General features: G+C 47.3%; 1 protein-coding gene across 1 annotated transcript; it reads left to right on the forward strand.

Annotated features, from left to right (window-relative positions):
- The first annotated feature begins 8,845 nt into the window (after positions 1 to 8,845).
- LOC138249274 (butyrophilin subfamily 2 member A2-like) lies at positions 8,846 to 97,500 on the forward strand. Its single transcript, XM_069203237.1, has 6 exons — positions 8,846 to 8,904; positions 17,907 to 18,081; positions 58,849 to 58,904; positions 61,019 to 61,417; positions 79,124 to 79,405; positions 96,861 to 97,500. The coding sequence occupies exons 2-6, from the start codon at positions 18,074 to 18,076 to the stop codon at positions 96,896 to 96,898; spliced, it is 783 nt and encodes a 260-aa protein (XP_069059338.1). The 5' UTR covers positions 8,846 to 8,904; positions 17,907 to 18,073; the 3' UTR covers positions 96,899 to 97,500.
- The last annotated feature ends 46,679 nt before the right edge of the window (positions 97,501 to 144,179 follow it).

A 144,179-nucleotide genomic window follows, 5' to 3' on the forward strand; every position in this document is an offset into this window, starting at 1 on the left:
CAGGAATTCTTCCGCCCCATCAGGTTTAATAAAGTTTCAGAAGAGGATTATTTGCAACTGGATCAGATCGGTAGTTTAGAAATAGACAAGGCATTAAGCGAACTGGCCACTGGTAAAGCTTTTGGCCCGGATGCGATTCCGTTAGAGTTCTACAAAACTTTTAAAATATTGTTACGTCCACTGATGTTCGAGCTGTTTATCCAGGTACAGAACGGTGAAGAAACCCCGCCATCATGGAGAATGGCCAACATAGTAGTCTTTTTAAAGAAAGGGAAGGCCCCACAGAGCCCGGCCTCATTCCGGCTGATAACATTAATTAATAGTGATGCTAAAGTCTATTCCAAAATATTTGCTGCCGATTTATCCCTGGTAATTAAGAAATTGGTAATACCTCGACAACATGGATTCGTTCCTGGTAGAGATACGGTAGAACATATTCAAAGAGTCATCACGCTGTTTGACGCAACAGAAGTGGCGGAGGAGCCCATGGCTGTCGCCTTGTTAGACGCAGAGAAAGCATTTGATCGAGTTAGCTGGAAATATCTCTGGCAGGTCATGGAGAACTATGGCTTTCGGGAAAAGTTTATCTTGGCAATAAAAGCTATGTATAAGTCCCCGGGAGTGAGAATACAACTAATGGGAGGGCAGTCTGGATGTATTCAAGTGGGGCGAGGCACTAGGCAGGGATGCCCATGCTCTCCGCTATTGTTCGCCTTATACATAGATCCCCTGCTCAGACAGCTTGAAGGGAACAAGCAGATTATTCCGGTGTGCAGATATGGGTGGGATACAAAAGTCCTGGCATATGCGGATGATATAGCCATTATAACTTCCAATCCGGACGCAGCAGTGAAAGAAATTGAAGAGGTGACGACCAAGTTCAGGATATTTTCCGTGTATTTGTTAAATAGAACCAAAACACAGCTATTGGTTAACCAATATACGAATTCTCAGGACAATCGGAGGGTGGAGCATGCAGTGTACCTGGGTATCAATATCTCACCAAGAGTAGGAGAAATCATCAATCTGAACTTAGATCCAATACTTGCGGAGGCTAAAAACGATATGCATAGATGGAACAACTTGCATATGACTATAATAGGGAGGTGTAATATGGTCAAAATGATTCTCCTCCCAAAAGTATTGTACTTATTTCGGACCATACCCTTGAATTTTACAAATTCTCGGTTTGAAGATATGGACCGGATGGGGTATGATTCTGACACGTTTGATACCAAACATGCCCAGGTTCGGAGTCACCATTATGTAGCTGGACATAGGTAGTGACCTATGTCCAGTACACATGTAAAATGGTGTCCCCGCACTCACAAAGTCCAGGAAAATGGATCTGGAGTTTGTAGGGGCACCTCTGCTAGTGCAGGGGTGCCCTCACACTCAGGTACTTGCACCATGCTCTCTGGGCTGACATGGCCTACCATAGGGGTGCTTTATAGTGACCTGGTGCAGTGACCTGTAGTAAAAATGGGTGCATGCACCCATTTCCCGCAGGCTGCCAGAACACTTTGCATGGGCTGCCAGGGCTTACATGGGCTCCCAGGGCTGCCAGAACTCTTTGCATGGGCTCCATATGGGTGGCAGAATAACTTCTGCAGCCCATAGGGATCCCCTGGAACCCCAATGCCCTGGGTACCTAGGTACCATATGTTAGGGACTTACATGGGGGGACCAGTATGCCAATTGTGGGAAGAAAAGGTTACCAGCAACCAAATTTAGAGGAGAGAGCACAGGCACTGGGGACCTGGTTAGCAGGATCCCAGTGAATACAGTCAAACACACTGACAAACAGGCCAAAAAGTGGGGGTAACCAAGCTAGAAACAGGCTACTTTGCTACCTTAAGCCTGACTATGTTTGTGCCAGGCTACCAGAGGGTTAAGTACATATTAATTTAGTGACTTTTGTGGTTCACCCTGACAGGAATTGTGGTTGTTCCTGAGTGGGATCTCCAGCCCACTCAACAAATAACCCAATATCTTACAGCCCCTCAGAACCAATGAACACTGTCTCTTCCAGCCTTTGGGCCTTGAGAGCTCCTGTAAACTAGCAATTCCTGATGAGGAAATACAAACACAAATTATCCAAGGATTTTCACTCGTCCCAACTGCGAAAGTAGATGCTACAGCAAGCCAAGATGCCAATAACCAACATGCTTCCTCTAAGGCAGTCGCATGAGCTAGCAGACGCCAGAGCTGCTCACATGGAAACTTCACAGCTGCTCACCCCAACAGGAGCGACTGGTGGAAACTGCAGGGGAAGCATGAGCAGCAGTAAAGATGCTGATTGCGAAGAACCCCCTAAACAGTGTGGATACTGGACCAGTACCACACACTGATGGGCACCATCAAGGCTGGCTTTAGGGCAGTGCGACTGGTGCAGCCGCGCTGGGTGCTGACCTGGGGAGAGTGCCGCGGACCTCAGAGGGGGCGATGTGTTTAGTAATAATACTCTTTAAAAACACCTGCTGCAGAGTTCTTTGTGCCTCCAGTTATCAGGCAGCAACAAAAAAAGTCAAAGTAACTCTTGTGAATAATGTTCCTGCTAGAGAGCGAGAGATCAGAGTTCTGTCTAGGGGCGGTTTTGACTCGTCCTAAAGTAGCGCAGAGGGTTAATAAACGCGCCCGCTGAGAAGAACAGGTAACCTGCAGATCACAGATCTGTATTTTATGTGGATATCTGAGTGGATTATTAGTTTTGTCACAGAGATCCTTTTGTTACCGCAGTTCATGATATACCACCCTAGTGTAGATCAGTGGCTGTTAAGAGCTGTCATCAAAGAGCTGCTGCTGCAAACTGCATTAAATAGATTAGGATCTTATGTTTTTTCCCCCAGTCTTTCATTTTCTGTTCCTAATGTGCTAAAAAGGGGTTGTTTGTTTAGATACACATTCTTGTTAGTAAAGTCAGCCTTTCCTAGGACTTTAAAACAAATGAAATGTACGTCTGAGATGGGCTATGGAGAGATGAGGGGCACTGTTGCTCGGTGGTAGTGAGGAATTTCAAGGAGGTCGTCATGGGGGAGGGCAAAATGGTTTTCACACTGGGGGGCACCAGCGCTCTGGTCACCCTGGACTGCCAGAAGAAAAACATATGCCTCTTGTGTTAAAGCAAATCGCTTTTCAAGAGTATGTAGGTCCACCTCATTAGTACCTGTATAGCCCCACATCATATCAGGAACTGAAAGGTCTCAGCTGACTTTTGCAAGATTCTGTCACTGCCAGGAACTCCATGTGCCGAACTGTGTTTAGTTCGGTCAGTTTGAGCAAAAAGCAATGTATTTTAGGCAAAATTTGCAAATTGGGGCACCAATGGTGGATTATGTGGCAGACGCAACAAATCGACAGACCTTGATTATCTAACAGAATTTGCTCCAGATGAGAATCTTTGCAACAGATGGCACAATTTTTTCAGATTTGAACCGAATCCTGCTATTTTCTCACAAAACTATTGATTGACGAATGTTTCATACAACATCAATCTTGTTCGTTTCCATGAATTGAGGGGTTTTCCTTTCACAATTTACTTGTATTGGAGTGGACAAGTATCTTAGGCTGGAGGAAGATACAACTTTTTACAATATACTTTAAAAAAAAAGTTGTTGGGTGTTGTTGCATGACTGTGAGGTTGAGATGTTTTAATAAAGAACCCAAGATTTCTGTTTAAAAGTACCTCCACAAGGGCTGCTGTAAACCAGAACTGCTCTTCCATGCTAACTTTACCAACAGGTGTGTGTAGGAGGCTGGACTGGCTTGTAGTGAGTACCAAGGGGTACTTGCACCTTGCAGCAGGCCCAGTTATCCCTTATTAGTGTATAGGGTGTCTAGCAGCTTAGGCTGATAGATAATGGTAGCTTAGCAGAGCAGCTTAGGCTGAACTAGGAGACGTGTGAAGCTACTACAGTACCACAAGTGTCACTTGCACAATATCATAAGAAAACACAATACACAGTTATACTAAAAATAAAGGTACTTTTTTTTTATGACAATATGCCAAAGTATCTTAGAGTGTACCCTCAGTGAGAGGATAGGGAATATACACAAGATATATATACACAATAGCAAAAATATGCAGTATAGTCTTAGAAAACAGTGCAAACAATGTATAATTACAATAGGATGCAATGGGGACACGTAGGGATAGGGGCAACACAAACCATATACTCCAAAAGTGGAATGCGAACCACGAATGGACCCCAAACCAATGTGACCTTGTAGAGGGTCGCTGGGACTATTAGAAAATAGTGAGAGTTAGAAAAATAACCCTCCCCAAGACCCTGAAAAGTGAGTGCAAAGTGCACTAAAGTTCCCCAAGAGACAAAGAAGTCGTGATAGAGGAATAATGCAGGAAAGACACAAACCAACAATGCAACAACTGTGGATTTCCAATCTAGGGTACCTGTGGAACAAGGGGACCAAGTCCAAAAGTCACAAGCAAGTCGGAGATGGGCATATGCCCAGGAAATGCCAGCTGTGGGTGCAAAGAAGCTTCTACTGGACAGAAGAAGCTGAGGTTTCTGCAGGAACGAAAAGGGCTAGAGACTTCCCCTTTGGTGGACGGATCCCTCTCACCGTGGAGAGTTGTGCAAACGTGTTTTCCCGCCAAAAGAACGCCAACAAGCCTTGCTAGCTGCAAATCGTGTGGTTAGCGTTTTTGGACGCTGCTGTGGCCCTGGAGGGAGCAGGAGGTCGCGAATTGGACCAGGAGAGAGAGGGGATGTCGAGCAAGACAAGGAGCCCTCTCAGCAGCAGGTAGCACCCCGGGAAGTGCCAGAAACAGGCACTACGAGGATGCGTGAAATGGTGCTCACCCGAAGTTACACAAAGGAGTCCCACGTCGCCGGAGACCAACTTAGAAAGCCGTGCAATGCAGGTTAGAGTGCCGTGGACCCAGGCTTGGCTGTGCACGAAGGATTTCCGCCGGAAGTGCACAGGGGCCGGAGTAGCTGCAAAAGTCGCGGTTCCCAGCAATGCAGCCCAGCGAGGTGAGGCAAGGACTTACCTCCACCAAACTTGGACTGAAGAGTCACTGGACTGTGGGAGTCACTTGGACAGAGTTGCTGGATTCGAGGGACCTCGCTCGTCGTGCTGAGAGGAGACCCAAGGGACCGGTAATGCAGCTTTTTGGTGCCTGCGGTTGCAGGGGGAAGATTCCGTCGACCCACGGGAGATTTCTTCGGAGCTTCTAGTGCAGAGAGGAGGCAGACTACCCCCACAGCATGCACCACCAGGAAAACAGTCGAGAAGGCGGCAGGATCAGCGTTACAGAGTTGCAGTAGTCGTCTTTGCTACTTTGTTGCAGTGTTGCAGGCTTCCAGCGCGGTCAGCAGTCGATTCCTTGGCAGAAGGTGAAGAGAGAGATGCAGAGGAATTCAGATGAGCTCTTGCATTCGTTATCTAAAGTTTCCCCAGAGACAGAGACCCTAAATAGCCAGAAAAGAGGGTTTGGCTACTTAGGAGAGAGGATAGGCTACTAACACCTGAAGGAGCCTATCAGAAGGAGTCTCTGACGTCACCTGGTGGCACTGGCCACTCAGAGCAGTCCAGTGTGCCAGCAGCACCTCTGTTTCCAAGATGGCAGAGGTCTGGAGCACACTGGAGGAGCTCTGGACACCTCCCAGGGGAGGTGCAGGTCAGGGGAGTGGTCACTCCCCTTTCCTTTGTCCAGTTTCGCGCCAGAGCAGGGGCTAAGGGGTCCCTGAACCGGTGTAGACTGGCTTATGCAGAATTGGGCACATCTGTGCCCAAGAAAGCAATTCCAGAGGCTGGGGGAGGCTACTCCTCCCCTGCCTTCACACCATTTTCCAAAGGGAGAGGGTGTAACACCCTCTCTCAGAGGAAGTCCTTTGTTCTGCCATCCTGGGACAAGCCTGGCTTGACCCCAGGAGGGCAGAAACCTGTCTGAGGGGTTGGCAGCCGCAGCAGCTGCAGTGAAACCCCAGGAAAGGCAGTTTGGCAGTGCCAGGGTCTGTGCTACAGACCACTGGGATCATCGAATTGTGCCAACAATGCCAGGATGGCATAGAGGGGGCAATTCCATGATCTTAGACATGTTACATGGCCATATTCGGAGTTACCATTGTGAAGCTACATATAGGTACTGACCTATATGTAGTGCACACGTGTAATGGTGTCCCCGCACTCACAAAGTTCAGGGAATTGGCTCTGAACAATGTGGGGGCACCTTGGCTAGTGCCAGGGTGCCCTCACACTAAGTAACTTTGCACCTAACCTTTACCAGGTAAAGGTTAGACATATAGGTGACTTATAAGTTACTTAAGTGCAGTGAAAAATGGCTGTGAAATAACGTGGACGTTATTTCACTCAGGCTGCAGTGGCAGGCCTGTGTAAGAATTGTCAGAGCTCCCTATGGGTGGCAAAAGAAATGCTGCAGCCCATAGGGATCTCCTGGAACCTCAATACCCTGGGTACCTCAGTACCATATACTAGGGAATTATAAGGGTGTTCCAGTAAGCCAATGTAAATTGGTAAAATTGGTCACTAGCCTGTCAGTGACAATTTGAAAGAAATGAGAGAGCATAACCACTGAGGTTCTGGTTAGCAGAGCCTCAGTGAGACAGTTAGTCATAACACAGGTAACACATAGATATAGGCCACAAACTTATGAGCACTGGGGTCCTGACTAGCAGGGTCCCAGTGACACATAACAAACATACTGAAAACATAGGGTTTTCACTATGAGCACTGGGCCCTGGCTGGCAGGATCCCAGTGAGACAGTGAAAACACCCTGACATACACTCACAAACAGGCCAAACGTGGGGGTAACAAGGCTAGAAAGAGGCTACTTTCTCACAGTGTGTTGCACTTTTCTCCCTTGATGATGATGGCAGGAGTATCTTCTTGGATCCAAGGCTCAGCATAGAGCGCCGTCACCCACCGGCTCCTCTACCAGCCTGCCCATGTCCTGGGACCAAACCTTCCCTCTCAGCCATGCCTTGGTGCCCCAGATGGGCCTATGTGACAATCCTTGTGATGAGAGTGGTTTGTAGAACAATCTCTTCTGTGCTGGTACACATTTCATGCTGCACTCTCCAGGCCTTAGATAGCTTGGGCTCCAGGAGTGTGGAGATGTTTGCCCTCAAGGATGACCTGTCAAGTTACCATGAGCTACTAAAGTGGGCACAGACCTCTTTCCCTACGTGGAGACAGAGAGGGGCCAAGGCAGACATGTTCCCATTAGAACTCAGATCATTAAGAACACATCCCAGGTAAGTAGCAGATTGGTCACAAACACTGCTCTTAAAAAGACACTGACAGCAAGCATCAATGTCACATGAAAGGGCACAAGACCTACTGAACACCACCTCAACCATGAAGGGACATCCTAAGGATTTCGGGGGCCCTGGACCAAACATATTTTGGGGGCCCTAGTTCAGAACAGCTTTGAATTTATTATCCATTTTCAGCTCTTTCATGCCCTCTCTGGTCAGGTCACTGGCAGTGCACAGACACACTGGTCTATGTTCTAAATGTGTTTACATCTAGGGCCAGATGTAGGAACCGTTTTGCATGGAGCAAACTGTGAAATTCGCAGTTTGCGCCATGCAAAACGGGCATCGCAATGCACATTCCCATTTTGCGAGTCGGTACCGACTCGCAAAATGGGAATGCGACTCGCAAATAGGAAGGGGTGTTCCCCTTCCTATTTGCGATTCACACTGCGATGCAGAATTGCTTTGTGACCGCGAACGCCGTCGCAAAGCAATTTGCAGTTAGCACCCATGTGAAGTGGGTGCTAACTCATTCGCAAAAGGGAAGGGGTCGCCAGGGGACCCCTTCCCCTTTGTGAATGGCGCCAAAAATATTTTTTCAGAGCAGGCAGTGGTCCAATGGACCAGTCCCTACTCTGAAAAAACGAAACCAAATGGTTTCATTTTCCCGAGTGTATTGCAACTCGTTTTCCTTTATGGAAAACGGGCTGCAATACAAAAAAAAAAACTGCTTTATTAAGCAACAGTCACAGACATGGTGGTCTGCTGTCTCCAGCAGGCCACCATCCCTGTGAGTGCAGGGAATCGCAATGGGGTTGCAAATTGCGACCCACCTCATTAATATTAATGAGGTGGGTCTTTGCGACCCCCTTGCGATTTGCAGATGGTGTCAGGGACACCATTCTGCATATGGGTTTGCGACTTGCAAATTGCGAGTCGCACCGACTTGCAATTTGTGAGTCACAAACCCATTTCTTTCTACATCTGGCCCCTAATACTCAGGGATAGTGACGTGTGTTTTCAATAACACCGCTGCAGCTCACTAATATTACAAATAATCTCTGTGACCCCCCTCCCATTTCTCACATGTGAGGTTCTGTTTTGTTTTAAAATTAACTTTATTAATGAAAGTTGCATGAAACATAAACACAACATTTCTCTGCAAAATGTCTGTAATAAACTCTCGCACATCACTCACATTAAAACTCAACACAAGTAAAACGATATTATTAAACCATCTGTTTAAGAACTATTCGAGGCCATCAGGACAAGACTTTCTGAAGAACAGAGCTGGCTCTATCAGGGCCCCCTGAAAGGCTGGGACCCCGGGCCAGAGCCCAGTTTGCCAGTGCTTTAAAACGTCCCTGCCACCATGAAATAGCTGACACCAGCAGGGGTAAGATTGCCCCCCCTCCCGTGAAGACTACACCACCTGAGGCCCCGGGGTGGGGCTCTTCACTCCACCCCTCCTCTCAAGCTGCAGGGTGGCAGGCATTCACAGGTTGTACCACCCTCGGCCCTCCCGCTGCCACCTCCCTCTGAGCCAATCAGGCCCCCCCTCGAGCCTGGTTTAATTACAGCTCACACCGTGCAGCGCTCACTTCCCCGCCACACCTGTGCCCTCACCCCGCGCCTGCTGCCAGGACCCGCTGTGCCCAGGTAGGAGATCGTCTGAACCGTGTGATCTGAGACGCCCGGATAAGGGTACCCAGGACATGGGCTCTCTCCTGCCTGACCTCAGCGGGGGCGTAGCTGGGTCACTAAGGCTGGAGAGGGGAGCGGGTGTGGGAGGGGCGGGGGGATGCGAACAACAGTCACATTGGCATTTAATGCTAAAATGCATTAGAGACAAACAGGGCGCGTGAGAGGGGCTTAAGAGGCATTAGAGAGGGAGAGGAATGTGGATAGATAGGGGGACTGAGTGACAGAAAGATGGGGAATGAGCGTGCGTGTTTCTGTATCTTTGTATGTAGACAGATCACCATACCCGGCTGAAAGCACCCGAAAAAACATTTACTGGAGGTGTGTATCACCCCGAATACCCCCGCGTGGAGCCACCCCCGGACCGCAGGTCGTTTTCTAATAAGCAGACGAGATAGCTGGGCTGCGTGTGTGCGACAGGGATGTGTGTCCTGTTTCATTCAAGTCACTGTTTCTAGTTCATAGAGTGAGGGAAGCTCCCGCCTCTGAGGTGTGCAGACACACTGCATTAGGCTCCGGTGCTGGGGATGGTTTGTTAGTGATAGAAGCTCCTCCCTCTGAGGTGTGCAGACACACTGCATTAGGCCCCGGTGCAGGGGGTGGTTTGTTACTGAGAGAAGCTCCCGCCTCTGAGGTGTGCAGACACACTGCATTAGGCCCCGGTGCTGGGGATGGTTTGTTAGTGAGAGAAGCTCCCGCCTCTGAGGTGTGCAGACACACTGCATTAGGCCCCGGTGCAGGGGGTGGTTTGTTACTGAGAGAAGCTCCCGCCTCTGAGGTGTGCAGACACACTGCATCAGGCTCTGGTGCATGGGATGGTTTGTTAGTGAGTGAAGCTACTGCCTCTGTGGTGTGCAGACACACAGCATTAGGCTCTGGTGCTGGGATGGTTTGTTAGTGAGAGAAGCTCATGTCTCTGAGGTGTGCAGACACACTGCATCAGGCTCTGGTGCAGGGGACGGTTTGTTAGTGAGACAAGCTGCTGCCTCTGAGGTGTGCAGGCACACTGCATTAGCCTCTGAAACTGAAGATGGTTTGTTAGTGAGAGAAGCTCCTGCCTCTGAGGTGTGCAGACACACTGCATCAGGCTCTGGTTCAGGGAATGGTTTGTTAGTGAGAGAAGCTCCTGCCTCTGAGGTGTGCAGACACACTGCATTAGGCCCCGGTGCAGGGGATGGTTTGTTAGTGAGACAAGCTGCTGCCTCTGAGGTGTGCAGGCACACTGCATTAGCCTCTGAAACTGAAGATGGTTTGTTAGTGAGAGAAGCTCCTGCCTCTGAGGTGTGCAGACACACTGCATCAGGCTCTGGTTCAGGGAATGGTTTGTTAGTGAGAGAAGCTCCTGCCTCTGAGGTGCGCAGGCACACTGCATTAGGCCCCGGTGCAGGGGGTGGTTTGTTACTGAGAGAAGCTCCCGCCTCTGAGGTGTGCAGACACACTGCATTAGGCCCCGGTGCAGGGGGTGGTTTGTTACTGAGAGAAGCTCCCGCCTCTGAGGTGTGCAGACACACTGCATCAGGCTCTGGTGCATGGGATGGTTTGTTAGTGAGTGAAGCTACTGCCTCTGTGGTGTGCAGACACACAGCATTAGGCTCTGGTGCTGGGATGGTTTGTTAGTGAGAGAAGCTCATGTCTCTGAGGTGTGCAGACACACTGCATCAGGCTCTGGTGCAGGGGACGGTTTGTTAGTGAGACAAGCTGCTGCCTCTGAGGTGTGCAGGCACACTGCATTAGCCTCTGAAACTGAAGATGGTTTGTTAGTGAGAGAAGCTCCTGCCTCTGAGGTGTGCAGACACACTGCATTAGGCTCTGGTGCTGGGGATGGTTTGTTAGTGAGAGAAGCTCCTGCCTCTGAGGTGTGCAGACACACTGCATTAGGCTCTGGTGCAGGGGATGGTTTGTTAGTGAGAGAAGCTCCTGCCTCTGAGGTGTGCAGACACACTGCATCAGGCTCTGGTGCATGGGATGGTTTGTTAGTGACAGAAGCTCCCGCCTCTGAGGTGTGCAGACACACTGCATTAGGCTCTGGTGCTGGGATGGTTTGTTAGTGATAGAAGCTCCTCCCTCTGAGGTGCACAGACACACTGCATCAGGCTCTGGTGCAGGGGATGGTTTGTTAGTGAGAGAAGCTCATGTCTCTGAGGTGTGCAGACACACTGCATCAGGCTCTGGTGCTGAGGATGGTTTGTTAGTGAGAGAAGCTCCTGCCTCTGAGGTGTGCAGGCACACTGCATTAGGCCCCGGAGCAGGGGATGGTTTGTTAGTGAGAGAAGCTCCTGCCTCTGATGTGTGCAGGCACACTGCATCAGGCTGTGGTGCTGGGGATGGTTTGTTAGTGAGACAAGCTGCTGCCTATGAGGTGTGCAGACACACTGCATTAGGCTCTGGTGCTGAGGATGGTCTGTTAGTGAGAGAAGCTCCTGCCTCTGAGGTGTGCAGACACACTGCATCAGGCTGTGGTGCTGGGGATGGTTTGTTAGTGAGACAAGCTGCTGCCTATGAGGTGTGCAGACACACTGCATTAGGCCCCGGTGCTGGGGATGGTTTGTTAGTGAGAGAAGCTTCTGCCTCTGAGATGCGCAGACACACTGCATCAGGCTCTGGTGCATGGGATGCTTTGTTAGTGAGAGAAGCTTCTGCCTCTGAGATGCGCAGACACGCTGCATTAGACTCTGGCACTGAAGATGGTTTGTTAGTGAGAGAAGCTCCTGCCTCTGAGGCGTGCAGACACACTGCATTAGGCCCCAGTGCTGGGGATGGTTTGTTAGTGAGAGAAGCTTCTGCCTCTGAGATGCGCAGACACACTGCATCAGGCTCTGGTGCATGGGATGGTTTGTTAGTGACAGAAGCTCCCGCCCCTGAGGTGTGCAGACACACTGCATTAGGCTCTGGTGCTGGGATGGTTTGTTAGTGATAGAAGCTCCTCCCTCTGAGGTGCACAGACACACTGCATCAGGCTCTGGTTCAGGGAATGGTTTGTTAGTGAGAGAAGCTCCTGCCTCTGAGGTGCGCAGGCACACTGCATTAGGCCCCGGTGCAGGGGGTGGTTTGTTACTGAGAGAAGCTCCCGCCTCTGAGGTGTGCAGACACACTGCATTAGGCCCCGGTGCAGGGGGTGGTCTGTTAGTGAGAGAAGCTCCTGCCTCTGAGGTGTGCAGACACACTGCATCAGGCTCTGGTGCATGGGATGGTTTGTTAGTGAGTGAAGCTACTGCCTCTGGTGTGTGCAGACACACTGCATTAGGCTCTGGTGCTGGGATGGTTTGTTAGTGATAGAAGCTCCTCCCTCTGAGGTGCACAGACACACTGCATTAGGCCCCGGTGCTGGGATGGTCTGTTAGTGAGAGAAGCTCCTGCCTCTGAGGTGTGCAGACACACTGCACTAGGCTCTGGTGCAGGGGATGGTTTGTTAGTGAGAGAAGCTCCTGCCTCTGAGGTGCACAGACACACTGCACTAGGCTCCTGTGCTCGGGATGGTTTGTTAGTGAGAGGAGCCTGTCCCTCTGAGGTGTGCAGACACACTGCATCAGGCTATGGTGCATGAGATAGTTTGTTAGTGAGATGAGAGAAGCTCCTGCCTCTGAGGTGTGCAGACACACTGCATTAGGCCCCAGTGCAGGGGATGGTTTGTTAGTGAGAGAAGCTCCTGCCTCTGAGGTGTGCAGACACACTGCATCAGGCTCTGGTGCTGTGGATGGTTTGTTAGTGATAGAAGCTCCTGCCTCTGGTGTGTGCAGACACACTGCATTAGGCTCTGGTGCTGGGGATGGTTTGTTAGTGAGAGAAGCTCCTGACTCTGAGGTGTGCAGACACACTGCATCAGGCTCTGGTGCAGGAGACGGTTTGTCAGTGAGACAAGCTGCTGCCTCTGAGGTGTGCAGACACACTGCATCAGGCTCTGGTGCATGGGATGGTCTGTTAGTGAGACAAGCTCCTCCCTCTGAGGTGTGCAGACACACTGCATCAGGCTCTGGTGCTGGGGATGGTTTGTTAGTGAGAGAAGGTCCTGCCTCTGGTGTGTGCAGACACACTGCATCAGACTCTGGTGCTAGGGAATGGTTTGTTAGTGAGAGAAGCTCCTGCATCTGAGGTGTGCAGGCACACTGCATTAGACTCTGGTGCTGAGGATTGTTTGTTAGTGAGAGAAGCTCCTGCCTCTAAGGTGTGCAGACACACTGCATCAGGCTCTGGTGCTGGGACGGTTTGTTAGTGAAAGATGCTCCTTGCCCCTGAAGTGTACAGACACACTGCATCAGGCTCTGGTGCTGGGGACGGTCTGTTAGTGAGACAAGCTCCTCCCTCTGAGGTGTGCAGACACACTGCATTAGGCCCCGGTGCTGGGGATGGTTTGTTAGTGAGAGAAGCTCCCGCCTCTGAGGTATGCAGACACACTGCATCAGGCTCTGGTGCTGGGATGGTTTGTTAGTGAGAGAACCTCCCGCCTCTGAGGTGTGCAGACACACTGCATCAGGCTCTGGTGCATGGGATGGTTTGTTAGTGAGAGAAGCTCCCGCCTCTGAGGTGTGCAGACACACTGCATCAGGCTCTGGTGCTGGGATGGTTTGTTAGTGAGAGAAGCTCCTGCCTCTGAGGTGTGCAGACACACTGCATCAGGCTCTGGTGCAGGGGACGGTTTGTTAGTGAGACAAGCTGCTGCCTCTGTGGTGTGCAGACACACTGCATGAGGCTCTGGTGCAGGGGACGGTTTGTTAGTGAGACAAGCTGCTCCCTCTGAGGTGTGCAGACACACTGCATCAGGCTCTGGTGCAGGGGACGGTTTGTTAGTGAGACAAGCTGCTGCCTCTGAGGTGTGCAGACACACTGCATCAGGCTCTGGTGCAGGGGACGGTTTGTTAGTGAGAGATGCTCCCTGCCCCTGAGGTGTGCAGACACACTGCATTAGGCTCTGGCGTTGGGGATGGTTTGTTAGTGAGAGAAGCTCCTGTCCCCAGTGTGAATGTGCAGATAATGCACACTATTCTGTGAAATAAATGTTTTTCCCAGGTGTACTTCGCTATTGTTTCTCGTTTTACAGTGCACATTGCCTATTGTGCTGTTTTATTTTACACTTCTGAAATGTAGCACCTTGAAATCACCAGTTTCATCATGTGCACTTACTTGCCCAGTGGTCATGTGCTAACTGTCCGGCCCTGAAGGGCGGCCTGTTGTTTTTTATGGCCTTGTATCCCGTTGGGTAGACACAAATGTGACTTCTATTTAATGTATGTAATAAAGGCATGGCCAATTGTCTCCCTAATATAGCACTTTCCTGAGTGTGTTTGTTTTTAGGTTTCACCTGAGACAGGGCATGAGCTGTCAGCAAACTCTTTTGTAAACAAAAAAAAGGTTAAAACATTCTTTGAGTCACCAATTACCATTACTTATCATTACTTACCTTTCGTTGACTTCAATGTTACTCTAGTTCCCTTTCTTCTTATTGGTCAGCGCCTCCTGCTCACCTCCTGTTTCCTCCAGGCGCTTCCAGTATTCGACCCTGCCATGCACCATGGACTAAATACAGCTTCCTGTCTGAGGCTAGTGTCCTTCCACTGGCCGCGTGATTCTGCAAGTACTTTTTAAAAATCTTTTAAAACTTTTTTCCATGAACTCTATAAGAGTGCATGTGTCTGCAGTCCATCCTCCCTCCCTTCTGTTTCCCTCCCACTGCCTGGCTCTTGCTACAACTTTCCTTCACCCCGATGTTCGTTGTGTCTCTGCTGCCCTCCCTCCGCTCCTGTACCTCCCTCGTGCTGCTTGCCCCCACCCTCCTCCCACTGTCTGCCCTGTTGCTGCTCTGTCCCTCCACCCCCACGTCTGTGTTGCTTGCCCCCGCCCTCTTCCCACGTTCCATTACATTGCTGCTCCCTCCTCCTACGCACCTCCCTTGTGTTGATTGCCCCCGCCCTCATTCCACTGTCTGTTATGTTGCTGCTCTGTCCCTCCTTCCCCACTCGTCCCTCGTGTTGCCTGTCCCCCGCCCTCCTCCCGTGCTCCATTACATTGCTGCTCCCTCCCTCTTCCAATGCGCCTTCCTTGTGTTGCTTGCTTCCCTTGGTTATTTTAGACACATTGCACAGCAGCACGGCCTGCTGTGCAACATGGCTTAATGAAAAAAAGTGCTATCACGGGGTCAACGCTGACAGCATCATAACATTTTTTCTTCACTTTTAACCATGTTTCACATTAGCCCGCTTTGCCGTGCAGCATGTCTAAAAAACATTTACAAAGTCAATTGATCTTTCATAGGCAAAATCTATTGGCTTTGTCAATGCTTGTTCGGGTTGGCATTTATAAATGCCTCAGATCAGAATTTAAATATCCCAAGGATGCAATATCTGATGCAGGCTGGGGTGCAGGAAGGGCAAGTGGTAGATTTGTGATTTGCTGAGCTGCCTGTACCATTCATGTGTTTTTTGGCTTTTGTGGTCTTATAACAGTTATTGAGGTTTTCATTGGGTTGGCACAGGTGGATAAAGATGAGATTTTCACAGAAATCATTTGAGTCAGACAACAAAGATCATCCATGGAGCCTTTGGTAGTTTTCATTAAAAGGATGTATGTCTGTCTGGAAGAAAACATTTCAGAATGAAAAGCCTTCAAAATGTTACTTAAAAGGCACCATTTTGTTAAGCACAGAGGAGGTTAAGGCAGCAAAGATCTTGTCAAATAAAACTGTCCTGAAGACGAAATGTATGTTTTCGGGTAAAAGAGACATATATGTGTTTCCACCGTATTACGCCACGCCTATTGGCTTGTTAAACCTTCTGGTTGCAGCAGTGGCTCCTCCGCTATGGAGGAGGAGCGTCACCCCCACCAGAAAACCCATCACAACAAAATCCTTTCGCATTGGGGGTGACAAGCAGTGAGGGGAGTGCACTGTGCACTCCCCTCAGAGCGCATGTGTGTTTGGCCGGCTCTCTCGGGCAGGCCAAACACACATGCGCAGTGTGCTCCCTCCAGCCCAGCAACACAGTTGCCGGGCTGGAGAGAGCAAGCACAGGCTTCCAGCGCTCCCAGCCAATCCCAATGCTGCTTTGAGCAGCGTCAGGATTGGCTGCAGGGAAAGGCTGGGAGCCTGAGCCTGCCTGCTGAGGAGACAACGGAGGAACGGCGTCACGGATGTACGTTGAAAAAAAAAAAAAAAAACTTTTTTTATTAGCCCCTCCCCCCCCACTGTACGCCGCCCTGCCCCCTGTAACTTCCACGAGCTGCAACTGACTGGTTGCAATGCTCATGAGGGCACCAGCCAGTACTCATTGTATAAAGGGGTCAAGCAGGGTCGTACTGAGACAGAAAATAGTGCCAAGCACTGTTATCCATTGTTTTAATTTACAAAATAAGCACTTCAAGCACCAAAATGAAAATTGCCCCCATTGGCCAATCAGATAGCTAAAGTAGACCCCATTGGCCAATCAGATAGCTAAAGTAGCATACCTTTGTAAAATCATGATGCACAGGTTTGTTGCAGGGTATGACAGACTGCATGCATGTATGATGGCTGAAAGCAATGTTTGTTGTAATATCAGGGAAATAATCGGTAAAAAGCACCCCACCAGACCATAGCATTTGTGCAGAACCAAACCATATGATCTTTTGTGAAGCTTTGAAAACTCATGTATTTCAAATGACCAGTCCACACACCGACCTGTCAGACCAGCGTCGACCACTGCCTGATTGCCCTCTAGGCCATTCCGACACAGAGGGTAGGTGAGGTGGGGCTGAACATGAAATGTACACTATGGGGCATATTTATACTTTTGCCACAAGAGTGGGCAAACGCAGTTTTGCGGCAAAAAGTATAGCACCGGATTGAGTCATTCCAAAGCGCCAGCCGGGCGCCAGATTTATGGAATCCCGCAAGCTGGCGCTCAGGGTGGGCTAGCGTCAGAAAAAATGAGAAAGGCCAGGTGGGGGTGGCCGTACGGGGGAAGGGTGTTTAGCCTAAAATAATTACGCTAGGCTGGTTAGAGGCAAAAAAAATGCCTCTAACCAGCCTAGTGTAATTTCCTGACGCAAAACCATCCATACCACATGACTCCTGTCTTACCAAAGAAAGGAGTCATGCCCACCAACACAATGGCCAGCACAGGGGACCAGGGTCCCCTGGGCATGGCCATTGCACCCAGTGCCATGCAGGGGGGCCCATGTCAGGGCCCCCAATGGCACTTAATTTTTCTTTTAAAATGCTTACCTACACCTACCCTATTTACCTGGGATGGGGTCCCCCATCCTCTTGTGTCCCTCTGGTGTGGGTGGGGGTGTTCCTGGGGCTTGGGGCGTGCACCTGTGGGCCCATTCCATGGTGTTTAACCATGGAAATGGGTACACAAGTCCCCTCACGTCTAGTCTGATCCAGGTGTTAAATAATGGTGCAAAGCCCCCTCCTCCCACCCGAGCGTCATTTTAGCATGGGGGGATAAATATAGGGCTATGGGGATAGCACAATTTTTTAGATGGGAACGCCTACCATGCATCTCATTGACTCAAGGTAGGTGCACGCATCCCAAAAATGAGGCTAACTCCAATATTTTGACACTAGACGTGTCTAGCGTCAAAATATAAATATGGAGTTAAGTTTGTGCTGAATTTGCATTAAAAAATTAAACAAATTTGGCGCAAACATTGTATAAATATGCCCCCTATGTACATAAGGAACACGCATGTTGATTTCGGACACATTTACACACTGCATATGTAGGGGCTGTGGACAAAGACTGACACAGTTTTCTCCCAAGGGTTTTACAGCAAACGAAGATTAGTGCCAAAGACTTTGCACTTTAGTAGAAGAACAGGACAACCTCGTGAACCTCAGCAATTAAACAATATGTTTAAATGCTACAGTGAGTATATATCAAAAATCTTAAAAGAGCTGGTATGTATTTTTGTGTTATTGTCGCATATGCACAACATGTGAAATTGAAACCTGAAGTTACAACAGCTGTATTTATATTTCTCTGAAGATGGGAGTGATGTTCAAAAGTCTTACCAACAATGAAAAGCTTCCATTATGAAATATGAAAAAGAGTGATTGAAAAGAAAATTGTATGATATCACTGGTCATCGCTCGTTTCAACGATATCAATGGATTGAAGAGCCTTCATCAGGACTGACTGAGTAAACATATACAATGCAACGGTAACCCTGGGGCCATTCTTGATTATTGTGAGCTGGTTGAATTCCTATTGGTTGCCATCATTCTGTGCATGTAACCTGTTGCTCAGGCTTTGAGTGCCTAAAAAGTAGGTAAAAACTTAACGCATAATGATTCTGGGAGAATGATGGATGCACCTGAAGTGCTTTTTTTTCTTCTCACTTGTAAATGGCTAAGGCCAACTAATGATTTTTGGAACCTTGAATTGTTTGAGGACTATTGTTTGAGGGTTATATGATGGAACAACGCATGCTGAAGCCACGCATGTCTTAACAACGTGGTCAGAACAAAGACGGCGTTGTTTCCACGCATGCCTTTACCACCAATGCCTTTACAATGATTTTTCGTTGTAAAAGCATGCCTAGTAAAGGCATGCGTGGTTCTATCATGCCAAAGGCCCAAAAGTACCCCACCCCTAATACTTAAACTACCCGACCCCCCCACCCGCACTAAAAATAAAACTTCCCCAACCTCCCCACCCCTAAAAACAAAACTACCCCAACCCCCCCACCTGCCCTAAGGCCCAAAAGTACCACACCCCTAAAACTTAAACTACCCTGACCCCCCACCCACCCTAAAAACATAACTACCCCGACCCCCCACCCCACCCTTAAAAACAAAACTACCCTGACCTGCCCAAAACCAAAACTAGCCCGACACCCCACCCTAAAAACAAAACTACCCCGACCCACCACCCCTGCCCTTAAAAAGAAAAGTATACCGACTCCTCCACCCCGCCCCTAATAACTGAACTACCCTGACAACCCCCACCCACCCTGAGCCCTCAAACTTTCCCCAACCCCCCAGCCCCCTAAAAACAACCGATCTCCCCACCAGCCCTAAAAACAAAACTACCCTGACCCCACCACCCCTGCCCCTAAAAACAAAACTACCCCGATCCCCCCACCCACCCCTAAAAAAAAAACTACACTGACCCCCCCACCCCGCACCTAAAAACAAAACTACCCCGACAGCACCCACCCATCCTGAGACCTAAAACCTTCGCGACCGCCCCACCCTTCTAAAAAACAACCAACCCCCACCTGCCCTTAAAACAAAACTACCCCTGACCCCTCCACCCCTGAGTCTAAAAACAAAACTACACTGACCCCCACCCGCCCCAAAACAAAAACTATCTGACCCCCCACCCCTAAAAACAAAACTACCCCCTCACCCCAACCCACCCCCTTAAAAACTGATATAGACTGACCCCCCACCCACCCTGAGCCCTAAGGCCTCCCCGACCCCTCCCAACCACCCTAAAAGCAACTGAGCCCCCCACCCGCCCTAAAAACAAAACTACCCGATTCCCCACCCGCCCCTAAAAATAAAACTACCCTGACCCCCCCACCCACCCAAAAAACAAAATGACCCTGGCCCCCCACCCCTAAAAAGAAAATGCCCCAACCCTCACTCCCACCCCAAGCCCTTAATCCACCCCCACCCCTAAAAACTACCCCCCAGCCCCACTTATCTGACCGCATTCTCTCCCGATCCACTCAGCTTTTTTCTCTGCCTTAACCACGCACATGTGTAGTTCAGCACATGCATAGTTCAGCACATGTGTAGTTCAGCATATGCGTCGTTCAGCACATGCGTAGTTCAGCACATGCGTAGTTAAGACAGAGAAACAACCATGGGTTGTTGCGGCAAGTGTGGTTACTCTTGCATGGGAAACATCTGCGTTGTTCCCAACGCATTGTTCAGGACGTTTCCCTTGTTTGAGGAGTAGGTTATGGACAAAATACATCTTGTCTTATTCGAGACGGAATATTTATTCTATTTATCCCCACTTCAATCCAAGAGCAGTTTAAACCTTGTTTAACATCTGTGGCTCATTGGATGCATGCCAGTTCATTGAGGCTGAATGCTGATAAGACTGAGGTCCTAATGTTTGGAAACCCTTCCATCTGGTCCTCAAACTGGTGGCCCCAGTGCCTTGGTACATGCCCTGAGCCTAGTGGCAGCACTCATAACTTGGGTGTTATTATTTACACCAAGCTATCATTTGAGACCCACATTAATAAACGTATGGGCACTTGCTTTTGCATGATGAAGATCTTTAGGAAAATTGATCCAGTTTATTGAATACAATTTTGGTTCAGGCACTGATGACAAGTAGACTTGACTACTAAAACTCACTGTTCATTGGTCTCTCATCTCATACATCAATTACAACTTACTCAGAGTGCAGCGGCCAGACTTATCTTAGACCTTCCTAAATTTTCCAGTATTTCTTCTCACCTTATTAATCTTCACTGGCCGCCGTCAGGATGCACTCTACTTTTAAAGCTCTCTGCTACTGTCCCAAAGCGGCTAGTGGAATGGGACCCCCAACTATATGACTGACCTCTTCATCCGCAATCATCCCATTGTACAGTTGCGTTCTACTCTGCATTTCTTGTTTCCAGATCAAGGTTTCATAGAATGCCCACCAGTGGTGGAGCCTTTTCTGTCCTCACAGCTCAGGCCTGAAATAGACAGTGAGTTGTCATTCGTACAGAACCGAACCATATGATCTTTTGTAAAGGTTGGAAAACAAATTTATTTCAAATACAGTTTTTGTTTGTTTTACATTTGCCTCTGATTAGCACCAGGACACGCCTGCGTATTTGCACACTCTACAAATTTAAAAATTTAAATTCACATGTTTCATAGGCTCACAGCATTGATATATATTCGCAAGTACATTGAAAATTAGTTAGGATCTTGTTGGTACATCCAGGTCTTCAGGCGTTTCCTGAATCTCATGTGATTGGGTGCAGAACGGAGGGACAAAGGAAGTGAGTTCTCCCCATTTGTTGTGATGGTGTGTAGGTTTAGGAATGATGAAGGTGAATTTAATCTCAGATCCTAGAGAAAGCTCTGGTGTGTATTTATGGAGCTCCTGGGAAAGGAAGTGATTCTTATCGCTGTAAAAGCACTTGCAGAGAATGGAGGCTGCCTTAAATTCAGTGCAGTGAAGTTGCTGTGTATTTGGTGAGGTCTACTCATGTTTCTTGAGGTAAAAAAGCAGTTTAATGATAGAGCTTTGAATGCTTTACAAACACACAAGACGTTTTTGAGAGTTCCCAAGTAAATAGAATTATCATAGTCCAATTCTGTCTGGACATAGGTGATAGCGATGCTCACTTAATGTGAGAAGGATACAAATGGAAGGTTCTTTTTAGTGCCCTTTGAGTAGAGGCAGGATTTTGGAATATCCGGGATTTGTGCATCCAAAGTGAGGTTGGATTCCATTGTAATCCCTACATTTCTCAGTGTCACTGCTGGAGCAGGACTTTTACCCAAGGCAGATGGTCACAGGGCATTCTTCTGTTTAGTAACTATCTTAAAGATGCGATGAATTTAAAGGATTAAGCTTAAGATAGTTATCCATCATCCGACCTAATTTGATTGATAATACTAAATTACATTTATCTTGGATCTCTAGGGAGTTTGATTTGCTACAAGTAAATGGAGTATTCTTGATTTGAGAATACATCTGTGCATCCAATTTTTGCAGGATGTGAGCCAAAGGGCACATAGAGAATACAAAAAGAAGCAGCAAAATAATTGATACCTTGCAGGGCTCCCCACTGAATGGGATGTTGCATGAAGTGAACGTTGAACAGCTACAGTGTGGAATATAACCAAAAAGAAGGACCTAAGTCATTTTATCAGATTTCCTCTAAAAGCTAATCTTCTTAATCTGTTTTATAAGATATCAAGATCAATGGAATAAAAGCTGGTCGAGAAATCTAAAAGAACTAGGATCCCTCTGCCGCCCTTGTCCATCATTATTCTCGAATCGCCTATGGCTGTGATGATTACCTCCAGGTCGGTTCTCCGCCCTGGTCTAATCCTGGCCGATGTTGAGCATATATTACTCTCTTCCACATGAGGTTGGAGTTGCTGGTTAACCACCTTCAGAAGTAACTCAGAAGGTGGTTAACCACGAACGTTGGTAGTGATATAGGACTATAACTGGCTGAATCTGGAAGATCCAAAGAAGTCTTTTAAAAACATAGATCCCACTATGGCGTTTCTGAAGACAGACAAGCTATCACAGGTATTAGTGAACGTGAAAAAAAAGGGGCTACCCGGTACACCTGGGAACCCGGGCACTGAAGGTAAAGAAAATAACAAAGGTTCTTGCGGATCAAAGGATAAAAACTAGGCTGGGAGCCTCACCGTATATGAATAAGCCACAACGGGAAATAAATGCCCAAAATGAAATTGTTTCAAAATGAATTTGTATTCATGTGAAGCAAAACAAGGTGCAAACAAACAATGCCACAATATTTGTAAAGAAGGTGCTCCATGTGACGGTGCACTGCAAGTGATCGATGAGTAAAATATAGAACTTGCACAACAAAGGAACTGGAAACAAATTCAATATTAAATAATTTCCCATCCATAGCAACAATTGAACTCCTGTCCTGGGCTGCCAATGTTTCTTAAATTGTTTTTGTTCATATCACGCTATTGCAGTGCTGGTGTAGACTGCATATATGTGTGCTGCTGCTTCGTATGCTGTGTCTATTGTGTATGTTGTGTATGTGGTTGGCCGTAACTGTTCTCTAGGTGCGAAGATTGAACGTCCCTGTTGCTCAAATGAGATTTTACATTAATAAACAAAAGACAAGAGGCTTCTGGCAAAACAGGAATCGGTTCATTTAATTAACCATTACGGCTGGGAGAGAAGTTACAGAGCTGGGGTCTGAGGACTGTCTATAGATGCTAGATTGAATTGTTGCAGGTTTTATACATTTCTCTGGGTGCAATGAAGTGATCAAAAACATTCCTTCCTTGGTAAAAAATGAGGACAGTTGTCAGATAGTCGTAAATACAGTTCTAGATATCCAGATAGGGAGTGCAGGTGAGCCTCAATCTAGCATGGACACAATGTTGGCGAGCGAGTACGTGTCCTGGTGTCCGGCCTGAGGGGCAAGTGTGTGCTGTGCCCTGATTGGCTAAGCTTCCCTAACTAGATGTGGCATCATTTGTGGTGTTTTAGTATTGCACGCATCCCTCTGGCCATGTGTGTATATTGGGGCCAATCTCCGGGGACCTTTGTAGTGTTGCTGCCTATCTGTGGGATCTGATCTAGTTTTCCTGTTTTGTGCGTTTGGCTGCCGGCTAAGTGTTACCCCACCTGTGACCTGTCAGTCAATAACCTTGAGGCCTGGGTCGCAGAGCTTGGCTAACCACGTACCTACATGCTGGGGTTGACGGAGAGTTCATGAAGGGGGAATCTAACAGTGGTGATGCGACTTCGTTCGTGTATCAAAATGTATCATGTGTGCATTGTTGTTAATCCAATATCAACAACACACTGGCCTTGCTGCACCTGTTCTCTGGGTGAGAAGCTTGCACTCCTGCTGCCCCCGCTGCACTTCTTCTCTGGGTGAGAAGCTTGCACTCCTGCTGCCCCCGCTGCACTTCTTCTCTGGGTGAGAAGCTTGCACTCCTGCTGTCCTTGTTATACCTATTCTCTGGGTGGGAAGCTCATATTCATGCTGGCCTTGCTGCTCTTGTTCTCTTGGTGGGAAGCTTGCGCTACTGCTGGCCTTGCTGCAATTGCTCTTCGGGTGGGAAGTTTGCACCCCTGCTATTGTTGCTTTACGTGTTCTCTGGGTGGAAAGCTTGCACTCCTGCTCACCTTATTATACTTGTTTTCTGGGTGCAAAGCATGCACTCCTGCTGGCCTTGCTGCACTTGTTCTCTGTGTGGGAAGCTCACACCCCTGCTCGCCTTGCTTCACTTGTTCTCTGTGTCGGAAGCTCACACCCCTGCTGGCCTTGCTGTACTTGTTCTCTGGGTGTGAAGCTTGCACTCCTGCTGGACTTGCTGCACTTGTTCTCTGTGTGGGAAGCTCACACCCCTGCTGGTCTTGCTGCACTTGTTCTCTGTGTGGGAAGCTCACACCCCTGCTGGCCTTGCTGCACTTGTTCTTTTGGTGAGAAGCTTGCATTCCTGCTGGCCTTGCTTTACGTGTCCTCTGGCTGGGAAGCTTGCATTCCTGCTAGCCCTGCTTTATGAGTTCTCTGGGTGGGAAGCTTGCACTCCTGCTGACCTTGCTGTACGTTTTCTCTGGGTGGGAAAAGCTTGCACTCCTGCTGGCCTAGCTGCACTTGTACTCTGGTTGGGAAGCTCGCACTCCTTCTGGCCTTGCTTTCTGTGTTTTCTGGGTGGGGAGCTCGCACTCCTCCTGACCTTCCTGCACTTGTCCTCTGGGTGGGAAAAGCTTGCACTCCTGCTGACTCCGCTGCACTTGTTCTTTGGGTGGGAAGCGTGCACTCCCACTGGCCTTACTACATTTGTTCTCTGGCTATGAAGCTTGCACTCCTGCTGGCCTTGCTGCAATTGTTCTCTGGCTGTGAAGCTTGCATTCCTGCTCGCCTTGCTGCACTTGTTCTCTGAGTGGGAAGTTCGCATTCCTGCTGGACCTGCTGCTCTTCTTCTCTAGGTGGGAAGCTTGCACTCCTGCTGGCATTCCTGTACTTGTTCTCTGGGTGGGAAGCTCACACTCCTGCTGGCCTTACTTTGCTGGTTCTCTAGGCGGGAAGATTGCACTCCTGCTGGCCTTGCCTTGCCTAGTAGGTCGCTCCCCCTGCCGCTGCAGCTCCACCAGCCCAGGTTCCTGAGACCTCCTAGCTCACAGTAAGTACCCCCCCACCGCCCAGCCCCTCGCCCTGCCCAGCGCTACTCACCTCCTCTCCTGCTTCTTTTCTTCTTCTCTGTTCTTCCTCTGTGCTCTTCTTCTGTAGTCTTCATCTGTACTCTTCTTTCTCTCCTGCTCCCCGTCTTCTGTCTTCATCTGTGTGCTTCTCACCCTCTCCTCTGCACCGTGACCTGCGTGTGCCTCTTCTTCTCTGTCCCTCTTCTTGGCTCTTCCCTCTGCTGCTCGTCGCTCCTCTTCTTCTTCACCTTCTTCTGTATTCTTCTGTCTTCTGCGCTCCTCTTCTTCTTTACCTTCTTCTGTGTTCTTCTGTCTTCTGTTCTTCGGCTCCTCTTCTTCTTTACCTTCTTCTGTGTTCCTCTGTCTTCAGTCTTCGGCTCCTCTTCTGCTCCTCTTCTTCTTTTACCTGCTTCTGGGTTCTTCCCGCGCCTGTCCTCCTGCTCCTGTCTCATCTCTCTCCCTCACTTGCCTCCCCCTCTCTAACACCCCTATCTACCTATCTACCTATCTACCTATCTCTCTATCTTTCCCCCTCACTCGCCTCCTCCTCTGTAACCCCCCCATCTTCCTATCCTTTCACTCTACTTCTCACCCACCGCCACCTCTACAACCCCCCCTCCCCTATCTTCCTAACCTTCCTCCTAACTCTCTCCCTAAACTCTTCCTAAACTCACCCCCACCACCCTTAACCCCCCTCCCCCATCTCTTCTCCCCTCTACCTGTCCCCCCTCCCTCCGCTTTCCCGCTGCCACCTCCTGCACGCCCCCGCCCCCCCAGCTCCCATTCGTCGCCCCACTCCCGTCCCCTGCCCCCAGCTGACCCCTCCCCCCCTCCCCCCTTATGGCGGCCGCACCGCTACGACCCCATCACCCTCCACGCCCTCAACCCAGGGCGCTCCAGCACCTGCTTCCAGGCTAACCCGAAACATACCCATGGACCTTTCGCATGTCACACCTGCAAACTTACCTTCCACCACGAAACTACCACGACCACCAGCCCACGCGCCATCAACCACCTCAAATGCATCCTGGTCAACGCTCGATCCGTCCACAAGCACGCCGTTGAACTCTGGGACCTCCCGGACTCCACAGCACCAGACGTCGCTTTCATCACGGAGACCTAGATGAACGCCTCTTCGGCCCCCGACATCGCCATAGCCATCCCCGAAGGCTACAAGATTTCCAGGAAAGACCGCACCAACCAAGTAGGAGGAGGAATCGCCATCGTCTTCAAAGACTCCATCAGCGTCACCACCTCCACCGAAGACACCCCCCTCGCCGCCGAGCACCTGCACTTCCAGATCCGCACTGACCCCAGGACCACCCTCAGAGGATCCCTCATCTACCGTCCCCCCGGACCGCGCACCCTCTTCAGTGACTCCATCACCGACTTCATCTCCCCGCACGCCCTCGCCTCGCCAGACTACATCCTCCTCGGCGACCTCAACTTCCATCTAGAACAGAACAACGACCCCAACACCACCGCCCTGCTCGACAACCTCGCCAACCTCGGCCTCAAGCAACTGGTGAACAACCCCACCCACATCGCCGGACACACGCTTGACCCCATCTTCTCCGCCAGCAAACACGTCTCCTTCAGCCACGCCTCCGCTCTACACTGGACCGACCACAGTTGTGTCCACTTCACCTTCCGACGCGAGATCCGCCACCTCCGCACTCAACCCATCCCTCGTCGACAGTGGGACAAAATCCCCGAAGAACAGCTTTTCCCCACGCTCATCGACAACCAACCTACCTTCACCGCCGACCCCAACGACGCAGCCCTCAGCCTCACGAACTGGATCACCAACTGCGCAGACAACCTCGCTCCCCTCAGACACCTTCCAAGACAGGCCAACACCAAAAAACCTCTCTGGTTCTCTGACACCCTTAAGGAATCAAAGAAAACCTGTCGCGCCCTCGAGAAAGCCTGGCGTAAGGACCACACCGCTGACAACATGACTGCCCTCAAGAACGCTACCCGCGAACACCACCACCTGATCCGAGCAGCCAAAAGGAATTTCTTCACAGACAGACTGGAGAAAAACAGCCACAACAGCAGAGAACTCTTCAGCATCGTAAAAGAGTTCTCCAACCCCAACGCCAACGCCATCACGCCCTCACAAGACCTGTGCAACTCCCTCGCCGCCTTCTTCCATCATAAGATTACCGACCTACACGACAGCTTCGGACACCAGACCCAGCCGACCAATACTGAACCCACACCCCCAGCCATCACCCTCAACGCCTGGACCCACATCAACACAGAAGAAACCAAAACCACCATGAACTCAATCCACTCCGGTACCCCTCGGACCCCTGCCCCCACTTCATCTTCAGTAAAGCTGACGACATCATCGCCCCGCACCTCCAGACCATCATCAACTCCTCGTTTTCGTCTGCTACCTTCCCCGAAAGCTGGAAACACGCTGAAGTCAACGCCCTACTGAAGAAACCTACGGCTGACCCAAGCGACCTGAAGAACTTCCGCCCCATCTCGCTCCTCCCCTTCCCTGCCAAAGTCATAGAGAAGACCGTCAACAAGCGGCTTACCAACTTCCTTGAAGACAACAACCTTCTCGACCCCTCACAATCCGGATTCCGAGCCAACCACAGCAGTGAAACCGCCCTCATCTCAGTCACAGACAACATCAGAACCCTGATGGACAACGGTGAAACAGTCACCCTCATCCTCCTCGACCTCTCGGCTGCCTTCGACACCGTCTGTCACCGCACCCTAATAACCCGCCTCCGCTCCACCGGGATCCAAGGCCAGGCCCTGGACTGGATCGCCTCCTTTCTCTCCAACCGCTCTCAAAGAGTCTACCTCCCACCTTTTCGCTCAGTCCCTCAAGGCTCCTCGCTCAGCCCGACACTGTTCAATGTCTACATGAGCCCCCTCGCCGACATCGTACGCAAGCACAGCATCATCATCACCTCTTACGCCGACAACACTCAACTTATACTCTCCCTCACCAAGGACCCCACCAGCGCCAAGACCAACCTGCAAGATGGTATGAAGGACGTCGTAGATTGGATGAGACTCAGCCGTCTGAAACTGAACTCAGACAAAACGGAAGTCCTCATCATCGGCAACACCCCGACCGCCTGGGACGACTCCTGGTGGCCCACGGCCCTTGGCATCGCACCGACCCCCTCAGACCACGCTCGCAACCTCGGCTTCATCTTGGACCCTCTCCTCACCATGACCAAACAAGTCAACGCCGTGTCCTCCTCCTGCTTCCTCACCCTCCGCATGCTCCGTAAGATCTTCCGCTGGATCCCCGCCGACACCAGAAAGACCGTGACCCACGCCCTCGTCACTAGCCGCCTGGACTACGGCAACACACTATACGCAGGAACCACGGCTAAACTCCAGAAACGTCTGCAACGAATTCAAAACGCCTCCGCCCGCCTCATCCTCGACATATCCCGCAACAGCCGCATCTCCGCCCACCTGAGACACCTGCACTGGCTTCCCGTCAGCAAAAGGATCACCTTCCGACTTCTCACCCACGCACACAAAGCCCTCCACAACAAGGGACCAGAATACCTCAACCACCGCCTCAGCTTCTACGCCCCCACCCGTCTTCTCCGCTCCACCAGCCTCGCTCTCGCAGCCGTCCCCCGCATCCGCCGCTCCACAGCGGGTGGGAGGTCCTTCTCCTACCTGGCGGCCAAGACTTGGAACACCCTCCCCACCATCCTCAGGACCACCCAGGACCACTCCATATTCCGGAGACTCCTCAAGACCTGGCTCTTCGAGCAGCAGTAACCCGTTCCCCCTAGTGCCTTGAGACCCGCACGGGTGAGTAGCGCACTTTATAAATGTTAATGATTTGATTTGATTTGATTTGCTTCACTTGTCCTCTGGCTGGGAAGCTTGCAGTCCTGTTGGCCTTGCTTTACTTGTTCTCAGGGTTGGAAGCTTGCACACCTGCTGGCATTCCTGAACTTGTTCTCTGGGTCGGAAGCTCACACTCCTGCTGGCCTTGCTGTACTTGTTCTCTGGATGGGAAGCTTGCACTCCTCGAGGCCTTGCTGTACTTGTTGTCTGGGTGGGAAGTTTGCAGTCCCACTGACCACTCTGCACTGGTTCTCTGGCTGGGAGCTTGCAGTCCTTTTGGCCATGCTTTACTTGTTTTCTGGGTGGGAAGCTTGCACTCTTGCTGGCCTTGGTACACTTGTACTCTGGCTGGGAAGCTTGCACTCCTGCTCGCCTTGGTGTACTTGTTCTCTGGCTGGGAAGCTTGCACTCCTGCTCGCCTTGCTGCTCTTGTTCTCTGAGTGGAAGTTCGTATTCCTGATGGCATTGCTGTGCTTGTCCCCAGGGTTGGAAGCTTGCACTCCTGCTGGCCTTGCTGTACTTGTTCTCAGGGTCTGAAGCTTGCAGTCCTGCTGGCCCTGCTGCACTTGTTCTCTGCATTTGAAACCTGCACTCCCGCAGCCTTGCCGCACTTGTTCTCTGGGTGGGAAGCTCGCACTCCTGCGGGACCTGCTGCTCTTGTTCTCTAGGTGGGAAGCTTGCATCCCTGCTGGCATTCCTGTATTTGTTCTCTGGGTGGGAAACTCACACTCCTGCTGGCCTTGCTGTAGTTGTTCTCTGGGTGGGAAGCTTGCACTCCTCGAGGCCTTGCTGTACTTGTTGTCTGGGCGGGAAGTTTGCAGTCCCACTGGCCTCTCTGCACTTGTTCTCTGGCTGGGAAGCTTGCAGTCCTGTTGGCCTTGCTTTACCTGTTTTCTGGGTGGGAAGCTTGCACTCTTGCTGGCCTTGGTGCACTTGTTCTCAGGCTGGGAAGCTTGCACTCCTGCTCGCCTTGGTGTAGTTGTTCTCTGGCTGGAAAGCTTGCACTCCTGCTCACCTTTCTGCATTTGTTCTCTGAATGGAAGTTTGCATTCCTGCTGGACTTGCTGCTCTTGTTCTCTAGTTGGGAAGCTTGCATCCCTGCTGGCATTGCTGTACTTGTCTCCAGAGTTTGAAGCTTGCATTCCTGCTGGCCTTGCTGTACTTTTTCTCAGGGTCTGAAGCTTGCAATCCTGCTGGCCCTGCTGCACTTGTTCTCTGGATATGAAACCTGCACTCCCGCAGTCTTGGTGCACTTGTTCTCTGGGTGGGAAGCTCTCACTCCTGCTGGCCTTGCTGCACTTGTTCTCTGGGTGGGAAGCTCACACCCTTCTAGCCTTGTTCTCTATCTATGAAGCTTGCACTCCCGCAGCCTTGGTGCACTTGTTCTCTGGGTGGGAAGATCGCACTCCTGCTGGCCTTGGTGCACTTGTTCTCTAGGTGGGAAACTTGCACTCCTCGAGGCCATGCTGTACTTGTTCCCTGGGCGGTAAGCTTGCAGTCCTGCTGGCCCCAATGCACTTCTTATCTGGGTATGAGGCTTGCACTCCTGCAGCCTTGGTGCACTTGTTCTCTAGGTGGGAGCTTGCACTCCTCGAGGCCTTGCTGTACTTGTTCCCTGGGCGGGAAGCTTTCAGTCCCTCTGCCCTGGCTGCACTTGTTCTCTGGGTATGAGGCTTGCACTCTTGTTGGTCTTGCTGCACTTGTTCTCTGGGTGGGAAGCTGACACCCTTCTAGCCTTACTTTATGTGTTCTCTGGGTGGGAAGCTTGCACTCCTGCTGGTCTTGCTGTACATGTTCGATAGGTGGGAACCTTGCATCCCTGCTGTCCTTGCTGCATTTGTTCTCTGAGTGGAAGTTTGCATTCCTGCTGGACCTGCTGCTCTTGTTCTCTAGGTGGGAAGCTTGCATCCCTGCTGGCATTAGTGTACTTGTCCCCAGGGTTGGAAGCTTGCACTCCTGCTGGCCTTGCTGTAATTGTTCTCAGGGTTGGAAACTTGCACTCTTCCTGGCCTTGTTACACTTGTTCTCTAGGTGGGAAGCTTGCACTCCTCCAGTTCTTGCTGTATTGTCTCAGTGGGAAGTTTGCACTTCTGCTGGTCTTGCTTTACGTGTCGTCTGGCTGGGAAGCTTGCAGTCCTGTTGGTCTTGTTTTACTTGTTCTCAGGGTCGGAAGCCTGCACTCCTCCTGGCCTTACTGTATTGGTTCTCTAGGAGGGAAGCTTGCACTCCTGCTGGCCTTGCTTTACGTGTCCTCTGGCTGGGAAGCTTTCAGTCCTGTTGGCCTTGCTTTACTTGTTCTCTGGGTGGGAAGCTTGCACTCCTGATGGCAGTGCTTTACTTGTTCTCTGGGTGGGGAGCTTGCACTCCTGCTGCTGGGCTGGTTGCACTCTTCATTTCTTGTGGTTGGGAAGCTTGCACTGTTGCTGGACAAGCTGCACCTTTTCTCTCTTTGGGACCATATCGTGCTAAAGGTCTGGCTGACCATATCGTGCCAGTTGATAAGCTGCAAAGCGTTCATGTTGCTGGGCATAATGTGTTGGGAAGGTTCTTCTGCTGCGGGACTGCCTATATATTGTGCTTGTTCTTCGTGTGGGAAGCTCGAAATGGTGCTGTACTTTCTGAACTTGTTCTGTACATGGAAAGCTTGTACCTGTTCTCTGGGTGCAAAGATTGTACTGATGCTGGACATTTTATACCCCTTTTCTGTGGGGAAAGTAATACTGATGCTGCCCTTTCCCCTTCTGCACATAGGAAGCTTGCACTGTTGCTTGCTTACCCTTCTTATAGCTGTTGTCAAAATGGGGAGCACCCTGTCTTCCATTCCAGCATTTGTGACCCCAAGGCATCATGGTAAATGCAGTCATTAGCACGAATTTGAACAGAGTTTTAAAAGTTTTTCACCATAAGTTGGTGCGGCGAGTGCCGTATCTTCGGACACGTGTTTCTGGCTATTTGGCCGTCGTCAGCGAAGAGCAACGTGTAGCTGGCGGGGTTGCTTGAAATGCCGCCTTGAAAGTATTCACAGGTTTAAGTACCACTCAAGAAGGCGCACAGGTGCTTCACCCGAGCTCGTCAGCTCAGAGGCTCACGGGAGCCTTAATTACAACAGTCAAAATGGGGAGCACCCTGTCTTCCATTCCAGCATTTGTGACCCCAAGGCATCATGGTAAATGCAGTCATTAGCACGAATTTGAACAGAGTTTTAAAAGTTTTTCACCATAAGTTGGTGCGGCGAGTGCCGTATCTTCGGACACGTGTTTCTGGCTATTTGGCCGTCGTCAGCGAAGAGCAACGTGTAGCTGGCGGGGTTGCTTGAAATGCCGCCTTGAAAGTATTCACAGGTTTAAGTACCACTCAAGAAGGCGCACAGGTGCTTCACCCGAGCTCGTCAGCTCAGAGGCTCACGGGAGCCTTAATTACAACAGTCAAAATGGGGAGCACCCTGTCTTCCATTCCAGCATTTGTGACCCCAAGGCATCATGGTAAATGCAGTCATTAGCTTCTTATAGCTGTTATCTGTAACTGCGAAGCTTGCACTGCTGCTGGACATACTGTACCTCTTCTGTACCTCTTCCTTGTGTGGGAAGCCTGCACTATAGCTGGACATACTGTACCTCTTCAGCGTGTAGGAAGCTGGCACTGCTGATGGACATACTGTACCTCTTCTGTGTTTGGGAAGCTTGCACTGCTGCTGGACATACTGTACCTCTTCAGCGTGTAGGAAGCTGGCACTGCTGATGGACATACTGTACCTCTTCCTTGTGTGGGAAGCCTGCACTACAGCTGGACAGACTGTACCTCTTCTGTGTGTGGGAAGCTTGCACTGCTGCTGGACATACTGTACCTCTCGGTGTGTGGGAACCTTGCACTGCTGCTGGGCATACTGTACATATCTGTGTGTTGGAAGCTTGCACTGCTGCTGGACATACTGTACCTCTTCTGTGTGTGGAAAGCTCACACTGCTGCTGCACATACTGTACCTCTCTGTGTGTGGGAAGCTTGCACCACGCTGGACATACTGTACCTCTTCTGTGTGTGGTAAGCTTGCACTGCTGCCGGACAAACTGTACCTCTTCTGTGGTGGGAAGCTTGCACTGCTGCTGAACATACTGTACCTCTTCTGTGTGTGGGAAGCTTGCACTGCTGCCGGACATACTGTACCTCTTTTGTGGTGGGAAGCTTGCACTGCTGCTGAACATACTGTACCTCTTCTGTGTGTGGGAAACCTGCACTGCTCCTGGACATACTGTACCTCTTTTGTACCTCTTCTGTGGTGGGAAGCTTGCACTGAGCTAGGCATACTGTACTTCTTCTGTGTGTGGGAAACCTGCACTGCTGCTGGATATACTGTTTCTCTTTTGTACCTCCTCTGTGTGTGGGAAGCTTGCATTGCTGCTGGACGTACTGTACCTGTGTTCTATGCAGGAAGCTTGCACTGTGGCTGGGTTGGCTATCCTGGAGCTGTTCTCTGTGTGTGGGAAGCTTGCACTGCTATTGGACCAATAGTACCTCCTGAGCACCGACGTGTAACCGTAGACTGGACTGTGTTGTGTGCTGGTGTGTAAATTTCAGGTTTGGAAGAGTCTGAACATAAATAAATTCCAACATGGGTGTTTTCCTCCTACTAAAACCTTAATTTAAAATGAGCAAAGAACAAGAACAGAAAATGTTCTGCGGCCTCTGAGCTGATCTTCACAGGCCCGTCCCATTGTAGAAATGTAACCAGAGACTCTTTGTTCTCTGAATAAATGTATTGCCATGTTTGTTTCTTTTGTGTTGCCCTTACTGAAATGTTGGGCCGTTACTGAAATACTTTAACAAGGGAATTCAAGGAGAAGACTGACATTTTCAATAAATTGAGTGACTTCTGCCTTATATGTATCTTTGCAATTTACACACTGACAAGTCCATGACAATAACTTTGCACTGTGGCCATAACCGCCCGCCTCAAAATCATCCACTCGTCACTTGAAGAAGGGGCCTTCGCCCCTGTCTTATATCTGGACAAGCCTCACCTCTGGTCAGACAGTGAAATCTGGCCTCCAAAATTCATTTCTTGAAAACATTGCGGGGAAAGCACTTTCTCTACAACTTCTCTCTCTCTCCCACATATGGTTTACTAACTCTTCCCAATCTCGATTCTGGCCTAGGGGTGCAATACAAAAACTGCTATCCCTTTGGCTACGTGACGATACCGCGCACATACCAGGGTCTTACCAGTAGTGTACCCCAGGGTTCAATCCAATCCCCTTACTGTTCAACCTTTACATGGAACCACTTGGCCCAATGCTTGAAGGTCAAAGAAACACCTTCCATCAGTGTGTTGGCGATAATCAGCTTCACCTTAAAGGATCAAACTCTTCCATAACTAGCTTTATCTTAAAATATCAAACTCTTCCGTAACTAGTGTTACCTTAAAATATCAAACTTTTCCATAACCAGCTTTACCTTAAAATATCAAACTCTTACATAGCTGGTATACCTTAAACTATAAAACTCTTACATTACCAGTGTTACCTTAAAATATCAAACTCTTCCATAACCAGCTTTACCTTAAAATAGCGAACTCTTCCATAATCAGCTTTAGGTTAAAATATCAAACTATTCAATAACCAGTGTTACCTTAAAATATCAAACTCTTTGTAAAGAAATGGCTCCCTGTTGCAGTTACCCACCACTTTTTGCCTGATACTGATGCTGACTTGACTGAGAAGTGTGCTGGGACCCTGCTAATCAGGCCCCAGCACCAGTGTTCTTTCACCTAAAATGTACCATTGTCTCCACAATTGGCACAACCCTGGCACCCAGGTAAGTCCCTTGTAAATGGTACCCCTGGTACCAAGGGCCCCGATGCCAGGGAAGGTCTCTAAGGGCTGCAGCATGTCTTATGACACCCTAGGGGCCCCTCACTCAGCAGAGACACACTGCTTGCCAGCTTGTGTGTGCTGGTGGGGAGAAAATTACTAAGTCGACATGGCACTCCCCTCAGGGTGCCATGCCAATCTCACACTGCCTATGGCATAGGTAAGTCACCCCTCTAGCAGGCCTTACAGCCCTAAGGAAGGGTGCACTATACCACAGGTGAGAGCATAGGTGCATGAGCACTATGCCCCTAAAGTGTCTAAGCAAAACCTTAGACATTGTAAGTGCAGGGTAGCCATAAGAGTATATGGTCTGGGAGTCTGTCAAAAACAAACTTCACAGCTCCATAATGGCTACACTGAATACTGGGAAGTTTGGTATCACACTTCTCAGAATAATAAACCCACACTGATGCCAGTGTTGGATTTATTACAAAATGCACACAGAGGGCATCTTAGAGATGCCCCCTGTATTTTACCCAATTGTTCAGTGCAGGACTGACTGGTCTGTGCCATCCTGCTGCTGAGAGACGAGTTTCTGACCCCATGTGGTGAGGGCCTTTGTGCTCTCTGAGGACAGAAACAAAGCCTGCTGTGTGTGGAGGTGCTTCACACCTCCCCCTGCAGGAACTGTAACACCTAGCAGTGAGCCTCAAAGGCTCAGGCTTTGTGTTACAATGCCCCAGGGCACTCCAGCTAGTGGAGATGCCCGCCCCCCTGGACACAGCCCCCACTTTTGGTGGCAAGTCCAGGAGAGATAATGAGAAAAACAAGGAGGAGTCACTGGCCAGTCAGGACAGCCCCTAAGGTGTCCTGAGCTGAGGTGACTCTGACTTTTAGAAATCCTCCATCTTGCAGATGGAGGATTCTCCCAATAGGATTCGGGATGTGCCCCCCTCCCCTCAGGGAGGAGGCACAAAGAGGGTGTAGCCACCCTCAGGGCTAGTAGGCATTGGCTACTAACCCCCCAGACCTAAACACACCCTTAAATCGAGTATTTAGGAGCTCCCAGAACACAGCAAGATAGATTCCTGCAACCTAAGAAGAAGAAGACTGCTAAACTGAAAAACCTGCAGAGAAGACGGAGACACCAACTGCTTTGGCCCCAGCTCTACCGGCCTGTCTCCCCACTTCTAAAGACACTGCTCCAGCGACGCGTTCCCCAGGGACCAGCGACCTCTGAACCCTCAGAGGACTGCCCTGCATCTAGAAGGACCAAGAACTCCTGAGGACAGCGGCTCTGCTCCACAAAGACTGCAACTTTGCAACAAAGAAGCAACTTTGAAACAACACACGTTTCCCGCCGGAAGCGTGAGACTTTGCACTCTGCACCCGACGCCCCCGGCTCGACTTGTGGAGAACAAACACCACAGGGAGGACTCCCCGGCGACTACGAGACCGTGAGTAGCCAGAGTTGACCCCCCTGACCCCCCACAGCGACGCCTGCAGAAGGAATCCCGAGGCTCCCCCCTGACCGCGACTGCCTGCTTCAAAGACCCGACGCCTGGTAAAGACTCTGCATCCGCAGCCCCCAGGACCTGAAGGATCCGACCTCCAGTGCAGGAGCGACCCCCAGGTGGCCCTCTCCCTTGCCCAGGTGGTGGCTACCCTGAGGAGCCCCCCCCCCTTGCCTGCCTGCATCGCTGAAGAGACCCCTTGGTCTCCCATTGAACCCTATTGCGAACCCGACACTTGTTTGCACACTGCACCCGGCTGCTCCCGTGCCGCTGAGGGTGTACTTTCTGTGCTGACTTGTGTCCCCACCGGTGCCGTACAAAACCCCCCTGGTCTGCCCTCCGAAGACGCGGGTACTTACCTGCTGGCAGACTGGAACCAGGGCACCCCCTTCTCCATTGAAGCCTATGCGTTTTGGGCACCAATTTAACCTCTGCACCTGACCGGCCCTGAGCTGCTGGTGTGGTAACTTTGGGGTTGCTCTGAACCCCCAACGGTGGGCTACCTTGGACCCAAACATGAACCCCGTAGGTGGTTTACTTACCTGCAAAAACTAACAAACATTTACCTCCCCCAGGAACCGTTGAAAATTGCACTGTATCTAGTTTTAAAATAGCTATATTTCATTTATGTGAAAACTGTATATGCTATTTTGCTAATTCAAAGTTCCTAAAGTTCCTACATGAAATACCTTTCATTTAAAGTATTACTTGTAAATCTTGAACCTGTGGTTCTTAAAATAAACTAAGAAAATAGATTTTTCTATACAAAAACCTATTGGCCTGGAATTGTCTCTGAGTGTGGGTTCCTCATTTATTGCCTATGTGTGTACAACAAATGCTTAACACTAATCCTTGGATAAGCCTACTGCTCGACCACACTTCCACAAAATAGAGCATTAGAATGATCTCTTTTTGCCACTATCTTACCTCTAAGGGGAACCCTTGGACTCTGTGCATGCTATTCCTTACTTTGAAATAGTGCATACAGAGCCAACTTCCTACACTCTTCCATATCCGATTTACCTTAAAATATCAAACTCTTCCATAACCAGCTTTAGGTTAAAATATCAAACTATTCAATAACCAGTGTTACCTTAAAATATCAAACTCTTTCATATCCGATTTACCTTAAAATATCAAACTCTTCCATAACTAGTGTTACCTTAAAATATCAAACACTTCCATAACCAGCTTTATCTTAAAATATCAAACTCTTCCGTAACTAGTGTTACCTTAAAATATCAAACTTTTCCATAACCAGCTTTACCTTAAAATTTCAAACTCTTACATAGCCGGTTTACCTTAAATTATAAAACTCTTACATTACCAGTGTTACCTTAAAATATCAAACTCTTGCATAACCAGCCTTAGGGTAAAATATCAAACTATTCAATAACCAGCGTTACCTTAAAATATCAAACTCTTCCATATCCAATTTACCTTAAAATATCAAACTTTTCCATAACCAGCTTTACCTTAAAATATCAAACTCTTCCATAACCAGCTTTACCTTAAAATATCAAACTCTTCGATAACCAGCTTTACCTTAAAATATCAAACTCTTACATTACCAGTGTTACCTTAAAATATCAAACTCTTCCATAACCAGCTTTACCTCAAAATATCAAACTCTTCCATAACCAGCTTTACCTCAAAATATCAAACTCTTCCATATCCAATTTACCTTAAAATATCAAACTTTTCCATAACCAGCTTTACCTTAAAATATCAAACTCTTCCATAACCAGCTTTACCTTAAAATATCAAACTCTTCGATAACCAGCTTTACCTTAAAATATCAAACTCTTACATTACCAGTGTTACCTTAAAATATCAAACTCTTCCATAACCAGCTTTACCTCAAAATATCAAACTCTTCCATAACCAGCTTTACCTCAAAATATCATACTCTTCCATAACCAGCTTTACCTCAAAATATCAAGCTCTTCCATAACCAGCTTTTGGTTAAAATATCAAACTCTTCCATAACTAGCTTTAGGTTAAAATATCAAACTCTTCCATAACTAGCTTTAGGTTAAAATATCAAACTCTTTGTAGGAGGCTGGCATAGTTTGTAGTGGGTACCTTGGGTACCTACACCTTGCACCACACCTTGCACCAGGTCCAGTTATCCCTTATTAGTGAAATGTAGTAGTGTTCTAGCAGCTGAGGCTGAACTAAGAGACATGCAAATCTCCTGTAGTACCACTATAGTTACACAGTACTTATGCACAAGTAAAGGCAATACTCAGTGTTACCAAAAATAAAGGTAGCCAAAGGTTTAGCTATATTGTTTCTAGATTTTTTCTTGCATTGTGTAAGTCCGCTTGATAGTAAATTAACATTATTAAGCACAGTTCACTAATTTAACGCTTGAAATACAACTATGCACACGTCAGGGGCCTGTCCTGTAAAGCTAGAGCCACAGGGGTGACACATTCTGTGTCTGAGATGAGGATTCCCCAGCTAGGAAACCTGGCCTCAGATCCCAGCATCCCCACTCGACCAATCGTGATCTGGGGCAAACCATTTTAGCTCACTGTGACTCATATTCCGTAACTGCAAACTTTGGGACCAACTAGAAATAATGGCGTAAAACACTGCATGGCGGCCCAGATGTCGAGTAATTGTATTGGTGATTTGTATGGTGCACACCAAAACAGTTATTGTCTTGGGATTTTTCATGGAAACCTTGTTACGCTTTTTTCGTTTAGCTATTTGAATGTTGCATTAGGAATTTGTGAATTTTAATAATGGCGATTCAATGCACTCATGCAATTATATGCTTAAAACTGAAACATTTGAAAATGTTTTTTAAAAATCTGTTTTTTAATTTTAAAAACTATTTGGCTCAACACAGGCTCGGCTCTTCTTATGAATGTTTGTAGGCTGCACGCCTCAGTTTGGGGGATCTGCCCTTTATTACCCTGGTGTAGGAGGGCCTTGGCGAGTGCCAGTGTGTGTGACCCTCATTATGAGTCAGACAGATTGGCACCCCTCCAATTCTCTGTTCCCACCTCCTGACAGCTGAGGAGACACCGGGTCCAGTGTCACCCAGAGTGGCAACGTAAGGCCTGGTGTTACTGGGTGCACAGACAGAGGTGTAGCTTCAGAAGGGTGTTTGGGGTGTTACAACCCCCGAATAAATATATTTTCTGGACAGTAGTTGGGTGCAGGAGCTTTCAGTCGGGTATGGTGAGGTGTCTGTCGGATTTCACTAGCATTTTTTACATAAAAACAGACAAAAACGAACACATTCTCTCTCCCACTCTGCTTTGAAGTTCTTCAAAAATGTTGATTATTTTATGAAATATTGGCCCAGTTTTACAAGAACATAGCGCATCAGTACTGATGCAACAGATTTCTTGTGCCCCCTCCACAGCCACTTAACGACACCATGGGTGCACCGTCTTTACAATAGGGCGCAGCATGGCGCCCGTTAGGGCAATAGCGTCAAAATGTTTGATGCTATTGTGGCGCTTTGCTCCACTAGTGTCAAAAATGTTGTTGTTAATGAAGTAAAGTGCAAGAAGGCCCATCGATTTCAATGGTGCATCCTTTTAGCACCTGCTCTGAGCAGGGGTTAAAAATGACACCAAAAATGGCGCAATGAAATCTAGTAAATTTCACTGCGCCATTTTTGCAGTCCCCCTAACGAGGGAATGCCCCCCTTGTGTACATTATGCCTGGAGCAGCCATAATGTGGTGCAAGGGGTTACAAAGTGGCTCAGTGCATGCATTGCAGCACTTTGTAAATGTGGCGCAGTGATTTTGGCCTCGAGCCACATTAGCGTAAAAACAATTATGCTACTTTTGCTCAAGGAGGCGCTAGAGCCTTGTGAGTCTGTCACATTATGTTTTCTTCACTTAGTACACTTGCCAATCCGCACCCGTCTCCCTTTCCACTGCCCCTTTAGCCCCTCGCATGTTCCATGCTTGTCATATAATGTATTTGACATTTACGCCAGCCTGATTGCTGTGAAACCTGCAGCCCTCCATCTTACTGACCAAGCTCCGCCCCTCCTGAGTTCCCCTCATGTCCCTGTGATGCGTCACTAGATACTCACTGCCCTCCTGTCCCTCTCTTGCAGGCCCTGTTCTAGCACTGCATTCCTCCCTCGCCAGCGTTTCCGTCCTTCTCTTTTTAATTATTTCCCTCTATTCTGGTTTTCTCCCTCTTGCTCTGATGTCTGATGAAGAAACATAAGTGCCGGTCTCCAAAAATGAGTGCCAGCGGGCCCCACCTGCAACCACCGGCTCAAATTAAGCAGCGGGTGACTCTCCTCCTGCATTAGGTGACTCCCCACCTACAACCACCGGCTCAATTTAAGCAGCGGGTGATTCTCCACCTGCAACCACTGTCTCAAACTAAGCAGCGGGTGACTCCCCACCTGCAACCCCCGGCTCAATTTAAGCAGCGGGTGATTCTCCACCTGCAACCACTGTCTCAAACTAAGCAGCGGGTGATTCTCCACCTGCAACCACTGTCTCAAACTAAGCAGCGGGTGACTCCCCACCTGCAACCCCCGGCTCAATTTAAGCAGCGGGTGACTCTCCACCTGCAACCAGCGGCTCAAACTAAGCAGTGGGTGACTCCCCACCTGCAACCACTGGCTCAAATTAAGCAGCGGGTGACTCCCCACCTGCAACCACCGGCTCAAATTAAGCAGCGGGTGACTCCCCACCTGCAACCACTGGCTCAAATTAAGCAGCGGGTGACTCCCCACCTGCAACCACTGGCTCAAATTAAGCAGCGGGTGACTCCCCACCTGCAACCACCGGCTCAAATTAAGCAGTGGGTGACTCCCCACCTGCAACCACCGGCGCAAATTAAGCAGTGGGTGACTCCCCACCTGCAACCACTGGCGCAAATTAAGCAGTGGGTGACTCTCCACCTGCAACCACCGGCGCAAATTAAGCAGTGGGTGACTATCATAATGGTGGTTCATGTCAAAAACACCCCACAAAGTCCCTTAGGCCACAAGGTACTCCAAACTATAACCCGAGGCAAATAAAGGAAGTGGCCGCCAGGACAGGTAATACTTATATCTTTTGGGACGTCAGCAACTAATAAATTTAAAGATGACAAAAAATGTGTGCAAAAGTATATGAAAAAATAGACTCTTCCCTCCTGGTGGCAGCCGCTTGTTTTGTCTCAGGCGCTCTCAAAGAGACAAATTCACCTCGAGCTCACGAATAACACTTTCTTCCATAGCCGTTTTAGGTTGTAATTCAAGTATTTCCCATTAAAATGTACCTTTTTTTTTATATCTAGAGTTCTAGTGCCACCCAATGGCCATTCGATAAATAGCAATGCCTTTTAAATATTGACTTGTCTGCACACAATTATGAATATCTCTGTATGCGCAGACCTGCCAACTTCTAAACAGTTTCCAAATTCAGGTCCAAATTCAGGATCAAACAACAACTTCTGATGAATCTTTATTTCCATCTGAGGCTGTCATCAAAATTTAATACAGTTGAATAACGTGAAGCACATTTGGCCCCACAAGAAAGACAGAGAGTGATTAGGCTTCAAAGTTACAACTTAAATCATCAGAATTAATTGTAATTTAATAGCCAGTGTTTGAACGCATTAGGCAATGTATTCAAAGCAATTCAAAATTGCACTGAGAAAACACAAGCTGTTATAAAGTTGTCTGAAAAGGAAAATTCGAACAACATCAGTGGCGCCCTATGCCATTAAGATAGGGGAAAGCAGGGGACATTTTGTAGAGAAGTCAGGATAAAAGGATTCTGCCAGAAAACCTCTGAAAGGCAACATCAAGCATCTGCTCACACGCGAATAAAAGAGAATTCTGCCAAAGTGTCAGGCAAAGAAGCTTCTGCTAACAAGTGGAATAGACAAGTCGAAAAGACCACTCTAGCAAGTGGGCAGATACCACAGCTTAATTATGCACTCAAGCTGTACGCCCTTCGGACGAAGAGTTGTCTGCAACATAATGAGCTTCACCCGGTTCAATCCATTCCTTCCAGATGCTCGGTGGGACATTTCACAAAGTTTGTGCAAAGTAAACATTTTTACATGCAAACAGAAAAGAAACAGCCCTTTTTTTAAAGCTGCTGGTTGGTTTTTCTCCTGAAATAAAGAGAGATGCACGACATGGAAGAACAAATGGCAAACAGAGGTTGGGCATCTTAAATGAGGTCTATATTAGCTATGGTTAACTCAAACGTGGATAACACACTCTACAAACATTTGCATATGCTCCTGTGAATGTCAACATTGAAGCAAAACATTTAGGCCCTCATTGCGACCCTGGTGGTTGGCGGTAATTTGGGGAATGGTACTGCCAACAGGCTGGCGGTACCTTTTCCCAAATTATGACATTGGCGGTTTGGCTTAAGCCCAAACCGCCAATGTACCACTCCGGCCGCCAGGGTGGTAACGGCCGCTGGGCTGGAGACTTCGGTCTCCAGCCAGGCGGCCGTCACAATCCCACCTTTGGAATTATGACCCCCCCTACCGCCATGGTTTTCGTGGCAAGCGTACCACCACGAAAACCATGGCAGTAGGTACTATCAGTGCCAGGGAATTCCTTCCCTGGCATTGATAGGGGTCTCCCCTGCCCCTCTCCCCCTCCCAAGAGTGCTTCCCCAGCATACCCTTCCCTTTCCTGCCCCCCGCACATTTACACACCCACACGAGCACACTTACACAATCATACACACACGCATACCCACATCCACCCACGCATGCACACATACATACCTGCACACCGCAACACCAACATACATTGTTGCACACATGCATTCACAACACACAACATACACGTACACTCACATTCAGTCATTCACACACGCATTCAACGCGACTCACACCTGCATGCACGCATACAAAAACAGACATACACCCCCCCACACATGCACCCCCCACCGCTCTCTCTTGTTGAAGAACCCGACTTACCTGCTTGCAGGGGGTCCTCCGGCAGGAGACGGGATGAAGCGCTGCTGCCAGCAGCAACGTCCGTCAGCAAAACACCGCCAGGCCGTATCATTGCTCATGATACAGTCGGCGGTGTTTTGCTGGCGTGGCACTGCTGCTGGCAGCAGCGCCACCTTACTGCCGTCCGCCACCATGGCCGTCAAGGATATTTCACCACCCTTCTGGCGGAATTCCGTCTACGGTCATAATGCGGGTGGTAGACTGGTAGCCACGGCGATGGTATGTTAGTGGCTGTCGCCGTGGCAGTAGGCAGCAGTTACTGCCAAAGTTGTAATGCAGGCCTTAATCACGGAAAAATCATCAACATCATCTGTACTGTGCCAAGCATTGTTTGTGAAGCACTTAAACCCTCACACTCTCCTTAAAGAAACATCATTCACTTACTCTGCCGCAAGTGGGCATTGGCTGTGCACAGGCTCCAAAGACAAGCTGGAAGCCCACCTTACGCAGAGGTTTCCAGCCCACCTGTTGGTCCTCAGTGTGCTATTGGCTTCTCACTGGGTGACTGTTTAAAAGGAGCTGATCTTGTGGACCCACAGTGGCACTGCATGTGCCAGCATAACTGTAAGAATCTGGCCAAAAGGCAGGTGAGCAATGCCCAGGGTCACAGCAAGCATAAAGTCAACGAGTGATAGGAGAGGTGCTTTGTGGAATGGTAATGCTTTGTTTTTCAAAGAGGTAAGTCTTTCCTAATTTGGAGCACCGTTGGGACAGTCCTGAAGGATATGTGAATGATGCTACTATAGGTTGAGCATTTGACTTTACAGAATATGCTAAAAATTTAGCCAAACCTCCTCCACCGGCCCGCAGATCTCATATCGAAGCCTCATCTTGGCTACCTGATATCACACGCTGGCACCGCCGAGGAGTGGCGCAGTCCAGCAAATGGTGCCATAGGCGATGCGCCTAGGAATAGACCAGGCTACAAAGGCTAATTTCCAATGTATGTTTTTTGTTTAGACGAGATCCTGTTAAAGTTTACTTAAGTTTACAGCGTGTGGGCCTGATTCACAAAAGGACTCTGCCACGAGTGCGGAGATTCCAACACAAGTGCAGAGACTCCACCCCGAGTGCGAAGACTCCACACTCATAACTTTATGAGTTGTAGGTCTCTTTGTGATTCTGCCTTCGTGTGTTTCAGGCAATGTAAATGACACAATATATATTTAGAAAACTGTATAGAACGTGATGAATGTATGGGATGGCTTTAGAAAACCCTGCTCCGATTTCGGAAAGAGCTGAAGACACAGATTGTTAAAGAACATAACATCATGACACAGTAGCAGTCCACTTTTGCTCCCAGCTGCCCCTACAACCAGCTACACCTACAATCACACAATATTAAAAACAAACTTATTTTCAAAGAACTACCTTTTCAGGTCCCGGCTAGACAGTGCATGCGCTGTCTCAAAGAGACGTGTTGTGTTCAGTCTGTGAGCTTCAGCCCGTCCATAGATTTTCAATTTGCTTGCTCCATCGTCGCTCTCAACTCCTTTGTCCGCATGCATTTGTCTGTGGTATGAAGTCGTCATGCTGCTCCTGTGTTTGACCCTCGCCCCAGAGCATGGATCACGGCCACGTAAACACCCACAGATCCTATTTTGGGAACTACTTTTTTCATTTGTCTCACAGTACTCCATTTAAAACTCAAGTTTTCAGTTCACTCATTCTTCTTTTCTTTTTTTTTTAAATACAGTTTTATATAGTGTGATCACCCAAATGTATTATTAGAGTGCTTTATGTGTGAGACAGTTACTTTACACAAGGACCCATTTGTTTTGTACGAACAGGGAGATTACGTGATTTGGCCAAGGGCACTGGATGTGGATGTTGTGCAGAAGCTGAGACTCAAACCTGGTTTCCCAGCTCCATAGTCAGCAGCTCTGGCAGTAAAGCTACGTCCTCTATTCCTGTCCTGAACCTCTGACTGCAAGGACTCTTGCCACTTCACTGGCTACCTCCTGTCTGTGCCCCAGGGGCTGTTTTTGATTTTTGAGTTGTTGCACTCCATAGGAGTGTGTCTGCAGCCCCCCTCTGCCCACTGTTCCAGTGTTCCTCACTCTGTCTCACCCTCCCTCACCCCATTGTTGCTTGCCCCTTGTCCCATCCCTTGTGCTGCTTGCCTGTCCTGTCCTCCACTGTAGGAAACTGGCTCTGTATATACTATATCAAAGTGAGATACAGTGTCCAGCGGGTCCCCAGAGGCTTCACAGGGGCAATAATAGATAATACCAATGCTCTATTTGTGTTAGTGTGGTCGAGCAGTTAGTCTTATGAGAGGGTAGTGCAAAGCATTTGTTGTACACACACAAACAATAGAAGAAGCACACATTCAATGACTAACTCCAGACCAATGTTTTTTATATAGCAAAAATATGTTTTGTTACTTTATTTCTAGAACCACAAGATTCAAGTTGCAGGTAAGTACATTTGCAAGTAGGTATCAAACATATGTATCAATACCACTTTGATCAGAATTGGCAAGTTATATGGCTTTCAAGTAAATGGCAATAGTCTGTTTTAAAAGTTGAAAGTGCAATTTTCAGAATTCGTTCCTGGGGCGAAGAAAAGTTACAACAGTTTTGAGGTAAGTACGTGACTTACAGTTCCAGTCTCCGGGGGTTAGGAAGTCCACTGTTTGGGGTTCAAGTTAACCCCAAACACCCACCACCAGCAACATGGGGCTGGCCAGGTGCAGAGGTCAAAGAAGAGGCAAATTTAACATGGGAACCTATGGAGACTAGGGGTACTCAGAATCAGGCCTGCTTCCAGGTAAGTACCCGCGTCGTCGAAGGGCAGACCTGGGGGGTTTAGAGACACACTGGGCTGGGGGGGTGCACAGGTCAGCACCAAACACACACCCTCAGCGGCTCAGGGGCGGCCGGGTGCAGGGTGCAAACACAGCATTGGGCTCCCAATGCTTTCCTATAGGGGGATCCAGGGGGCCAGAAGATGCTGCAGATGAAGTCCAGAGGGTCGGTTCCGGGAAACTAAAGGCTGTACAAGGAGGGGGGCTGCCTGCTGGACATTGCTGCACTGAAGGTCAGATTCCCCAAGGCCAGGGGGCTGCGGGTGCAGGGGTACCTTTTGGGATCAGGAATCTTTTTCCGGTTCTGTCGCGGTAAGGGTGTCCTCCGGATTCAGTCTGCAGGCGTCATCGTGGTGGACAGGAGGGGTCACCCCCAGGTGGGCACTTGCTCAGAACCACCTGGGGACCAGCTCTAGTCAGTTGGGCCACCTGTACTTGGGCCGTGGATATCGGGTGCACAGTGGGCAGGATTCGCAGATCCGGGGCGGTTCCAAAGTCCTTAGATGGAGTTTCTTCTTGGACAGGGGCCCCTGTCCATAGGAGTTCTTGGTCCTCTGTGATGCAGGCAGCCGTCTGGAGGCTTTTCAGAGATCAATGGTCCTGCAGGTTGCGTCGCTTTCTTTTGCAGGGCTTTTGAAGCTGGAGACAGGTGGGTAGGGATGGGGCCAAGTCAGTTTTTGTTTTCCCCCTTCTCTTCTGGGGTTTCAGGTTAGCAGTCCTTCTTCTTTCTTCTTTCTTTTTGTGAGGTCACCAGGAATCTGATGAACTGGGTTCTGGGGAGTCCTTAAATCCTGGATTCAGAGGTGTTACAGGGGTCAGAGGGCAGTAGCCAATGGCTACTGTCACTGAGGGAGGCTTCACCCTTCCTGTGTTCACTATCTTTGGGGAGGGGGACACACACCTAACCCTATTGGTCGCTGTTCTCAAAACTAAGATGGAGAATTTTGCAAGGAGAGGGTCACCTCAGCTCTGGACACCTTAAGGGTGGTCCCAGCTGAGGTGGTCGTTCATCCTTGTTTTTCCTAAGTTCCAAGCCGAACTTGCCGCCAAAAGTGGGGGTTTGTCCGGGGGCGGGCATCTCCACTAGCTGGAGTGTCCTGGGGCACTGTAACAAGATGCCTGAGCCTTTTGAGGCTCACTGCTAGGTGTGACACTTCCTGCATGGGGGTGGTGTGAAGCACCTTCATCCAGGGCAAGCTTTGTTTCTGGCCTCAGAGAGCACGAAGGCTCTCACCCCATGCGGTCAGAAACTCGACTCTTAGTGGCAGGATGGCACAGACCAGTCAGTCCTGCACTAAAGGATTGAGTAAAATATAGGGGGCATCTCTAAGATGCTCTTTGGGTGCATTGTTCAATAAATTCATCACTGGCATCAGCGTGAGTTTCTTGTGCATAGAAGTTTGATATCAAACTTCCCAGTATTCAGTGAAGCCATTATGGAGCTGTGGAGTTCGTAATGACAAACCTCCAGACCATATACCTAATATGGCCACACTGCACTTACAATGTCTAAGAATGGACTTAGACACTGTAGGGGCATATTGCTCATGCAGCTATGGCTTCACCTGTGGTATAGTGCACCCTGTCTTAGGGCTGTAAGGCCTGCTAGAGGGGTGACTTACCTATGCCACAGGCAGTGGTTGGTGGGCATGGCACCCTGAGGAGGGATGCCATGTCGACGTTGACTTTTTCTCCCCACCAGCACACACAAGCTGCAAAGGCAGTGTACCTGTGCTTGGTGAGTGGTCCCCAGGATGGCATAATACATACTGCAGCTCTTTGGGACCTTCCCTGGCCACACGGCCCTTGGTACCATGGGTACCTTTTACAAGGGACCTAACTGTGTGCCAGGGGTGTGCCAATTGTGGAAACAATGGTACAGTTTTGAGGAAAAACACTGGTGCCGGGGCCTGGTTAGCTGGATCCCAGCACACTCTCAGTCAGGTTGGCATCAATATCAGGCAAAAAGTGTGGGGGGGTAACCATGCCAACAAGGGAACTTTCCTACATTCCTCCCACTCCAGCTGTCCATCATTTTACTGCCCCTGTCACCCTGGTTAATACAATGTGAGCTGAATATTCTATATATTTGCCATTCACCCAGCTGTGTGTCCAGTGAAAGGTGGGGAGCGGCGAGGGAAACGCTGCCAAGAGACATGGCAGTGCAGGGCACCAGATGCTGCAACTCCTGCTACAGCCCGCTGGTCCCCCAATTTCCCAGCTGAATCATTTTGGACAATTTTTGTGCCCCAGCCTTCTTCAACGTTCCCGGGGGGACCCCTTGCATCAAACCACCCCTCTGTCCCCACATGCTGTCGCCCCAACACCCTCACCCCGCTGCCTCCCCACTTCACAGCTGCAGTGAGCTGTGGCACCTCTCCGCCCCGCAAGCCCAGTCATCTACAAGCAGGCCTAGGCCTCGCCTGTTTCTGCCAGGTTCACAGCTTTTTAAATACTCAGTTTTCATTTTGATGGCCGTTCTGTTATCCTCACCAGCATTTTAGGTCTTTGTGCCATTTCGGGATGGATTTTGTTTGGGTGAAGGGGGGTTTGATTGCGCTTTGCTGGACCTGCTCCGACATGCGGCCATTTTGTTTGGTGCTCGGCCACACTCCTGTCCCAGTTAAAAGTTATGTTTCGGTAGGACTAGGTAATTCACATAGAAAGTCATTCTTTTATTGATATTTAGTTGACTCTCTTTGTCTAGTAAGATTGTTCTTGCTGTGTGTACACAGAGGGTGACAATTGCCTTGCACCAATTGCTGTAAAACACTTAGGCCCTCATTACGACCCTGGCAGGCAGTGGAGAAGTGGCGGTAATACAGCCAACTGGCCGGTGAAAAAAAAAATGTAACTATCACCATGGCGGTTACCGCCATGGTCATCCGCCACTTCTCCACTCCGACCGCCAGGGCGGTGACGACCGCTGGGCTGGAGACTACGGTCTCCAGCCCGGCGGCTGTCACCAGACCGCCGGCGGTATCAGGACCCTGCATACCGCCATGGATTTCATGGGGTTTGGAACCGCCACGAAATCCATGGCGGCAGGCACTATCAGTGCCAGGGAATTCCTTCCCTGGCACTGATAGGGGTCTCCCCCACTTCCCTCCCCCACCCCCGAGTCCTCCGCCCACACCACCGACCCCCCTACTGCCCCCCAAAGGTGGCAGGACCCCCCTCCCCAACCCCACCCAACTTGACACACACACCCCCCTACACGCACACATACACTACAACAACACATACCCGCACACATACAAACAGACATCCCAACAGACATACACACACACATACTCACAGACATACAGGCACACATACACACAGACATACAAACAGACCGACACGCACACATTTTCAAAACACACAACACACCCCTGGCATGCATACACGCACTCACACACCCCCTCTACACACTCACACGCACACCCCCATGCACGCACACAGCACACAGCACACAACACCCACACTCCCCCCTCCCCTAACGGACGATCACCTTACCTGTTCCGGTGATCCTCCGGGAGGGAACGGGATCCATGGGGGCTGCTCCGCCGCCAGCTCCCCGTCACCAGAACACCGCCACGCCGATCATGGGACGCGATTCGGTAGGCGGTGTTCTGATGACGTGGAGGTGGAGCAGCCTCCACTTCCCCGCCGACTGCCAGTATGGCTGCTGGAGGCACTCTGTCCGAAAAAGGACAGAGGGCTGCCAGCAGTCATAATACGCTGCGCAGACAACCGCCTGCACTGGCGGTCTTCAGCGCGGCGGTACCTCAGCGGTCTTTCCAAATGACCGCCGAGGTCGAAATGAGGGCCTTATTCTTTTTTGAGATGCTAAGCTTGTATAGCCATCTGAAATCAAATCTGAGCTACAGACAAAATATTTAAAGGTACGGATCTCTCTATTATCACCCTTTAGTAAATAACAATTAAATCATGGAAAGTATACCTTAAATCTGAAGAGATGGAACCATTGATTATAAGCCCAAAAGTATAGGGAGGAGTTGTAGATTCCTGTAGTTGTTGCTATAGTAAAGGGAGACACCTCACACACCATATTAGACTCCACATATATCCCCTCAGCTCCAAAACACATAATGAAACCCCATAAAGTTCAACTCCACCCAATGCCACATATTTACTCTCCACATAATTCCACACCATGCCACACAATTCCACACAATGCCACACCACACAATTCAATGCCACACAATTCCACACCATGCAAAATAATAACACTCTACTCCATACCACATAATTACACTCCACATAAATCCAGTCCACGCCACATAGCAACACACTACATAAATACACTCCACATCATGCCATATAAGTTCATTCAATATAATTGCACTCAACGCCACAGAATTCCATGCAATAGAAGTCCCCTCACACAATTCCATTCCACACCACATAATTTCACTCCAAAACACATAATTGCCCTACGCACCACATGCATTAAAAAAACACCACACAATTCCATATCATGACTCATAATTCAACACTCCACCACATAATTGCACACAGTACATGCCACTCCACAATACACAATACCACTACACACAAATTCCACTACACTTAAAACAACATAATTATTATCCACAAAATTCCACTGCACACCATGCCACATAATTCCACTACACATAGCTCCACTTAACGCCACACAATTCCACAACAAACAATTCCACTCCAACCCACATAATTTCACACCATATAATTGCAATCCACCCAATATAATTCAACATAATTTCACATAATTCAACTCCACTATGTCCCACTCCAAGCAAATACAAACCATGCAAAAAACTTACACTCCACACCATGCCACATATTTACGCGACATATTTCAACTCACCCTACATACATCCACTCCACTCCAGTCCACTCATAACACATGGCTAGAAGACATTGACATTGACAACGCCTATAGCTCATGGATTGCTGAGACCTCTTGGCTTTGGTATTGCTTGTTTGCTATGAAGTGTCTCAGCTCAGGGTCTGCTCTTAAGCACTCCCTAGAGGGGGCGGCCATGACTGGAGAATCAGGGAACCTAACCAAGTCTTGGCTCACCTTTGCAAGCACAGGTACAGATGCTTTGCAGACACACCAGAGGGAGCTTGCCCTTGCAGTAAGATGCTTCTCAATGAACAGCTGAAACAGCACTGATCTTAAAATGTTTTTCTGCAAACACGATTTACACTCAGTAATGAGGAATGGAGAAAGACGCTTGGTTATGTTGGAGGGATTTCAAGGAATGCTAGATTGCATAAGACATTCCCCGCTTTTCCTGGTGCGTTTCAAACAAGATGCTCCATTCATACACATGGTATGGTCCTGCCTGGTTCTTGCAATCTTCAGGTTAAAGGTGACAGATCTCAGGGCATCAATGGCTGACTCCTACGATTTGCCTCTTGGGTCTTCCATGCTCCAAGCACGATAGAATGATGTGCAGGTTTTCAGACTTGGCGCTAGCGGTCAATAAACGAACCATAGCTATCCACTGGAGGGTACCCCATGCAGCTGGAATTCACCGGTGGAGACTGGGTCTGCATCAATGGGCACAGACCGAGGACCCTTCCATTATCTCCCAGGCTTCCGCCAAAGGAGGCAAATGCTGCAAACTGATCGCAGCTCAGACGACAGACCACCCTGGACCACTGACTCTGTACCCTCTGTCCCTCGGTGTGTAGTCTACCTCGCACGTTGAGAGCCGCCTGTGTCTCCTGATGATTGTTTCTTGTGCTGTACATTGGCTCTGTAACGTCATCCCCCATTGGCACCGACGTGTGCGATAGGGACCTACTGTGTGGACTCACATGTCTTCATGACTGATTCTACCTTGGTTCACCCAGCTCTTTAACCTCCATGTATTCAGCTCTGCATGTCCAGCACCAGGTGAACCTGTTTTGTTGTACATTTTAAAACAATAAAATACATTAAAGAGAAATATCACAGTTGACTGCGGGTTGTGCTCCAGCGAAGAGCTCATGAAGAGCGAAACACTTGTCTGAGGCTACGAGAATGAGAGATTGGAAAACATTATCAAGCTAAGAAAATAAAATATGGGAAGAATGTATTAGTGATCAGGATGTGCTTCCGTAGATGAACGGTAACTTTGCTAAGATGGACCACATTGACCAGAATGCACTGATAGGGCTTAGAGTCATGTTTCCCTTCAAACCCACAGCTGAAGACTACTGGTGAGTACCAGTCTTGTTTTGAGTGCTGTCACGTGGAGATTGTTTTACAATTGCCAACCCTTGAGCTGGGTGACTGTACTTGTTAGAAATGGGGTCTTTGGCTGACAGTCAGGTTACCCCCTGTTCAAGCAAGGACCCTCACTCTAGTCAGGGTAAAAGAGAATCACCCTCAGCTAACCCCTGCTTACCCCCTTGGTAGCTTGGCAGAACAGTAGGCTTAACTTCAGAGTGCTAGGTGTAAAGTATTTGTACCAACACACACAGTAACTTAATGAAAACACTACAAAATGACACAACACAGGTTTAGAAAAATAGGAAATATTTATCTAAAAAAAAACAAGACCAAAACGACAAAAATCCACCATACACAAGTCATCAAGTAAAAATGCAAAAAGAGTCCTTAAGTAGATTTAAAGTCAAGTTATCAATAAAAATGCAAAAAGAGTCTTTAAGTAGTTTTAAACACACACTAGCGCTGCTAGAGTGAAAATGTACCTGGTGTGTGTCAAAAATAGCCCCGCATGGGCGGGTGTGCGTAAAAAATAACTCCGCACGGCGGTACGTGAGTGGAAAATCCAGCCGCACAATCTCAAAATACTGCAGCGCAGGTTGTGATCTCCGAGCCTCCGTCAGCGATGCTGCGTGTCGTTTCTCCTGCTCCGTGCGTCGATTCTTCGGTCGCGTTTCCTGCGAGCGTCGTTTCTCAGCTGGGGAGCCGGTGGCGCGTCAATTTTGCAGCCGCAGAACGGATTCGCGTCAATCTTTTCCCCGCACGGCGCTCTGTGCGTGGATTTTCTTGTCTTTAGGCTGCCAGCTTCTCCTTTCAGGGTCCCAGGAACTGGATGGGCACCACAGGGCAGAGTAGGAGTCTCTCCAGAGACTCCAGGTGCTGGCAGAGAGAAGTCTTTGCTGTCCCTGAGACTTCAAACAACAGGAGGCAAGCTCTAGATCAAGCCCTTGGAGATTTCTTCTCATGATGGAAGGCACACAAAGTCCAGTCTTTGCCCTCTTACTCTGGCAGAAGGAGCAACTGCAGGATAGCTCCACAAAGCACAGTCACAGGCAGGGCAGCACTTCTTCCTCAGCTTTTCAGCTCTTCTCCAGGCAGAGGTTCCTCTTGGTTCCAGAAGTGTTTCTAAATTCTGTGGTTTTGGGTGCCCTTTTTATACCCAATTTCTCCTTTGAAGGAGGCCTACTTCAAAGGAAAGTCTCTTTGGAATGTGAAATCCTGCCTTGCCCAGTCCAGGCCCCAGACACTCACCAGGGGGCCTGAGACTGCATTGTGTGAAGGCAGGCACAGCGCTTTTAGGTGTGAGTGACTACTCCTCCCCTCCCTCCCAGCACAGATGGCTCATCGGGATATGCAGGCTACACCCCAGCTCCCTTTGTGTCACTGTCTAGTGTGAGGTACAACCAGCTCAACTGTCAAACTGACCCAGACTGTGTATCCACAAACAGGCAGAGTCACAGAAATGGTATAAGCAAGAAAATGCTCACTTTCTAAAAGTGGCATTTTCAAACGCACAATCTTAAAATCAACTTTACTAAAAGATGTATTTTTAAATTGTGAGCTCAGAGACCCCAAACTCCACATGTCCATCCGCTCCCCAAGGGAATCTACACTTTAATCAGATTTAAAGGTAGCCCCCATGTTAACCTACGAGAGGGACAGGCCTTGCAACAGTGAAAAACGAATTTAGCAATATTTCACTGTCAGGACATATAAAACACATTACTATGGGGGTCATTCTGACCCTGGCGGCCGGTGGCCGCCAGGGCCACCGACCACGGGAGCACCGCCAACAGGCTGGCGGTGCTCCCACGAGCATTCTGACCGCGGCGGTTCAGCCGCGGTCAGAAGCGGAAAGTCGGCGGTCTCCCGCCGACTTTCCGCTGCTCGGGGGAATCCTCCATGGCTGCGGAGCGCGCTCCGCAGCCATGGGGATTCTGACACCCCCTACCGCCATCCTGTTCCTGGCGGGTCTCCCGCCAGGAACAGGATGGCGGTAGGGGGTGCCGCAGGGGCCCCCGTAAGAGGGCCCCGCAAAGTATTTCAGTGTCTGCCATGCAGACACTGAAATACGCAACGGGTGCAACTGCACCCGTCGCACCCCTGCAACTACGCCGGCTCAATTCTGAGCCGGTGTCCTCGTTGCAGGGGCATTTCCTCTGGGCCGGCGGGCGCTCTTTTGGAGAGCGCCCGCCGGCCCAGAGGAAATGTTAGAATGGCCGCCGCGGTCTTGTGACTGCGGTGCGGTCATTTGGCGGCGGAACCTTGGCGGACGGCCTCCGCCGTCCGCCAAGGTTAGAATCAGGCCCTATATGTCCTACCTTAACCATACACTGCACCCTGCCCTTGGGGCTACTTAGGGCCTACCTTAGGGGTGTCTGACATGTAAGAAAAGGGAAGGTTTAGGCCTGGCAAGTGGGTACACTTGCCAAATCGAATTTACAGTTAAAACTGCACACACAGACATTGCAGTGGCAGGTCTGAGACATGTTTACAGAGCCACTAATGTGGGTGGCACAACCAGTGCTGCAGGCCCACTAGTAGCATTTGATTTACAGTCCCTGGCACCTCTAGTGCACTGAACTAGGGACTTACCAATAAATCAAATATGCCAATCATGGATAAGCCAATTACCAATACAATTGACACAGAGAGCATATGCACTTTATCAGGGCAATGTGTTGCATGGCATTGCTTTATCAGGGTCATGTGGTGCATTGCATTGCTTTATCAGGGTCAAGTGGTGCATGGCATTGCCTCATCAGGGCAATGTGTTGCATGGCATTGCCTTATCGGTGCAATGAGTTGCATGGCATTGCTTGATGAGGGCAATGTCTTGCATGGCATTACTTTATCAGGGTCTTGTGTTGCATGGCATTGCTTCATCAGGGCAGTGTGTTGCATGGCATTGCCTTATCAGTGCAATGTGTTGCTTGGCATTGCCTCATCAGTGCAATGTGTTGCATGGCGTTGCTTCATCAGTGCAATGTGTTGTATGACATTGCCTCATCAGGGCAATGTGTTGCATGGTATTGCTTCATCAGGGCAGTGTGTTGCATGGCATTGCCTCATCAGTGCAATGTGTTGCACAGCATTGCCTCATCAGTGCAATGTGTTGCATGGATTTGCTTCATCAGTGCAATGTGTTGCATGGCGTTGCCACATCAGAGCAGTGTGTTGCATGGCGTTGCATTATCAGGGCAATGTGTTGCATGGCATTGCTTTATCAGGGTCATGCGGTGCCTGGCATTGCCTAATCAGGGCAATATGTTGCATGACGTTGCCTTATTGCCTCATCAGGGCAATGTGTTGCATGGCGTTGCCTCACCAGGGTCCTGTGGTGCATGGCATTGCTTCATCAGGGCAATATGTTGCACGGCGTTGCTTCATCAGTGCAATGTGCTGAATGGCATTGCTTTATCAGGGCAATGTGTTGCATGGTGTTGCCTCACCAGGGTCATGTGTTGCATAGCATTGCCTCATCAGGCTAATGTGTTGCATGGCATTGTTTCACCATGGTCATGTGGTGCATGGCATTGTCTCATCAGATTAGTGCATAGGATAACTTCACTGAACAACTGCACAAGTGCACGCATTCCTGTGTAACTGCACCTGAGCAGTGCTTGTCATCTGACTACAAGATACCACGGCCCACACATTTGTGATTTTGTGAAGTATTTCCTGCACATACTGAACTTATTGTTTGCGCTTGTTATACACACTCTGCAGTCACTTCATTAAACAACCGCAGGACATTAATTATATATTTCTATATCCTGTGGAAACAACACAGTCGCTCATACAACTGAATGTAAAGTTAACCAAAACATTTTTTGTTTTGTGTTTTTCCCTCCTGTGACAATATTTGTGTTGAAACAAATGCTCCTATATTCAGATGCTTTCGGACCACTTGTACCCAGAGGTGTTCATTGGTGGACCTAAAAAAGCTTTGTTTTTATTACGAACTAATCTGAGGGACCCCTCTCCCCTTGATGTCCTAACATATAACAGGACAGATGTAGGAAGTTGGCTTTGTATGCACTATTTCAAAGTAAGGAATAGTATGCACAGAGTCCAAGGGTTCCCCTTAGAGGAAAGATAGTGGCAAAAAGAGATAATACTAATGCTCTATTTTGTGGTAGTGTGGTCGAGCAGTAGGCTTATCAAAGGAGTAGTGTTAAGCATTTGTTGTACACACACAGGCAATAAATGAGGAACACACACTCAAAGACAATTCCAGGCCAATAGGTTTTGGTATAGAAAAATATATTTTCTTAGTTTATTTTAAGAACCACAGGTTCAAGATTTACATGTAATACTTTAAATGAAAGGTATTGCAGGTAGGTACTTTAGGAACTTTGAATTAGCAAAATAGCATATACAGTTTTCATATAAATCACATATAGCTATTTTAAAACTAGACACTTAGTGCAATTTTCAACAGTTCCTGGGGGAGTAAGTGTTTGTTAGTTTTTGCAGGTAAGTAAACCACCTACGGGGTTCAAGTTTGGGTCCAAGGTAGCCCACCGTTGGGGGTTCAGGGCAACCCCAAAGTTACCACACCGGCAGCTCAGGGCCGGTCAGGTGCAGAGGTCAAAGTGGTGCCCAAAACGCATAGGCTTCAATGGAGAAGGGGGTGCCCCGGTTCTAGTCTGCCAGCAGGTAAGTACCCGCGTCTTCGGAGGGCAGACCAGGGGGGTTTTGTATGGCACCGGGGGGGACACGAGTCCACACAGAAAGTACAGCCTCAGCAGCACGGGGGCGGCCGGGTGCAGTGTGCAAACACGCGTCGGGTTTCCAATGGAAATCAATGGGAGACCAAGGGGTCTCTTCAGCGATGCAGGCAGGCAAGGGGAGGGGGGCTCCTCGGGGTAGCCACCACCTGGGCAAGGGAGAGGGCCTCCTGGGGGTCTCTCCTGCACTGGTGTTCCGATCTTTCAGGTCCTGGGGGCTGCGGGTGCAGAGTCTTTACCAGGCGTCGGGATCTGGGAAGAAGGCAGTCGCGGTCAGGGGGAGCCTCGGGATTCCCTCTGCAGGCGTCGCTGTGGGGGCTCAGGGAGGGCAACTCTGGCTACACATGGTCTCGCAGTCGCCGGGGAGTCCTCCCTGAAGTGTTTGTTCTCCACAAGTCGAGCCGGGGGCGTCGGGTGCAGAGTAGCAAGTCTCACACTTCCGGCGGGAAACGCAGTTGTTTTAAAGTTGCTCCTTTTGAAACAAAGTCGCAGTCTTGGGTGAACAGAGCCGCTGTCCTCGGGAGTTCTTGGTCCTTTTAGAGCAGGGCAGTCCTCTGAGGATTCAGAGGTCGCTGGTCCCTGGGGAAAGCGTCGCTGGAGCAGTGTCTTCAGAAGGGGGGAGACAGGCCGGTAGAGCTGGAGCCAAAGCAGTTGGTGTCTCCGTCTTCTCTGCAGGGTTTTTCAGCTTAGCAGTCCTCTTCTTCTTAGGTTGCAGGAATCTGAGTTCCTAGGTTCTGGGGAGCCCCTAAATACTGAATTTAGGGGTGTGTTTAGGTCTGGGAGTGCAGTAGCCAATGGCTACTGTCCTTGAGGGTGGCTACACCCTCTTTGTGCCTCCTCCCTGAGGGGAGGGGGGCACATCCCTATTCCTATTGGGGGAATCCTCCATCTGCAAGATGGAGGATTTCTAAATGTCAGAGTCACCTCAGCTCAGGACACCTTAGGGGCTGTCCTGACTGGCCAGTGAGTCCTCCTTGTTTTTCTCATTATCTCCCTTGGACTTGCCGCCAAAAGTGGGGGCTGTGTCCAGGGGGCGGGCATCTCCACTAGCTGGAGTGCCCTGGGGCATTGTAACATGAAGCCTGAGCCTTTGGGGGTCAATGCTAGGTGTTACAGTTCCTGCAGGGGGGAGGTGTGAAGCACCTCCACCCAGAGCAGGCTTTTGTTTCTGTCCTCAGAGAGCACAAAGGCCCTCACCACATGGGGTCAGAAACTCGTCTCTCAGCAGCAGGCTGGCACAGACCAGTCAGTCCTGTACTGAACAATTGGGTAAAATACAGGGGGCATCTCTAAGATGCCCTCTGTGTGCATTTTTTAATAAATCCAACACTGGTATCAGTGTGGGTTTATTATTCTGAGAAGTTTGATACTAAACTTCCCAGTATTCAGTGTAGCCATTATGGAGCTGTGGAGTTCGTTTTTGACAGACTCCCAGACCATATACTCTTATGGCTACCCTGCACTTACAATGTCTAAGGTTTTGCTTAGACACTGTAGGGGCATAGTGCTCATGCACTTATGCTCTCACCTGTGGTATAGTGCACCCTGCCTTAGGGCTTTAAGGCCTGCTAGAGGGGTGACTTACCTATGCCATAGGCAGTGTGAGGTTGGCATGGCACCCTGAGGGGAGTGCCATGTCGACTTAGTCGTTTTCTCCCCACCAGCACACACAAGCTGGCAAGCAGTGTGTCTGTGCTGAGTGAGGGGTCCCTAGGGTGGCATAAGACATGCTGCAGCCCTTAGAGATCTTCCCTGGCATCAGGGCCCTTGGTACCAGGGGTACCAGTTACAAGGGACTTACCTGGGTGCCAGGGTTGTGCCAATTGTGGAGACAATGGTACATTTTATGTGAAAGAACACTGGTGCTGGGGCCTGGTTAGCAGGGTCCCAGCACACTTCTCAGTCAAGTCAGCATCAGTATCAGGCAAAAAGTGGGGGGTAACTGCAACAGGGAGCCATTTCTTTACAACAGACAAAAGGCCCAAAGGACGTCATCTGAGGTTGGCTGAGTGACTGTTCAATAAACCACTCTGTAAGGTGCGAGCAGTGGGAGGAGGCAGACAGAGTGCCTGTGAGGTATCAGGGCAGTGACTCAGGAACAAGGGAACTTGTACAGGAGCATCCATTGTATCAAGTGATCCTGTAAATAAGTACTGGCTGCTGTGAAATACTGCCACTCACATGTAGCTCCTCTCTTTCTCCACAGGAGGATGTCTCTGCTCTGGATCGCCCTCAGCTTCGCTGGGCTCCTGTACTATGCAGGTCAGTGTCTCCACGCGGCCTTCTTTCTTAAAAACAGGGAGAGAAATCAGTGGAGCAGTAGATGCAATGCAGGCCCAGAGGGAGCAGTGCGGGCCTAGCGGGTGCAGGGTAGACCTAGCGAGTGCAGTGCGGGCCTTGCGGGTGTGGGCCAGGCTTAGCAGGTGCAGTGCAGGACCAGCGGGCGCAGTGCAGGCCCAGCGGGTGCAGTGCAGGCACACCCGATGTAGTGAAGATCCAGTGGGTACAGTGCATGCCAAACTGATACTGTTCACGAGCAGCAGGTGCTGTACAGACCCAGCAGTGCAGGCCCATGCGTTGCAAGGCACACTCAGTACAAACAGGTGCAGCGGCTTGCTTAGTGGGCACAGTGCAGGCCTAGCAGTAGCAGTGCAGGTCCAGCAGGTGCGGGGCAGGCCCAGTGGACTCAGTGCAGGCTCAACAGATGTAACACAGGCCCAGCGGGAGCAGTGCGTGTCTAGCCGGTGCTGTACAGGCCCAGCAGTAGCAGTGCAGGCCCAGTTGGCACAATGCACCTCCAGCAGGTAACAGTGCAGGCACACCAGATGTAGTGAAGATCCAGTGGGTGTAGTGCAGGCTCAACAAATTCTGTTCAGGCCCTGCAGATGCTGACAGGCCCAGCAGTAGCAGTGCAGGCCCCACGGGTGCCATGTAGGCCCAGCGCTTGCAGGGCAGATGCAGTGCTGGTCCAGTAGGCACAGTTCAGACCTAATAGTAAGAGTGCAGGCCCAGTGGATGCAGTGTCAATACAGAAGGTGCAGGGCAGACTCAGTGAGCACAGTGCAGGCCCATCTGTAGCAGTGCAGAACCAGTGGATACAGTGCAGGTCCAGTAGGTGCTGGGCAGGTCCAGTGGACTTAGTGCAAGCTCAACAGATGCACTGCAAGCCCTGCGGGAGAAATGCATGCCCAGCGGGCACTGTGCAGGTCCAGTAGTAGCAGTGCAGGTCCAGTAGTAGCAGTGCAGGTCCAGCGGATCGAGAGCAGGTCCAGTGGGTTCACTACATGCTCTGCAGGCCTACACCATTGTTCACATTCATCACAAGGCTGAAGTGATGCGAAAAGCATTAAAATGATCAAGAAAGCTGCATCAGGTTCAACAAACCCCAGGAAATGTGGGGGATTTCTTTGATTTGTACTAGTAAGCAATGGTGCCTGACCCTTCTCCTATTATGCACCCAGGGTCAAGGGTCACAGAAGCACTGCTGTAAGCATGAGTGAATGTATGAATGCATTCTTACATTGGGCCTTTGCAATGCACTCCCATAGAGCTCCAGGACACCTTCAGAGCGAGGGTAATTCTGCACAGGAGGGAACCCCCCTTTTTGCTTGCTTGGTTGGTTGGGGCAGAAGCTCAGAGTAGTGACTTACACCAGGAGATCACAGCTTTCAGCAGATGATTCATGGCCAAAGACACAGAACTAAAGTACCTTCAAGCAATACCAAAGAAACTAATCCGAACAAAGACACTGCTGTCCATATGCCATCCAGTTCAGGGGCCGTTTTGTTCTCTCCAAGCAGACAAACACAAGGGAAGTTGTGCAGACTTTGTACCGGCCATCTGTACAACTCTTGGGATCCTGCTAATGTCCTTTCTCACCCTATGGGGTGCACCTTTGGGTGGAGGCTTTACCAGATCCATCCTGTTACTCAGCCTAGAAATTTAAAGTCCTGCAATTCACAGAACCGTCTCACTCAGGCAAGCTTTAGACACACCCCTCCACCCACCTGGGCAATCACTGTCTCTCGAAACGCGAATTACTCTACAGTCGCTGCCAATGCGGATCATCAGACCACCCTCTCTTTGCTGTCGGATACCAGCCAGTCACCCAACTCCCTGTAGGCTATGTCGCTCACTGCCAGCTCAGATGATCAAGAGCTCACATTCACCCTCCTATCGGTGATCTGCACACAAGCCACTGCTTTCACCTACTCACTCATTCAGTAAGCCTGGTCTCCAGACAAATGTGTGTAGAGAGTACATAAGAAGAAGTCTCTATAGCAGTTACTTCTATCCAACCCTCAGAATTGGTGGGCATTATTTTTTATTGCTTCCCTTCTGATCCTGAACCTTTGTCTCCCTTTCTGCCCTTCCAGATGCTGGTGCCATGAAGGAAATCAAGGCTCGTCCCTTCTCCACAGTGACCCTCCCCTGTGAGCTCACCTTTGTCGAGGGTACAGACCAGCTGTCCTTCAGCTGGCAGCGCGAGGACATAGTAGAGGAGATCGAGGTATCCGACATCTACGCCTACATCCAGCAGACCTTCGAGTTCAAGGAGCCGAAGATCTTGGTCACCTACAGCAACAATGAGGAGCTACACGAGGAGCAGAGCTACGAGTACCAGGGTCGCATCCAGCTCTCGCACGAGGAGTTCGGAGAGGGGGTGCTCACACTAGTGCTCGAGAACGTCGGCTTCCCAGACGAAGGGGTGTACACATGCAAAGCCAAAAGCCCACACGGTGTAGGGGAGAGAGTGATGAAACTCCTGGTGGAAGGTAAGCACGGTAGCCACATTCCACAATTGACTAACTTATCTCGTTCTCATCCCTCGTTCCCCTCTCATTTCCCTGCCACTTGACTCGCTCTTGGAAGTCTTGCAGAAGTAGAAGGCTGAAGGCTTTATTACAAGGTCTCCATCATTCAGAGTAAGTGATACAAGGGGTACTGGTAACTCCAGGGGGTTGGAGTTACCAGGGATTGCAAGAGGAGCATGAGGAACTGCAAGGGAAATTAGTAATAGCAGTCCCAATCCCCCAAATCCTCATTTCCTATTTTATCAGGAGACTTCACTTACTGAGTAGGCAGAGAAACCAGGTGAGCCATCACACAGCCACAGAGTTGAAGCCTAACTTGCAACCCCAGCCCCGTGTTACTAGGCAATTGGAGAATACAAAGGGCCTCTTAATCAGACCCTTAGCAAGGTGGCTAGAGATGTTGACAAGCATCCACCACTCGCCCAGTAATAGGATCTGTCGATTTTTTACCACCCCTCCTCAGCCTTTTTCATCAGCATCCCTTGCAATTTACGATTCATGCATAGCTAATCTTGTAACTTGTGTCTGTCAGTTTATGTCAGGGGGTGGACAATTTACTTGCTCCTTTTGTTTTAATTGCCTAAGGATGGGGAAAACCTTTGTAGTAGCCACAATAGTAACTTGCACACTCAGATACATGAAGTTGGCCTGGAATTGGTCTTTAATCTTTTTACTTTTTCATGTAAGGTGAAGCAGTAGCTGAATAAAAGTGCAGAGCACCAGACTATAAAATTCTGGGCAAAAAAAGAGCCAATGAGAGGATATGGACAGGGGTGTAGCTAAGTCAGTGAAACTCCGGAGGTCTGAATCTCAAATGTCCCAATTAAAAAAGCAGTGGGGTGCAGGGCGGAGGCGTGAGAGGACCAAGGTTCAGGGTGAACTGTTTCTAAGAGGAACAGGGTCGCTACAGATTTGCATTAGGGGGGCTTCTGTCCACTGGGCGAAAAACAAACGGTTAGAATGCGACACTGAGCGATTGCCACTGGTACGACTATTTGCACGCATTCATCCCATCACCTTTTGGGTGTTTAATTGCCGGTAGTAAGCCTGGAAACCTAAGATTCACCACAATATATACAACATTTCCCTACATGCCAAGCGTCTAAAGCTATTTTTCCTTGTGTCTTTATTGCGGCAAAAGCATAATTATCTACTGAAGTCCTCTTACTTAGCTCTTTTTCTAATTTCGCATTCATTTGTGCCCTTCTATCATCTGTGCGATCTAAAAAGCTTATTTCTACTGTAGAGAGCAAGCAGGTAAGATTCTCCCTATGAGCGTGAGCTGTTTCAAAAGGTTGCATTGGCTCGAAAAATTCCCTCATTATTTTAGCATCCCAATCTTTAGCAATCTGGCTTAGTTGCGTTATTATAGGAACATATGCAAAGGTAACATCATAATTTGAATAAAAATACTGTATGTTAGTTTGACCATAAAATCTAGAAGTTACTAAACTACATGTAATCCCATATGTAAGAGGCATGTGGTGATAAGTCACCCCTTCCGTTACCGATGTCGGTATCTGTGTACACACATAACAATCTTTCGCATCCATAGTCTCAACATATTCTGTTAGTAGGCGATAGAAAACATTATACGAAAGTTCCTTCTTATCATGCGAGTGTCTCTCATCTAATTCTAGTCTTTTCAATGCGGTTAGTTCAGTGACAGTAACAGGAGCAGAAGTAGAACCATCAATTTTCTCATTCTCACCCTTACCACGCGTTGCAAGCACTATTGCCATTATTATTAGTACACATGCAGTTATCAAGCCTATACACGCATATTTACAATATTTCACTCTACTGTTTTGTGTAGCGTACTTAGTCATGATCTGTATAGAATCAGAGAGCTAGAAGCACCTATAAAGAAACGATTTAGCAATTAGTTACAAAGCTGTACGAGTGCAATGTTCACACAGTTTTCTTCAGGAGCCCAGTCACTTATCAGTTAGCAGCATTTGTCTCAATTCGGCAATAACTCAGTCTTTTATCAGTTAGCAACGTTGTCTCAAATCGGGTTTAAGAGTCAATCAGGTTATCAAAGTCTTATCAAGTTAGCAAATGTCTCATCCGGTTTAGCAATGTCTCAGCTGGTTGTATCACGTTAGATTATAGCAAGCAATGTCATTTATCAGTTTTTCAGTCAATAGTGTCCATAAAACTTTTCTTTTCTATTGGTATCTCTTCTTCTTCGTTCTCGAGGCTAAGAGATACAAATTCGTCGGTCCAATCGTAATTGACTACATATGCCCATTCTGGACCGGAATATCTCCTGTTTGGTATCCTTTTCCTTTTCAATTTTGCATCTCTCTTTGATTCTGCCTCACTGGTACTTTCCTCTTTGGCCAAGTCTTTTTCTTCACTTGATGTTGGTACCACGACAGACACTTCCTTTCTTTTCTCTTTCACTCTTGGCCCTTCACTGTCGTTCAACTTTTCTCTAGTTCTTAGTTTTACTGGTGATATACTTGGTCTTCTCTTTGCACTGTGTCCACTTGATGGACCTGCGATCTCTTCTGAGGAAGTTTGAACAGTTTCGTTCTGTTCTGCCTTGTCCCCTCCTTCTGGGGAGTCAATCAGGTTTTCCTTTTCGTTTTCTGTACCGTCTGCTTCTGGGAAAGCCCTCCTCTGATCAGGCTCTCCTACTTCTTCACCTCTTTCGAGCCCTTTGTCACCGTTACTTTCTTCAGGCTCTTTGTTACCTTCAGCTGCTTCGTCGCTGTCTGAGGTTTCTCCTTGGTCTTCCCCAAGTGAATCGGTTGTTTCGTCCTCAGAGAATATTTCTCTCTCCTCTATCTCTGCCTGTTCGCTTCTAGTTCTGTTTTGCTCTGTCTCAGCGCTCGGAACTTTGTTATCAGGTACTGGCAGTTTCAGCGCTTCAACTTCCTCATCTGTGGGACACAACACTTTCTTTGTATGACTGGCGTGAATCCAGTTGGGAACTCCCGCACACTTCACAGCGGTAGTGGTCATCAGGATCACTTGGAAAGGGCCTTTCCAACGGGGTTCCAGACACGACTTCCTCACGTGCTTCTTTATCACGACCCAGTCACCTGCTTTCAGTGTGTGTCCTGGACCTTGGATCGGTGGCAAGGTGGTTGCTTCCACCTGGTGAGAGAAAGAGCGAACCACGTCAGCCAGACCTTTGCAGTAGTCTAACACCATATCATCTGTAATATTCAAAAGCGCGTTTGCGGGAACTGCAGGAAGTCTCATGGCCCTGCCCATGAGAATTTCGTGCGGGGACAATCCAGTCTTTCTGTCAGGGGTGTTTCTCATTGACATTAAAACCAAAGGCAATGCGTCAGGCCATTTCAAATTTGTCGATGCACATATTTTCGCCATTCTTGATTTCAGTGTACCATTCATTTGTTCCACCAGTCCTGAGGCTTCAGGGCGATAGCTACAATGCAGTTTTTGCTCAATGTTCAGCGCTGCGCAAAGTAACTTTATCACCTCGTTATTGAAGTGACTTCCTCTATCTGATTCTAAAGAGATCGGGAATCCGAAACGTGGTATCAACTCCCTCAACAATAGTTTTGCAACTGTAAGGCTGTCATTTCTACGTGTGGGGTATGCTTCAATCCAGTGACTAAAAATGCACACAATAACCAACACACACTTCAGACCTCCATGCACAGGCATCTCAATAAAGTCCATCTGCATTCTGCTGAACGGGCCACTCGCCCTGCCAATGTGGCTCATGTTCACAACCGTTCCCTTTCCTGGGTTCATCTGCTGACAAATGACACAACGATGGCAAACTGCTTCTGCAACTTGACGGAATCTGGGGTTAAACCAATCAGTTTTGAACAATCTTATCATGGCATCTCTCCCTAGGTGAGCCTGCCCATGATAGAACCGCGCTAGCTGCGATAAGAGACTATTTGGTAAAACAAATTTTCCCTCATTTGAAACCCATAACTCATCTGGTCTCCTTGTACATTGTGACTTAATCCAGGAAGCTCTTTCATCCTCCCTGACGCTATTCTGTAATGCTTTTAGTTCATCCATTGTATCCACGACCTTCAAGGCAAATGCTTCAGCTGGTTCGAGCTCTGGCTCACTTATCAAATTCCATTCATCCCTGAGCAATATACAGTTCAAGGCACAAAATCTTGCGACTTGATCCGCATATGCATTTCCCAGGGAAACATAGTCCTGTCCTTTTGTATGAGCACTACACTTTACCACTGCAATTTCGGCTGGCATCTGAATGGCGTGTAACAATTCCCTTATTCTCTCCCCGTTTTTCACTGGGGACCCTGAAGAGGTCAGGAAACCTCTCTGTGACCATAGTTGCCCAAAGTCGTGCACAATTCCAAACCCGTACTGACTGTCAGTGTAAATGGTAACCTTCATCAATGTAGACAGTTGGCATGCTCTTGTAAGGGCTACAAGCTCTGCTACTTGTGCGGAATAGACTCCTTGAAGCCAGGACGCTTCCAAGACACCTGTTACAGTACATACAGCATATCCTGCTTTCAGAATTCCCAATGCATCTCTTAAACATGACCCATCAACAAAAACAATTTGGTCTTTTTCATCAAGCTTAGTATCCCTAATATCAGGTCGGGGTTTTGTGCAAAATTCAGTCACCTGAAGGCAGTCGTGCTCGACGTCTTCAGCGTTCTCAATTTCAGCATTTTCACCAGGAAGCAAGGTTGCTGGATTCAACGTAGTGCACCTTTTCAGCTGCACATTCGGTGAGCCCAGAATTATTGTTTCATACCTTGTGAGTCTTGCTCCAGTCATGTGTTGCGTTCGGGAGCGGGTCAAAAGTATCTCAACTGAGTGAGGGACCATGACTGTTAATGGGTGTCCCATCACTATTCCTTCACTCTGAGTGAGGCTGATACCAACTGCTGCTACGGCGCGCAAACACCCTGGCAGTGCTGCTGCGACCGGATCCAAAGTAGCTGAAAAATACGCTACTGGTCTGTTTATGCCACCATGGGCTTGGGTCAAGACAGACAAAGAACATGCATCACGTTCATGACAAAACAATGTGAAAGGCTTTGTGTAATCAGGCATACCTAAAGCTGGAGCCCTGCACATGCATTCTTTCAATTCAATAAAAGCATCCATCTCATCTCCTTTCAGCTCAATGTCATCCAAGGCATCCTTCTGGGTCAGTTTCAGTAAAGGCTTTGCTAGAGTTGAGAAGTTGGGAATCCATTGGCGACAGTAGCTCACCATCCCCAAAAACTTCCTCACCTCCCTCCTTGTCTTTGGTGGACTCATTTGAAGTACACTTGTTATTCTTTCCTTCATTATTCTCCGTGACCCTTTCTCTATTTGATGACCCAAGTATTTCACTTTCTTCTGACAGAACTGCAACTTTGAAGGAGACACCTTGTGTCCATTCCTTCCCAAATGGTTCAGTAGAGCAATGGTGTCGGCTGTGCAGCCACTTTCTGTCTTAGATGCAATCAGTAAGTCATCAATGTACTGTACTAGGGTTGACTCGAATGGCAATTCTAACGCTTCCAAGTCTTTCTTTAGAATCTGATTGAAAATTGACGGTGACTCAGAAAACCCTTGAGGAATTCGACACCAACTGTAAACTCTGTCTAAGAATTTGAAACAAAAGAGAAATTGTCTGTCCTCATGAAGAGGCACCGAAAAGAATGCTTGTGACAAGTCGATGACTGAGAACCACTCGGCATCGCAAGGGATTTGGAACATTATCACAGCTGGATTCGGTACTACAGGGCAGCATTTAATTATGATGTCATTTATTTTCCTCAAGTCCTGCACAATTCGGACCTTTCCACTCGGCTTTATTAGTCCCATGATTGGTGAATTACATGGACTGCTTAACACTTCTTTCAGTACTCCCTGTTTTACAAACTCGTCAATGAGTTGGGCGACTTTCATGAGGGTATCTTGTGCCATGTGGTATTGTGGGGTCTGGGGAAAGGTCACATTGGGTTTTACGGTCACTTTCACTGGTTCCACTCCTTTCATCAATCCCACCTCTTTTCCTGTCATATCCCACACTTCCTTTCCAACTGTTTCCCGTAATTCAGCTGGAATATCTTCTTCAGTTATCATCGGAAAAAGGTTAATCAGAGGATATTCTTCATCGACACTTTCCATCTCATCCCCTTCTACACTGTCCTCTTCTTCCCCATCACTGCTCGTCTGAATTCTAATTCCATCGCTCGAACACATAATCGAACATCCCAATTTGCACAATAGGTCTCTCCCTAACAGTGCTATCGGGCTTGAGTCACATACCACAAAATTATGTAACCCTTGATAGTTACCAATTCTGACTTGTACTGGATCTGTGATTGGGTTCGTCAGGTGCCTGTTTGCTACTCCCACTACTTGAACTGTTCTCCCTGAGAGTGGCAAATTTGGTACTTCAATGCTCCTAACAGTTGAACGTGTGGCTCCTGTGTCAACCAAGAATGAAACACAATGACCCATAACTCTTCCCTCCACATACGGACCCTTTTGATTGACTTCCAAGGATGCTGCAAGCACACAATTTCCCTCCTCATCTGAACTTTCACTCTCCCATACATTGTTTATTCCATTCTCACTGTGTAGTGGGAACTGTTGTACTGTGCCATTTGTATTCATCACCTGACCCGAGACCTGTGGAGGAACCATCACTTGCTGCTGACTCACTGGTGCCAAAGGTATTTGCATTTGCTGATTAGGTACCATGGGAAACTGCTGTTGCATTGGCTGCATTTGCGTCATCTGCATACGGGGCATCTGCATCTGCTGCGGCTGCATGGGCTGTAATCCCTGCAGCTTATTTATGGTCTGAAAATTTGGGTTTGGACCTCTCATTTTCGGTCCCCTCATTGTCTGGAATGCATTGACATCATTGTTTTGCTGGCCAACACCTGCACCTTCCTGCACCACCATCGGGCACTCGCGTTTCCAATGTCCGACGATTCCGCACACGTGACACGGCATCACCCTTTTCATTGCCTGCACACCATTCGGAATCGCAACAGTGTTCAAATCCGGACCATTACTCCCAAAGCCTCCTCTGCCTCTGCCTCTCGCCTGTGGCTGAAACACCATGTTTCCCTGCGGCTGCGGCTGCGGTATCTGCTGTTGGAACCCTTGCAACCCTTGCAAACCTGTCTGAGCTGCTTTAAGTTGCATCACCATCACTTTCTCTTTCAACCTTTTCTGTTTCACTTCAATTTCGTCGCTACAGTATTTCGCATAATTCAACACCTCATCAATCGGTTTCGACTGCCAACAAATCAAATGCGTCTTTATCATCTGACTTATCTCTGGTCTCAGCCCTTCCACAAATCTAAACACAAAATGAAGCATGTCCTTCGCCTCTATTGTTTCCGTGCCACTGTAGTTCTTGAACGCCTTCAACAACCTCTCATAGTAACCATGAATCGACTCTTTAGCCTCTTGGGCAGTTCGATCAATCTTCTGCCAATCCACATTTTTCGCGGCAACCTTCGTCTTCAAATGCTCAATCACCTTATAGTACAAGCTCATTACCATAGGTGATGGTGCACCCGTATCCCTGTCCCTCTCTGGTTCACTTGTCGGCCAACCTACAGCCCTTTTGCAGTCTTCCCACAAATCTGCCGGAACCACAATCTCAAAGAGGGTGTTCAGGTCTTCCCAAAGACATTTTGCAAGCTTCACAAACCTATCAGTCTGTTGATACCATTCAATCGGTTTCTCTCTCAGTTTGGGAAAATCATCCGTAAAAGACTGAATGTCGCTTCTGTGCCACGGTACATGTATTAATTTTCCCCCTGCTGTCTCCCTCATTGGTAACATGGTTATTGCATCACTACTCTGTGGTCTTTTCTCCTTATGCTCTGGGACACTGTCTTTCTTCTTTTCCTTTTTCTTTGCCCATCTACTTTCCCATTTGTCTAAGCACCCCCACACTTGTGCACTCTGCAGCAATTCTCTAAGGTGCGTTTTCATGCCTGCTGACCTCATGTGTTCAAAGTCTGTGGTCCCGAAATCCAATCTATAGCTCCTGCTCAAGTGTTTTGTCTTGTCTATCTCAACCCCGTTTTTGTCAGCTATTTCTTGCAACCTTCTATGTACCTTGTTCACTTCTCTCGTAATCCTGGGACATAGATACCTCAGCTCTTCTTCCGAGTAGGACTCTAACCTATTCAAACCCATAGTCCCTTCCACCAATTCTTCTGCGTCCATGTTCAACCTGACCCTATTCAGATAGTCTTCTCCCTTCCCACTGGCTGAGCTTTGTGTGGAATTCAGACTGTTGAACCACTGTGTCAGCTGTTGCGCATTCAACCCCATCAGTGTAGCATTCACATCGACTGCCATTGATGGTTGCGGCAACTTTTCAGTGTTCGATGATAGCGGTATCATCAGTGGGGGACTCGACCTCACCACTGTTGACTGAGCACATATGGGACTAAACTCCATCAAGGACCCAGATCCAGTTGGCAGAGCCGCTATCGGAGTTGTCTCTGGAGTGTTTTCTATGCACCTCCTTTCCGTCCCATTCTGCACCACTGATCCTTGACCGCTCATACCTGAGTTAGGCTGAATGTACAAAGGTACCGGTGGACCTACAGTAATGGGTAGGGATATCGCATCTGGGTTCTGTCCATTCCCCAGGTTCTGAGGCATGTTCATTCCCACACTATGGGTCATCATTGCCGGCATGCCCGTCTGACTCCCCGTCATCTGAGCATGTGCGGTACCCCCCTGCATCTGCTTTTGAGGCATCAAAAGCTGGGTTGATTCAGCTTGTGCCAATGTTGGGTTGCGACCATTCTGTACTCCCATTACGGTTGGATCTAGAATCATTCCCGTACTGTTGTCACTGCTGTAGTACCTTGGGACCTGCGGCTGATAATTTTCTGCTGTTTTCAACATAGGCACATCTGGATATATTCTCCTAACCTGCGGTATCTGCGGGGTGAACAGTAAACTCGGGTCCTTAGATCCCGATGGCGTTTCTGAATTCGGAGTTTCATTATTCTGTACCGGTGCCGGAGGGGCAGAACTGGTACTTGGACCCTGTTCACTCTCTGCATAAGGTGGTGGATGGTCGTTCAGCAATTGCATGATGAACTCCTCATCCTCTGACTCGTCTTCTCTCCTTAACTTTTCCTCGTCCTCTCTATCTTTGGAACACCTCCTGTTTGTCTTACAGGTAGCTTTCTTGCCTGTCGCCTCTTCTTCCTTAGCAATTGCGGGAAACAATTTTATCCCCTGCAATATATCTGACCTCCACACCTTCTGTGCATTATCCCACCTAGCGTCCGCTAGTGTATTTTCTACCTTTCTTATCCTGACCTCGAACTTCTTTTGCTGTTGCTGTCTAGCCATTAGTTCCCAAACCGCTAGAGCCTCAAACTGTGCTGGCCTTGGAGGTACCTTCATGTCGTACATCGCGAATCTCAAATTCTCTAGGATCCTTATATTGAATGTCCCATGGATCGGGAACGCTACGCTCCCATGTCTCTCTGTCAGCTTGTGCCATTGCTTTAGCCAAAGGCACGGAGCTACCCCCCTTTCCTCCATTACAATGTAAGCTGGTGTACCTTCGGGTGGCGTCTCCTCTCCTACGCTCGCTTTAATGTAAGACTCCCCCTTCATCGCACTCTTTAATGCTTTAAAATTTTTTATTTTCTCGTCTTTTATTTCACAAAGTTTGTAATCAATAAGTGACTTTTATTCTCGGAATACTCTTCGCTTGCCTTTCCCCTTCCAATCGAGCCCCACGGACTGCGTCCAATCCGTGCGCGACCCTTCTCTGCAACCAACCTATCCCAGCGCGGCTCCTAGTGACGTCACACTCACACACACTGCGGCTGACAAAGCCTCGCGGCTTGTCCTCCTTCACTCAGCTCCTCTCGTAACAACTTCTAGCATGTATCGCGAGCAACCAAATAATAATAAAACAGATCTGTCGGTTTACTACAGGAAGGGTAACACAATTGCTTCAGGACCTTAGGGATTTTTCACTAGCCTCGGCAGTTATTCCATCTTTCTCGGTCCCCACTTCCGCAAGCAAATTCTGACCCGCAGACTCTGCTCTCAACTTGTCAGTGATCTATTCTAGTGCACTTAGAATTTGTCAAAGCCCGAAGTCGAAGTTTTCTTTCACTCCCTTAACACACGTACCGACTCGTTGACCACGCCCGGTCAACCTATTAAACCGACCAGACCACAACATAAAACAAGTGTCTCATACACTTTTCAACATACTCCGGAGTCTCTTGACCTCGCAGGGCCCGTCTCAACAACAACAACCACGTGGACCTTTTTCTGCACAAAGCGCCACATGCACATGAAGTTCGACGACTTCCCTACTCTCACACTCGGAGTCGCACCTCCGCTATTCTCTAAAATCCTCGCAACCTCTTCAAACAATCTGCGGCAATAAGCTGTGCAAGCGCAAAATCCTAACTTCACTCATACCGTCACTAGTACCGCCAACGCCGATTTCACACCTCCATTCTCTCCATTCGCAAGCTCCGAGATCCCGGGAAAGTCGCGGGGGACTTAGGGCATCATCATTCTCTTAATCTGTTTTACCCAAGAAAAATCTAATTCAACACCATATACTTCTCGAGTGAGGTCTCAAAGAGCGTAACCTTCAATTCAACACCATATACCTCTCGAGTGGGGTCCCAAAAGGCGAAACCGTTACCTCTCGAGTGGGGTCCCAAAGGGCGAAACCGTTACCTCTCGAGTGAGGTCCCAAAGGGCGAAACCGTTACCTCCCGAGTGGGGTCCCAAAGGGCGTAACCATTACCTCCCGAGTGGGGTCCCAAAGGGCGAAACCGTCCTCTGCTACCATCTACTGATAGAGCGTTCCGTCCTAATAAATTACCTGTATTTGGACGCTCTTGGGTCGATGAATCTTTCGACCAAGTGGGGCTCTCTTCACCCGAGATTAGTCAATTTAATCAAATCAATAATCAATAACGAACATAAGCAATGCCCTGATCAACATAACACTTCACAATTAATCCAGAAAACATTTCGGTTTTGCGGTTTCGACACGAGAAGATGCTTTTCCCTAACGGGATTGCCTGCAGTAAGGTTAGAAAATTATGTTTCATCGGGAATCTCTCCACTGGAAATGAAATAAGTACAGATGTGTAGCACTCCTGTACCCTACTGGACAAACAGATTTTGAAAAGTTTATACCAAATGCGAAGGGACGAGCCTTGAGAAAGTCCCTTTAGGGACGAAACACGTGTCGGCTGAATTTGGTTCGGATTCTGCAGCGAATTGTTTCGCATTGGATACTAAGAAACTGCATTGCTTCAAGTCAACATATGGGACAACATACACCCTTGTCACGGACTTTTTGGACTTGGGTGTCTTTTGACTTTTAAGTCTCTGGAGTTCAATGATATGGACTTTCTAGACGAGTTGTGTCAAATTTGTGACATTTATTTCTCTAATTTTCTGTTGTTATTTTGATTATTAGTTTTATTTGTATAGGTGTGTTTCTATTTGTATTAAATGTGAATTTCAAATAGTGTAGCCAATATGTAGAACTTATTATGTATTTGAACTGTACCATGGTTGTCTATTGAAGTTTAAATAGAACCAAAGGACTCAGGGTTTCAATTATTATTGGAAGTAAATCAATAATAGTGTGCTCCATTCTTCCTTTTGATTAACATTTCGGCGAACCATGACCTTTCGGCCATGAATAACCACACCAGTTCATTCAAAGTTAATGAATTTATTTCCCTATATTAACAAAGCTAGCACGATATAAATGTGTCTCAACACCAAAGGATATATGTAAATGAACATTAATAGCTGTCCATAACGGCGAAAAAGATGCAATCTATGCAGCATTTGAATAACAATGCATTCGATAATAGCAACGCAAACCACTAAAACTATAATCTGTAATGGGCTAATTGCATACATTAGTCAGCATAACAAGGTCTCAAATTGCATCGTGCAACAAATGAATCCTCATCTAACCTCAAATTAGCATCTGCATGTGGGACTTCATGCAAAAACAATTTAGCAACATTGATTTGGAAAACTCCTAACTAGGGCTCTTATCAAAAATCAGCAGTTGGTTACCTAAAAAGAAACACAATGCAATTGTACATTTTCCTTTCATATTTACCAAATTCAATCAGCATTCAAGGAAGTCTTCGTCTCACAGATACCGGTTTCGATCAGCATGGGACGGGGCAAAGGGGCAGGGTGGACGGGGCAATTGCCTCACAGCGGCAAGATAAAAGGACAAAACTACTACTTCATGCAAAGGGGCAAATCAAAGTTAAAGTCTCTAGGGCGAGAATTACTTAAAGTCTCTTTCTCTCGATTAGAGAAAGCATCAAAGTCTCATTCAAAATAGCGTCGAACATCAATTGGCATCGTAGAAGATGGCAAAATGACGAGGTCGGCAAGATGGGCCATAATGGCTGCAATGTCCTGCAAATGGCGGGTAATGGCTAATGGCTGCTTTCTTCTTGTGCACCAGGTTTAAATAATCAACAGTTCAAATCCAGTAGGGTCTTTCATTGGAGGGTTCATAGGTTGGCTTCAAATTGTCCAATCAAAAACAACAATTCACAAGCTTCTACCTAGGCATACATTATCCTTGGAGTCGGGAATGTAAGTTGCAACATATTTTACCAATTAACTCACTTTCAGAGCTTCCATTGTCTGCACCTGCAGATTGACCTTGGAGCAAAGAAGAAGATGCCAGGCTGGCACGAAACCTTAAAGATAAGCATGTGAACCGATCTCACTGGAAAAGTACAGCTTCAAGCAAGAATACACGTTTATTTAGCACATCGGAAAAATACGAGCATCTAAATCGTGAGACAAGGCAACTAGGCCAAAGCCTCCACTAAAGTTATGCTAAGTTAAAACATTTCAAACAAGCAAATCATGGCACACGTTTACGGTTATGTCAGATTAGTACAATTCTAATACATCACGTTATATAAAGCACGCTTATAAATGTTGGCGAACTACTCTGAGGGCACATTTGTCCCCGTACAATCTTTATTAGTTCGGTTAAAGTCACACTTGATTATTGCAGCACTACGTTTATGCGCTAATAAATGTAAAACCTTCATTTCTGCGTCATCACTGGCACAGCTTTCCTCGTCTACTACTGCCAATCTTTGTGAATTCCAAAAAGCTATAAATGTGCACCCATTAAAGGAGTACTTCTATAGTTGCTGATTTACTATATTTTGATAAACAAGTCACAATGGGCCAGACGTACTAACATTAGGAATCCCGATTTCCTAATTGTGATTCTCTACAAATCACAATTAGGAAATCGGTATTCCTAATGTGTGACACTCATCTGAGTTTCATGCGCGATTCGTAGTGGGTTGCAAATAGACCTACCGCATGCATATCAATGAGGTAAGTTGCAATTTGCAACCCATTAGGAATTGCAACCATCACAGGGCTGGTGGCCTGCTGTGCTCAGCAGACTACCATGTTTTTGATTGCTTCATGTTAAAGCAATCTTTTTTTAAATGCATCCCATTTTCCTTAAAAGAAAACAGGAATCATTTAAGAATTGAAAAATGAAACTTTGCAGCTTCATATTTTAAGTGTAGGCAGTGGTCTGTTGGACCACCGCCTGTTGATAAAATATATTATTATTTATATTCTCAAAGGGGTGCCTTGGGGGCCCCTTCCTGTTTGGCAATGGGTTACCATCAGTTTGAAACTGGTGGTAAAGTATGACTGTTTTGCTACTGGAATTCGGTAGCAAAACAATAATTTATACCATACTGATTCGGTATTTAGAAGGGACACCCTAAACATGCCGCTTTCAAATGCTGAATCGCGAAAGCAAAATGCGATTCAGTAACAATTCATCGAATCACATTTTGCCTTTTGTACATTGGAAAAAGTATTTTTCCGGTCGCAAATGGCCCATAAGCCCGTTTGCGACCAGAAAAAATGCTTTGTACATCTGACACCTATATATATATCTAAGCTTCCCCTCCAACAAATGAAACATTTAAATGCTCCTACTGAAATGAAAACAACGAAGAAAACTAACACAGACATAGAAAAACAGACTCAGGGACCCAACTACCGCATCAAGATGCATTAACACCTCAAACTCCCCTCCCCTGCCCTGAATCTACACACGTGGACTTCCTTGTTCTCCCTTGGAAATGATTAATATGGTCATCCGGAACCCAACGGCCAGGAGTTCCTGCCCTGGTCACTTATTTTAAATGTTTTTTCAACACGCACGCTCTTCTTCGTCTCTCGAGAAGCCTTGACGGCAGATCTGTTAAATCAGTGCATGTAGGCAGGGCTTCGTGTTTCCGGTCCTCGCCTTTTACAAATCATTTTATCAAGTGACTGGTGGCCCCATGCGCTAAGCCCGCTTTGCAAACAGAGGTGGGAATGCAGAGCTGAGGCAAGGGCCTGTCTTGCCCCTAAAAGTTCATTCATGAGCCTAGCAATGGAAACGTTTGACCTGTAACTCATGCAACAACCACAATGTGAAAATATGGTACAGTCTCTTCAGAACTAAAATAAAGTGTATTTCTCAACAAGTGGAAGTGTTTCACCTTACTACATCAAGGGCCAGATGCCCGTTTCATTTTGCGAGTCTCTAATTGCAACTTTTTGTGAGTCGCAATTAGAGACTCACAAAATGAAACAAACAAATGTGTCTCGGACACATTTAGTGATTCCCAATGGGGTTGCAAAGACCTTGCTCATTAATATTCATGAGGTAGGTCGCAATTTGCAACTCCACTGGAAATGGCCGCACTCACAGGGATGGTGGCCTGCTGGGGACAGCAGACCACCATGTCTGTGACTGCTTTTTAAATAAAGCATTTTTTTTTTTTAAATGCAACCCTTTTTCCTTAAAGGAAAATGGGCTGCATCTCAAACAAAAAAATGAAAAGTTTTCTCTTCATTTTTTCAGGGTAGACAGAGGTACATGGGACCACTACCTGCTCTGAAAAAATATTTACGCTTCCATTCACAAAGGGGAAGCGGTCCCTGCGGACCCCTTCCCGTTTGCAACTGGGTTACTACCAACTTGGAGCATTCACGGTTGCAACACATCCCTATATACCACTGCGATAAGGTATTAGGAAACACGTCCCTTCCTAATCCCGAATCACAAAAGCAAAATGTGATTTGGTATACAAGTTCCAGAGTTGCATTTTGCTTTGGTACATAAAAAGAAAATTTTTCTAGTCGCAAATGGCCTGATACATCTGGCCCCAAATTCAACCACTGCACACTTATTAAACACATATTAAAAGTAATAGTTTTTAAATATGAAATTAGGCACATTAGTGGATCGTTTCCCAATGACAATGCCATTAGTAAACTTAGAGGCAAGTCCTCAGTTTGGATTGGTATCTGTAAGGTCAAGGTATAGGAGGGGCAGCCATTTTAGATGGAAAATAATACAAGGTTGACGCCAGGCCTGGTTCTAGCGGGTGGACCAGGTGTGTGTTGGGGAAGAGGAGACAGGGGTTTCCCTGCCAATGATGCATCAGGTGCAGTGGCACCAGAGGCCAGGTTGTAGGCTACCTTCAGAAATGTCAAAAATTGGGCCCACATTGGCCCACCCAGACGCACCCATGGCCCATCCGTAGTTAGATTCCTGTAACCGGGCCTGCTGACCACGCCTCGTGTCCCAGAGTGGAGGAAGACAATATGGAGTATCAGGGAAGACTATTGTTCATAGCCACATGGAATGAAAGATCAAACACCGGCCTGCATCACTTCTGCAGTCCAACAAAAGGACCACTTGATTCCACATCACTTAAACAAAATCAGAACACAAATGGGACACCCTGACCATCCATAACCATCCATGCAATGCCTTCTCCTTGGTACAACGCCTGTTTAAGCAACAGCAAACCATAAAAAACACAAAAAGTTAATAGCTTGTGGGAATGATCCAACACCCACCTTTTTATCTGTGCTGCGACTTTTTTGTGTTCCCAACGAGTGCAGTTGTCCATAGCCAGACCTAAAAACAGCATCACAGAAGAGAGACATTTAGGCCCCTTTCTATACTTTTTTAGCGCTGCATTTGCATCATATTTTGACGCAAAAGCGGCGCAAACTTACAAAATACAATTATATTTTGTAAGTTTGTGCCGCTTTTGCGTCAGAAAATGACTCAAATGCGGCGCTAAAAAAGTATAAATATGGGCCTTAATCTTAGAGAACCCACTATGTTATCTCACTTCTTCTCAGATCATAGGTATAGTGCCAAAGCATCACTCCAGCTACCTTTGGCTAGATGTGTCTATAACTCTTGTGATTTAGCTGGGAAAATGTGCTTTTAATGTGGTCCTTTAGGACCTTGACATCACGTACAGCATTTCGGATTGCCTCTTAATTGTATGCATTTCAAATCATGACCGCCCTGCTAACTTCGCTTTAAGTATTAAACAATCTTGAGAATTCCAGATGAGGTTTGTAGCTATTATAAATGTAAATAAAGTGTCAAATAAGCTGTGCACAGGTGGATTCCTGCAATAAGAACTCAGGAAGCATGTTGACTACTTACTGCATGAGCATCCCTAGAAAACCATTATCCAGTCCTGAGCTTTCATTTAAAACATTGGTGCATTCTGAGAATGGTAGTCTTTCCTTGCATCAGCTCGACCAGCCCACCTGTTAGCAATGATTTGTAAAAGGAAAGTACAGGCTAGGAGACCTGGGGCCACATGTACAAAGGTTTTTTCTCATCGCAAACATCCGGATTCACAGAATCGGGCCGTTTGCGACCAGCAAAAAGCATTTGGTGATGCACAAACCCAATTTTGTGATTCAGTAATCTCTTTACTGAATTGCAAATAGGGTTTGCCAGTCGCAGTTAGGAAGGGGCGTTCCCTTCCTAATTCCATGGACCACTGCCTGCTCTGAACAAATGCAAAAAAAATTGTTTTTGAAATACATCCGCTTTTCCTTTAAGAAAAATGGGCCTGCATTAAAAAAAAAAAAAACTGCTTTATTTAAAAGTAGTCACAGACATGGTGGTCTGCTGTCCCCAGCAGCCCACCATCCCTGTGAGTGCAGCCATTCTCAATGGGGTCGCAAATTTGCAACCTACCTTATAAATATTAATGAGGTAGGTCATTTGCGACCCCATTGGGAATCAAAAACAGTGAGAGGTACACTGTTGTACATATGGTTTTGTGACTCGCAAATGAGTCGCAAAACTCTGGGTCGTACATCTGGCCCCTGGTGATTTTTAGACTTGGAGCTATCTGGTACTCTGCATTATGTGAATCGTGACTCTGAGGCTGTCTTCTGGGTGATGTGCCCAGATAGGTGAACAAGCTGGTTTTCTCAGGTGCCCGGTGAAGTGGGTCACACAACTGGAAAACATGGAACTGAAAAACAAATAGAATGAAAACCAAATTGGGGGCATCAATTCCATGGCTGAGTCTACGGCTGCAACTGCATAGCAAGAAAAGCTATAAACCAATAAAAAGCATGTGATGCAATATATTATGATACTTGGATAGCTTGAGTACGCCTTCCAGTATGTTCCAGCATGTTGGCCTGTATCTTGCAGAAAGCAGTCCCCAAGACTGCAGTACCTGCATTGAAAGTTGGCTTTGTTACTGCCTGGTCCCTGGAGTACATTTAGCAGTTATTTCTGTGCCTCAGAATTGCACTCTGATAATTGTTCTGTTTTCTCCTTTGTGCATGTAGATGAAGAGGAGCCCCAGGTGCACTTTGACACAGTGGAAAATGGCACCGTTGCCAGGTGTGTGTCCACTGGGTGGTACAAGAATCCCATCGTCACGTGGATCGACCGGAAGGAGAATGACTTGACCGCCAATGCCACCGTGGAGGTGCTGGAACAGAGGCAGGATGGGATGCACCGCGTGCTGACAGTACTGAACTATCCGGTGAAAGTACACGAAATCTACCACTGCCTGATCCGAGACGCCAAGAAGGCGCGACGCGCCAGGACCATACATCGGAAGCTAGGTGCGTTCCTGCAGGCGGCTTAGTGCTCATAAACATTGAAAATTGTCAATTTTAAGTGCTAAATACCAGTAGAAGCAAGGTCCTTCTATTGTTTCTTGCAGTTTACCTCTGTGCACAGAGAAAACAATGAGCAAGTTATCCTCTTATTTGTGAACCCTGAGGCAGCGGTTGGCAAACTGTGGGTCACAAGCCGATTTTTTGTTGGTCGCGAAAGTCATGGTCTCTATGGGGCAGATTTAAGAAAAGTGGTGCTGCACCCAGTTCAGCGCCCCTTCTCTTGGGTCCCTTAGCACCCCCCTTTCACCTCCAGGTGTGTGTCGTATTTAAACAATAGGGTGCACCATGGCGCAGGGTAGGGGGCAATGGCATCAACATTTTTGACGCTACTGATGTACTGTTCAGGGTTAGCCCTGAACAGTACATAGGGGCCCATTGTAAAGAATGGTGTGCCCCCCTTTAACGCCTGCTCTGAACAGGCATTAAAAGTAGCCGCAAAAAATGACATCATATTTGCAGTCCCCCTAACGGAGGAACGCCCCTTTGCATACATTATGCGCTTTGTAAATATGGCTCGGTGTTTTTGCAATAATATCGCCATATTCGCCTAAAGAAAATGACGCTTACGTGGCTATAAAGGGCGCAAGGGGCTCTTAAATCTGCCCCTTTGTTTGTAATATTTAAAAATGATTAGCCCTGTTTGTGCTCTCGTGCAAAGGAGTTGACCAATGTCCCTAAGTCCAGTTTTAAAACAGTCCTTAGCAAGTTTTCTCAGGCAAGACTCCCATGGATGTCAGTTCACCGAAATGCCAGGAGTAGTGGAAGTGACATCACACGCCCTTTGACCTCCGCTTTCACTCACACACTTACACGTACACACAAGTTCACACTTACACTCTCTCACACATAAACACGCTCTCACCCGCAAGCACGCACACAACATACATTTAAAAGCATTTTTTACTAACCTCAGCTGCCATGGAAGGGGATATTCCAGCTAATCTTACTCCATTTTATCACATTAAGGGGGTCATTCCAACCCTGGCGGTCGATGACCACGGAAGCACCGCCAACAGGCTTTCCCACCCGATTTCCCCCGGCTGATAGAATCCTCCATGGCGGCGCTGCAAGCAGCGCCGCCATGGGGGTTCCGACCCCCTTCCCGCCAGCCTGTTTCTGGCGGTTTTTACCGCCAGGAACAGGATGGCGGGAACGGGTGTCGTGGGGCCCCTGGGGGCCCCTGCACTGCCCATGCCATCGGCAGTGCAGGGGCCCCCTAACAGGGCCCCAGCATGATTTTCACTGTCTGCATAGCAGACAGTCAAAAATCGCGAAGGGTGCAACTGCACCCGTCGCACCCCTGCAACACCGCAAATTCGGAGCCGGCTTCTGTGTTGCAGGGCCTTTCCCGCTGGGCCGGCGGGGGCTCCCTTGGCAGTCGCCCGCCGGCCCAGCGGGAAAGTCTGAATGGCCCCCGCGGTCTTCTGACCGCGGAGCGGTCATTTGACGGGGTAAGTTTGGCGGGCGGCAACCGCCGCCCGCCAAACTTGGAATGACCCCCTAAGTAAGTTATGTATTATTATTCACTACTAGTGTGATAAGAATTGACAGAAAACAAAAAGAGCGTAGTCCCAACTGATAGACGAGCTGCCTCTGTGTTGCTGGCACTGAACTTGCCACCTCTGAGGCCAGGGGTCGCAAAGGCTATGTTAGGGGTCGCAAAGACAATGTCAGGGGTTGCAAAGGCAATGCCAGGGCTCAGGTTCGACCCCTGACAACCCCTAAATTATGTCCATGAAAACTCCAGGTGAACCTTTCACTATTTGTTGCTGCCATTTCAATAGATAATGTACTCACTATACGTGAGCCCGTACACCCATACAACTTGTGTGTGACTTTCACACATAAATTGTGAACAACTGCTGTAGCCTAATGGCCAGAGCTGCCAACTTTGGATCTGGAGAGCTTCTGGGCAAATGATTAATCTCCCTTGCTTCTAATAAATGAATCTGATCTCATGTAAGTTGGTGATCATGTAAAGTGCCCAAAGACCTTGGGCTGTTTACACGGTATATAAAACTGCAATATATATATATATATATATATATTTTTTTTTTTTTAAACTAAGTTTGGAATGATGGCACCTTCAGCTCTGCTGAGTTCAGTGATAGTCCCATCAGTACATATAAGTATTGTATGTTACTTGCCTGTCTACTATATATTACTTGTTGCTGATGTATACAATGCCTTGCAATCTTCTCCTTTCCTTTATTCTGCCAGACACTTTGGGCCTGATTCTAACTTTGGAGGATGGTGTTAAACCGTCCCAAAAGTGGCGGATATACCACCTACCGTATTACGAGTCCATTATATCCTATGGAACTCGTAATACGGTAGGTGGTATATCCGCCACTTTTGGGACGGTTTAACACCGTCCTCCAGAGTTAGAATCAGGCCCTTTGTTCTATATGAAACCTGAATACAACAGTTACCTTGGTTGGCGAGCTTGCTCTGCATATTTTCATGAAAAGACTCGGGGGCATATTTACAAGCCCCTAGCGCCTCCTTGCGCCACATTACCATCATTTTGCACCCACTTGCGCCACATTATGCTTGCGACAGGCATAGTGAACGCAAAGGGGGCGTTCAGGCACAAGGAGGCCCGAAAAAATGGCACAGTGAAATCTACAGGCGTTAAAATGACACACCCGTTGAAATGTATGGGCCTCTCTGCACTTCGCTGCACTAGCATCAACATTTTTGACGCTAGTGCAGCAAAGCACCACTGCATAAAGGTAAAGAGAGGTCACCACTATCAGCTGAATCCTTAGCAAGAGATAGGGACTTGAAAAGTCAGCACTGCTGGGTTCAAAGATTAGAAATATTTAACATTTTACAATGAAAAGCACCAATTTTTCATAGACGTGTGTGTCTAATGTGCATTTGAGTAAATATTACAATATACTCAGCTAATGGGAAAGGCTGCAGTAAGTGTTTAAATATTGTTTTTTTTTATAACATTTGTACAAGTTCACTACCTTGCTACTGCTCGAATAGCCAGGTCTTGAGTCTTTCCTGAAGGTCAGGAGGTCCTGGGTCAGACGTAGGTTGACGGGGAGGGAGTTCCAGGTTTTGGCTGCGAGGTGGGAGAAGGATCTGTCGCCGGTTGTGGTACGATGGATGCGGGGGACGGTGGCGAGGGCGAGGTTGGCGGAGCGGAGCTGGCGGGTGGGTACGTGGAAGCTGAGACGCTTGTTGAGGTAGGCAGGGCCTGCGTCATGGAGAGCCTTGTGAGCGTGGATGAGGAGTTTGAAGGTGATCCTCTTGTTGACGGGGAGCCAGTGTAGGTCTCTGAGGTGGGCTGAGATGTGTTTGAGGCGTGGGACGTTGAGGATGAGGCGTGCGGAGGTGTTTTGAATACGTTGAAGTTTCCTCTGGAGCTTGGCCGTTCCTGCATAGAGTGCGTTGCCGTAGTCCAGTCTGCTGCTGACGAGGGCGTGGGTGACCATTCTTCTGGTTTTGATGGGGATCCATCTGAAGGTCTTGCGAAGCATGCAGAGGGTGTTGAAACATGAGGATGAGACGGCGTTGGCATGCTGGGTCATGGTGAGCGATGAGTCTAGTATGAAGCCAAGGTTGCGTGCATGGGTGGTGGGAGTTGGTGCGGTTCCTAGGGTGGCTGGCCACCAGGAGTCGTCCCATGCTGAGCGGTTTGAGCCGAGGATGAGGATCTCAGTCTTATCCGAGTTCAGTTTGAGGCGGCTTATCTCCATCCAGTTGGCGATGGCATGCAGTCCGTTGTGGAGATTGGTCTTAGCGGTGGCAGGGTCCTTGGTGAGTGAGAGGATCAGTTGGGTGTCGTCCGCGTAGGAGACGATGTTGAGGCCGTGAGATCGGATGATGTTGGCGACTCTCTGAGTTCTACCGGAGAAGAAGGATGTGATCCAGTCCAGGGCCTTGTGGCGGATCCGGCGTCGTGGAGGCGTGCGCGTAGTGTGTGGTGACAGACGGTATTGAAGGCTGCCAAGAGGTCAAGAAGGATGAGGGCCATGGTTTCACCTTTGTCGAGCATGATCCTGATGTTGTCAGTTGCTGTGATGAGAGCGGTCTCGGTGCTGTGGTTCTTGCAGAAGCCAGATTGGGAGATGTCTAGAGTGTTGTTATCCTCCAGGAAGCGGGACAGTTGGCTGTTGACTATCTTCTCGATGAGCTTCACTGGGAAGGGAGATGGGTCCGTAGTTCTTGAGGTCTTTGGGGTCTGCCTTGGGTTTTTTGAGAAGGGCGTTGACTTCGGTGTGTTTCCAGCTCTCCAGGAACGTGGCGGTCTCGAAGGAGCTGTTGATGATAGCACAGAGTTGAGGGGCGATGATTTGGCTGGCTGTGTTGAAGACATAGTGAGGGCAGGGGTCAGCGGGTGATCCGGAGTGGATGGTGCTCATGGTCTTTGTGGTGTCCTCGTCGTTGGTTTGGCTCCAGGTGCTCAGGAGGTTGGTGTGGCTGGGTGCGTTGGGGTTAGTGGTGGCCGCAGTGGTCGTGGGGAATGGGGAGGAGAAGCTGGCGTGGATGTCCTTGATCTTGCGGTGAAAAAAGGTGGCAAGGGCGTTGCAGAGGTCTTGCGAGGGGGGGGGTTGGATGGAGCAGGACTTGGGGTTGGCGAGTTCTTTGATGATGCTGAAGAGCTCTTTGCTGTTGTGCGCGTTGTTGTCGATTCGGTCTTTGTAGAATGATCTTTTGGTAGTCCGGATGAGCTGGTGATGCTTGCAGATGGCTGTCTCGAGGGCAGCGTGGTTGCTCTCTGTTTGTTTGTGGCGCCATATCTATTCAATTTTCCGGCACTCCCGCTTGGAGACCTGAAGGTCGGCGGTGAACCAGAGTGCTTTCGTGCTGGTGCGGTTGTTGGGTGGTTTCTTAAGTGGGGCAAGGGTGTTGGTGCAGGCGTCTAACCACTGTTTGAGGTTGAGGGGGGCAGCGTTGGGGTCGCTGGTGCTGTGTGGCGTGCATGGGTGGAAATCACTTGTTCTTCCGATATCTTGTTCCAGCTGTGGCAAGGAATCTGTTGCGGGTGGTGGTGAGCGGTGGGTTTCTGGAAGGTGAAGTGGACACAGCGGTGGTCGGTCCAGTCAAGTTCAGTGGTATGGGTGAAGGTGATGTGGCTGCTGGCGGAGAAGATGGGGTCAAGCATGTGGCCGGCTGAGTGGGTGGGCGTCGTGATGAGTTGTTTGAGACTGAGGTTGGTGATCAAGGCTGAAGAGTTGCCGTCGTTGGTGTTCTCTAGGTGAAAATTCAGGTCGCCGAGGAGCATGTAGTCCGTAGAGGCAAGGGTGTGGGCGCTGATTGTGTCGGCGATGGCGTCGCAGAACTGTGGTCGGGGGCCTGGGGGTATGTAGACAAGGGTTCCTCTGAGAATGGTGTTGGCATTGACGTGAATCTGGAAGTGTAAGTGTTCGGCGGCATCGATGGTGTCGTTGGTGTTGGTTGAGAACCTGATGGTGCTCCTGTGGACTATGGCGATTCCTCCTCCCGGTTTGTTGGTGCGGTCTCTGTGGGTGATCTTATAGCCTTCAGGGATGGCTATGGTGATGTCGGGTTCCGAGGAGGGGTTCATCCAGGTTTCAGGGAGGAAGGTGATGTCTGGGGAGGCTGAGGTGAGTAGGTCCCAGAGTTCAACGGCGTGCTTGTGGACGGAGCAGGTGTTGAGGAGGATGCAGCTGAGGTGGTTGTGGGCAGGGCTGCTGTGGTGCTTGGTGGCTTGGGTGCAGGTGAAGCTGCACATCCGGCAGGAGAAGGGTCCGTGGGTGTGCCTCGGGGTGGCTTGGATGCAGGCGGTGGAGCGGTCAGGGTTGAGTGTGTGGAGTTCCTTGGCATTGTAGTGGCATCTGGCGGAGTGGGGAGCGCGGTGGCCAGTGGGCCTGGCGCTGGGAGCGGTCCAGGCATGGACGGGCACAGACGGGCTTGCCTCTGGTGCGCCTCTGGCTCGGCAGCGGCGCAGTCGCTGCGCACAGCCGCCATTAAGAAGGGGAGGTGGAAGGGAGGAGCAGCTGGGAGGCAGGAGCGGAGGGCAAATGGGGGCACGAGAGGGGCGGGGACGCAGTAGCCTGGAGAGGAGAGCAGCAGAAGCCGAAAAGCAAGTGAGGAAATGGAAACGAAGGCGAAGGGCAAAAAAAGGAAGTTAAAAACACGGGCTAAAAGGCTAAAGGGCACAAACCCAACAATACAGGGCAAATAAAAGGCTAAAGGGCACAAATCCAATCTGAGTAATTTTGGTAATTCTGCGTTATCTTTGTGATGTGGAAGTCAAAAAATTGCACAATTATGTCTGCTTGCGTAATTAAGAGTAATTTGGGGCAAACATCCTACCACAGGAGAACAGGAACAAGAAACTCAGCGAGTGCCAGTGAATGCTGCTTTTCGTGTTCTGTTGCATTTAGCGCAATTTTATTGGTTAAAAATGCAGTCGGATCCATTTTTGACACATTGGTGCATTTTGCAGTAAAACAAATAGCGCGAAATGCTGGGCTATACTCCTCACATAATTCTGCATAATCTTGCATAATTTTGCTTTAATTCTGCCTTATTACAATACAGTAAATTATACGAATTATGTGCACCCCCCCGTGCTGAGACCTGACATGAGTCTCCTCGTTTCTTTGCAGCAAATTCTCCACAATGCCCCTCTGGGGGGAGGGGTGGGTTGTCCCAGCAGACCACTCTGTTTTTCCCACCTTTTCTATGTGTATATAAAAGGCGAGATGCCCCGCTCGCGAAGGCTCTCACATTGAGTGACCAACCTACCTAAGGGCCTCCTTCACCGCAGGTACCCGCTACACGCAGGACCAGACAGGCTTTAGATACTCAGTCGAGCGACCTCATACTTATTTTCGGAGAGTGACTGTTTTTTAGCCTTGTTTCTCCACCAGCAGGGGACATTCAAATCCATGTCTCCACCCCCTTCAACCAGTCACCACAGCCCTCCTCAGGGAGTCTCTCAAAACTGCCACTAGACAAAACCCCAATCTCCAGCAGGAACATTAATCACCAAAATTATCTTGACATTTTTATTGTTGCATGAAAACTGCTGGACACAAGGACGTTCACAGCTTTTAAACCCAAGTTATATTTAAACACAGCGCCCACCCCCACCAAAGTCAGCACCAGGTGCAGCTGCACTGGTCGCACCACCCTAAAGCCAACCCTGACCTGCAGCCAGCAGGCAGCCACTTGTCTGCAGGATTTTCAGGGCCTCTGACCTCTAGTGATGTGGCGCTCCTATGACCCTGGCCTCAAGGCGCCAGCAGGGTAGGCTACTTACCTGAGGCCAACTGTGCTGCAATAATTGATTACAGGTTGGATGTGACGTCAGCAGAGATTTTTAAAGAATTCTCACTTGGAAAGTTCGGCTTCCATTGAGCTGTTGTTTTATCCACATTATCGGCTCAAAAGGTACCGTTTTTCATCCATGCTCCACCAAAATACTCATTTAGCCCAATGAGTGTCAATAACTGGGCTGGCTTGTTCATGTCAAAAGACCCTAGGCGCAGGAACGATGGGCTGAGGGTCATGGCTATGATGTCACTTCCGGCTTTTAAGAAGGACACTGTCTACAGCTACCCCTACGGATATTGCATTCACAAAGCATTATCTAGAGAATTACAGACCCCCTGGCCCCCCAAGATGTTCATCGTACAGTTATTTTAATTCACGTCCAAGCTGAGCCCAAGTAAAGCACGATGATGCTGGTTCAGTACTTACGTAGGCTCTCCAACCTCTAATCTGATTTTTAATTCGGGCCAGTGAAATTATACATCAGGGGAGGACCAAATTATGAGGGAAGAAAAGGCAAATGCTACATGTTATGATAGTTTTACATCATTATTTTGTCACTTTTAGGACTCACCTACACAGCACGTGTGCTGTGAGACGTATTGTTTGAGTTTACAGCCCAGCCATAGTATACCATTGGTTGTTTTCACTGTCACTCTCATTTGCAATCTTTCGATTGCTTAGCTCTGATTGGCTTTCCTTCCTTTTTTTGTGTTAGCACCTCCCTGGTGCGTAAATCAAGTGCACGTGTTCTTCCTCATCTTTTTGCAACGCACTATTTTTTTACAAGCGTTTTGGTGTTATTCCTGGACATGCAATGCGCTCTCCTACTTTTAACACAGGCATACGGGTTCTTATTTATGTTGCTTTCACCCTATCTTCCGTCTCTGTTGATGCTTTACTTAGTTACAACCACAACTCTACTACTCTACCCCACTCCACATCACACCACCCTACGCTACTTGACTCTGCACCACTCTATTCTATACTACTCTAAGCTACTCAATTCTACTCCACTCTACATCAGTCCGCTCTACCTCACTTTACCCTATGCCACTCTGCATCGCTCCACTCTACGCCACTCTATGCCACTCTACTCTACTCCACTCTACTCTATGCCACTCTACTCTACACCACTCTAAGCCACTCTACATCATGCCACTCAATGCTACTCCATTCTACGCCACTCTACTCTACACTACTCTACTCTGTGTCACTCTACTCTTCACCACTCTACTCTATGCTACTTTTTCCTACGCTACTCCATTCTACTGCACTTTACATCAATCCGCTCTACATCACTTTACCCTATGCCACTCTATGTTACTCCACTCTGCGCCACTCTACTCTATGCTACGCTACTCAATTCTACTCCACTCTACATCAGTGCGCTGTACCTCACTTTACCCTATGCCACTCTACATCGCTCCACTCTACACCACTCTATGCCACTCTACTCTACTCTACTCTACTCTATGCCACTCTACTCTACACCACTCTAAGCCACTCTACATCATGCCACTCAATGCTACTCCATTCTACGCCACTCTACTCTACACTACTCTACTCTGTGTCACTCTACTCTTCACCACTCTACTCTATGCTACTTTATCCTACGCTACTCCATTCTACTGCACTTTACATCAATCCGCTCTACATCACTTTACCCTATGCCACTCTATGTTACTCCACTCTGCGCCACTCTACTCTATGCTACGCTACTCAATTCTACTCCACTCTACATCAGTGCGCTGTACCTCACTTTACCCTATGCCACTCTACATCGCTCCACTCTACACCACTCTATGCCACTCTACTCTACTCTACTCTACTCTATGCCACTATACTCTAAACCACTCTAAGCCACTCTACATCATGCCACTCAATGCTACTCCCTTCTACGCCACTCTACTCTACACTACTCTACTCTGTGTCACTCTACTCTTCACCACTCTACTCTATGCTACTTTATCCTATGCTACTCTATTCTACTCCACTTTACATCAATCCGCTCTACATCACTTTACCCTATGCCACTCTATGTTACTCCACTCTGCGCCACTCCACTCTGCGCCACTCTACTCTGTGCTACTCTACTCTGTGCTACTCTACTCTGCGCCACTCTACTCTATGCTACGCTACTCAATTCTACTCCACTCTACATCACTTTAACCTATGCCACTCTACGTTACTCCACTCTACTCTACGCCACTCTACTCCACTCTAAGCCACTCTACATCACAGCACTCTGCACTACTCCATTCTATGCCACTCTGCATCAGTCGCTATATGTCACTTTACCCTATGCCATTCTATGTTACTCCATTCGATGCCACTCTAATCTACTCTGCTCTACGCCACTCCAATCCACTTCACGCTACTCCAGACAACTCAACTCCATGCCACTCCACTCTACACAGCTCCGCTCCTTGCCACTCTACTGCATGAAACTCACCCCCACACAATGCCTCTCTGTGATGCTCTACACCACTCCACTCTAAGCCACTCTAAGCCACTCTACATCACTCTACCCTTTGCCACTCCACTCTACGTGACTCCACTCTACTCAATGCCACTCTCCTCTGTGCCACTCCACACAACTCTTTGCCACTTTGCACTATCCACTCGACTCTACTTCACTCCACTCCACACAACTCTATGCCACTCTCCGCCACACTCCTCTATGTCACTCTACTTTTCACCACTCCACGCTACTCCACTCCACACCATGCCACTCTATGCTACTCTGAACCATGCCACTCTACTCTACAGCACTCTACTCCACTCCATCACACCCTGACCTTCAAATGACCTCCTGATTCTGTGATCTTACTGAGACACTTCAGCTACTTAATGAAGTTTACTTGAGAGCTATATGTAAATTGGACTAATATAGGGACACCCTTGTTGAATATAGGGATACACAGTGCTAATTATTATGGACTTTAGGGCACCTTATTTTTGATATTGTGGTAATCCTCTTTTTAAAAGTTTAATCCCTCATCCCCCACATCCCTGGGAATTGCTGAGACCTTCCCCTGATGCCAGTTCTTCACAGCAAAGGGTACCTGAGGCATCGCCCGGGCATCAGCTGAAGTAAGAATAGACCACTTTATATGTACCAGAGAAGGAAGGGGAAGAAAAGAAGGGTAGGATGGAGCCTTGCTGCTTAGTACCAGCATCTGTTGATTTTGTTGATGTGCATCCAGTTCAGGCTGAGGGGGGACAGTGAAGGCCAAGGAAGCTGATATGGCTCCCTTCAAGGCTGAACACAATCCCCATAATTAAATCTCCATGGTTCGCACCTCCCATATCTCCCCATAGATACAGTGAGATCCTGTGCTTGGTAGTGTGTTAAAACTGGCATTTTGTAGGAGCCTACATCTCGAGAACACATTTCACCATCCCATAGGATGTCCCTTCTCTACAGACCAATGGTGTAACGGAACTTGAGGGAGCCCCCTTCCACAGTACATGCAGGGGCCCCCCTCCAGACTCACGCAGGATGTCTTAGGCCAGAGCACTGTAAAGAGGGGGCCCCCTGGTGCTCAGGGTCCACCTGCACCGCAGGGGCTGCGGGGACCTTTGTTACACCACGGCTACAAACATCATTTTAGCTGAAGACTTCCTAGCACAAGCTGTGTGGGGGCACACCTGCAGGGCCAGTCTTGTTTACAAATGAAGAGACTTTTGTGAACTGCCTCTCATACAGCAGTACCTGTGCCCACACAAGGGGTGGCATGCAGAGTAATGCTGCCACAAGGCGAATGGAGCGAATGTTCTGAGACCTCTTCCCTGGGTAAGATGTCACCAGTGAGAATCCTTTAGTAGGCTCCACCAGTTATCACTGATTTCCCTGGTCCTCACTACTGCAGTGCAAATTGGTAACAAAGGACCTGATTCAGACAGAGTTTGGTGGATGGGGTTACTCCGTCACAAATGTGAACGATATCCTGGCCACCGTATTACGATCCCATTATATCATATGAAAATCGTAAAACGTCGGGCAGGATATCCGTCACGTTTGTGACAGAGTAACCCGCCCACCAAACTCTAAATCAGGGCCAAAGTTACTCCCATATCACACATATTGCACCAGGGGTAGCGAGACTGAACACCCAAGGCTCACTCAAGGCACTGGCACGAGTTAAAAACCGTAGAACACAATGAAATAACACACAAAACAATGATTGGCAAAGCCATGAAGACTGGTTTTGGCTAGCTGGAGTGACTGTTATTTTTTTTTTTATTGCAAGCATATGCCATGGAAATGAAAAGAAAGGCAAAAACAGACAATATGCAGCCGCCGCCTGTCGGCCATATACTTGAAATACACATTTTGAATGAAAAAAATATGTATAATTTTAGTGGGAAAAGATGGGTGTTTTCTAGCAGGCAGGTGTAGTTAGAACAGGTAGGGGAACCTTTTCAGTTTTTATGCCCATCCCAGGAAAATATCATTATTTCCAGTTCAAAGAAAAGAGCTATTTACTTTGAACTGCTGAAACCCGAAGATCTAATTTGAACACATGCAGATGGCTAAAAAAATATTAAAAAGGTGAAGAATGGAAAGAACCCATTAGCAAACTAAAGTTTTGACCCACCAGACCTAGCACTAACATACACATCTTTTTAAGGTGGATACGCACGTGATCAGGATATATCCCATCACTCACATTGCAAGAGAGCCGACTGCTGAAGTGGGCTGACTCATTGCCCAGTGGTGGGAAAAAACTAAATGTGAATGACAGTTGAATAGACCAGTGGATGAAGAGGGTTGTTTAAATAGCTATTGTTTAACAAAAGCAAACCTGGGAAACCACTGAACCATAACTACACAGTGGTAACTGATTTCTTTTATTACATGAGGCTGACACATTCGCTAAGGCTGTCTCTAGGCCAGACCTATAAATGGTATATGCTAGGACACCTCCCGGGCGATAGTGTGCTATACAAATATGCATAACATAAAAGCCACCTGCAGCTAGTTCATAGTGAAGAAATATGCAAATTACCCAGGGCAGTTAAAACCACAATACAATCAAAAACAGGAAGGTGATGGCAGATTATGGGCCCAGATTATTATTCCAAACATGTGTCTCGTGCTTAAACTGTAAGAATGTCATTTAATGAGCAGTGTATTTAATATGTTAGGGGGAAGTGGGCAGGTGGGTGTTCATGGTTGTTTCTTTAAACCTCACAAAGGTGCCAGACAGATTAGAGCTTGTAGCTAATTTTGCTATGTCTAAACCGTGTTAGCGCGTCTGACCTTATTTGGTTTCTTATCTTTAATTTATAATGGGATGCATTAGAGGTTCGATGGACCTTTTGACTGCGCTTAGAGTAATTCCCATCATAAATCCCAAATTGAACACAAATCATCCAAACTTTTAATCAACAATATTAATAACCTTTGTAATCAGTAATCTTCACGCATCATGACCCATTTGGTCACGAATAACCACACCTTTATGTAAAGTTAGAATGTTTATTTCCCTAGTTTAACAATGCTAATATCACATAAATTAGTCTCAAAACCAGCTGGTAAAGATACAAGAACAACACTGGTTGACCAAATCTTCTAAAGAATCTCAATTTCACTAGTGGATGGATTACTAGGCATTCGAGAGTCACAGTACAAATTAAAAGCAAGAACAATTGTGCAATAGAAATAGCATACATCTAGGTTCAGCAACTGAGCAACATCAATTGTTATTAATAGCAAACCGTTAACACGTCCCTTATAACCATCTGATTAGAACAGCATGTTTGGGCTTCATGCAAAACAATTTAGTCAAAGTTAATTTGGAAAACACCTAACTATGGCTCTGTCAAAATAGCGGTTGGTACCTAGAAACAAAAGACAAACTTACAACAAGAACAATCGCATTTTGTTATAACTCCTCAGTATGGATCAGCAAGCTGCGATTATCCTCGTCAGTGGGACATCTGTTCGGTCAGCAACGGGCAATGAAAGGGAATGGACGATGGAAGGGAATGGTTCAGAACCCGGGGACTCTAAGCTATCCGAACCATTAGAAAACAATATCTAAGGGATTAGCATTGGGCATTAAAGTTTAAGCAATAAAGTTAAAGATGGAAATACATCATTAGGAACTGTTCAGCTCCCAAACAGAATAGACTAATCCTCTACAGAGGAAATCAAAGTAGGAAAGAGCACACTTCTCTCTGTGCAGTCGGGCTAAGTTAAAATCGTCTAAAGAACTTCCCACATTTCCATCGGTCAAAGAATCGTACGTTTACAATTTGTCCAATATGGATTCATTCCCCAATCTAAGCTATACTTAAACTGTCTTTCACATGTCGATGATTGGCTCCTTTTCTCATGCTCCCACCATCAGGCTCGTCAGGTAACATATTTGTATCCATCCGTACTCTAGTCAGGGCATCCATTGTTAGCTCCTGGGAACATTGCAGTTTTACACATCAAACTATACAGTGTAGGAATTACTAATACAAGATATTCTAGCAGGCAGTTCTCATGAGAAAATGAAGTACATCTGCTAACGTTCGTTCAACTCAGTGAAAACAATACATGAACTGATTTCTCCAGACATACATTTCTACAGATTTTATTTAAACAGTGCAACTTAACATGAGGCCGTGCAAACAAGGCCCACACCTCGCTAACTTAATGCCTATAGTTAATAAAGAAAATACATAGTGCAAATTCATTAATTCATCACACTTCTACATTTTCTGAGTGTAAATACTTCAATTAATATTAATAAGCCTTTTAATAAAGACACTCCACGATTACTGACGGTCACTCAAGTGGACACATTTTCCATGTTGCACATTATTTTCTATGTTTTGTCAAATTCTATGCAGATTCATAATCCAAAGTACATAAATATTTATTAGTAAAAATTCAGCATTCACACCCGTCCTCTAATTCTCTATATAATTGTGTGCTCAAGTAAGTTGTTCCTGCAGGTTGAGCACTAGTGACAGATTTTCTGCTGGAAGTGTCTCACAAAAAAGGTAAAACACTCACCTAAAACCCCACCAAAGTATCTTGAAGGTGTCTTCTAGGCGGTTTTTGGGATGCTTCAAGTATCTATAAAAGTCTCTAATTTTTGCAAGAGTTCCTGAGAGACCTCTGGTAATCGGTGACAGTAATGGCACCAAATTCATTTTAAGGAAGAAAAGTTCAAGACTCTTCTGTACTCCAAACGTCAACCCCATAGCTCCTTTCCCATTTGGAATTCAAAGAACAGTCCACTAATTTCAATGGCCACATCCCCCCACAGCGAGGAACACTGATGCCCATGTGAGATGCTGTCAATGACCTGGATGAAAACCATATTCCAGCATTTGTCTGCACCTCAACGACTACATGTGACATCACGTTCGATCTACATTGGTCCCAACTGGAGCCTGATATTTGAATCTGAAGGTTGGAGGGCCACTCCCTTCCATTTTGTTGTTGCTTTTTTGTAGGGAAGTAATGTTCTGCCTGTTAGCTCTGTCACTGTGTCCCCCCAATAAAGGCCATAAGTGGGGTAACAATAGCCCAAACCACCCCCGCAGAGCCCCAGCGGTCCAGGTGGCTCCATCCGGCACTTTACATGAGTGGAGGGCCACTGGCCTGGGAACTCCTGACTGAGTTCGGAGCTTGGGCTGGCCCCTCTATTTATTTTGCAGGTGGACCCCCTCAAGGTTTGTTACGCCACTGAAGACCATATTATGGTGATACATATGCAAATGTACACATTCAGTGATGATAGTGGTGTCACCATGCATTAAATCTAGTAGCCCCGTTCAGTATGAATACAATGGCAGTGTAGTTTATCGATTTTGTTGGCTGTAGTAGTTCATTGGTCCTTGGCGTGGTGTTCCAATGCCTTCAATCTCTATACTATCCCTGTTTTATGTTCCTCATCAGTGGTAAATGCATTTGTTGTGTGTGATTAAACCCATGAATATGTTATTAGTGTACTTTTAGGAGAGGCATAAATGTGTTGCAGTACAATTTGCTATCATAAACATACACAAGGGATTATGTACAACAGCAAGCAAGACAATTTACCTGGAACTCAGGATTCCATGGGCATCGAAATAGGACTGGGGCCCTCATTTCAACCGAGGTACCGCCGAGCCGAAGGCCGCCAGTGTTGGCGGTCTTCCGCCAACCAATTTTAGGACTGCTGGCAACCCTCCGCCCTTTTTTGGAAGGAGAGCGGCCAGCAGCCATACTGGCGGTGAAGTGGAGGCTGCTCCACTGTCACTGCTACGTCATCAGAACACCGCCCACTGTAATACGACTCAGTATTCGGTGTGGCGGTGTTCTGGTGACAGGGTGCTGGTGGCGGAGCAGCCCCCATGGATCCTGTTCCCTCCCGGAGGATCACCGGAACAGGTAAGGTGATCGTCCGTTAGGAGAGGGGGTGGGGGATGTTGTGTGTTTTGTGCGTGTGAGTGTGTAGAGGGGTTGTGTGAGTGAGTGTATGCATGCGGGGTGTAATGTGTGTGGTGGAAATGTAACTAATATGTATGTGTGCATGTGTGTGCCCGTGTATGTGTGTGAGTGGTGTGAGCGTGCGTGTAGGGGAGTGTGGGGGGTATGTGTGGGGGTTTCAATGGGGGTAGAGGGGTCCTACTACCTTTTAGGGGTGGTAGGGGGTTCATGGGTGTTGGGGGAGGACTCAGGAGAGGGGATGGGGAGGGGGAGACCCCAATCAGTACCAGGGAATTCATTCCCTGGCACTGATGGTGCATACCGCCATAGATTTCGTGGCGGATGAAAACGCAACGAAATACATGGCATATGAGGGGTCCTGATACGGCCGGTGGACTAGTGACGGCCGCCGGGCTGGAGACCGTTGTCTCCAGCCTGGCGGTCGATATCGCCGTGGCGGACGGTGCGGGACATTGCCGGTTTGACATATGTCAACCGCCAATGTCATAATGGGGCGGTAATGACGCTGGCCTGTTTGCGGTCTTACCGCCCTATTTGCACCGTCCGCCAGGGTTGTAATGAGGGCCTAAGTGAACATTGATTGGATCTGAGTGGCAGAGAGCTACTGAAAAGAGCTAGAGCGCTGAGGGAGTATGTATCTTTGTGCTGCTGTACTATGCACCTTAGCTCAAATATTTATTGTTAGAGAAGTTGCAAGATGGATGCTATTCATGTAATTAGAACATTAGAATGCTGAGAGCTCCATTGAAGACAATGAAGTGATCCAGGGTGAATAATGGCTGGTATAAGCTTCTGCTCCAATATTACAATGTTTGTCTTTCTGTTTCTACTTTTTTAATTTACAACATTCTTCCCTGATTGGGTGAAATATTCTAATAGCCTGATATCCCTGAAGCCTCGGTATATACCAGCCCTTTTAGGCCCTCACAGCTTGTTATAAGCTATTGTCTGTAGCCTGGGCCTATAACTTGGGTTCAGGGCTTTTAACAACCAATTTAACATTCAGCAGCTTTAGCATTTTATGTTGTAATATTTCTTATCCACATTACTAGGCCTTGGTTCCAAATCATATCCTGCTCTCGGGCACACAAGAGCAACAGCCAAACAGGGAAATGTGCCACTCGGTGCACTTAAATATCCACCTGCCTGCAACATTCCAATCTGGGCATATTCTCACCCAATTGTTTAAACAAAACTCATTTTCATCACAGTAAGGTTTAATCACACACCCTTATAATTAGTTTTGAGCTTCTCTCCAGGAGCAGTACCTCCATAACCATTTACAGGATGTTCACATAGGATAAATATGCAGACCATGAACCTAAACTTAATTTGTGAACAAATCCACTGCTTATCCAGAAAACATGGCAGGCAGTCTGGCTTCCTAGAGACAGTTTTAGACCCCTCCTTTAGATTCAGCTTTAATAGCAGCCCCTTAAAAATAAGCACCTGCCTTGAGTTTGTGATCTTGCAAAGATATTAATGTGTTGGCCACTCGGTGTAGTCAACCTGAAGCAAATGAAGGCAGCCTCACTGCCATAGATTTCTAATGTCCCTTTAGAGAGGGACTTTGTATAAAAGGGAGAACATACACATCTCTACCGTGGCACCGTGCTGCTTGTGGATATGAGTGCCATAGATAGGAAGCCTTTGGATCCACAAAATTTTCTGATTTAAGTTATTTTTTTCTTTCAGCGAAACACCTGATGCGTGAATATGGCGGTGAGTTTTAGGTACATCCTTCCAGTCCTTACGCCCCCTGAATGACCTCTTCCAATCTTCTGGACACCACATGGACAAGGCAGAAGGAGATCCTTTGCTCCATAATCCTGGAAAACTTTACTTCTCATTGTTTCTCTTGTACCACACCTGGCAGCAAGGGTCGGGGGAAGAAGAGCGGTGCAAACGGGAAAAAAAAGCGGGATGCAGCTAAAGGAAAGGCGAGAGGGCTTCTGGAACAATTTTACGAAGTACTGCAATCAGAAAATGGTGAATGCGAAGTCTGCTGTAGTTACTGTGCACAACAAACATGAAAAGGAACAAAGCACAAACTTATATTCACTCATTTTTTTTTTTTTCTTCATTTAATAGTGTGGATTTAGGGGTATTTCTGGAGCACATATATAATGAGGCACTGGGCCTGCAACTAGCCCAGATTATATTAAGGTGTGGATTTTGTGACAAATGTTTCCAACATTTTGTTTTGCTGTTGAAGCAATAATTTTGAATTTAGTCCCTCTCTATACGATCTCCTAAAAATATTAAACTCACATAATTGCATGTATATAGGCATATTTCATCTATTATTAAGTATTTATATAGAGTTCTCAACAGATTTTTCAGTGTAAAAACATTTATGTTCAAAACTTTAATGTCTTTAAATGAATTTCTCATACATTGTCATTAAAGGTTATTTTTCCTCTTTCCTGAATGTGTCTTAAATTAAGATTTCAGAGGCTTGGTTTGCACTTTTGCATGTTTTCCAGTCCTCCTGAGATCCACTCTTTTATGTGTAGTTCAGGTTATTCACAGTGAAGTTCTATTGCATTTCAGTTTTTTCACATTTCAATCATTTAGCAGCAAGTTCTTGCAAGAAATATGTCACGTGTCCATGGTTCTTGCTATTCAACAGAGAAGAGTTGTCATGCACTCTGCTGAGATTGGGACTAAATTATTGACCAAGGACAGCTTGCTTCTGCCAAGGGTGAGGTAATTCTGGAAGAGGGGTTGGTAGCCCTATAGTGGTACCTCGCAGCGCAGCACCACCTTACCAAGGAATCTGCACATCTAGGTTCTGCTGACTGCTCTCCACCCTCTGTGCCTCACTGACGAGGACTGGATTCGACATAGAGAGTTTCTGAAAATCTGTCCACTGACCCAGGCCTAGCACCAGACTCTCCAAACGTTAGATTCCTGAGGTTCTGCACACCTTCTGATAGGAGGCAGCTCTTTTGAGGATTCCCACAAAAGGCTGATCTATGTTCCTGGCCACTTATGCCAGGGCTAGCAGGTCGACACCTATTCAAACCCAGCCCCTTAGCAGCATCCAAATCAAATCAAATCAAATCATTAACATTTATAAAGCGCGCTACTCACCCGTGCGGGTCTCAAGGCGCTGGGGGGAAGGGGTTACTGCTGCTCGAAGAACCAGGTCTTGAGAAGTCTCCGGAATGCGGAGTGGTCCTGGGTGGTCCTGAGGATGGTGGGGAGGGTGTTCTAAGTCTTGGCCGCCAGGTAGGAGAAGGACCTCCCACCCACCGTGGAGCAGCGGATGCGAGGGACGCGGCGAGAGCGAGGCTGGTGGAGCGGAGAAGACGGGTGGGAGCGTAGAAGCTGAGGCGACGGTTGAGGAATTCTGGTCCCTTGTTGTGGAGGCCTTTGTGTGCGTGGGTGAGGAGACAGAAGATGATCCTTTTGCTGACGGGAAGCCAGTGCAGGTGTCTCAGGTGTGCGGAGATGTGGCTGTTGCGGGGTATGTTGAGTATGAGGCGGGCGGAGGCGTTTTGAATTCGTTGCAGATGTTTCTGGAGTTTAGCGGTGGTTCCAGCGTAAAGGGTGTTGCCATAGTCCAGGCGGCTCGTGACGAGGGCGTGGGTCACGGTCTTTCTGGTGTTGGCGGGGATCCAGCGGAAGATCTTTCGGAGTATGCAGAGGGTGAGGAAGCAGGAGGATGATACGGCGTTGACTTGTTTGGTCATGGTGAGAAGAGGGTCCAAGATGAAGCCGAGGTTGCGTGCGTGGTCTGAGGGGGTCGTGCGGTGCCCAGTGCCATGGGCCACCAGGAGTCGTCCCAGGCGGTCGGGGTGTTACCGAGGATGAGGACTTCCGTTTTGTCTGAGTTCAGTTTCAGACGGCTGAGTTTCATCCAATCTGCAACGTCCTTCATTCCATCTTGCAGGTTGGTCTTGGCGTTGGTGGGGTCCTTGGTGAGGGAAAGTATCAGTTGAGTGTCGTCGGCGTAGGAGGTGATGATGATGCTGTGTTTGCGTACGATGTCGGCGAGGGGGCTCATGTAGACATTGAAGAGTGTCGGGCTGAGCGAGGAGCCTTGTGGGACGCCGCAAATGATCTCGGTGGGGTCTGAGCGAAAAGGTGGAAGGTAGACTCTTTGGGAGCGGTTGGAGAGGAAGGAGGCGATCCAGTCCCGGGCCTGGCCTTGGATCCCGGTGGAGCGGAGGCGGGTTATTAGGGTGCGGTGACAGACTGTGTCGAAGGCAGCTGAGAGGTCGAGGAGGATGAGGGCGACTGTTTCTCCGTTGTCCATCAGGGTTCTGATGTCGTCTGTGACTGAGATGAGGGCGGTTTCTGTGCTGTGGTTGGCTCGGAATCCGGACTGAGAGGGGTCGAGAAGGTTGTTGTCTTCAAGGAAGTTGGTAAGCTGCTTGTTGACGGTCTTCTCTATGACTTTGGCAGGGAAGGGGAGGAGCGAGATGGGGGGGAAGTTCTTCAGGTCGCTTGGGTCAGCCGTAGGTTTCTTCAGTAGGGCGTTGACTTCAGCGTGTTTCCAGCTCTCGAGGAAGGTAGCAGACGAAAACGAGGTGTTGATGATGGTCTGGAGGTGCGGGGCGATGTCGGCTTTATTGAAGATGAAGTGTGGGCAGGGGTCCGAGGGGGCACCGGAGTGGATGGAGTTCATGGTGGCTTTGGTCTCTTCTGTGTTGATGTGGGTCCAGGCATTGAGGGTGATGGCTGGGGGTGTGGGTTCTGTGGTGGTCGGCTGGGTCTGGTGTCCGAAGCTGTCGTGTAGGTCGGTAATCTTACGATGGAAGAAGGTGGCGAGGGAGTTGCAAAGGTCTTGTGAGGGCGTGATGGCGTTGGCGTTGGGGTTGGAGAGCTCTTTAACGATGTTGAAGAGTTCTCTGCTGTTGTGGCTGTTTTTGTCCAGACTGTCTGTGAAGAAATTCCTTTTGGCTGCGCGGATCAGGTGATGGTGTTCGTGGGTAGCGTTCTTGAGGGCAGTCATGTTGTCTGGGGTGTGGTCCTTACGCCAGGCTTTCTCGAGGGTGCAACAAGTTTTCTTTGATTCCTTAAGGGTGTCAGAGAACCAGAGAGGTTTTTTGGTGTTGGACTGTCTTGGAGGGCGTCTGAGGGGAGCGAGGTTGTCTGCGCAGTTGGTGATCCAGTTCGTGAGGCTGAGGGCTGCGTCGTTGGGGTCGGAGGAGAAGGTGGGTTGGATGTCGATGAGGGTGGAGAGAAGCTGTTCTTCGGGGATTTTGTTCCACTGTCGACGTGGGATGGGTTGTGTGCGGAGGTGGCTAGTCTCGCGTCGGAAGGTGAAGTGGACACATCGGTCCAGTGTAGAGCAGAGGCGTGGCTGAAGGATACGTGTTTGCTGGCGGAGAAGATGGGGTCGAGCGTGTGTCCGGCGATGCGGGTGGAGGTGTTCACCAGTTGCTTGAGGCCGAGGTTGTCGAGGTTGTCGAGCAGGGCGGTGGTGTTGGGGTCGTTGTTCTGTTCCAGATGGAAGTTGAGGTCGCCGAGGAGGATGTAGTCCGGCGAGGTGAGGGCGTGCGGGGAGATGAAGTCGGTGATGGAGTCGCTGAAGAGGGCGCGCGGTCCGGGGGGGCGGTAGATGAGGGATCCTCTAAGGGTGGTCCTGGGGTCTGTGCGGATCAGGAAGTGCAGGTGTTCGGCGGCGAGGGGGGTGTCTTTGGTGGAGGTGGTGACGTTGATGGAGTCTTTGAAGACGATGGCGATACCTCCTCCTACCTGGCAACTTGCTTCTATCTTCTTTGTGACTGACTCAGAACTGAGGTGGTTATTATGAATTTGGCGGGATTTCTCGCCAAGTTCAGGCTGGTGGTCTAAACACAGACCGCCAGCCCGTTGAGGACCCCACTGGCCCAATAAAGAACATTCTGCTGGGCGGAAACAGTGTTTCATTGAGCCAATGTAGCAGTGCGGCGGGGGCTTCAGCATCCGTCGCGCATATCACTGCCCATAAATTGGGCAGTGACATGCGCGACGGAGCTGTGCACGGGTGCCCCTGCACTGCCTATGCAAAGTGCATGGGCAGTACAGTGCCCCCCGGGGGGGCCAGAGTACCCCTTCCGCCAGCCTTTCCCTGGTGGGGGAACCTGCCAGGGAAAGGCTGGTGGAACAGAGGTTCTTTATCCTGCAGGCAGCGCTGCCCTGTCGGATAAGGAACTCCGCCATCGTCAGGCTGCCTGGTGGCAGTAGCCTGGCGGTGGCAGAGTTCCGCCTGTGGGGGTCCCCATGTGAACATTATATGGCGGTCCGGACTGCCATCTTGGTGGCGGTCTGGACCGTCATGTTCATAATAACTGCCTAAGTGTCTCTGGGAGTTTCCAAACTTTGCATCCATTTACACTCCAGCGAAGTAGTCACAATCATGCTGGACTCGGTCTCTGGTAATGCTAATGACCTCATCCTCTCTTTCTGAGTAGAAATTAATTGTTACCTTCTTCCTGGACCCAGAACATGGCTGGCCAGGGATCTGCAGAACGACCTCCAGCAGTGATCCACACTTCACACTCATATACATACACAGTTGGGAATAGGTTCCCCCCCGCATCCACCCCACTCTTCTACCTTTATCTGGGCCAGGCCTCTTGGATAAGTCATGGATTTCTCATTAATACTTGTGGACGCTAAGGTGTAGTAGTTCAGATACTGTGTCAGCAACCATGTGCTTGTAATCTTTACTCTCTGGTATGTTCTCCTGTACATCTTGTTCTTCATGTTATGCTCTCATCTTCTGTACCATGTGTCTGTTTCACCATCCCACAAGAATCTTCTCCTGCTGGATCAAATTTCCATAAACATTGTGCAGGGCTCTCCATTCTTGACACTTGAGACTACTGTCGGTTTGAGTAGAGGGATGGACAACGGGCTCAATAAAGTCACTTTTTGTCCTTTATCTTGTATCTTCACTACGCATAGACCACACTAGTTGTATATGTGTATTACATGAGCTGTAAGAGATCCTCTCAATCCCTATGTCCCGCATCCATTTAGCTATGTCTACCTTGTCACTGGGGTCTCATTCAAATGCATCATATATCCAGGCCTATCACTCTACTGGCCTTTCCACTTCTCTGGGTATTAGCACACACTATGCAAACCCTAAAACATTCTTGGCTAGCACTTTGCATGGCAAACTGTGCTGCAGCTTACCTCTTCGTAAGAAACACCTTCATGCCTGGTATTTCTCAGGCAAACATTTTATGGTGCAAACACATCTGCCCTGTGGTGTGAAATAGAGAACAGGGTTCCAAGAAGTCCTAAATCTGGACTACGGCCAGAGATAACCTTCAAATTCTACAATTCCACAGAGCCCTGGGATAGGTTGTGGATGTCAGCCCCAGTAACCGCATGGGGACCTAGGTGCCCAGCCCCTTCAGCTGCAAGACAGCAAAGTCTGGGTCCAGCTGCCTATGCTTGCCAGGAACTCACTGCAACTGAGCTATTCCCACGTAGAAAGACATCCTAAGGTGCTGTCACTTTCAACTTTACTTATTTGGCAACCAGTTGAAAGTATGCACTGACTCCATCTCCTGGAACAGATCAAGAGATGCCAAACGTGAACCACAGGACTGCGAGGAGGACCTCTTTGGCCATCCCGAAAAGCAATAGTTGAGCGGCTACTGGGTCTTCATTGTCATTATCTTTGACTAGGGGGCAGTACCATTGTCCAAAATGTGCTAAGCTTTCATCCGGCCACTTCAAGGAGCGACATCTCCATTACTTGGAGCACTCAGTGCCACCACCTGCAGAACCGGCAATTGCCACCTGCGGCATTTCTGTCAGTAAGTGCTACAGTGCCTAGAACTGACTGTGAGTGAAGAAAGCCTTCTCTTGAAAGTGCCTGCCACTTTGGTACCATGCATCTTCCAGGTGACATATGCAAGACATCAAGGAGTCCTAAGCACAAAGATGAGAATTTGCTACATCTGACAGAAGAATGCAATAACTATAGGTGGTTACCTTCCCTGTTAGACATCTATGTCAAGAGGAAGCATGTCCCTCAATCATCATGGAAGATATACCAGCGAAACAGAGGTCCAGGTTAGGTGCCTACTTTGTTAGCATTCCCCATGGTACACATCTGCTTGTGGTAGGCAATTAGTGCAAATAATCAAAGGTAGAAGAGGTGCCATCCTCATCCACAAAGTCCTTTTTAAGATGGGAAAGATGCTGTCCGTCCATGGACTCACAGCACAAGTATGAGTGGACAACTACCGCCCTTTTAGAGTCAAGAATTATTCTGGTACCTTCAGTTACAAAACATAACACATCAGAAAATCACACATCTGTGGACCCAAGACCCTGAAGGGTGGAAAGGTTCTAACTAAAGGTTCATGAGGACTCTAAACGAAGTGCTATGCCTATCTGAATTGTAGGATAACACAAAGTGTGTTCTCTGTCAATTTTTGCAGGAATACCATAAAACGTCCCACACCTCCACTCAAAAACTTCAGCTTCCATGCTACGAGGCCATCTTTTAAAGGGCACTGTACTCACTCACTGAGTTTGCAGTCCCTCTGCCACACTCTGTGTATGATACAACACAATACCACTGGCTAAGAAAGCAACAGAGAGTTCAATTCAGTTCTACATGTTGTACATGCGCAATCAATATTAAATGCAGTTTGTGTTTATACATTAAAAATGTGCTTTCAGATACATGAATATGCATATATAAAATGTAAAGATCACATCAAGTTGATGTATTTGTTAGGTCTCACCTCTAGACTGGTTGTGAAAGCATATTGTGGACTGTACCAAAATCTTACAATGGGCTTTGGCCCGACCCATTGGTTATTGCTTGTTGTCACCCTTATTTCTTGCCTGCTATTTGGTAACTGTTATTGCCCATTTTGTGTTTGCCTCTCCCGTCCTCTGTTTGTCCCGCCCCTGGAGCATACCCCCTCTACCATCATTTGACTGGGTGACTTGTATCCTTCCACTACTTGCATTTAGGGCACTACATTTTTCCTTTCCTTTCATCACACCATGAGAGTGTTTTTAGCTCTCTCCGTCGGGTGCTGCTCCCCTAAACACCTGCTCCCCCTGCACTCCGTGTTGCTCCCTCATCACCCCCTCAAGCTCATCCATTGCACTCCCCACCCCTCTCTGGTTTCTTTGTTCCTTTGTTGGATCTCACCTCCTCCAGCCTCAGGTGTCTCTGTTGCAACCTTGAACCCTTGCTACTCCCCATTGCTTCATCCTGGGTGATGCCATCACTTGCTCCTCCTTCCCCCACCCTCCTTGGTCCTTTTTTTATTTGAATTGTTTTGAAGCAAAGCGTCGGGCAGCAGATTGATGCCAGCCTGCTCCACATTGCAGAATGCGATTTGCAATACTCAAATCCCTTTTTTTTCAATTTACTGAAGCATCTTGGATTGGCAAATAAAAAAGTAACACCCGCACCATTGCACCTTTTTTTCTTTTTTCATTTTGGCCAATGCTGCACTGCGACGGTAAACAGCGATAGACCAAAAAGGCGAGACCTGTTGGCCTTCAAGCAATGTCACCATCTTGCAATGGATCATGAGTCTTCAAAGATGCTGGTGGCAGTTTGCGGATCTTTGAGGGAAATTATAAAAATGTAAACGACAGTCTTCCAGGCCAATGGACGCAGAGGGCGAGGCAACTGGTTTCAAGGCTGAAGGTCGCGCAGAGCAGGTTTTGGGGACTGGGGCAGAGTTGAAGGTATTTTGCCAGTTTCTTTACTTTGGGCATTAACCACAGTGTATTTTATGCAGGTGAATTATATAGGAATTTCTCTAAGTAACATCAGTGTGAGGGACACTATGACTGTGATCTAAAGCTTAAACACCATTGATATTTGCTGGTTTGGGGAGTTATTCAACCATTGATCCCCTCTGGTGTCTTGCTTATGAGCTCTCCTATGATGTCTCAGATAGATTTTCAATATATTGTGCTCCTAGACTTTGCTAATCCTCCTCCACCCTGCTAGTTGGCAAAATAAATTGGGTATCGCTTAACACCAGTGGGCAAAGCACGTAATCTAGGTATCATGTCATTTAATCCCAGATAAAGATGGTGCCCAAAACAGCATTTCACCATCTCAGTTTGCTGAAACAGTCCCCGCCACTGTTCCACTGCTCTCAAAAAATCACTCTAATCCTTGTTGTGGTTGTGTTCCTCCTGGATTACTTCCAAGGCTCATATGTTTGGAATTACATACCGCTTTACGTGCAACTGGCAAATAAGCACCTGAAATTCAGAGATCCTGAAAGACTCACCTCTTCACCATGACAGACGTTTCAGGTGGGACCGATGTCCTCAATGCTGTGTCGTTCAGTTGTGGTGGGCTATCTCCAAGCATTGTCCATCGCTGCCAGAAGGGTGACCAGTTAAACATCTCCAGGTAACGTAAAGTGACACGTGGCTCACTGTTAAATGTACTCACACTCCCAACGAGCTCCAAGGCCATCATAGGGTGGTGAGTAGAGGTTTTACAAAAAAAACAAATAACATAAATACTCTGCTCCTTCTGTCCTACCTGGCTTGTTATTCACTAGTCGGCAGGTTCTGCAGACTCCCAGGGCTCAGCGATCTGTGAATTAGCCCAGTACTGGTACAGGTGTGCTGGGTACACACTCAAATATGCCTTTATGAAAAGCAGATTAAATAAACCTTTAAAGGTTGCCATCTTTTTCCTCTTCGCATAATGAATGATATCTATTTTTACATATTCCACAGTAGGTGTGCTCTTGACATCTAGGGCCTGATTTAGAGCTTGGAGAACTTTTGTAAATCCATCATGGTGATGGAATAAATCACTCCGCCACCCTCACATACTGTCCCCCAAATTTAGACATCTCTTAACATTGGCAGGACCCGTCGTCACAGCAGTTCCGGTCAATGCTGTAAACATTTGATGGACAACTCCGTCAAACAGGAAGGCCATCTGTGTAACTTTAGATAGTTTTACTTTTTTCAAAAACAAACTCCAGAAGCAGTTGTTTGTTACTGAAAAAAGTAAACATTATGACGCCCACACCATGGCAGTTTTTGTAGGAAAGTACCATCTTGCCTGGCATGTTACCCCCATATTTCACTGTATATATGTTGTTTTAGTTGTATGTGTCACTGGGACCCTGCCAGCCAGGGCCCCAGTGCTCATAAGTGTGCCCTGTATGTGTTCCCTATGTGATGACTAACTGTCTCACTGAGGCTCTGCTAACCAGAACCTCAGTGGTTATGCTCTCTCTTTTCTTTCCAAATTGTCACTAACAGGCTAGTGACCAATTTCACCAATTCACATTGGCATACTGGAACACCCTTATAATTCCCTAGTATATGGTACTGAGGTACCCAGGGTATTGGGGTTCCAGGAGATCCCTATGGGCTGCAGCATTTCTTTTGCCACCCATAGGGAGCTCTGACAATTCTTACACAGGCCTGCCACTGCAGCCTGAGTGAAATAACGTCCACGTTATTTCACAGCCATTTTACACTGCACTTAAGTAACTTATAAGTCACCTATATGTCTAACCATTACCTGGTAAAGGTTGGGTGCTAAGTTACTTAGTGTGTGGGCACCCTGGCACTAGCCAGTGTGCCCCCACATTGTTCATGGCAAATTCCCCGGACTTTGCGAGTGCGGGGACACCATTACACGCGTGCACTATACATAGGTCACTACCTATGTATAGCTTCACAATGGTAACTCCGAACATGGCCATGTAACATGTCTAAGATCATGGAATGCCCCCCCAATGCCATCCTGGCATTGGTGAGACAATCCCATGATCCCACGGGTCTCTAGCACAGACCCGGGTACTGCCAAACTGCCTTTCCCGGGGTTTCACTGCAGCTGCTGCTGTTGCTAACCCCTCAGACAGGTTTCTGCCCTCCTGGGGTCCAGCCAGGCTTGCCTCAGGAAGGCAGAACAAAGGACTTCCTCAGAGAGAGGGTGTTACACCCTCTCCCTTTGGAATAAGGTGTCAGGGCTGGGGAGGAGTAGCCTCCCCAGCCTCTGGAAATGCTTTGATGGGCACAGATGGTGCCCATCTCTGCATAAGCCAGTCTACACCGGTTCAGGGATCCCTCAGCCCTGCTCTGGCGCGAAACTGGACAAAGGAAAGGGGAGTGACCACTCCCCTGACCTGCACCTCCCCTGGGAGGTGCCCAGAGCTCCTCCAGTGTGCTCCAGACCTCTGCCATCTTGGAAACAGAGGTGCTGCTGGCACACTGGACTGCTCGAGTGGCCAGGGCCAGCAGGTGACGTCAGAGACTCCTTCTGATAGGCTCCTTCAGGTGTTGCTAGCCTATCCTCTCTCCTAGGTAGCCAAACCTCCTTTTCTGGCTATTTAGGGTCTCTGCTTTGGGGAATTCCTTAGATAACGAATGCAAGAGCTCATCAGAGTTCCTCTGCATCTCTCTCTTCATCTTCTGCCAAGGAATCGACTGCTGACCGCGCTGGAAGCCTGCAAAACTGCAACAAAGTAGCAAAGACGACTACTGCGACACTGTAACGCTGATCCTGCCGCCTTCTCAACTGTTTTCCTGGTGGTGCATGCTGTGGGGGTAGTCTGCCTCCTCTCTGCACTAGAAGCTCTGAAGAAATCTCCTGTGGGTCGACGGAATCTTCCCCCTGCAACCGCAGGCACCAAAGAACTGCATCACCGGTCCTCTGGGTCTCCTCTCAGCACGACGAGCGAGGTCCCTTGAACTCAGCAACTCTGTCCAAGTGACTCCCACAGTCCAGTGACTCTTCAGTCCAAGTTTGGTGGAGGTAAGTCCTTGCCTCCCCACGCCAGACTGCATTGCTGGGAACCGCGTGTTTTGCAGCTACTCCGGCTCCTGTGCACTCACCGAGGATTTCCTTTGTGCACAGCTAAGCCTGGATCCCCGGCACTCTAACCTGCATTGCACGACCTCCTGAGTTGTCCTCCGGCGGCGTGGGACTCTCTTGTGCAACTTTGGGTGAGCACCGATTCACTCCACTTTGTAGTGCCTGTTCCGGCACTTCTGCGGGTGCTGCTTGCTTCTGTGTGGGCTCCTTCTCTTGCTGGGCGCCCCCTCTGTCTCCTCACGCAGTTGGCGACATCCTGGTCCCTCCTGGGCCACAGCAGCATCTAAAAACCCTAACCGCGACCCTTGCAGCTAGCAAGGCTTGTTTGCGGACTTTCTGCGGGAAAACACTTCTGCACGACTCTTCACGATGTGGGACATCCATCCTCCAAAGGGGAAGTTTCTAGCCCTTGTCGTTCGTGCAGAATCCTCAGCTTCTACCATCCGGTGGCAGCTTCTTTGCATCCACAGCTGGCATTTCCTGGGCATCTGCCCACTCCCGACTTGATCGTGACTTTTGGACTTGGTCCCCTTGTTCCACAGGTACTCTCATCTGGAAATCCATCGTTGTTGCATTGCTGGTGCTTTCCTGCAGAATTCTCCTATCACGACTTCTGTGCTCTTTGGGGAACTTAGGTGCACTTTGCACCCACTTTTCAGGGTCTTGGGGTGGGCTATTTTTATAACCCTCACTGTTTTCTTACAGTCCCAGCGACCCTCTACGAGGTCAACAAGGTTTGGGGTCCATTCGTGGTTCGCATTCCACTTCTAGAGTATATGGTTTGTGTTGCCCCTATCCCTATGTGCCCCCATTGCATTCTATTGTGACTATACATTGTTTGCACTGTTTTCTATTGCTATTACTGCATATTTTGGTATTGTGTACATATATCTTGTGTATATTTGCTATCCTCATACTGAGGGTACTCACTGAGATACTTTTGGCATATTGCCATAAAAATAAAGTACCTTTATTTTTAGTATATCTGTGTATTGTGTTTTCTTATGATATTGTGCATATGACACTAGTGGTACTGTGGGAGCTTCACTCGTCTCCTAGTTCAGCCTAAGCTGCTCTGCTAAGCTACCTTTTCTATCAGCCTAAGCTGCTAGACACCCCTCTACACTAATAAGGGATACCTGGGCCTGGTGCAAGGTGTAAGTACTCCTTGGTACTCACTACAAGCCAGTCCAGCCTCCTACAGTTTTCTCCCAGGGTTTGGGGGTCTGTAGGGAGAACATATCACCCTGAGGGTTATCCTGGTTCCATGGATAAGGAGGGCTCTAGACCAGTCAACAGAAAGCTTATTGAAAAAGCCAGGGCTGACGATATGTGACTTGCAATTTAGTGAAAATGGGGTTTGAAGCCGTCAAGGTTCAAGTCATTGAGCTGGATTTGTACTATTTCCAACTCACACCTATTAGGCAGGACTTTTCCTGCAGCCAGGTCTTTCGTTAATATTTGATAGACCCATACTAGATCCATGAGTGGAGAGAAAATTGGTTGCCAGCCTTTCATGGTGCATCTCCAGGGCCTATGGCACACAGTTCCTTTCAGCTTCTGAACATCTTCAGACTGTTGATGCCAAATTAAGCATGTATGCTAGATGGAGGCTTGGAGGTAAAGATTTCTTTGATCTTTGGAGGGAGTAACCAGGCCAGAGATGGGAGTGGTTTAGAGAGAGACAGAACTTTTGATTTCTTAGGAAAAGAGACGTTTTACAAGGTGTTGTCTGAGAATAGATTCTTTGAGCAGGGGTGGATGAAACATGATGACATTTCGGAATAATTATGGTCCAATGGGGAACCTGAGAGATATTTTTACAAAGAACATATGATGAGTTCAGCACATTTATTTTTCCCAATATTTTCATATGAGACATCATACTGAGATAATTGTACACAATTCCATATATTTCAAACAAAGTCCCCACATATACTTAAGATCCATTTTCATAAACAATTTACAAGATGAGTCATAGAAAGTTAATTCAGACCACAGCCGACACGTGTTTCAAGGCCTTAAAGACGCTTCTTTAGGGCTCCTCAGTAGAGAGGGTCACATCGAGCATTTAACCTTGTGGGCTGGTACTGTTCATTCATAAATGTGTTACATTAAAATCTCCTAATCTTTAAATTGTGCAATTTACGCCTACAGATTAACGTCTGATATGGATGGCAAATTCCGCATCATAAGTCACTGAGATCTCTGGATTCTCTCATTAAGAGACAACATTCTTTTGGCAGGAACAAATATTTATATCAGTGCGACCGCAAATATAATGATGCTGAACTCATCAAGTCTTCTCTGTAATAATATCTCTAATGTTCCCCATTGGACAATAATTGTTCTTTAAACATATATGTTGATTGGGTTTTTGACAACAGTGGGTTTGAGCAATAGAAAAGTTGATTACACATTAATTTTAGTTTGGTTTGCTTACGGGTCTTAGCCAAACACAAACTAATTTACCTTCTAACAGACCCTGTTTGACCAACTCCAAGCAAAGAGGGGACTCAGGGCCATACTTACAAGGCACATGGTGCAGGGCGGCGCAGGAAGTGCCATGCTGCGCCGTCCTGCGCTGCCAGGAAAGGGCAGAAATGACCCATATCTAGGAGATACGGCGTATTTCTGTCCTCTCCCCCTGCACCGGCTTACAAATTGAACCATGGTGCAAGGGTGCCTGCGTTGTGGGGATGATTGTTTTTGTGCAGGAAGGAATACCTTCCTGCACAAAAACAATCATGAGAGGTGTTTTCCTCTTTGTATGTGCCCTGCAGACTGCAGCACACATAGAAAGAGGAAGAAACAGAGAGAAATAATGTTATTCCTCCCGGTTGCGTCACTCTTACGCCACCTCTGGGAAGGTGTAGGCTTTTGATGCACTCCCAGGTTTACAAAATTTTGTAAATCGGGGAATGCATCAAAATCCATGGATGTTGCGTGGGAACACCCACGCAACACCCATGGGAATGCCTCACTGGCGCAAAGTAAAGCAACGCAGTGACTTGCGCTGTGTTGCCTTACTCCATATCTACAAGATCATGTGCAAAGTGGCTTTGCATGGATTTGTAGATATGGGTATGCAGCCTGCACCATCAGTGCATCACAAAACACGGTGCACCAGCGGCGCAGGCCGCCTGTAAATATGGGCCTCAGACTGAAGAAGACAGAAAAACCTCCATGCTGCTAGGAAGTCAGGTTATCTGACTGAGACCTGTGGGAGAGTAGCCCGCATCATGTATTTGATCTCTGGAGTTGGAAAGTTGCTCCTAGAGCTTTGGGAGGTGATCTCTTGAAGTTCTCAAGGGCACAAGAGCTGGTAGGACCCCTCCGTCCAATTCATGGGATGAGACTCCAGGTCTATTGAAAACAATGCAACTTCAGGCCCATTGAAAACAATGCAGCCTCAGGCCTATTGAAAACAATGCAACTTCAGGCCGATTGAAAACAATGCAACCTCAGGCCTACTGAAAACAATGCAACCTCAGGCCTACTGAAAACAATGCAACCTCAGGCCTATTGAAAACAATGCAACCTCAGGCATATTGAAAACAATGCAACCTCAGGCCGATTGAAAACAATGCAACCTCAGGCCTACTGAAAACAATGCAACCTCAGGCCGATTGAAAACAATGCAACCTCAGGCCTATTGAAAACAATGCAACCTCAGGCCCATTGAAAACAATGCAGCCTCAGGCCTATTGAAAACAATGCAACCTCAGGCCTATTGAAAACAATGCAGCCTTAGGCCTATTGAAAACAATGCAACCTGAGGCCTATTGAAAACAATGCAGCCTTAGGCCCATTGAAAACAATGCAGCCTTAGGTCTATTGAAAACAAAGCAAACTCAGGATGATTGAAAATAATGCAACCTTAGGCAGTTTGAAAACAGTGCAACCTCAGGCCGATTGAAAACAATGCAACCACAGGCCGATTGAAAACAATCAACCTAAGGCCGATTGAAAACAATGCAACCTCAGGCCTATTGAAAACAATGCAACCTCAGGCCTATTGAAAACAATGCAACCTCAGGTCTATTGAAAACAATGCAACCTCAGGCCTATTGAAAACAATGCAACATCAGGCCTATCGAAAACAATGCAATCTCAGTCCTATTGAAAACAATGCAGCCTCAGGCCTATCGAAAACAATGCAGCCTCAGGCATATTTAAAACAATGCAACCTCAGGCCCATCGAAAACAATGCAGCCTCAGGCCTATTGAAAACAATGAAACCTCAGGCCTATTGAAAACAATGCAACCTTGGGCCCATTGAAAACAATGCAACCTTAGGCCGATTGAAAACAATACAACCTCAGGCCAATTGAACACAATGCAACCTCAGGCCTAATGAAAACAATGCAACCTCAGGCCAATTGCAAACAATGCAACCTCAGGCCAATTGAAAACAATGCAACCTCAGGCTTATTGAAAACAATGCAACCTCAGGCCTATTGTAAACAATGCAACCTCAGGTCTATTGAAAACAATGCAACCTCAGGCCTATTGAAAACAATGCAACCTCAGGCCAATTGAAAACAATGCAATCTCAGGCCTATTGAAAACCTCAGGCCTATTGAAAACAATGCAACCTCAGGCCAATTGAAAACAATGCAACCTCAGGTCTATTGAAAACAATGCAATCTCAGGCCTATTGAAAACAATGCAACCTCAGGCCTATTGAAAACAATGCAACCTCAGGTCTATTGAAAACAATGCAATCTCAGGCCGATTGAAAACAATGCAATCTCAGGCCTATTGAAAACAATGCAACCTCGGGCCTATTGAAAACAATGCAACCTCTGGCCTATTGAAAACAATGCAATCTCGGGCCTATTGAAAACAATGCAACCTTAGGCCTACTGAAAACAATGCAACCTCAGGCCTACTGAAAACAATGCAACCTCAGGTCTATTGAAAACAATGCAACCTCAGGCCTACTGAAAACAATGCAACCTTAGGCCGTGTCTTCTGTTTTCCCACTTTGAGCTATTTGGCAGGACTCCTGAGGATGACGTTTGTGCATGCTGGAGCGCAACACCAACAGAATCTGAAGACGTTGAAGATGATGGAGCAGGCACGTCGGTGTCCGGAGTGATCATACACCGCGTAGTTTATGGCTGCTAACCACATTGCAGTACCATATGCGTAATGCAAGCTCATTGGTCAGATGCCTTCCGTCACCCTGAATGGCTGCTCCAATGGCGCTTCCAAATAAATTGCTTCAAAGCAGTTCATGTAGGAAAAAGCAGGTCTCACTGCAATTGAAGACCCAGTTTTCACTTGTCTGGTTCAAAGCCTCTCTTCCCATGTAAAATGCCATAGTTTCAGGGCATTGTTTTCCAGTCAGAGAGATGTCACCTCTGTTCACGATGGCATTCATTAAAGGTTTATTTCTTTACTAATAGAAAAATGAACATTGCACAAGCAGCTATCAGAAAGGCAGGTGAAATTCCATCAAACAGATTTGAAAACAGTGAGCTGAATAGTGAGAGGATGGATCCAAAAATAGTCTGGAATCCTATCAATAGGGTGCAACCAATGTTCATTTTTATAACATAAGTTATGTATGTTGTGTTTGATGAATGGAAGATGATCTGCAATTACTCAGCAAATTGTGTTGGAAATTCCTTCTGCAGCAACTGTTGGCTGCATGGCCTGTCTCCCTCTTCGGGCACAAAGTTCATCTCTAGCTGCCACACTCTCTTCTTAGCTTATGTTGCATAATCTGGTTATTGCTCAACCTTTTATCTAAACATTTAGCAGATAAGGCCTTGGTAACCTTTCATTTGTTTTCACTCTGTGAAACCGTTCCCTTTAATCCAGTAATAATAATAATCATGAAATGAAATTATCTACATCCATGACACCTGGTTCATAACTCAAAAACAATTATTTAGAACAGGGAACTTCAATCAGATAAAATACTATGAACATAGTCAAGCAGGCCTGATTATCACGTTACAATGAGTAATGACATTTACAGACGAGCATTCCATGCTTGTACGCCTGTATCTAAATAATGAACATGTGTAATTTTAAAAGGGGCCTGCACCTCATCCCCAGTGCCTAGTGGTAGGCGTATCTTGTATTTACTGTATTTTTCTATTCTGGTTCGTATACTGTTGCTTTGATCTCTGGATCACGTATTTTTGCTTTTTTCTGTGCCCATTTGCTCCGCTTCTCTTCTCGTTTTTTCCGGCTCTTGCCAGTTCTTCAAATCCCTGCAAATGCGTCCCTTGAGGCCCCGCCCCCCTCGCGCCGCCATTCGCCACTCCCTCCCGCCTCCTGCCTCCCACCTGCTCCTCCCTCCCATCTCCCCTTCTTAATGGTGGCCGCTGCACAGTGCCAAATGTGACCCCTGACCTGCCTTAAGGCCAGGAGTACCCTCAGCACAGCAGAGAGCTCCACCATCCTGCCTCAGTGACCCTGACCCTGCCTTTGCTGTTGTGAAGGGTTCGAGGCCTTCCACCACCCGCAGGCACCCACCTGCGCCACATCCCCGGTGCCTAGTGGTAGGCGTATCTTGTATTTCAGTGTGTTTTTACTGTATTTTTCTATTCTGGTTCGTATACTGTTGCTTTGATCTCTGTTTCACGTATTTTTGAGTTTTTTCTGTGCCCATTTGCTCCGCTTCTCTACCTGTTCTTTCCGGCTCTTGCCGGTTCTCCAAATCCCTGCCACTGCGTCCCATGCGGCCATGCCCCCCTCGCGCCCCCATTCGCCACTCCCACCCGCCTCCCAGCTGCTCCTCCCTCCCACCTCCCCTTCTTAATGGCTGCCGCTGTGTGGCCGCGCCGCTGGCGCACCACAGACGAGCCCGTCTGCGCCCATCCATGCCTGGACCGCGCCCAGCGCCCATCCCCCTGGTCCATGCGCTGCATGCCTCCCAAAGTGCCTCTATTCTCCCACAGAGCTCCTCGCTCTCAACCCCGGCCGACACACAGCCTGCACCCAAGCTGACCCCAGACACACCCACGGACCATTCGCCTGTCACTCCTGTCACTTCTCCTGCACTCACATCAACAAGCACCACAACAACACCAAAGCACCCCAATCACCTCAGCTGCATACTCCTCAACACCCGCTCCATCCACAAGCATGCCATCGAGCTTTGGGACCTATTCACCACAACCACTCCCGACATCCCCTTCCTCACTGAAACATGGACGAACCCCTCATCGGAACCCGACATCGCCATAGCCATCTCAGAGGGCTACAAAATCACCCGTAGAGACCGTATCAACAAACCAGGTGGAGGAATCGCAATGATACACAGAGATTCCATCAAGATCTCCACCAACTCCAATGACACCCTGGATGCTGCAGAGCACCTACACTTTCAGATACACATCAACACCAACACCACCCTGAGAGGAACCCTCGTCTACAGACCACCAGGATCCCGCCCCCCATTCTGCGACACCATCGCCGATGCCATCAGCTCCCACGCCCTCGCCTCCACCGACAACCTACTCCTCGGCGACCTAAACTTCCACCTTGAAAACACTAACGACCAGAACTCCACTGCCCTACTGGACAACCTCGCAAACCTCGGCCTCAAGCAACTGGTCTCCTCACCCACCCACTAGGCCGGTCACACGCTCGATGCCATTTTCTCCTCCAGCAACCACATCACCTTCACTCACACCACCGAACTCCATTAGACGGACCACCACTGCGTTCACTTCTCCTTCCTGAAGCCCACCACCCACCACCAACAACATCCTATCCCTTACCGCAAATAAAACAAGATCTCCAAGGAACAACTGATCTCCAACCTCGCCCAAGCTCCACCACCCATTACCAACGACCCCAACACCGCCGCCCTCAACCTCACACGTTGGCTCAGCACATGCGCTAACTCCCTCACCCCTCTCAAAAAAAGCAACAACACCCGCACCAACAAAAAAGCTCCCTGGTTCACCGCAGAACTTCAGACTTCCAAACGAGAACGCAGGAAAATTGAGAAAACCTGGTGACAAGAACCATCAGCAAGCAACTTCTCTGCCCTCAAATCAGCCATGCGCAAACACCACCAGCTCATCCAGACCACCAAACGTTCCTTCTACAAAGAACGCATAGAAGACAACGCACACAACAGCAAAGAACTTTTCACCATCATTAAAGAACTCACTAAACCGAAATTCTGCACCATCGACCCTCCGCACTCTCAAGACCTCTCCGACTCCCTCTCCAGCTACTTCCACCGCAACATCGCTGATATACACGAAAGCTTCATATCCTCGCCACCCACCACCACCACCGACGCAGCACCTTGCCACACCATCCTGCTGAACACCGGGACCCCTACCACCGACGAAGTAACCAGCAAGACTATGAGCTCCATCCACTCAGGCTCCCCAACAGTCCCTTGCCCTCACCACGTCTTCAACAAGGCTAGCCAAATCATCGCTCCCCAACTCCCAGCAGTCATCAACAGTTCCCTCAAGACCGCAACCTTCCCAAATATATGGAAACACACCGAAGTCAACGCCCTGCTCAAAAAACCCAAAGCAGACCCCGAAGACCTCACAAACTACCAACCTATCTCTCTACTCCCCTTCCCCGCGAAGGTCATAGAGAAGATAGTAAACAAACAACTGTCCTGCTTCCTGGAGAACAACATACTCGTCGTTTCCCAGTCTGGATTCTGCAAAAACCACAGCACCAAGACCACCCTCATCGTCTGCACAGACGACATCAGGACCAGACTGGATAAGGGTGAAACCGTTGCCCTCATTCTTCTAGACCTCTCTGCAGCATTCAACACCGTATGCCACCAAACCCTTCGTACACGCCTCTTCGACGCCGGAATTCGCCACAAAGCCCTGGACTGGCTCACCTCCTTCCTCTCCTAAAGAACCCAAAGAGTTCGCCTCCCACATTCCGGTCCAAAGCAGCCAAGACCATCTGTGGGGTCCCCCAAGGATCCTCACTCAGCCCCACCCTCTTCAATGTCTACATGGCTCCACTGTCCAGCATCGTCCACCCCCACGGTCTCAAAATCATTTCTTACGCCGACGACACCCAGCTCATCCTCTCCCTCACGAGAAATCCATCTATCGCCAAGAACAACCTACACTCTGGACTCCTCGCCATCGCTAGTTGGATGATGGCAAGCCACCTCAAACTAAACTCAGGAAAAACAGAAATCATCATCTTCGGACCCAACAAGACAGCATGGAACGACTCTTGGTGGCCTACACCCTAGGACCACCCCTGACCCCCACCACCCATGCATGCAATTTCTGCATCATACTCGACTCGTCTCTCTTCATGACTCAGCAAACCAACTCCATTTCATCCTCGTGCTTCAACACCCTCCGCATGCTACACAAGAACTTCAAATGGATTCCAACAGAAACCAGAAGAACGGTCACCAACGCCCTCTACGCAGGGACCACTGCCAAGCTTCAGAGAAAACTCCAGCGCATCCAGAACACCGCCGCACGTCTCATCCTCAACCTCCCTCGCCACGAGCACATCTCCACCCACCTCAGATCCCTACACTGGCTGCCCATCAACAAAAGGATAACCTTCAAAATCCTAATCCACGCACACAAAGCCCTCCACGACACCTGACCAGCCTACCTCAACAAACAAATCAACTTCTACATCCCAACACGCCAGCTCTGCTCCACTGACCTTGCCCTCGCAACAGTCCCCCGCATCCAACGTATCACCTCCGGCGGCAGATCCTTCTCCTACCTCGCTGCCAAAACCTGAAACTCCCTTCCCCACCAACCTATGCAAGACCCAGGACCTCCTGACTTTCAGAAAGCACCTCAAAACTTGGCTCTTCAAGCAATAACTCCCTCCTCCACCCACAGCGCCTTCAGACCCTACCAGGTGAGTAGCGCGCTTAAGAAATTTGATTGATTGATTGATTGATTGACATGGATCCAAAATGAAGGGGAAGTTCAGAATATTGCAGAAGCTCGGTAATTCAGTATATGGATATAACACATGGTCAGTGGGCTTTGGAGAACACTAGAAAGTCAACCAGGCATGACCCCCAGTTGCGGGTAGGAGAGTGCACTCAACTGCACCATAATACTATAACTGTGTCATGAATATTCTAAAATGCAACCTGAGCAACACATTCCTTTGGGAAACAGCATTCCCCACCACATCCAAATTAGTATTGACCAGACAGATTATTAAGCTGCAGATGAGTCCAGGTGCCTGAAATAAAAATCAGAAAGGAAATAGGCCTACAGTTCATGATGTCCATCCGCTTTGCACAGTCCTCTTTCTTCTGCATAGTGTCAGCCAATGCCTTCAAGTCCTTCAAGAGAGGCTGGACTGTGTAGGTAGCATAGCTCTGATCGCCACATTCCTGCATGAAAAGAAGCCGGTTAGAGCCAAGTTCACCCTCAACTGAAACAATAGTTCCATGGGAAGAAAGGCAAGTTGATGATCTAAGAACAGCTTTCAACAACAATACTAGCTGTTCCTCCTTCTTCCTCTCCCTGATTTGTTGAAGTTCTCCTACCAAGAAAGCTGAATGCCAGGCCAGAGCCACAACCTCTGTACTGCCTGAGTCCTTTACTTTTGCAGCAATGCAACTGGTGGGAGTTGCATTATAGGGGTAAAACATGATCCGTTACACCCTTAGGCGGAGGGGGCTAATGAAGAGTTCCATGCCAAAAACTAGATGACTGCTCTAGAGATAATATGTTGAATGTATGTGCTCACAAGTGCATCAACTAGGCTACATAGCTGCTTGAAGTCTTTAATTGCTAACAGCTGAGAAACCAAAACCTCCTTAAAGAAGCACATCCTGCTTGCCCTGTTGTGAAGGAAACCCCCATCTGACGCCCAACGTACACTTCAGGTACTGCCGCCATGTTAGTGTCAGGCAACGGTCTGCAGCTACTTCCCTGTAGCATAAAGGAAGAACTACCAGGGAACTGAGTTCACCAAGAGAATGGATGTCCATCTTTCCAAACCACAATCCAGGCTTAAAATACAAGGTACATGTGTGGCTGAGCTGCGGAATAGAGCATGAGAGGTACAAAGGAGATTAGAGATGGTTCCTTACCCTCACTGAGGAGACTCCCTTACAGTCTTATAGATATTTACGTATATCTCCGGCTGCAAGTGACAACTAGGAGGGATCTCCCTGTCTTCACCAAGGAACCTGGCCCTTTCCAGACTTCTGAGAAACTTTTAACAGCTGTTTCCATTAAACATCTGATTTCCAATCTATACTGTTGAGCTCAGGAGGACGCCCAGGCCGCTAGGATGCAGTGGGACGAGGAGATGGGCACGGGGCTGTCGGAGGAGGTATGGAGGTTCTGCTGCACCCAGACAGGCGTAATCTCTCCAAGCAGCAGATTATATGATACGTTGTTCATCATAAATTTCTCCAAAGCGCCAACTACACCCCCTGACAATGCACAATGTTGGCCTTAAGGAGGACTCCAACTGCACCAGATGTGGCAGACACTAGAGACCTAAAGAAAACATAGGCACGAATATAAGAAGGGTCTAGTGCCAACTATCGCCACATTAGCGTCATTTTTTTACGCTAATGGCGATAGTGTGGCAAAAACGCCACACCATATTTACAAGTGGTGCAATTGCGCTACTGTGTAAACTCTTGCACTGCGTTATGCCTGGGCCAGACACAATGTATGCAAGGGGGGGCGTTCTGCCGTTAGGGGACCTGCAAAAATGTCACAATGGAATCTATGAGATTCTACTGCACCATTTTTAGTGGCATTTTTAATACCTGCAAGGAGCAGGTGTTAAAAGGAGGCACAACATTATTTTAAATGGGCCTCTATGTACTTTTAAGGGTTAGCATCAATATTTTTGGTGCTAATCCTGCAAAGCACAATAACAGCGTCAAAAATGATGACGCTATTGTCCCTAACCTGCGCCATGTTGCGCCGTGTGTTAAATACGGAGCACACATGGTGGTGTGGGGGGGGGGGCGTTCATGACACGAAGAGCCACTTTTCTTAAATCAAGGCCATAGTTAGCGGCTGTGAGGCCACACCCGTGTAGTCTTGGGGAAAGTTAAAAGCCTACTTGCATTCCCAATAAAGAAGAACTAAAGCAGACTTTTTTAATATTTAATTATTATACAGACATATTCACTAAAACATCCTTAGTTAAGTCTAACGCAAGGTTCTATTTAAGCAGCCAAATGTCACAACCAAACAAAAATGAAATGGGACACAAAACCTTAAAGCTTCACTATTTGCCAGTGAAGGTAGCTACGAAACCCTAACTACCACCCAGAATACATTGTTCATTACATCAACTGGTGACAGAGATGACATCATAAATGGTATCATTGATGACATCACTAATCACGCTGCTGGAGCGGGGATCTCTGTTAAATATCGGGTTACGAAGTAAGACTTGCTAACGCGTCCCAACTTTCATAATTTAACTTACTCGGGGACTCATTTTAGGCCAATGAACCTTTTGACCCTGATTGGAGACTCCTTAGGACGAGATATCTATTTAACATCTCAATTAATAGATCAATAACCACATAAATAACCACAATAACTAATCAACCAAATTCATCAATAACATTTAACAAGAATAAAACACACCATGAACTTTCGGCCACAAAATAACCACACAAATCTAGTAAGATTTTGGATATTTATTCCCTATTAGTTACAATCTACTAGCATACTCATTAGTCTCAATACCAATAAGCACATCAATAAGACTACAATATGGCAACTGGAATAAGACTTTATCAATGCAAAGATCATGAACATTAGCACAAAGCACGAAGTCAACATGAATCAAACTTTAGCAAAGTATTACTAGTGCATTATTCAACAAAACAAAGATTCAGTCATTTGTCTATTTGCCCAACTCCTTAACTAACCTCTAATTAGCATCAGCATGTTGGGCTTCATGCAAAACAATTTATTAACAGGAATTTAGAAAACATCTAACTATGGCCTCTGTCAAAAGAGCAGTTGGTACCTAGAAAGAAAAGGCAAACAGACAATTACAATTCATCATCAGATAGTTACCCATCCAAATGGGGCGGCACACAGTGACCGTCTTCGTCCTCAGGACAGCAGTCGTTTCGCCATCAGGCAGGATAAGCAGGTAAGGCTCAGCAGGGTATAGCAAAGGGCTCTTCCCTCATAAGGAGGAGAAGTGCAAATCAGGCAAGGGGTATGGCAAGGATGGTGAAAAGCATCAAACAGCTAAAGACAAAGGCCCTCATTACAACCTTGGCGGGCGGCAGAGGCCACCTGCCAAGGTTGAACCGCCGGGCGGGCAGCCGCACTCCCACGGGGTCTATTTTGAGATCCCCGCTGGGCCGGCGAGAGGAAACCAGGTTTCCGCCCGCCAGCCAAGCGGGGATCTTGGCCGCAACACGGGAGCCGGCTCCAAATGGAGTCGGCGGTGTTGAGGCTGTGCGACGGGTGCAGTTGCACCCGTCGCGGTTTTCACTGTCTGCTATGCAGACAGTGAAAAGCTCAGTGGGGCCCTGGCAGGGGGCCCCTGCACTGCCCATGCCAGAGGCATGGGCAGTGCAGGGGCCCCCAGGGGCCCCGCGACTCGCCTTTCCGCCAGCCTTTTCATGGCGGTTCAAACCGCCATGAAAAGGCTGGGGGGAGGGGGACTCGTAATCCCCTGGGCAGCGCTGGGGGATTTAAACCGCCGGGACCAATGTGGCAGGAAACCACCAGTCCCGTTGGTGCAACCGCTGCGTCATAATTCCCCTGGAAGCACCGCCAGCCTGTTGGTGGTGCTTCCTCCAAAACAGCCCTGGCGGTCAAAGACCGCCAAGGTTGTAATGACCCCCAAAGTCTCTTGGGATACCTAAGAAGAATAACGGCTTCAAGAGTGGCAGGGGAAAGGCAAGTAATGACTCAATAATGGCTGATTTCTCCTTGTGTCACGTCGTTATATTAAACTTGTCGAACAAGTCTCTAATTTTCCATTGGGCAATGTTTGGTGCATCATTATCTTTATCCAATAATCCGTCGCTCACCTTACTAGAATTTTCATCTAAAACGGTTCTCATGCAGTTTATTGGCTCCTGTGATTGACGTCTTCAACGGGTAGAATGTCAGGTAGGAAAAGTTACACTAGTCACTCCAGTCAGTAGTTCCATTGTCTTCCCTTGGTTTAGGCGACCTAGTACCTGTTGCAAATTACACTGTTGCATTCGTCAAGAATGTCTGCTTGAGGAAGTCGGGTCTCATGAGAAAGAATTTACTACGGTTACACACACATCTCTAGCTTCTGGAAAAGTACAGCTTCATGTCCTTCAGGAAAGCAGCACATTGCACGTTAGAAAACACAGTTAATATGAGACCAGGCAGCTAGGCCCAGACCCTTGCTAACAAAGTCCTAGTGATTAATTTAGCAAACCCTAATACATAACTCTTAACGCTAATACAAAATAGACACTAGTACAATATTTAATTCATCATTTGTCAGTTTCATTAATCATCGTATACAGTGGTGGCCACTCCCCGTGGGCACATTTCAAACACGTGTGTTAATACTATTCTAACACATTTTCTATGCAGCTTTATTATACATTATTTTGCAAGCTTTTTGTGTTAATATTGATGATAAAAGTCACACTCCAACAATCCCTCCTCTGATGACTCTTGTCAACACACAAATCCCCATCTTACACAATTTATTCATATTCTGAGTTCTTTCATCTCAATTTCTTCCCCCACTTTTGCCTTTTCATATTTTGCTCTGAACATTTTCTCCCTTTTCTTTTCTTCCCTCCTCGTATTATGTTTTGCCAATTTTGCTCTAATTCTTTTACTAATTTTGCATGATAACCATAATCCAAATAAACAAGCTAAAACAATCAATATGCCCTGTATGATTTTTGCCAATATCCCATGCCAAATGTTACTAACCCAACTCACCACGTTAGCAAGTCCCTTTCCAACCTTTTCCCAAACTCTTGGTTCTTGCAGTTCCTTCAAGTCTGTACTATCTCTTGTTAGGTTAGTAAGCATACTTCTAATCTCATTACTATTGTCAGGTATGTAGGCACAGCAGTGAAGCTCATTAAGCATCTTACAGACTCCACCATTTTTCACTAAAAGAATGTCTAAAGCAAGCCTGTTTTGAAGAGTCATAGCCCTCTCCGCAGCAAGTTCAGTATCTATCAGGAGTATAGCCCCTGTGAAATTTGTCAGCATGTTATCCACAATAGTAGACAACTTTCGAATCTTTATGGAGTATAAGATAACTCCCACTGAAGGAATTATTGCTCCAAAGATGTCTCCTACTACACCAGCAGCAGTCTCTCTCTTTTGTCTAGTATGATGTAAGTCAGACAATTTCGGAAACTTCTTTAAATCCTCTAACTGATATATCTTTGGGAAAACTATCCCCAAATAACATGTCCCATACCATCCCTTTGGAAGACGGTAAGCATTAAGTCCACATATGTAATAGATCCCAGGGAGCGCTGGATCCTGTCCATTTAACATGAACATCCACTTACTCTGAAACAAAAACACATGCTTGCATTCACTCGTTCCCACAAACACATTATCATAATATGACTTAGGTCGCGTTATGCAAAGCTTTCCTACGTGTAGTGCATCCAAAGCTAATTTCCCTTGTCCCCTAACTGCACTATAGCTCTCACTACTAATAAAGGAACGTTGTTGCAATCCCTTCTCTAGCTTCCCTTTCAGAGCCCTTCTCCTATCTTCCGTGTGATCTAAAAAGCTTTTCTCTACAAGTGTAAGCAAACATGTCAGGTTATTGCGGTGTGCATAAGATGTACTAATAGCTAATGTAGCCAAAACGAATCCTTTAACTAATTTTATGGCATAATACTTTGCTACACTATTCAGATCCTCTATGATAGGCACATAAGAAAACACAAGATCATGATTAGAGTAAAAGTATTGTATCTCTTCCTGGTTATAGAATCGGGTTAGTAATAGACTACAGCTTATCCCATAGGTTAGAGGTAAACTATGATAGGTAACTCCCTCTTGCACCGAAACAGGAATTTGTGTACACACATAACAATTTTTCGAATCCATAGTGTCAACATACTCACTCAGCAAGTGATAGAAAACATTAGTAGATAGTTCCCCTTTCGTGTTAGTTCCCTCATGCAAATATCTTGTATCCTGCTCGAACTTCTCCCAAGCTGTTATTGAAGCAGTAGTCTCAGGAATTGTAACATTGTTAGTTTCGTCCTTATCTATCAAAGGCTTACCAACAATCAGAACTATAATGAATATCACACACACAATACCCAGAACAACACCCAAACATTTACAACGCCTACTTCCCCTGTCATCATCACTAGTGTTAGCCATGATCTGTAAAGAATCAAAAAGTAAATTGCTATACGTGTAAACGACCAACTGAGGATGATCTAAAGCTTTTCTTTTCTTTTTTCTCTTTTTTTTTTTTCAGCAAAAGCTAAGCAAAGTCTCTCTTTAGCAAGTATTTACAGTTTTCATTCACTCCCAGGATCCTTGTCAATTCAGGTTAGCAGCTTGTCAAAATTAGTTTTCGAAAAGTCAATTCAGGTTAACAGTGTCACATCCGGTAACTTATCAGTCTCTTTTCTCAGCTTCCTCTTAGCTCAATTTCACCTTAACACAGTCTCCTTTCTTCCTGGCCAAACTCAGGTACCATAGTATTGACCTGGGACTTCTCGATCAAAGCAGAATGCCAAGAACTCTTGTTGCCACTCGGCTGATGTTGCATATGCCCATTCAGGACCTGCGTACCTTCTGTTTGCTACTCTCTTTCTTTTCAATTTACGCTCGCCCTGTAAGTCTCCTTCACTGAGATCTTCTTTCCTTGTAGTATCAACTTCTTCCTCTATAGTTTCGTCAACAGCTACCTTTCCTTTTGTCACTTGCGACTCTGGCAACTTATCTCCTTTCAGTGTCTCCTTGGTCTTTGATCTTTCTTGTGGCAGCTCGTGGCCTTCCTCTGACTCTATGGTGCTTTCTCTCGATGGACTTGCAATTTTCTCTGGATGAGTCTGAACACTCTGACTTTCTTCTGCCTCCACTCCCTCACCTTCTGGGTCTGTCAGGGGCTCTACTTCAAACCCATATCCGTCTGCTTCTGGGAGAACCTCTCTTTTGGTTGGTCCTCCTTGCGCCTCAGTTGAGATAGGCTCACTGTCACCCCTCTGGGTCTCGTCTCTTACTGAAGTGACCAAGCCGTCCTCAACGGGCTCTCCTTCTGTCTCAGTTCCCCTTTGATTACTCTCCGGCCCTGAGACTTCCTTTTCTGTAGCTGTATTTTCGACAATTCCATTTCCTCATCAGTTGGGCGCATCACCTTTTTCGTGTGACTGGCATGGATCCAGTTTGGAATTCCCGCACACTTCACAGCAGTAGTAGTTGTCAGTATTACTTGATATGGCCCCTTCCAACGTGGCTCCAAACATGACTTCCTCACATTTTTCTTGATGACTACCCAGTCACCAGCTTTCAGATTGTGACCTGGATCATTTATTGGTGGCAATGTGGTAGCTTCCACCTGGTGAGAGAAAGAGCAGACCACGTCAGCCAGACCCTTGCAGTAGTCCAACACCATATCATCCGTGATATTCACAAGAGCATTTTCAGGCACTGCGGGCAGTCTCATAGCTCAGCCCATGAGAATTTCATGAGGAAATAGTCCTGTTTTCTTGTTGGGTGTATTTCTCATTGACATTAGCACTAAGGGCAATGCATCAGGCTATTTCAAATTCGTAGCTGCACACATCTTTGCCATTCTCGACTTCAAGGTACCATTCATCTGCTCTACTAGTCCTGAGGCTTCGGGCGGTAACTACAATGCAACTTCTGCTCAATGTTCAATGCTGCACACAAGAGCTTAACCACATCATTGTTGAAGTGACTTCCTCTATCTGATTCTAAAGAGATTGGAAACTCGAAACATGGAATCAATTCTCTAAGCAACAGCTTCGCTACTGTGAGACTGTCATTTCTGCGTGGAGGGTAAGCTTCAATCCACTGACTAAAGATACACACAATCACCAACACATATCTCAGACCTCCACACACTGGCATCTCGATGAAATCCAATTGCATTCTGCTAAATGGACCTCCTGCTCTCCCAATGTGCCTCAAATTCACCACTGTCCCTTTCCCCGCATTCATCTGCTGACAGATGATACACCTGTGACAAATCACTTCTGCGGCTTGTCTGAACTTCGGGTTAAACCAGTCAATTTTGAACAACCTGATCATGGCATCTCACCCAATATGTGCCCGTCCATGGTAGAACCTTGCAAACTGTGACAGAAGACTGTTCGGCAAAACCATCTTCCCCTCATATGAAACCCACAAATCATCTGGTCTTTGTACAAATTGCATCTTAACCCAAGCGCGTTTCTCCTCTCTGCTGGCACGTCTCTGCAACAGTTTCAATTCCTCCAACGTGTCAACCATCCTCAATGCATAACCTGTGCATGTCCCATTTTCTGTTTCAGGTAACAATTCCCACTGGTCCTTGAACGATATAAAGTTCAATGCGCAAAACCTCGCGACTTGATCCGCATATCCATTTCCCATTGAAACAAAGTCTTGTGATTTCACATGAGCACTGCATTTCACCACGGCAATTTCCTGAGGTAACTGAATCACGTGCAACAACTCCTTAATTCTTTCACCATTTTTCACAGGAGAACCAGAAGAGGTCAGGAAACCCCTCTGGGACCATAGCTGACCCAAGTCATGAACAATTCCAAATCCGTATCTGCTGTCGGTATAGATAGTACTTTTAGGTTGTCAGCGGCATGACATGCCCTGGTAAGAGCGACCAATTCGGCCACTTGAGCAGAGTATACTCTTTCAAGCCAGGAGGCCTTTAGGATACCAGTGATTGTACACACAGCGCATCCGGCTCTCAGTACTCCTACTGAGTCTCTCAAGCATGAGCCATCAACAAAGATAATGTAGTCATTTTCCTCCAATTGGGTGTCTTTAATATCAGGCCTTGCATTGGTGCACAGTTGGGTTACCTCAAGACAATCATGTTCTACATCATCAGCATCCTCAACGTCTGTATTTTCATTTGGAAGCAAAGTTGCCGGGTTCAGCACAGTACATCTCTTCAAAGTCACATTTGGTGACCCCAGTATGATCGTTTCATATTTTATCAATCTTGCATTTGTCATATGCTGCGTTTTGGTACGGGTTAACAAAATCTCAATTGAGTGTGGGACCATAACTGTTAAAGGATGTCCCATCACTATGCCTTCACACTGTGTGAGGCTTTGACCAACTGCTGCTACTGCACGCAGACAACCTGGCAAGGCTGCTGCGACTGGGTCCAAAGTAGCTGAAAAATATGCTACTGGTTGGTTTGCACCTCCATGGACCTGTGTCAGGACAGACAAAGAACATGCATCACGTTCATGACAAAACAGGACAAAAGGCTTCGTGTAATCAGGCATACCTAAAGCTGGAGCCCTGCACATACACTCCCTCAGCTCGATGAATGCTTTCATCTCTTTCTCTGACATAGCTATGGTACCTGGGTCATCCTTAACCTCCTTAATCGTCAATCTTACTAATGGCTTGGAGATAACTGAGAAATTCGGGATCCACTGACGACAGTAGCCCACCATTCCCAGAAACATCCTAACATCTCTCCGTGTTGTTGGGGGACTCATCTGCAATATGGCGGTCACTCTTTCCTTGGATATTTTCCTCGAGCCCTTCTCAATTAGGTGACCTAGATATTTTACCTCTTTCTGGCAATATTGCAGCTTTTTGGGGGACACCTGGTGCCCATTCTTTCCCAAGTGGTTCAGTAAGGCAATGGTATCGTACTTGCAAATCATCAATGTACTGCACTAGAGTCGATTGAAAAGGCAATTCCAATGACTCTAAATCTTTCTTAAGTATCTGATTGAAGATGGAAGGTGATTCTGAAAACCCTTGGGGGATTTGACACCAACTGTAAACCTTGTCCAAGAATTTGAAGCTGAAAAGAAATTGGCTGTCCTCATGAAGAGGCACAGAAAAGAACGCTTGGGACAAATCAATAACGGAGAACCATTCTGCATCGCATGGAACCTGGAACATAATCACAGCCGGATTTGGCACTATTGGGCAACATTTCACCACGATGTCATTGATCTTTCTCAAATCTTGCACAATCCGAACTTTCCCACAAGGCTTCCTCAGTCCCATTATAGGTGAATTACATGAACTGCTCATTACTTCTTTCAAGACCCCTTGCTTCACAAAGTCTGCAATTATCTGTGTTACCTGTATAAGGACATCTTGCGCCATGTGGTACTGCGGTACCTGAGGGAACACAGCATTTGGTTTCACACTGACCTTAACTGGTTCTACTCCTTTTATTAGCCCTACTTCCTTTCCTGTCAAATCCCAAACTTTCTCTGTTACCGTCCCCTGCAAGTCTGCTGGCAGATCAGTCACTGTGAACATTGAGAAAAAGATTATCAGGGGGTATTCCTCATCTGTGGTCTCCATCTCAGGCTCCGAAATCTGTCCGTCATCCCCTTCATCGTCACTGTTAGTCTACACCTCAATCCCTTCATTGGAACAGGTGATAGAACACCTCTTTTTGCACAGTAAGGGGGTCATTCTGACCCTGGCGGCCGGTGACCGCCAGGGTCACTGACCACGGGAGCACCGCCAACAGGCTGGCGGTGCTCCCTCGAGCATTCTGACCGCGGCGGTTTAGCCGCGGTCAGAAACGGAAAGTCGGCGGTCTCCCGCCGACTTTCCGCTGCTCGGGTGAATCCTCCATGGCTGCGGAGCGCGCCATGGGGATTCTGACACCCCCTACCGCCATCCTCTTCCCGCCAGGAACAGGATGGCGGTAGGGGGTGCCGCGGGGCCCCTGGGGGCCCCTGCAGTGCCCATGCCCATGGCATGGGCACTGCAGGGGCCCCCGTCAGAGGGCCCCACTGTGTATTTCAGTGTCTGCAAAGCAGACACTGAAATACGCGACGGGTGCAACTGCACCCGTCGCACCTTCCCACTACGCCGGCTCCATTCGGAAGGTAGATTTGCCCTGGGCTGGCGGGCGGCCTTTTGGCGGCCGCCCGCCAGCCCAGGGCAAATCTCAAAATACCCTCAGCGGTCTTGTGACCGCGGAGCGGTATTTTGACGGGGGAACAGACCCCCTAAGTCTCTTAGTAAGTCTCTTCCCAGTAGGGATACAGGACTTGAGTCGCAAACCACAAACCTGTGCAATCCCTGAAAAGTACCAATCTCAACCTCGACCGGATCTGTAATCGGGTTAGTCAGGAGCTGATTTGCTATTCCTACTACCTTTATCGTACGCCCGAAAGTGGCAACTTTGGAACCTCTGCACTTCGGACTGTAGACCGTGTAGCTCCTGTATCAACCAAAAATGAAACCTTGTGACCCATTACCTTCCCTTGCACATAGGGCTCTCTCTGATCTACTTCTAGGGACGCTGCAAGTCTACACGCCTCATTATCTGAACTCTCATCCGACCAGTCATCGTTTATTCCATTCTCACCACGCAATGGTAACTGTTGTACTGTGCTACTTTGACTCATTCCTTGACCTGTGACCTGTTGAGGAAGCATCACCTGTTGCTGTCCCATTGGTGCTAAGGGCAACTGCATTTGCTGTCTAGGTATCACGGGAATCTGCTGTTTCACGTGCTGCATCTGCACTGGTTGTACACGTGGCATCTGCATTTATTGCATGGTTTGGAGACCTTGCATCTGGACCATGTTATTCTGGAAGTTAGGATTAGGACCTCTCATTCTTGGTCCTTTAACATTTTGAAATGCACTGACATCATTGCTTTGTTGAACAACACCCTCCTGCACCATCATCGGGATCTCCCGCTTCCAATGTCCGACACCCCTGCAAGCATGACACGGTAACACCTTCTTCATCCCCTGTACATCATTTTGAACCACAACAGTATTCAAATCTGGGCCACGATTCGCAAAACCTCCTCGACCTCTACCTTTTGCTTGCGTCTGAAACACACTGTTTCCTTGCGGCTGTTGCACCATCTGTGGCACCCCATTTCCCTGCATCCCTGCTTGTGCTGCCTTGATTTGCATCACCATCACTTTCTCCTTCAATTTTCTCTGCTTCAACTCAATTTCGTCACTACAGTATTTCGCATACTGCAACACCTCATCAATCGGCTTCGCTTGCCAACAGATCCGATGATTCTTAATCATCTGATTAATCTCTGGTCTCAATCCCTCAACAAACCTGAACACAAGGTGATTCATGTCCTTTGCCTCTATGACCTCTGTACCACTGTAGTGCTTGAACGCTTTCAACAACCTCTTATAATAGGCATGTATCGACTCTTTGGCTTCCTGTGCCGTTCGATGAATCTTTTGCCAATCAAAATTCTGCGGCGACACTTTCTGCTTCAAAAACTCAATCACCTTATAGTAGTACTTCATTACATCAGGAGACGGTGCTCCTGTCGTTCTGTCCCTTGCCGGTTCTGCTGTCAGCCAGTCAACACTCCTCTTGCACTTCAGCCACAAATCGGCTGGAACTATAATCTCAAACAGCGTGTTCAGGTCTTCCCAAAGACACTTCACAAGCTTCACAAACCTGTCTGTCTGCTGATACCACTCTATTGGCTTCTCCCTCAGCCTGGGGAAGTCATTTGTAAAGGACAGAATGTCACATCTGGAACATGTACATGGACAAGAACCCCTCCAGCTGTCTCTCTCATGGGGTACGCTTTTATTGTACCAGTGTCTGGCACTGATTTCACCTGCTGCTGTTCTGAGCAGTCGCTTTTCCTTTTATCTCTTTTCTTTGCCCATCTGCCTTCCCACTTCTCTAAGGCTCCCCAGACCTGTGCGCTCTGCAGAATTTCTTTAAAGTGTGCCTTCATCCCAGTAGACCTCATGTGATCAAAATCTTTGGGCTCAAAGTCTAACCTGTAACTCCTCTTCAAATGTTTAGTATTCTCTAGGTCTATATCGTATTTATCTGCTAAGTTTGCCAACCTCTGGTGCACTTTGCTCACTTCTTTGGTTATCTTTGGGCACAGATACCTCAACTCTGCTTCAGTGTATGACTCTAGCCTGTTCACTCCCATGCTCCCTTCAACAAGCTCAGCTGCTTCCATGCCCAACCTCACAAAATTCAGGTACTCTTCTCTTTCCGATCGCTCTACTGTTGCAGGAGTAGTCTGTAGTGAATTTAAATTATCCAACCATTCATTCTATTGTTGCGCTGTTAACCCTTGCAATGAGATATTCTCAGCCTGCATCATTGGTGTCTGTGGTACATTTGCACTTGAGATCTGCGGAATCAGCAGTCCCAAACCTGATTGTCTCATGGTATCTGGAGGAACCCCCTATCGGACTGAAGTCTAACAGGGATCTAGATCTGTCTATTGTCTGTTCCGCTGGAGTTATTCCTTGGGGGCTTCCTGTGAACCCTCCTCTTTTCACCTCTTGGATCATGACCCCCTGATCGCATACACCAGGCCTCGCCTGTTCATACAATGGTACTGGTGGACCCACTGTAATGGGTAAGGATATAGAGGCTGGCGACGGCCTGCTTCCCAAACCCTGTGGTGCATTAGCTCCCATACTCTGATTCATTATCGGTGCTGTAGCTAACTGCGGTCCTGTGTCTGAGGCATGATTCAGAACCATGTGCTGCTGCGCCTGAGGCAGTAAAATTGGAGTTGGCTCAATCTGCACTAATTTCGGTCTTGTATATGCCGGAGCTGACGGCACCATCAGACTTGTGGTTTTCTCTAGTATTGGAACATCAGGGTAGAGCCTCTGAACGGGTGGCGGTTGCAACTGTGTCTGCATCTCTGGAGCAGGAGACACACTGACGCTATTCTGTACCGGAGCTGGCATCGCAACTGGATTTGCCTGCGCTGTTTTTGTGGTTCCCTGATTCTGTGTCGAATTTACAGGACCTGCGCTTGTACTCGGTCTATTATCATCTATGGCATATGGTGGTGGTCGGTCATGTAACAACTGATTAAGGAACTCATCATCATCTGAGTCATCTGCATCTACCCAGGACTTTTTAGTCTCCTTTTCTTTGCTAGACCCTTTATCCGTCTTGCAAATGGCTTTACTTCCTTGCGTTCCGGCTTCCTGAGTTATTGCCGGAAACATCCTTACTCCATCTATTATCTCCCTTCTCCACATCCTGTGCTCATTATCCCACCTAGCCTCCGCTAATGTCTTTGCTGCCTTCCTCATTCTCCTCTCAAACTTTTGTTGCCGTTGTTGTATGGCCATCAACTCCCAAATTGCTAATGCCTCAAACTGTGCTGGCCTCGGAGGTGGCTTTTGCTCAGTTAACATCTTCGGCAAATTCTCTAAGATCATTATATTGAACGATCCATTCTCCGTAAACACCAAACTACCATCCTTTTCTGTTAATTTGCACCATTGCTTTAGCCAAAGACATGGCGCAACTCCCCTCTCCTCCATTACGGCATAAGCCGGAGTATCATCTGGCGGTGTAGGCTCCCCCAAACTCGCGGTAATGTACACATCTCCCCTCAAAGCGCTCCTTAGAGCTTTGAAGAACTTCATTTTTACGTCTTTTATTTTGCTTACAATTGAATCAGGAAGTGACTTTAATTCCCAGAACTCTCTTTGCCTACCTTCTCAACCAACTGCCTCTCACAGACGGCTGCCAATCCGTGCGCGACCCTTCTCACTAACCGACCTATCCCAGCGCAGCTCCAATGACATCACACTCACACACACTGCGGCTGGCAAAGTCTTGCGGCTTGTCTTCCTCACTCTCGATTTCACACAACTAATGCAATATATTGCGAGCACCAACAAAACTCAAATTTGCAGGTTCACTACAGGAAGGGTATCACAATTGCTTCAGAGCTTTACAGAGATTTCACTTTAAGCCTCGGCCGCTACTCTCTCCTTCTCAGATCCCGCACTCGCAAGCAGAATTTGACCCGCAAATTCTACTCTCGACGTGTCAATGGTTTGTCCTAGTGCACTTTAGAACTCACCAAATCTCCATTGAAGTTTCCATTCACTCACATAGACTCAAACTCGACTCGTCAACCACGCCCGATTGACCTATTAAACCGCACAAATTACAACATGAACCATCAATATACTCCGGAGTCTTAGACCACGCAGGGTCCGTACATCATCAACAACTACGTGGACAATTTTTTTGCACAAAGTGCCACACTCACATGAAGTTCCCTACTCTCATACTGCGGAGTACGCAAACTTTTACTAAAACAATAATAGTAGGCGCCAGTTTTATTTCAGACGCCAGTATACGATATGGAAGGCAGGACTGAGCGAAGTCTATGTTCAAAAGAGGTAAGCGGAAGGACAAATGTTCAGCTATGAAGGAAGCCCTGGGTGGTTATTGGCTCCTTTACACCTCCAAATAAATGGAAAGGAGAGGTTGTGATATCCTCCGTAGGGTTAGAAGCGTGAGCCAAAGATTTATTGTATTGGATCGCGGGCGCGTTACAGAAAAGGCTTTGCTCACGCTGTGGAAGCTTAGTAGGTTTGAAAGTCTGCTAGTGAAAGGAGCGATATGGAACGGCTCTAGTTATATGCATTAGCTTTTGTAGAAACAACAGAGGGTTTGAACTATGGCGGTTTGATATCCCGAAACATACGTTACATACCCAAACGAAACGACAATAAGGTACATGTGCATACAGCATGTTTGTTTCTCTTTGCTTTCTGTGCCTCTCATCACTGGGTGAAATGTGTGCTTTTGTCTGTTTCACACTTTTCAAGGGTTGAGTCTAGTTTGTGTTTCACGACATGGGCATTGGTGTCAATATTTTATTTTGCATTAAGTGTGATATTGGTGTTTTCGTTTGAGTATTTGGGCATATTAAGACACACCCACTACATCATAGCGGTGAATTAGTTGATGGCGTTTTGTCACTATAAAAGCATTATAAAGACACCGATGACAAATTAATGAGAGACCAATATCAATGTGTTTCAATTTAAATTTTAATGTAGAGAATGTTCCAGCTTGCTGACAGATTGGGATCTGTGGCCCTGATGAAGGAGGCATAAAGTATTAAAACAATTTCGGAATCCACCGAAACGCGCGTTGGCAGTTGAATTTGCGGCTGGCAAATATGGAACATTAAGGATGGGTGTCTGATATATACCTGACTATTGGCTATATGCTTTGTGGCCAGCCTAAGGACTCTATGGACTATGATTGAGGCTGGTCACAAGAATTAAATGTATGGACATTTCTAATACGATTTGATGAATTGTGAAAAAAGTATATATATTATCAGTCTTGACAAAAAGAACAAGAGAAAAAAATATGAGATTTTGTAATATATTTGTTAATTTGGTCTTTGTAAGTTTTGACTGTTTTTAGCTGTTGGTCTAATGTGAGTATGCTTGAGTGAGAATGTGTGTTAATTATTGATTGTTTGTCTTTGTGTCTTTATGTAAATTGGAATTATAGTCTGGTTTGATATTTCACGAAAACAATTCTTTTGGATGTATAATAATAAATATATATATTTTCAGAAGGAGTTAGATTTATGTTTGATGTTTGCATTTAGAAACTTGTAGGAGAGAAGTATACTTGTACTAAGATTGATTTGATTCCCTAGTTTTCTCTCCTTATCAATCTAGGGACCCCTTTTTTGACCTTTACAAATTACAACATAAACCAAGTGTCTCATACACTTATCAATATACTCCGGAGTCCTAGACCACGCAGGGTCCGTACATCACCAACAACCATGCGGAATTTTTTTTTAGCACAAAGCGCCACACTCACATTAAGTTCGCTGACTTCCCTACTCTCATACCGCAGAGTACGCACACTCCTATTAAAACATTACCTGGCCTACAAATCCTCACAAAGTTCACAATTCATCTGCGGTATGCATAAGCTGGGCAAGCACAACTTCTACGTCACTCACTCTATCACTAGAACGCCGAGAACATACCCAACTCACTTCGGCAGGCTCCGGGGTCCCGGGAAAGTCATTTGGGGTTTAGGGGAACATCATCCTTCCAATTTGCATTATCTCGAAAACAATTCTAAAACAATGGTCCCTCGTCTTAGGGCCCCAAAGGGCTGACACCATCCTCTGCTACCAGAACTGATAACGCGTCCCGACCTAGTTAATTTAATTACACGGGGACTCGTTTTAGGCCAATGAACCGTTTGACCCTGATTGGGGACTCCTTAAGACGAGATAGCTATTCTGACATTTCAATCAATAGATCAATCACTTCATCAGTATTCACAATAACTAATCGATTCGCCTTACCAATACCCTCCAATAAGACTGAAACACCATGACCTTTCAGCCAACTAATGATCACGCAAAGCTAATAGAGGTTAAGATATTTATTCCCTATTAGTTACAATTCTAAGGTCATGTTTCTTAGTCTCAATATCAATAAGCACATCAAAAGCATTATAATACGGCAACTTGAATAAGACTTTATCAAAGCAAAAAACAAGAACATCAGAACAAAGCACGACGTCAACATGAATCAACTTTAGCAGAGTATCATTAACGCAGTATTCAACAATGCAAGAATTCAGTCATTTGTCTATTTGCACCCAATATTAGTCAACTCCTTAACTAACCTCTAATTAGCATCAGCATGTTGGGCTTCATGCAAAACAATTTAGCAACACAAATTTATGGTCTCTGTCAAATGAGCAGTTGGTACCTAGAAAGAAAAGGCAAACAGACAATTACAATTCATTTTCATATAGTTACCCTCCGTAATGGGTCAGCATACAGAGTCAGCCTTCGTCCTCAGGACAGCAGTCGATTCGCCATCAGCCAGGATAAGCAGCAAAGTCTCTCAGTAAGATAGGGTAAGAAGGAATGCTTTCCTCATAAGGAGGAAAAGTGCGTTGTAGGGCTAAGAGAGGATGAGGATGGTTTCGGGCATCAAACAGCTAAAGAGAAAGTCTCTCAGGATAGCGAAGAAGAATAACGGCTTCAAGAGTGGCAGGGTAAAGGCGAGTAACGGCTCAATAATGGCTGATTTCTCCTTGTGTCACGTCATTATAATAATCTTGTTTAACAAGTTCCTAATTTCCAATTGGGCAATATTTGGTGCATCGTTATCTCTGTCCAATAATCCGTTGATCACATTATTAGAATTTTCACCTGCGACAGTTCTCATGCAGTTTATTGGTTCCTGTGATTGACGTCTTCAGTGGGTAGAATGTCAGGTAAGAAAAGTTACACTCGTCGCTCCAGTCAGTAGTTCCATTGTCTTTACCAGTTTAGGCGACCTTGTACCTGTTGCGAATTACACTGTTGCATTCAGCAAGAATGCCTCCTTGAGCAAGTCGGGTCTCATGAGAAAGAATTTACTACGGTTACACACACAGCTCTAGTTTCTGGAAAAGTACAGTTTTCACGTCCTTTAGGAAGACAGCACATTGCACGTTAGAAAAACACATTTAATATGAGACCAGGCAGCTAGGCCCAGACCCTTGCTAACGAAGGCCTAGTGATTAACTCAGCAAACCCTTAATACAAAATGTATAGTGCTAATACAAAAGCATACATGAGTACATTATTAGTTCATTATTAGTCAGTTTCATTAATCATCATATACATTGGTGGCCACTCCCCGTGGGCACATTTCAAACGCGTGCATTAATATTTATCCTACCACGTTTTCTATTCAGCATCATTTATACATTATTTTGCAAGCTTTTCATGTTAATATTGGTTATAAAAATCACACTCCAACAATTATTCATGCCAAGTATGTCTATTATGGCCTACTACAAAACTGCATTAAAAGCACACATTTTCATTAAAACTTTGCACCATAATTCTGCACATTAGCATTATTAAACGTATTATTTATTGATTTTTAAGAAGCCGCTACTCCAACTCTGAAACGATCCTCTAAAAGGGCTTTTGAAGTGGTACTTGGTCCTCTGTACCAGGCGGAAGGGTCACCCTCTCAACATCTTCCAGATAAGTAGTCGCTTTGCACTCAAGATTCTGGCGCAGGCTCTGAACTGGTCTTACCGCCAAGAAGCCATTTGCTATGGCAGAGGAGCATCACCCCACTGCTAAAAGGCAGAAAAATAAAATGATAAAAGTACGACTGTGCGTATGTATTTTACAGCCAGGTGGAGACCAAGCGCAGGCTCCCACTCCCTCCCTGAGCAGCATTTCAGCCCGCTCAGGCCAATCCCAGCGCTCCTCTCATGCTGAATAACAGTATGAGAGAAGCGTCTGGATTCGGTAGGGAGGAGAGCAGAGAAGCACTGAGGGGGCGGGAGCTCTGAGGCGGCGTCCAGCAGTGCGGGTTGTATTAGTCCTAACCCTCCCACCCTCACCCCCGCCACTCACTGCTCTGCACGCTGCCTGTCCAGCCGTCCCTGGCAGCGGCCACTACTGCATTCTGCTGGGGAACAACACCCTTAATTACTAAATAAATAGAAGAAATTCAGGCAGAACTCGTAATGAGGACTAACAAATGCATAGTCAAAAAGAGAACACATTTCATATAAGGTTGAAATTGCATAAGTTGCATGTGTGCTGCTCCGCTTGATAACATAGGCGGCCAGGATAATTCATATCGATGATGCAGGTAGATTTATTGATAACAGCGACCCAACTTCTAGGAGCTAGATCTGTAACTGATTGGTAGTTAGAGACTCAGAACACAGGCAGACAGTGGCACGGAAATAAGACCGCAGGGGATGAATCTGGCAGTGAACATTCTAAAGAAAACAACCCTCATAAATGCCACACAATATAAGCAACAGGATTACAACATTGCATTATAATGTTATATTCCACTGAGTACGACTCTGAACTGGAGGAAAAAAACAGAAAATGCCGGGCATGTTGGGGCCCTACATTGTGGTGCAATGAAAAAGAACTTATTTTAACTAGTGCCTTGTGGTGCTCTTCTGGTGTTTCTGAGCGCTGTAAGTAACTGGTGCAATAATTTACGAGTACTCAGTAACTGACCTTACCAGGATTGAATGATGACTTGGCCTTGCCGGATTGAAACTCCTGGCCTGAACTGCAGATCATCATCCGTCTGGGACTCAGACTCCCCGCATCACAGCAAACATCAGCATCGCTGTTCAGCTCACTGAGCCACCTGACGTCATGAATGACTGCTGCGTCGGCTGGACTGTGATGCCATGGAATGGAATGGAGAGTGAGTACATGTTCTGGTGCCTGTCAGGAGCTGGCGAGCTGCCGAGAGAAGATGCCACCTTCACGTGGGGCATGTGGCACCGACATGTAACCCAAACTAAGACTCTTTGGTACCACTGGCTCGGTGGTCCCTGGCGATGGACGCTTCACCAGGTGTGACCCTCGGCACCCCTCCAGGCATCACTGGTGGACTGCTGGCAAGCTGCAGGCATGAAGATGGCAGGCCCAGAGTCTACTCCTGCAGGCCGCCTCTGTCTGCCAGGAAAGAGAGGAAAGTATCCCAGGAAGTAGTTAGTGAGCAGGAGTGCCGAGGAATCAGACATCTAGGCGCTAGACTCTGGAGTTCAGACATTGAAGGAGAACCTGCAGGAGCTGATGTTATTGTGCGAAATCCTGACAACGAGCAGCATCAGTGGAGGGAACTTGGCGAAACAGCTGGTAAGGGTCACCAGAGCAGGTTTGTTACTGCGAGTGCGTGTGTGTGTGTGTGTGTGCGCAGTTGTCATTTTAAAGGAGCAACGTGGTATTTTACAGGCACTGTCCATAGTTGTATGGCCAGGATGGTAAAAAAAACAACGGAGAATCAGAAATAATCAGGGATTTTTTTTTCATCTGATACAAATTGCCAGAGCATAATTATTCGTAATGTAGATTACTACTGTTTCAGTTATTGGTGCCCTATTGCTGTGACTTGAATTGTTGCTGTGCATCTCCTTAGTTACCAGTTCCCTGATGCTCAGCCAGTGTCTGTGTGATGTCACGGAATGTTGCTGAGTGCCTGGCTGGTGTGATTGGTCAGTTGGTGAGAGTGGGCTGAGCAGCAAGGATGCTGCTCCTGGCGGAGCATTACCTGTAACCTGAAACTAAGCTGGATAAACCTACATCTTGCAGTCTACAATGGATCCATCATTAATTACAACACCTATAGAAGGTTCAGGGCCTATGATTTACAATGTGTGGCACAAAACTTATTGGTGAACTGGGGTGGCAGATCTTGGAATGTATTTTAAATAGCAGTAACGTTATCACCAGTGGCAGAAACATATTTTCATCGGTCGCTAAGCAAATCAGGAAGTAGAGAACTGAAGAGAGGGCATCTACGTTCTGCTAGGCTGTCTCGTGTAGCTGTAACTATGGAGAAATATTTTATCTTTCCTTATCAGTGGTACTATGAAAAATGTGGCTCTGCTAATACAGTTTATGTACTGCGAGAAAGGAAATAAAAGAAAAAAGAAAAAAAAAATAGAAGAGATGGTGGGCCGGGCCTAGAAGCAAAGCAAATAACAAGGTGTCTAGCAGGAATGCCCGGCGACTCCAGTTTGAAGTTTCATAAGACGAATGATGTTTATTGGAGTAAAAGAGCCCAAAACCAGATAAGCCACTGACCCTTCAGAACCAGGGGCACTCCCTGGAAGCGAAACATAAGTTAAATAAATACAACTGAACAATGTAGAACATTAAAGGAATACTCATACCATGTATGAAAGCAAAATGACATCACAAAAGGAGAATGTAACAAGGTGCTCCAAGGTCCTCTGTTTTTTGGTTTTCGACTGCCGCACCTCAGCGTGTAAATCCAGAAGGTAAAATATGTAAATAAATGTGATCAGAGGCACTGAGACCAGGACAAGCAGGTCCAGGGCTAGTAGGATCAGGACCACCAGGGCACGAGGACTATGCCGAGGAAACCTAGGAAGACTGGGACTAAATTACATAAAAACAAACAGCATCTCCAGGATCCGAGAGGCTAGGAGGACCAGGAGCAGCTGGACGAAGACCTGGGGGAGCAGAGACAGGACCAAGAGGATGAGGGTCAGGAGCACAAGGACCACAGGACCAGAAGCAGCAGTACCAGAGATGGACCAAGACCAGGAGGATCTGAGATAGGATCCAGAGGAGATGAGCAGGAGGAGGACTGCATGTCAACTCATCCTCTTTTGGAGGGTGTCACCCTTCTTGGACGCCACTTCACCCTCCGTGTAAGCAAAATGCCTGCCATGCAATTTAACGACATCACTCACTCGCCAAAACATTTTTCGTCTCCATTTATTTCAGAGGGCTTACACTCCCAAACATTTCAATTTCATCTTCCTTGACCACTTAAAACGGTGAGAGGCAGGAACACTTAGACATATTTGTTTGCTTAAGAATTATGTTAGATACACAGCATCACCTTACTTTCCTGTTACATCGGTGACCCTTTATCCCCTACTATGTATTCCTTTGTATTTTCATCAGAGGCAAGACCTACCAGGGATGTGTTTTTTCAGTGTTATCACGTGGGAATACACGTGTTTCACTATCTCCACTTGGTAGCAGGAGCCCAGAGCCATTGATTCTACTAAAATTGAATAAAGTGACTTTTTGTCTCAGAGGCAGACTGCAACAACAAAAACAGATACTGCAGGAGCCAGGTGCTCTCAGGGGACCAGGATGCAGGATAAGGGGAGGAAGGAAGGGTGTTTAGGGCCCCACAGGAGAGGAAAAGACAGGGAGAGATTGGTGCTTGTACAGATATATAGTGGAATATGCTTGTATAATCACCCCCGAGTTCTTGAGCGCAGCCCTGCCAAGTGCCACGCATCTCACGTTAAACTAAAGCTTTTTATATTAATTTCTCTGCATCGTGATGGGGACCAAAGACTGCCAGGACATTGTATCCCAGTATCACAGGTGAGCCTTGTGTTTTCGTTTCACCATTCCCCGTGACTGTGTCCCAGGCAGTACTTCTTTGCCAACTGCACAAGGCTGCTGGGTCCCTAGCTAAGATCTGGTAAATCTCAACCCCTACCTGGCAGCAACAAAACAATGCCACTGATTGGGTGATGTTTCCACAGTGACCGTCCCACATGTGCAGTACTGTGCGGCCTCCTAGATCAAGGAACCCAAATGTTATGAGGAACACTGGAGAGTTGACTGTCAAGTCTCATGACTTTAGACGTGGAAAACCCCTAAGTTCTTACACCCCAAAAAGACACCTCAACTATACAACCACAGGTGGAGGGGTTGGGCACAGTGTGAAACCTCAATTTCATGACGCAATGTGTGCTAAGGCAAGGCACCACACAACATATCTAAAATACACTGAAATAAGTAAGAATACACTCATTAAGTGAGTTACATGAAGAAATTTAGAATTTAGAAACATTTAGTACAAATATTTACAAGTTGCAAAACAGAAATCATAAAGTGCAGATGCAAAAATTCCATGCCATGAAGACACTCAATAATAAGGCAATGCAGAATGATAGGCAAAATCAAAAATTATTCTAAGCCCCAATGAGCAGCCAAATCAGTACGAAATCGGTCAGTAGCCTTAGTAGCATCAGAAAGGTTTTCTAGAAGTTCTGGTTCCCCCCTCAGCAATGCCCTCCACACATATTTTAGGGTTTTTATAGGAAATCTTTTCATAGGAATACATTGCAAGTGGACATTCATCATGGTGTGAGCAAAAGAATACAAACATGGCAAATCAGAGCACAGAATTATTAAACATCTTACCACACTACCATCTAAGCACTATCCCACTACATGAAGACTGATTTAGCTAGATGGTCTGAAATCATCCGGAGATGGCAGAACAAACTGCATACAAACCAGCAGTGAACTACTGTGAATGAATGCAATACAGTGAGCCAGCCGAAGAGACCTTGAGCAGTTGAAACATTACTGTGCTCATGCTGGAAATGTTTTCTATGAAAATAGCAAATAATGTAATTCAGAAATCAGCATAAGGACTTTGCTTGACTGTGTGCAGCAAAAATAATAAACAGTGAACGTACAAGATGTCGTTGAGGCCAAGTCTCCTAATACAAGAAAATGCACTTTAGCAGGACATAGCAAAATCGTTTAAAAGGCATTAACATCAGATACGTGTTGATATGTAAACTCAAGTGTAGATCCATATTTCACATGTTGTTAATAATGCATAATTTTATAAATGCACACAAGCTCCCACAAACATCCCCTCTGATTAAACCCACAATTAGTTCATGTACAGCCTGCATCACTTTCTGCTTCAGTTCATTATACAGTTAACCTTTGGCATCGTCCAGTTCAGTTTCATCCCACTTCCACTTAGATGGTGTCTTTTTCTCTTTACACCCACACTTTAGAAATATTAGTTCAGAAAATGTGAAGGCGAGAAATAACAATTGCACAAATGAACACAATAATTACAGGGGTTATAGTCCTAAACATACCCCAAAGCTATTGATCTATTCACCAACCTTACTTAAACCCTTTCCTGTCTCACTGATCAAGGAACATACTGTTTCCCTCAAGCCATACTCTTCAAAAATGTGAACTTTAAGAGAGATGTTAGTCATATTTAAAACATAGACTTTAGTAACCCTAATGTTATCTTTGATGAAGGTGTAGCATTCAAAACCCTGCAAACAACGCATTTCTTTGAGAGAAGGATATCCGGAGATAAGCAGTTTTGCATTATCACTGTGTGCATAGCAGTTAAATCTGTGTTAATTTATGTTAGTGCACCAACCGTGTTAGAAGTAAGTCGATCCACAAATGTAGATAATCTCCTAATTTTCACATCATTCATAACAACACCAATATATGGAATCATAGCACCTGATATATCAAGCACAACCTGACCAAATCTACATTTTACTCTATTCAAACCAACCACACCGCTTATTTCATTCACATGATAAACTCTAGGAGATACTAAAGTGAGCTAGCAAGAACCCAACCAATTACGTGTAGTTTGAAATAAGCAGTTTAACGACACACATAATAAATTCCTCTGAATATTGATTCTTCACCAATCAATACATTTCTACTAAAAACATAACTCCTTTCACACTCACTCTTCCCCACAAAGTCTATAGATCTAGGTTCATGACGCACCATACACAATTCACCCATTCTTTCATGCTCCATTCTCAACATTGGATGCAAATTTGAAAACTTAAATTCCTCTTCAGCCTTAATTTATTCACTAATTTCACTTTCATCTTTCCAATCCATTAAAAATGTCACTCTTCTCTCATTATATTCCTTACCACATTCATGTTCTTCTTCACTTTTAGTTGGCTTAGTGTCAAGGTTAGTTTGTACAACTGTATTCAAATATTTTTACTGTAGGTTACCCTATTCCCAGAATCAGAAACAGGAAAGTCCTCCAGCGAAACACCGAACTCTAACAAGATTGGCAACTGGAACTCTTGCTTATTAACTAGAAATAACAAAAACATTACAAGACAAGCTATAAGAAATCTGTATTTGTATGTGTTGCTCCTTAACATGCAGAAGAGGGAAGAAAAGTACACACCATTCAATCCTTGACCACCATTATGTAAACATATTCACCCAACATATTTGCATTGATATAGTCCTTAAAACCACTAACTAAACTTTCCGGATGTGCCAGTTAATTATGTCCAATTTTAATATCTACTGTAGTCAGCTCAACCTGTGTGTAAGCAGACCCAACCAGATAAATAATATACAAAAGTATGTCAATTAAAACTATTAGTTAACTATGTCAATAATTTTACAGCATCTACTTATGGCATGTCTATTGAGATCAAAAACTAAAAAAGAAAAATTCAGAACTCAAAAATCAGTCTTCAAGCAATTTTGTTTTCAAAACAATCATAAATCAAACTTCTGAGTCGCATTTTCAGTTCATTCACTCAGTTCATATACTCAAACTTTTATTTCTTCATCTGGATTCTTTCTTGCAAGGTTCATTAATTTAGAATAAAAATGTAATAATCATTGGATTTACAACAACATTGAATCTGCAATAGTTTCTTCAATTATAGTCGTCCCCATTTGACTCTCCTTCTTTTGGCTGTAGGCAATTCACTCTCACTGCTCAATCAATTTCAATTACTTCTGGTTCTTCTCTGATTGATATTGACCTTTCATCCTCCCAATGCCTTTTCTTGCAAGTTCTCCTAGGAGATAAATGACCTCTTTGATGTATTCTTGTGTCTTCACTTTTGACTACTGCTGAATCTTCTTCACTCACAGATGATCTTGTGCTTCAACCAGCATTAGCAACTCAACTCCCTTTGAACTATATTCTTCCCCTTGGGGTT

Source organism: Pleurodeles waltl, chromosome 8, assembly GCF_031143425.1.
Source record: "Pleurodeles waltl isolate 20211129_DDA chromosome 8, aPleWal1.hap1.20221129, whole genome shotgun sequence".
NCBI classification, from domain to species: domain Eukaryota; kingdom Metazoa; phylum Chordata; class Amphibia; order Caudata; family Salamandridae; genus Pleurodeles; species Pleurodeles waltl.

Bases quoted from the DNA above. Each gene is read 5' to 3' on its own strand.
- LOC138249274 (XM_069203237.1), top strand. The intron at 58,905-61,018 runs GTCAGTGTCTCC...CTGCCCTTCCAG, and splicing joins TGGGCTCCTGTACTATGCAG to ATGCTGGTGCCATGAAGGAA. The intron at 61,418-79,123 runs GTAAGCACGGTA...TTGTGCATGTAG, and splicing joins GATGAAACTCCTGGTGGAAG to ATGAAGAGGAGCCCCAGGTG.